This window comes from Natrix helvetica, assembly GCF_964273705.1.
Source record: "Natrix helvetica genome assembly, chromosome: Z".
Taxonomy (NCBI): domain Eukaryota; kingdom Metazoa; phylum Chordata; class Lepidosauria; order Squamata; family Natricidae; genus Natrix; species Natrix helvetica.
The window spans coordinates 61,650,466-61,770,376 of NC_138554.1; the positions used below are offsets into that span (position 1 = coordinate 61,650,466).

The 119,911-nt window shown below is 40.5% G+C and overlaps 2 protein-coding genes across 3 annotated transcripts; one reads left to right on the forward strand and one right to left on the reverse strand.

The window, feature by feature from the left end:
• The first annotated feature begins 10,936 nt into the window (after positions 1-10,936).
• Positions 10,937-62,712, forward strand: MOCOS (molybdenum cofactor sulfurase). Its single transcript, XM_081971038.1, has 15 exons — positions 10,937-11,115; positions 21,749-21,838; positions 24,645-24,711; positions 26,276-26,914; positions 30,371-30,447; positions 32,516-32,715; positions 33,527-33,643; positions 34,906-35,355; positions 35,996-36,158; positions 48,419-48,500; positions 52,019-52,143; positions 52,574-52,679; positions 58,202-58,328; positions 58,962-59,066; positions 60,355-62,712. The coding sequence occupies exons 1-15, from the start codon at positions 10,983-10,985 to the stop codon at positions 60,490-60,492; spliced, it is 2,619 nt and encodes an 872-aa protein (XP_081827164.1). The 5' UTR covers positions 10,937-10,982; the 3' UTR covers positions 60,493-62,712.
• Positions 62,713-70,319: 7,607 nt separating this feature from the next.
• FRRS1L (ferric chelate reductase 1 like) lies at positions 70,320-103,730 on the reverse strand (the record flags this gene model as incomplete). 2 transcript variants are annotated; one of them, XM_081969613.1, is made up of 6 exons in its annotated part: positions 70,320-70,474; positions 72,160-72,223; positions 76,275-76,521; positions 78,671-78,809; positions 88,186-88,270; positions 103,481-103,730. In XM_081969613.1, 6 exons carry the CDS (start codon positions 103,728-103,730, stop codon positions 70,426-70,428), a joined length of 834 nt encoding a protein of 277 aa, XP_081825739.1. In that variant the 3' UTR covers positions 70,320-70,425. The 2 variants fall into 2 exon arrangements, with proteins under 2 accessions (XP_081825739.1, XP_081825738.1); XM_081969612.1 differs by lacking the exon at positions 70,320-70,474 and having other exon boundaries at positions 71,357-72,223.
• Positions 103,731-119,911: the final 16,181 nt, after the last annotated feature.

A 119,911-nucleotide genomic window follows, 5' to 3' on the forward strand; every position in this document is an offset into this window, starting at 1 on the left:
AATATTTGAGTTTCATCTTCAGGATCTGGCCTTCTAAAGAGCAGTCAGGGTTTGATCTGCTCTAGGACTGACCGGTTTGATCACTTTTACTGAAGCTTAAGTGGTTATGGAAGTAGTGTAAGCTGAATCTGAGATTTTCCTGTGCAAACAACACAAAGAAAAGTTCCTCCTCCCTCGAGCACCCCTGGTTATCTGCAAATGTCCAATCAGGTGGTTCTTCAGGAAACAGGTGTTCAGTTGCATATTGTTAAATACTTTGGCTGGCTGGAGCTTCTTATGCAGCTCAGCTGGGCTTCCATCCCCCCTTTTCTTCACATTCTAATCTTTCCCTCTGCCCCACCCTCCCTTCCCCATGGTAATGTCTGCTGCCAGATCATGAAACTTGGATAGATGAGATGCAGCAATGACAATCTGTTCCAAGTAAATAGGAGATCCTTCTACATGGGTCAGTTTTAAATCAATTGACTAAATTCCTATAGCTTCCATAGGCTGCTAGGAGTTTCATTTCCAAGATTTAAAGCTACTCACCTTGGCAACTGTTATTCCCTTTGTAGCTAAATAGTTTTTTTCCCCCTTAGGTCACTCCTTTTATGGCTCCTGAAATGCCATGTTGTGTTCTTGTTAAACAAACACATTCTTGTACTAATGCCTTCTGATTGAGATTTTCATGTTACTGGTTCCTAATTCTCAAATCTAAGGTTCGGACAGAGATTGAAACAAGAAAGAACACAGTTCTTCTAAGCTGAGGGATGAAACAGGTGACGAAGTAAAAATAAGAAAGCTATGAGATTGGATCACATGTCTACTGTACCTCATATTTTTACAATAGTACTGGAAGCGTTTAACAAAATGCAAGCATGCCCAGTCTGTTAGATCTATAGTAGTGAAACATGCAGAAATCATTTGGGACATGAAGTCCACAACTAAAATGTCCCATGCCACATAGGGGCTTAAAGGTGACAAACAGCAACTGCAACTGCATTCAGAAATCACAAGCTTTGGGATTCAGTATAGGAGCTTGTAACATGGCATCACCCCCTGCCAATCCCCATGATGCTACTGCTTGCATTGCTCTCATTCATAACTGGCTGACCAACCACACTCAACATGTAGTCCTCAATGGAATTGCATCTACATGGAGGGAAGTATGCAGTGGCCTACCCCAAGGCTCTGTTTTAGGCCCAGTACTCTTCAGCATCTTCATCAATGATTTGGATGAGGGAATAAATGGGGAACTCATCAAATTTGCAGAAGACACCAAGCTGGCAGGAATAGCCAACACTCCAGAAGATAGGCTAAAGATACAGAAGGATCTTGACAAACTTGAACATTGGGCACTATTTAACAAAATGAAATTTAATGGTGAAAAGAGTAAGATTCTACATTTAGGCAACAAAAACTAAATGCACAGGTACAGTATAGGTGGTACTATCCTCAATAGTAGTAACTGTGAGAGGGATCTGGGAGTCCTAGTGGACAACCATTTAAATATAAGCCAGCAGTGTGCGGTAGCTGCCAAAAAAGCCAACACAGTTCTAGGCTACATAAACAGAGGGATAGAATCACAAGCACTTCAAGATCATGTGAAGTGTTAATACCATTTTATAATGCCTTGGTAAGGCCACACTTGGAATACTGCATTCAGTTTTGGTCGCCATGATATAAAAAAGATGTGAAGACTCTAGAAAGAGTGCAGACAAGAGCAACAAAGATGATTAGGGGACTGGAGACTAAAACATATGAAGAACAGTTGCAGGAACTAGCTATGTCTAGCTTAAGAGAAAGAAGGACTAGGGGAGACATGATAGCAGTGTTCCAATATCTCAAGGGTTGCCACAAAGAAGAGGGAGTCAAACTATTTTCCAAGGCACCTGAGGGTAGAACAAGAAGCAATGGGTGGAAATTAATCAAGGAGAGAAGCAATTTAGAACTGAGGAGAAACTTCCTGGCAGAACAATTAATCAGTGGAACAGCTTGCCTCCAGAAGTTGTGAATGTCCTAACACTGGAAGTTTTTAAGAAGATGTTGGATAGCCATTTGTCTGGAACGATATAGGGTTTCCTGCCTAGGCAGGGGGTTGGACTAGAAGACCTCCAAGTTCCCTTCCATCTCTGCTATTGTATTGTATTGTGTAATAACCACACATTTCTAGTGAAGAAAGATAAGATAAAAGCTTAAAAGGTTGTTATCCTATGTGACATGCTGTGCAGTTTTTCTAACAGTACCAGTGACCTGCTTTTATTTCCACTGCCAGGAAAAGACAGTTCTGGGCAGACTTAGGTGCTTGAAGATCTTCAGCATTTCACAAGAGAGCATACAACTGCCATTTAACCTTACTGAATATGGGGCTATAAAAGTAGATATATTGAGCTGGAGTTCCAGCTAATGTGGGTGCCCCCATTAGCCCACACAGTTCCAATCTGTGTGCTGTTTCTCACACTATACAGTGGGGGACCGGACTTGAAAAAGCATGGAATTCTCACAGGGACCAGTTCTTGATTACTACCCTCTTCAATTCATTTCTACATTCTAAACCTCCAATATCTGGTGCTCCAGCACAAATTCCTGGCCTTGCTGAAATATTGGAGAAAAAAAAAAGTAGATATCTCTTCAGATATCTAAAGTGTTGAGATACAAAGGAGAGAATAGATTTGTACTTTGTTACCCTGCAACAAAGAATGAAAGCTAATAGGTTGAAATGACAGAGAAGTATATTCAGGCTACTAGCCTAGGACAACTCCCACCACCAAGTTGCTTCTGCCAATTCATGGCCCACAAGTCATCGCAGAACACTTCAACATGGCCAATTTTCTATGGGGACAATTCGCCGCAAGCAGCCAGAGGGAGAGTCGAGCAGGTGGATGGGTGAGGGAGCGGGTAGGCAGACCACAAAATGCCAGTGTTGTCTGGGGGCTTCCCACTGGAAGGAAAACTGTGTAGGTGGATAAGTGAACAGAGGGCAGAGTGACAGTGTGGTTGCAAGGAACTTCCCATTTTAATTTTCCCTTCCCTGTGTCATCATGCTGAGCTCCAGAATGTTCAAAGATCAGTCTGTTTCGGCTGTTTGCCAGCAGTGGCAGTGTTCGAACTATTTGGGAGTGGTGACAGTGAATGAGGTGGTGGTGGTGAGACAGCAGCAGCCAGGTGCATTCCATTTTTCATACCAGCCTGCCACTGGTGCCATCCCAAATAGCCCAAACATCACTGCCACCAAATAGGTCAAACTGTGAACATCCCAGAGCTTGGCACAGCAGCAGTGGTGATGGTGGCACAGGGTGTGAAAATAGGAAGCCCCGGGCACTGCTTCTGCTATTCTGCACTCTGTTCACCCACTAGGCTTTTTCTCCAGTAGGAAGTCCCTGGCTGCCACCGCTCTGTGCTCTTCACAGCCACTCACTTGCCCACCTACCCACCAGGGACGTGCGGTCAGGAGAGGCAGGGGAGGCAGAGCCTCACCTCTCTTCATGAAATAATAGTATATAATATTATATACTATATATATATATATAATATTATAATATTATATACATCCGTCTGGCCGCGCTGGGGAGCTGCGGAGGGCGGAGACAGAAATGTTGTCGGCGCTGCGCTTTCGTGCCTTCGTCATCCGGCAGCGCCAACAACATTTCTGCCTCCGCCCTCCGCAGCTCCCGGGTGCGGCCGGACGGATGTAGCCACAGCGACGCCGAGGCGGTTCGGGCGGACGAAAGAGCGAGCGAGGCAGCCTGATCCTCGGTCGCTCGCCCGCCAGACTGCCTCGGCGCCATTCTGGCTACCTCCGTCCGGGTGCGCCCGGGAGCTGCGGAGGGCGGAGGCAGAAATGTCAGCGCTCCGGGATGACGAAGGCACAAAAGCGACTGGGGAACGACAAGAACCTTCCTGCCTCTGCTGGATTTCGCGTGCTCCTCGAGGAGCGCGCAAAGTCCAGCAGAGGCAGGAAGGTTCTCGTCGTTCCCCAGTTGCTTTCGAGGAATGCGGAGCGCGAGCCGGCGGAGCACGCTCAGGAAGGCGGGGAATGGGATCACGTGTGCTGGAGGCTGAGGCAGCCTGAGCCTCCAGCACACGTGGTCCCATTCCCCGCCTTCCTGATGACGTCACCAGCCTCACCAGCCATAAACCTCACCGCACGTCACTGCTACCCACCTATCCCACCGGCAGCCCATGATGAGTTATCCCCCTAATGAATTGGCTATGTTGAATCGTCCTGTGATGACTTAGTGGTAATGCATTGGCAAAGGCAATTGTAGTTGTAAGTCAAGGACTTCCTGTACTTTAACCAGTTCCCTACCCACAGGGGGCTGGAATAGATAACCACTAAGGTGTTCTGACCCCCTCCTCTTGTATACCAAGACACTCCGACACAAAGTCTCTTCAAAGATGTTTATTGACATACAGGTTCCACCTTGGCAGCAATCCAGCCTGCCAAGGTCAAGATAGCACTCTGGGCAGCAATCCAGCTACAGCGACACCCCTTGGCAGCAATCCAGCTACCAAGCTCCAGATAATCACCTTAGCAGCCAAGGTCCAGGGAACAGATTGATAGTAATCCAGGTAAAACCTTTAGCAGCAATCCAGCCTGCCAAAGTACGACACAGATCTGAGCTTCTCCAACTCCAATGATCAGTTGATTCCTGCAAAGGGTGTGTCCACAAGCAGTCCCTTTATAGTCTGGAGAGGAGTCTAATGATCAGCAGCTGAGAGCCATTACCTCCGGTAATTGCTCAATTGCTCCTTACGCCGGGTAGCACGTCGGTAACGAGCATCTAATAGCTCACTGCTGTCTGACTCACTGTCCTGTGACTCCTCCCCACTGCTCCAAGGCATGACATCAGGAGCCCCCTTCCTTTGGCTTTCACCACTGCTCCATGCCTCAGGCGCCCCCTGGTGGCCAACCAGCCTCTCTGCGCCCTGCTCAGCGTCGGAACCCTGTCCAGGGTCCCCCACCTCCTCTTGAGCCGACTCAGAGGACACCTCGCTGTCGGAGTCTGGTGGCAGCGGCACCGGCACCGGCTGGGTCACAACACTATCCCTCACCGCAGGGCCCTTCCCCCGGGCCTGACGCTCGGGATGCGGTTGGGAGGGAAAATGTCCATGATAGGCCCGCACCAAGCTGAAGCATGCACAGCCGTCGCATCGGTCCAGGTCCCCCCGTCCGAGTCCTCGTCCGCCCAGTCGACCAAATACTGGAACCGACCCTTGAGCCATCTCAAGTCACGGATCCGGGTCACTCTGTGCGATGGCCGTGCGTGCACCTCAGGCAACGACGGCACGGGCGAAGAGGGACGTCGGAGAGGACAATCCGACCGCTCAGGGATCAGGAGCGAGCGATGGAACACCAGGTGTACTCGCATCGAGCGCGGGAGGGTCAGGCAATAGGCCACCGGATTGATAACGGCCTCCACAGGGAACGGCCCCAGATACCGGTGGTCCAACTTCCTCGTAGGCCGGTGGGACGGAAGATGCCGCGTGGACAACCACACGCGATCACCCACAGCCAATTCCGGCACTGCACGGCGAGACCTGTCCGCCACCCGCTTGTAATCCTCCTTCGCCTGATTCAAGTAGAGGTGCACCATCTGGTGAACCGCCTGAAGCTCAGAGAGGAAATCCTGCGCTGCGGGGACCGGAGAGTCCACGGGGGTGAGAGGGAAAAAACGAAGGTGGTACCTGACGTTCGCCATGAAAGGCGTTGTCAGTGTGGAGGAGTGCTGCGAGTTGTTGAACGCAAACTCCGCCACAGCGAGGTACTCCGCCCAATTGTTCTGCTGCTGGTTCACGAAGCAGCGCAGATATTGTTCCAGAATCCCAATCACCTTCTCCGTCCCTCCATCGGTTTCGGGATGGTGCGCCGAGGACAGACAAGCTTGGACGTCAAGAGCGGCCATCAGCCCTTTCCAGAACTGGGCCGTGAATTGTGTACCACGATCGGAGACGACCCGGTCAGGTAGGCCGTGCAGCCGGAACACGTGCTGGATGAACATGCGGGCGGTGGCGCGGGCTGTCGGCAATCTCCAGCAGGGGATGAAATGCGCCATCTTGGTGAGCATGTCCACCACCACTAGGACCGTAGTGAAACCGGACGACGGAGGCAGTTCCGTCAAGAAGTCCATGGACACAGCTCCCCAGGGTCTGTCCGGGGTCGGCAATGGCTGTAGCAAGCCTGGAGGAGCTCCCGTCGCTGATTTGGCCTGTGGACACTGCACACATGACGTGACGTACGTCTGCACGTCGTGTCGCAGGCGAGGCCACCAAAACGTATGGGAAACCAGGTGCAAAGTTTTGAACAGGCCAAAGTGTCCCGCTGCCGGAGTGTCATGACATTGGGAGAGAACCAATCCACGGAGCGGTCCTGCAGGCACGTAGAGCCGATCCCGATACCTCAAAAGGTCCTCGTCAAAGGTCCACGGGGATGTCGGCCCTACCTCTGCCCGCCGTTGTTCCACCCACTCGTCGTTTCGCTGCGCATTCCGTATCAACGACCGTAAATCCACGGGTTCCTGGATTGCAGCGAAGGACTCAACGGGTAGGACCGTCCGGGGGGGCAGTGAGTCAGCAGGGTCTGAGAACTCCGGCTTTCTAGACAGGGCATCCGCCCTCTGGTTCAAGGCACTGGGAATATACGTGACCTTGAAGTGGAACCGGGCAAAAAACAGAGACCACCGGATCTGGCGTTGATTGAGCTTCCGCGCTGTTGTCAACAACTCCAGATTCCGATGGTCTGTCCGGACTTCGACCTGATGCCTGGCCCCCTCCAGGTGATGTCGCCAGGCTTCGAACGCTGCCTTGATAGCCAGCAACTCCTTCTCCCAGATGGTATAATTGCGCTCGGAAGGATTGAGTTTCCGAGAGTAATAGGCGCAAGGGAAAAGGGTGCCATCAGGGGCGTGAGCCTGCAATAACACCGCCCCCACCGCGATGTCGGACGCATCCGCCTCGACTACAAAGGGGCGATGGGGATCAGGGTGTTTCAAGATCGGCTCCTTTGTAAAAGCGCGCTTCAAGGCCACGAATGCTTGTTGTTCCGTGGACCCCCAGTGAAACGGCACTTTCTTTTGCAGGAGCCGAGTGAGGGGCGCGGTCAAGAAAGCAAAGCCGGGGATGAAGGACCGGTAGTAGTTGGCAAACCCAAGGAGTCTCTGAACGTCTTTCATCCGTCGAGGAGATTGCCAACTTCGTAACGCCTCCACCTTGCCTGGCTCCATCGCAATTCCTTCAGGGGATATACGGTGCCCCAGGAACTCGATGGTGGTCTGCCAGAACTGACACTTCTCCAGCTTGGCAAATAAGTGATGCTTTCGAAGGCGCTGCAAGACCTGACGCAAGTGCTGTTGATGATCCTTCCGAGACGTAGAGTAGATCAAGATGTCGTCCAGGTAGATGACGACAAACTGATCCAAAAGATCCTGAAAGATATCATTCATAAAATGTTGGAAGACAGCTGGGGCATTGGTCAACCCAAACAGCATGACCGTATACTCAAAATGTCCGTATCGGGTGCCAAAGGCTGTCTTCCATTCGTCCCCCGCCCTGACTCGAACCAGATTGTAAGCTCCACGTAAGTCCAGTTTTGTAAACACCACGGCCTCCCGGAGTCGCTCCAACAACTCGGGAATCAGAGGCAACGGGTAGCGATTACGGATCGTGATGGCGTTCAAGCGCCGGTAATCGCAACAAAGTCTTAGATCCCCGGTCTTCTTTTTGATGAACAAAACCGGGGCAGACAAGGGCGAAGACGAAGGCCGGATAAAACCCCGGGCAAGGTTCTTGTCAAGGAAGTCCCGCAATGCGGCCAACTCCGGTTCAGACATGGAGTATAGGCGGCCCGTCAGGAGTTTCGCATCAGGTACCAGGTCAATGGGACAGTCATAAGGCCGGTGCGGTGGCAGTTGGTCCGCCTCCTGCTCGCTAAACACGTCCGCGAACTCCGCTAAATCCGGCGGCACTGTCACCTCGGCCGAACTGGGCACCTGAGCCGCGCAAACATGACGGGTATAGTCCACGCATTGCAAGGACGGGAACGAGATGCGGTTCTGCGACCAGTGGATCTGGGGATCGTGCGCCCGCAGCCAAGCCAAGCCCAACACCACGGGGAAATGCAGACCCGAAGCCACGTAAAATTGAATGGCCTCCTCATGCTCCCTGAGGATCAGGCACAAAGGTTGCGTGGCGTTCTTGATGGGCCCAGACAGAAGCACCCGACCGTCAATGGTCTCCACTCGCATTGGAGGGTCTACCGGGCACAGAGGGACGTGATATTTCGTGACAAACGCTGCATCCATAAAATTCGTGGTAGCCCCGGAATCGACCAAGGCATGGGCTGGAATTCCCTGCGGACTACCCGACAAGAGAATGTGCGCTGCAAGAATCAGATGTCGTGGAGGCCCCTCCGCCTCTGTTCCGGCCTGTGCCCGACCTGAAGTCTCCCTCAGATTGGGCCTCGCCCATTTCCCGACACGTTGCTGAGGGGAGGCCGCAGTCCGCACAGCCCCCCTACCCTTTTTGGGGCAAACCAAAGCCAAGTGTCCAAAATCCCCACAGTAGAAACACAACCCCCCTGCACGCCGTCTGTCCATCTCCGTGCGCAACAAGCGGGGTTTGGCGGCACCCAACTCCATGGGCTCCTCCCGTGTAACTGCAATCTCGTGAGGGACCGGCATCCTTTTGGTCTCCTGGGACACGCGGCGAGGCCTCCGCCTCTGCAGCCGGGCGTCTATCCGGAGGCACAAATGAACCAACGCGTCGAACGTTAGAGGCCTGTCCACCCTCACAAGCTCGTCCTGTAGGCCATCTGATAGGCCGTCCTGGAAAGTGTCCATAAGGGCTGGCTCATTCCAAGCAGAGTCCTGACTAAGCAGCCGGAATTCGCTGATATAATCCTGCAAAGAACCACGCCCTTGGTGCAACTCTTTCAGGAGTCTGGTGGCTGTTTCCCCCTTAATGGGATCTTCAAACATCAGCCGGAGATGGTTACAAAAACCCTGAAAATCGTCCAGCAGGGGGCTCGGTTGGGAGAGCAATGGAGTGGCCCACCTTGCTGCTGTGCCTGAGAGCAAGCTGATGATAAATCCCACCTTCGTCCGGTCAGTGGGAAAGTCCTCCGCTCTCAAGCTGATAAACAGCTGGCATTGGCCCAGGAACGCTGCAAACATTGCTTGTTTGCCATCAAACTTGTCTGGTGTAGCCACTGGACATTTCCTCCTTGGCTGGAGGGGGTTTGCAAGCCCCTGGAGCTGAGAGACCTGACCAGCCAGCAAAGCAATCAGTTGAGCCAACTGGGCCGTCTCAGCTTGTAGGTGCTCCATTGCAACTTAATGGAGTTTTGTTTGGGGCAGGAATCAATCTGTTCTGACCCCCTCCTCTTGTATACCAAGACACTCCGACACAAAGTCTCTTCAAAGATGTCAAGTATCAAGGGGATATTTATAATTAATGGTAGTCTTATAGTTGAAAATAACCACTATATTGAAAAGATGGCACACAGAAAAAACTCGGATTCATTGTCTATCATTTTAAAGAGCAGGACATAAAATGATGGATTTAAATAATAGGAAGACAGATTCTGACTGGATGTTGAGACAAATTTTCTAGCAATTCTGACAGTTAGGTGCCTTGTGTCTTTCAATTAGGATTCCTGTATAAAGGAGAATGTTGCCTGGTGTCCTGAATGCTCTTCTTCTCCACAGGAAGCATTTCTTTCCTAAATTTAATTCTTCTATTGCACCTTGTATTTGAATTCTATTTCCTTTTTAGATCATCATATACGTCTTAGTATTTCATTAAATACCAATGATCAATTATAATTATTTTACTTTCTTTTTTTCTCTAAATGTTTCTTTGGGCTTTTATGTAAAAAAAGTTATCAGTGGAAACTGATACCTATATTCTGTCATTTCCCAAATCCTCATCTGAGTTTGTATGTAACACTCCACTAGATTTTGTTTTATAATGATATGTTGTAAAGACATATCTAGTTTGATATGTAAAGCTAGTAGTGACTAATCTTGACATCATGAATAAATCCAGCCTTGATCTCAAAATATGGCTACTCTTTCTTCTCTCATGATTTGGGCATTGTTTTAATTATAAAATACCAGAGCTTGTCAATCAAATGGAGAGAATCTTTTCATTCATATTACTTTGCTGATCTTTGTAAATAATATTCTGTAAATAACCTTCAAAAATTAATATGATTTTTTTTTCATACGTCTGTACGTTAACCATTTTTTTTTAAAAAAAATCTTGTTAGGGTATCTAAATCAAACATTATTAATTAATGGTAGACTTATGTAATTTACCGTATCTAGAACATAGTGGAAGCAACTACAAGTCATTGAGACCCAAGGTCATTCATAATGCGCATTCCTATGAAATATGATAAAGAGTAACACCAGAACATTATCTTGTCTGTGCCTCCTTCTTAGGGCTGCTTATGCCAAACACACACTGAAATACCATCTCCATACCCTCTTTCAAACTATGCGTACTTTACAAAGGACAGTCAAGAGGAAGATACAGCTCAGCAGTAAAAGGGCTAAAGGAGTCTCCTCATCCTGCTTCGGCAGCAAGACAAAAACCCTCATTATGCAGCTTGTGTTGCAAACAGAATTTCTACAAAGGGATAATAATGAAATAAATGAAAGGCGCTGGTTGATATTTTTGTTTGTTTGTTTATATTGTGCTTTCATTTTTGGAAATTCGGTTCTGAAGCAATAGCTTCCCGTCCTCCCCTTCTCAAATTCCACGAACTCAGCGATACTCTCTGTTCTGTCCGTAAAGACTGCAAATCAGAGATATCTAATTTGCTGATCTGGCGAGAAAAAGCAGATTTGGCAAGGAGTGAATTGTTGCCACCTCTGTGGGCGATTGCCAGTGGGAGGAGCCCGGGACTCCGGCCTCTCCTGTAAAATGATCTTTAATTGAGTTGCTTTCTGTCGTAAACAGTTATTGCTCGTCTCTTGTTTCGAGAAAGGTTTTTAACTGCAATGGCTGAGGATCCGTGGGAAAATTTTTTGTCTTTCCAATCTTTCCAAAGCAAGCTCCCTTCGGGCGCTGCTTATGGTTACGGTGGACAGGATCCGCAAAGACTGTGGCAGAGGGAGTTCCGTAGACTAGGAGGTAACCTGACATGTGGTGGAGGTGGCAGCAGGACGGTTGGTGGGAAGGGAAAAAATGGGAAAGGGAAGAGGAAACAGAGTACTGAGTCTGCGATTGTTCCTGTGGGAGCAGTTACCCTGATAAGTGCGTACGACCACATAGGTTTTGAAGAAGGAAATATAGTTCCACGTTTATTTTAAATAAAGAAAAAAACAAGTGAATGAGAAAAGGTGATCGAACAGTAAATCCCAATCTGCCCTTCTTACACGTGAGTCTGAAAAGAAAGGGACTGTTCGGTCAAAATAATGTTCACCTTTTGAATTTTGTTAGTCTGTGATAGTAAGGTTAGCAGCTGATTTGCCTCCTATTTCTTGCTCCATTTCCTGGATAGTAAGACTAAGAGTAAATGAATTGAAAGAATACATTTACATCACTGGGTCTAAGGTCTATCAGGATAATCTAAATCAGTGGTAGTCAACCTGGTCCCTACCGCCCACTAGTGGGCGTTCCAGCTTTCATGGTGGGCAGTACGGGTTTTGTCCGATACTGAAGCACTTCCCTTTTTAAAATTTAATTGACTTCCCTACTTTATAAATCACCATTACTGTGGAACTGGTGGGCGGTTAGAAAATTTTACTACTAACAGAGATACAAAAGTCGGCGGTAGGTATTAAAAGGTTGACTACCCCTGATCTAAATGGATGCATCCTTGACAAATGGCTGACCACTTTTTCCTTAAACATTGAGTAGTTAATCTTTGTTTTGTTGTCTTCACTGGAGAATTAGTTTACTATTTTTCCTCTTTTTTATTAGGAACTATCTTATTTGCTAACACACACTGGATAGCTTGGCTAGAAGAAATTCTTGTTGTAAAGGGGAGGAATATCACCTGCCACTTCTGGATCTCATGCAGCTTATAGCCCCCGTTTTTATGATATCTTAGAATCTGTTGAAAAAAGTTTAATTCCCAAATAATAAAGTTCCCCACCCAATAGCTGTGCTGCATAAACAGGGGTAAGCAGTGTTTTATATTTCAGCTTCCTCATTCAATACAATACAATAGAATAGCAGAGTTGGAAGCGACCTTGGAGGTCTTCTAGTCCAACCCCCTGCCTAGGCAGGAAACCCTATACCGTTTCAGACAAATGGCTATCCAACATCATCTTAAAAATTTCCAGTGTTGGAGCATTCACAACTTCTGGAGGCAAGCTGTTCCACTGATTGATTGTTCTAACTGTCAGGAAATTTCTCCTCAGTTCTAAGTTGCTTCTCTCCTTGATTAGTTTCCACCCATTGCTTCTTGTTGTACCCTCAGGTGCCTTGGAAAATAGTTTGACTCCCTCTTCTTTGTGGCAACCCCTGAGATATTGGAACGCTGTTATCATGTCTCCCTTAGTCCTTTTCTTCATTAAACTAGGCATACCCAGCTGCAACTGTTCTTCATATGTTTTAGTCTCCAGTCCCCTAATCATCTTTGTTGCTCTTCTCTGCACTCTTTCTAGAGTCTCCACATCTTTTCTACATCGTGGCGACCAAAACTGAATGCAGTATTCCAAGTGTGGCCTTACCAAGGCATTATAAAGTGGTATTAGCACTTCACGTGATCTTGATTCTATCCCTCTGTTTATGTAGCCTAGAACTGTGTTGGCTTTTTTTGGCAGCTACTTCACACTGCTGGCTCATATTTAAATGGTTGTCCACTAGGACTCCAAGATCCCTCTCACAGTTACTACTATTGAGGATAGTACCACCTATACTGTACCTGTGCATTTTGTTTTTGTTGCCTAAATGTAGAATTTTACTCTTTTCACCATTGAATTTCATTTTATTAGATAGTGCCCAATGTTCAAGTTTGTCAAGATCCTTCTGTATCTTAAGCCTGTCTTCTGGAGTGTTGGCTATTCCTGCCAGCTTGGTGTCTTCTGCAAATTTGATGAGTTCCCCATTTATTCCCTCATCCAAATCATTGATGAAGATGTTGAAGAGTACTGGGCCTAAAACAGAGCCTTGGGGTGCTCCACTGCATACTTCCCTCCATATAGATGCAATTCCATTGAGGGCTACACGTTGAGTGCGGTTGGTCAGCCAGTTATGAATCCATCCGGTGGTGATGCTCTCCAACCCACATTCTTCTACTTTATCTAGTAATAGGTTATGGTCTACCTTATCAATGCCTTACTGAAGTCCAAGTAAACTATCGATGGCACTCCTCTGGTCCACTAATTTTGTCACTTTGTCAAAGAATGCAATAAGATTAGTCTGGTATGATCTGTTTTTGACAAACCCATGTTGGCTTTTGGCTATTACTTTGTTTACTTCTAGCTGTTCGCTAATTTGTTGGTTGATTATCTTTTCCAGAATCTTTCCTGGTATTGAGGTCAGGTTGATAGGTCTATAGTTTCCTGGGTCTATTTTTCCCCTTTTTTGCTGATGGGAACCACATCAGCTCTTTTCCAGTCCTCTGGCAGTTTCCTGGTGCTCCAGGATCTCTGAAAGATATAATTCAGTGGTTCTGAGATCTCATCTGCCAGTTCCTTCAAAACCCTGGGTATAATCCATCCGGTCCTGGTGATTTGAACTCGTCTAGGGTAGACAGATGCTTACTTACCATTTTCTTCCCTATTTCAATTTGTGTTCCTAATTTGATTTGTGTGGTGCTGTTTTTGATAGGTTGGACTGTTTTATCCATTTGTGTAAAGACAGATGCAAAAAAATGAGTTAAATAGTTCTGCTTTCTCCCTGTTACTTGTCACCTTCTTGTCACTTTCTCCCAGCAATGGACCAATTGTTTCCTTAAACCTTTTCTTGTTTTTAACATGTTGGAAGAAGCTTTTTTTGTTATTTTTAACTTTTGTGGTAAGCCTTTCTTCACTGTGAGCCTTAGCTTTCCTTATTTCATCTTTATAGGCTTGGGCTATTTGCTCATATTCTGCCTTAGTTATGTCCCCCTCTTTCCACTTTTTATGCTTAACTTTTTTGTCTTTCAATTTGTCAGAGAGTTCTTTATGCAGCCTTGCTGGTTTCTTTTGGGAGCTGTTATTTTTCTTCTTCATTGGTATTGTGCTAGACTGAGCTTTTGTAATCTCATTTTTCAAAATTTCCCAAGCTTCTTGAGTTGTTTTCCCCTTGAGGATTCTCATCCGTGGAATTCTTCCCAAGCTCTCTCTAAGTTTATTGAAATTAGCTCGCTTAAAATCCAAGAGTCTAGTTTGACTTTGTTCTACTACTTGTGTTTGCATAATGTTGAATTCCAATATTGCATGGTCACTTGCCCCCAGGGTTCCTATAGCTTCAACACCTTCTATCATTTCCTCTCTGTTAGTGAGAAGTAAGTCTAATATGGCCAATCCCCTTGTTCCCTTCTCTACTTTTTGGGAAACAAAGTTGTCTGCTAGGTTCATTAGGAACCTGTTTGATCTTCCACTTGGTGCAGAGTTTGTTTCCCAGTTGATGTCAGGGTAGTTAAAATCCCCGATTACTATTGTGGTGTGCTTCCTACATACCTTAGTTAGATGACTAGCAAAAAGTTTATCTACTTCCTCTGCTTGGTTGGGTGGCCTGTAGTATAGACTTATGGCAATGTCGTTTCCCCGCAACCTTTAATATTGACCCAAATGCATTCAAGATACAGTAGTTCTCATCATTGCTGTGCTCTATTTCTGTAGAGATGTAGTTATTTCTTATATATAGTGCAACTCCACCTCCTCTTTTATTTGCTCTATTTCTTTTAAATAATTTAAATCCTTCTAGCTGTATGTTCCATTTGTGGGTTTCATCCCACCAAGTTTCTGTAATGGCAACAATATCGTACCTGCCCTCATTTACTTGAATTTCTAATTCACCCTGTTTATTCCTCATACTCTGTGCATTGGTGTATAGACATTTGAGTCCATTTTGATTGACCTTGTGCTTACTGTCTACATAACCTGTGTTATTCCTGATTGCCCCTATTTTCTTGCCACTTGTATGAGTCATGCACATGGTATGGCACTCACTATTAAATGCTTGGTTTTGCTTGACAGCAGGAGTGATAATCTTACCCGCACAAACATCTATGTTACATGCACTGATAACCCTATGAGTTTTAGATTGCTGGGGACAGAAATGTTCTGTATCAATTAATTTTTTGTCCCCGCTCTTCAGTTTAAATGTTTATCAAGAAAATCTGTGAATTTAATGCCAAGTAACTCAGTCCCTTTCTTGGATGGGTGCAAACCATCTCTTTTGTACAGTTTTTCATTGGACCAGCTGCAGGCATCATGACTAATAAAACCAAAGCCTTCCCTTTTACACCACTCCTTTAGCCAAACATTAAACTCTGCTACACGCTGGCCCTTCCCTTCTTGTTCCTTATATACTGGTAAAATCTCTGAAAAGATAAGCCTACAACCTACACTACTAAGTTCATACCCCAAGCTCTGGAAATCATTCTTCACAGAAAGTACATCTTTTTGGGACAGATCATTTGTGCCAAGATGTATAATAGCATCAACGTCACTGTCCTTACTTGCATTCTTGACTATCTTAAGACTACGCCTCTTGTCTCTGCTGGCAGTAGCACCTGGCAGACACCTGACCTCTTTTAAAACCTCTATATCCTTTCCTAAATTTACATCCCTTACGATTGAATCACCAACCAGAAGAGAAGGTGGCTTCTCTTTTTATATACCTTGATCTTCTTGTGCGACTGATGTGTGATACCTGGGTCCCCATTTCGTCTTTCCAAAGAAAGTTCTTCATTTTGGACTATGATCCCCTGCTTATTTGAGTCACCATTATCACAACTATCTTGACCTGTCTCTTTAGTGTCCCCATTAAGGTCAGCCAGGGCACTATATCTATTATGCTGGGTCACAGCGAAAGCTTTGTGTTTATGGTTCACAGCTTTCATCCTGCCAAATCCCACAGTTGTCCAGACGGCTCTTCTCCTGCAGGATCTTTGCGGTAGAGGGTGCTGATAGCATGGAATCTCCATAGTGTGGAATGACCGAATTGGGCACCTAATTTCTGCTTGGAGAGCACAGATTAGAGACTCTAGATAGGTAATCTGTCTATGTAGACTAGTAATTTGTTTACAAAGGGGAAAGTATCTGAATTTGAAAAGAGTACTGCAAAAGACAGGTGCAAGACAGCTATTACATTGAACTAAGCCAGTCATTTTGAAATAAAATAAAATCACAATCTCAAGCACACTAATCCAGAATGTATTATTGCTATTTTGGTTTATAGATATATGATTCGCGGGCTACTACCTAGCCCTCTTTCTCTGATGCCCCCCTTGTAGCCAGCAGCTCCAATCACCAGCCTCAGGAAACTTTGGGCAAGTATGTTTGCAGGCAAGGGGAATTCCTCTGTTCCTTTTCCAGCATACATTGCAGTATCTAAGTAAAGAGATTACTGTTTACAGATTAGACTCATAATAAAACTGTTCTCCCTCATTCATTAGTTGTATGTGGTGGTACCTAGAAGTAACTTTCCAAAAGATTATCAACAGTTATCTCCTATCCTTTTGCTATAGCACAAAACTATTAAGTAGGGGGAAATGTTGCAATACAACAGTTTGCAGTTCTGATTAGGAAACTGAAACACAGTAGGAGGTTCCCAAGAGAAACTTCGTGATTTGTTAGAAATGCCCCTCCTTTTTCTATCATGTTACATTACATGCTTTTCTGATTGCAAACTTTTGCATTCTGCAAGACATGTTGCCTTTTTACATATATTTTGCTGTTTCTTTATGCTGCCCAAACCAAGTTCAGTTTTAAATTTCCTAGTGGAGCTCATCTATCATGCACAAATATAACGAGTTACTTAAGGACATATATTTCTTTTTTTTCTCTTTCTCCATATATATGTTGTTTTGATATTAGAGAAAACAGCAGAGATACTTATGTGGTCTGAGGTTTGAGGAAGAATCTGAAGTTGGTAGGGCATACATTTTTAAGAGCCAACAATCTTGCTAATATTTTAGAAAAATGCATCTGACTCTGTGAATTCTTAAGAGATAGGACTGAGTTCTCTGCTAAGAGTAGGTTGCAAAAATTACAATTGTGAAGTCTAGTAAGCTGAGAGGTATTTACAATCCAACTTTGTACCTTATTTTATGGGAAACAAGATGAGCTGTAACAGGATACAATGTTATAGATCAGTGGTTCCCAAAGTGGGTGATACCACTCTCTGGGGGGGCAGTGGTATGACTTAGTGGGACGCTAAGAGGCAAGGGGGCAGCAGGGGGTGCTAAGAGGCAAAGGAGGTGGCAGAGGAGTGCTGGAGATGGTCCCCTCGCAGGGTGCAATTCTGCCTGGGGCTCTGTTGGCCGCCAGTCATCTGAGCACTTCCAGCAAGGGGGAAATTCACTCTAACGTCCCAAAGACTGGAAGGATTTTTGCTCGCTCGGTTGCTTGCTCAGGAGGCATACAAGCATGTCAGGCCGAAGTTGTTATATCCTATGTTCTTCCCTGACTTACGACCGGGGATTCCCTTGCGCAGGCTAGCAACAGCCAAGCCGCGCCGGGGATTCCTTTGCTGCAGGCTAGCAACAGCCAAGCTGCGTCTTAGCCAATCAGGCGTGGCTTGGCTGAAGGTGGGCTGTTTGCGCTTCCTGGTTGGTCTCTCTGCTTGACAGCTCTTGTATAAATAGCTGTCAAGCAGAGAGACGAGCGCTTCTCTCCTGTATGTGCATCTTGCTGTGTTGTTACAATAAACTAGTTGGAAGTTCCTCAGCTGTGTCCGGCCTCGTGATGAATGGTGAGGAAGAATGAGGCCGGACACAGCTGAGGAACTTCCAACTCGTTTATTGTAACAACACAGCAAGATGCACATACAGCAGAGAAGCTGTATGCTGTACAGCAGAGAAGCGCTCGTCTCTCTGCTTGACAGCTATTTATACAAGAGCTGTCAAGCAGAGATACCAACCAGGAAGCGCAAACAGCCCGCCTTCAGCCAAGCCGCGCCTGATTGGCTAAGACACGGCTTGGCTGTTGCTAGCCTGCAGCAAAGGAATCCCCGGCGCAGCTTGGCTGTTGCTAGCCTGCGCAAGGGAATCCCCGGTCGTAAGTCGGGGAAGAACATAGGATATAACAGAAGTGGGGCAAAGAGGGGGCAGAGAAAGAAGAGAAGAGCCTTTTGCCTGCATTTCTCCTCTGATACGACTCTGTGTGTGCTGTGCACGGAGAAGAGATGCGGGACTGAACAGGGCTGTCCTTGGGCCTGCATTTCAGGGATTGGGAATTGGTGCTGCATTACACAGCGAGTCCGATGTCACTGCACAAGAGCGCTCACCTGCCCGCCTGCTTCTCTCGCACTTTTATAAATGGCTTTACTTCTGACTCCCTTTCCCGGACTGCGCTAGGAGCCGTCTCCATGAGGATTGTGCCGCAGCGTGTGTGTGTAATGGAGCCACCTCCCCAATCCCTCTTGCACCCGTTCCACACGGACGCGCCACTCTTGCCTGCCTCTACCCCTCCCACCTTAGAAATGCAACACAGGTAAAAATGCAGTATAAATAATAAATCTGCAATTAAATTAAAGTTTGGGAACCACTGTTATAGATATTATTTGTTAATTGTTAAGAATAAATAATGGGATTATTCTGTGCTAGAGTCAGCATAACCTTGACTATCACTTAAATCAGTGGTTCCCAAACTTTTTCAGTCCACCACCCCCTTGGTGCTACAAACTGATCCTCAGTGCCCCCCACCCAGTGGTGGAATTCATTTTTTTTACTACCGGTTCTGTGGGCGTGGCATGGTGGGTGTGGCTGGGGGTGTCATGTGACTGGGCAGTTTGCACGACGGAAGGAAGATAGTAACAGTAAAATTCAAAACTGTAACAATTAATTGCACATTTATTCAAAATCCAATTTAAAAACCTTTTTAGTTAATGTTAATTCAACAAAATTGTTGAACATGATCCAGTGATACCAGGTTTTCAAAGTCTGATAGTCATTTTTCAAGAACCTTAGTAACTAGTAACTTAGTAAACTCAGTAAAATTTAGTAACTACTTCACTGTTCAGTAGATTCTGTGTAATACAGTACATGCCTGATCATTCACGCACAGACTGCTTCCTTTTGTTTTTTGTTTTTCAAAATAACAGGGTGGGGTGGGGGTAGAGAAGGAAGACGACTTTGTTTTGTGGTATCTGCCATTTCAGAAATGCTCATTAGACTGCCCCATGTGATCAGTCTTTCCGTATTCCTCAATATATTGGTTCCCAGCAGCTGGTCAAAGTCCTAGTGGTACTTATGGAGCTGTAGATGGTACTATGGCAAAATACAAGCCTTGCAGCTCATGTATACTCACACAACATAAGAGTGATGCCATTATCCAGGTTTATCTGTGGCAAAGGTCTCACTGTGTATAATGTCAAGATAGGAAGAGCACTTTATTAAAATAAAACTGCAGTGTTTTGACTTTATTTGGTTATAAAACATCTTGTTTGGCATACTGGGAACATTTGGACAGCATTTTCTTCTAATATGGGACGTTGTTCTATCATAATTTTGTTTTGCTTTGTTTTTTCCTATATGTGACAATATCCAACTTTAGACAGTAATTAGACCACTTTTTATTTACTTTTTTTAAAACAGTATATGTTGGAAATGCTTATCCCTTTTCCACAATCTCCCCCTATATTTCAGCCTTCAATGAGATTACTTTGCAACTCAAAGTTTGAGAAACCACCCCAAGTGCCCTTCCTCCCACTCCTCGCTTTTTAAGGCCACCTCTACGAATGGAGCGAGGAGGCAGAGGGGGGCTAGCCTCTCTCTCTCCCCCCCCACTGCATGTTTACCTGTGTTGCATTTCTAAGGTGGGAGGGGTAGAGGCAGGCGAGAGTGGCACGTCTGTGTGGAGCGGGTGCAAGACGGATTGGGGGGGGGGTAGCTCCGTTGCACATGCACACTGTAGCGCAATCCTCGCAAAGACGGCTCATAGCACAGTCCTGGAAAGGGAATTAGAAGTAAAGCCATTTATAAAAGCGCGCGAGAGGCAGGCAGGCAGGCAGGCAGGCAGGCGAGCGCTCTTGTGCAGTGACATCAGACTCGCTGCGTAATGCAGCACCAATTCCCAATCTCTGAAATGCAGGCCAAGGACAGCCCTGTTCAGCCCCGCATCTCTTCTCCGTGCACAGCACACACAGAGTCATATCAGAGGAGAAATGCAGGCAAAAGGCTCTTCTTTCTCTGCCCCCCCCTTTGTCCCCCCCCCAGCCTGACATGCTTGTATGCCTCCTGAATGAGCGAGCGAAAAATCCTTCCAGTCTTTGGGACGTTATTTCCCCCCTGCTGGAAGTGCTCAGATGACTGTCGGCCAACAGAGCCCCAGGCAGAAGTGTGCCCTGCGAGGGTACCATCTCCAGCCCTCCTCTGCCACCTCCTTTGCCTCTTAACGCCTCCCTGCCACCCCCCTTGCCTCTTAGCGCTCCCTTAAGTCATCCCACCACCTCCCAAAGGGCGGTACCACCCACTTTGGGAACCACTGACTTAAATGTATTTTTTTGATTCTTTATGAATGTATTTTATTCTCTTTATGTACACTGAGAACCTATGCACCAAAGTGTTAGCTTTTTTGGCAGCTGCAGCACATTGCTAGATCATACTTGTTAGGACACCTAGATCCTTCTCACAGTTGTTACTGTTGAGCCTGGTACCATCTATTCTGTAGATTTGGTTTTTCTTGCTTATGTATAGGATCTTAATTTTTCTCACCATTTAATTGCATTTTGTTGCATCTTGAGCATTAACTATCCCCTGTAGCTTGATGCCATCTGCAACTTTGATGAGTTACCCTTCTATCCCCTTATCTACTAATGGCCATTAATATGTCTAATAATTAATCTAAATGATCTAGCTTAGTTGGATATTGAAACCTACGATTGTACTGAGGCAGGACATAAAATGAATCAGGATATAAAAGTGAGACATGACAGAAAGAAGGAATGAAAACTGGCTTTTGAGACGTGTACAAGAACAGGAAATGTCAAAAAGCCAAACTGCAAGTTCAGCTAAAGTTCACACATATGAGTCAAGAGTACAGCTAGCCACAAAACGTTGCTGGAAAACGTAGGCAAGATATTTAGTAACAGGAACTATGAACCCATCAACGCTAACATGTTACATTCCCATGTTCTGCTGCTTTTGAAAGATATATAAGAACTGTCTTTTCTATAAATTGGTGTTCAGATGTTTAAGATGTCTGCTTTGGCTATCTTGCTCTGAACCTTTGCACAAATAAAAACTACTTCTTTTGATTCTGAAGTCTGAGTCCCTCAATTTTCTGCAACAGTACTGCTTGCAGAAGTTCATATATCAATGTACAAGAAAGGCACCATTGCTCTATGTTTCTCGGATTATGGATGACAGTCAGTTTAGATTTTTAGAGTCTTTAAAGTTATCTTTTTAGAAAGGATAATAAATTGAATATTTTCACTACAATACGGATAATAAATTGCATATTTTCACTATGATTCTAAAATTAGTTTGATTTTATTTTATTGCAATTATGTTATTTTCTATTGAATAATAAAATATGTTCAAAAGTATATATTTTAAATCCTATTTATTTCCTGTAAAGCAATTTAGGAAAAATTGCTTAGATTGAAATTAATTGAAGGCAATAATTGGTAGCTATAATGTATTTTCATCGTTTCTTTGTAGAAATTACTTATCTTGACCATGCAGGTGCTACTCTCTATCCAGAAAGCTTGCTAAAGGCCTTCACTGATGACCTCAATACAAATGTCTATGGTAATGTGAAATTAAACAATATACCGTATTTCTCAGAATATAAGACACTCTGGACTATAAGACACACCTAACTTTTGTGGAGGAAATCTGCCTCTGCCTCCCAGAAATTTGCCTCTTTGCAGGAAACAGTGAACAGTCTGGTCAGCTTCAGCACAGCCTAATTTAGCATGAGCAGCTAATTGGCTCAGCCTCCTGGAATACTACCTATCAGCTGTTCCAGACTGTGGGGATTGTCGCCTCCGCGCACCCCATTTTTTGCCTCCATGCGTCTTTTGGCTTCCGTGTGCCCCATTTTTGGACTCTGCACATTCCGTTTTCAGCCCATTTCAGGCAGTGGGGATTGCTGCTGCCTCTGTCTATCCCTGTTGCCTGGAACAGGGCAAAAATTGGGTGTGCGGAGGCGAAAATGGGATGTGCGGAGGCTGAAAATGGGATGCATGGAGGCTGAAAATGGGACTGGCTGAGGCGGCGATAGGCAGCAGCAACAATGGACAGCGGCAATCCCTTCAGCCTGGAACAGTTGATAGGCGGTATTCTGGGAGGCAGATCCAACCACCAATCAGCTGCTCGTGCTAAATCAGGCTGTGCTGGAGCTGACCAGGCTGATTGCTGCAAAGAGACAAATTGCTGGGAGGCAGAGGCTGAAGGGAGGGAACTGGCAGATGGGATGGGCTTTGACAACATTCACTCTATAAGATGCACAGACATTTCCACCCACTTTGTGTGTGTGTGTGGGAGTGCATCTTATACGCCAACAAATATGGTAATTTTTATCCTTTCTTAAAAATCCGAGCCATTTCAAGTTTTTAGTCTAAATTAGGATTTGTTTGTTTATTTATAAATAAAATAAATAAGGCTTAACAGACCTTTGCTGCTATCTAATGGTTTTCCAGATTGTTTTTTTAAAAGATACTTATTTATCTAATTAAAATAGAAAGATAAAAAGGAGAAAAAAAAGAAAAACCACAAAACCAGATGTTAAGTGGCTCTTTGTTCCTACATTTCTCTCTCCCTCCTCCTCTCCCTCCTTCCCTCTCTCCCTCCCCTCCTCTCCCCCTCTCTCCGTCTCCCTCTACCTCTCTCTCTGTCTCTATCTCCCCCCATCTCTCTTTCTCTCTCCCCATCTCTCCCCCCAATTATGTTTGTGTGCATGCATTACAGTAGTAATTTATATGAATAGTGTCTGTAGTAAGATCTGCAGTTGTGGAGAGGAAATGGGAAAACAAAAAGCTCAACAGCTATACTCTTTGGGCCGTAATAATTTGTTAAAGAACAGGAGAAATAATAATGTTCTGCATAGTACTCTTGCAGAATTTCATATCATTAAGAGTTTCTGATTTTGAAAAATGGGGGACAACAGACTTAAACTCAACCCCTCCAAGACCGAGTGGCTGTGGCTACCGGCACCTCGGTTCAGCCAGCTGATTCCATCGCTGGCCATAGGGGGCGAACAATTGCCCCCTGTGGAACGGGCGCGCAATTTGGGCGTCCTCCTTGATGCCCGGCTGTCAATGGATGACCATATGGCAGCCGTGGCGAGGGGGGCGTTCCACCAGGTTCGCCTGGTGCGCCAATTGCGCCCCCTACTGGACCGGGATGCCCTACGCACGGTCACTCATGCGCTGGTGACGTCCCGCCTGGATTACTGCAACGCTCTCTACATGGGGCTGCCCTTGGGACGCGCCCGGAGACTGCAGTTGGTTCAGAACGCAGCCGCGCGGGCTGTGATGGGGAGTACGAGGTACTCCCACGTAACACCTCTCCTGCGCGAGCTGCACTGGCTACCTGTGGTTTTTCAGGTGCGTTTCAAGGTGCTGATTACCATCTTTAAAGCGCTCCATGGCACGGGACCTAGTTACTTGCGGGATCGCATCCTCCCACATACATCCCTGCGGCCAATTCGCTCACACAGGGAGGGACTTCTCCTGGTGCCGTCCACTAGGCAATGCCAACGGGCGACACCAAGGAGTAGGGCCTTCTCTGTGATGGGCCCAACCCTCTGGAATGACCTCCCCCCGACATTAGAACCACTTCTGACCTCCGCTCCTTCCGGCAAAAATTGAAGACTCACCTGTTCCGATTAGCAGGCCTGGCATAATTACAACTGTCCCTCCTGGCAAATGTATTATTATCTGGTTATTTTAGGGTTTTTTAATCTGTTGTGTCTGTTTTAGGGATTTTAAAAAAATTATATTTATTCAGCTTTGTACAGTTCTTTTAATTGCATTTTAACCTCCTCCAAACTGTACATATTTAATTTTTTTTATTGTATTTTTGTGATATTCTCTATGGACTGTACACCGCCCCGAGTCCCTTCTGGGAGAGGGGGCGGTCTAGAAGCACAAATAAATTGAATTGAAATTGAATTGATTTTGAAAAGCACTACAATCATATTTCACATTGGAAAGAAAGGGACAGCTTCTGCTTTAACCTTAAAGCATTTTCTAATATTTGGAAAGAGTTAGAATTCAGTGTTTTAGAAGATCATACTAATATTGATATAATGAAAGAAATTAACAGTTTCAATTGGATAATATAATTTATTGTCTCAAGATTTTATTATATTTTAATATGAAAAAGAATCAGGTTCCAGTCTACCCTCGGCTGTCTCTGGCTTTGGGCTGGACAAGCACATCATATAGGTTTGTTCTGAGGAAGAACCAGAGGAGGAAGTGTTCCCTCTTGGAGGGGGAAGCAGGAGAAATATAAAAATTAATTAAGTGTAATAATGCAGGAATTAAAATTTATACTGTAATTTCACAAAGAATGAAATGTTTCATGAATCACTGTTTTTTTTTTAATCTAGGAAATCCTCATAGCCAGAATATCAGCAGCAAACTCACATATGACACTATTGAACATGTTAGATTCAGGTAATGTAATTCTTATTTTATATGCTAGATGTTTTGTTTCACGTTTTCTTTTGGGTCCTTTTTGTACCCTATATTTCTTATGTGCTAGAAACAGGACCCAAAGTATTATTATGTGGAAGTGAGCATTATGTATTAGTGATGTTTTCTTTACTCCCCCTCATCTGTTATTGACTAAATGACGTTTTGATGGTAGGAAAGCTATCCTAATTCAGTTTTGTATCCAGAAGACAAGGGCAGAGGTGAAAATAAAGCTTCCAACCTGTAGTTATTGCTCAAAAGCCTCTGCTTGCCTGGTGCCCCCTGCGATCGCTTCTATACACTACCACCACTGCTGCCAGTTGTGGTGCCCCCTCAACCCACGATTGCTTCTGCACACCACTGCTGTCAGTTGACTGGTGCACCCCTGATTGCCCTGCAGTGGCATGCTGCCTCCCCATCTGCTACCAATTGCTCGCTGCTGTCTGCTCCCATTGGCTGGTAGTTTCTTGTCCTGTGTAGCCAAAAGCTTGGGTGAAACGATGTCCAAGCAAATGGACAGGGGTGAAGGCCGAGGGGCAGAGGCCCAGGGGATCATTGGCCATTGAGAATCGCTGGGGGAGAAGCAGCAGAGGAGGAAAGTTAGCTGTGAATCATCTGAGGCAGGTAGCTAGGAGCGAAAGAGGCGTGGCCAATGGTGGGCGCCTAAACGTCCTGAGCCCTCTCCAGCAGGATGCTATTTACAGGACAGGCTCAGAGTTGTTGGGAGTTGGGGAGTATATGCTTGTTGACTTACAACCACAACTGACCTTTGGCTGTAGATGTTAAGATACCCTTGTGGCTGTCTGCAATCCCTGCTGTCTCCATTGTGATCGATAAGCAAACAAAGCAAAATAGCTGGCTGCCAAAGAGAGGTAGGGAACGCCCCTCGGTTTATAGAAGAGCTGGCCTGGAGAAAAGAAGCTTGGATCTTTATGGTACACGTTTTTTTAAAATCTCCAGCCCAGTGCAGGAGTTCTTCCTCTCTTTTGTGCTCTGCACAGCAGACTCCAGCGGTCGACTGAAGAAACTCCATTTATTTCCAAATACCATCACCACTCATGCCAGTACCATTATGAAAAACCTAGTTGCCACTAATCGTTGCCACTTTGCAGTTTTACAAGCTGTGTGTGTTGGGTGCCTGGTATAGGGCTTGAGGCAGCATTTCTACCATCTCAAGGGCTGAAGAAAACAATATGGCAGTGAGGAAGAGCTCTAGACCTTCAGTATTGCTTTCATCAAGTCAGGGAAATTTATGATCTCAAAAAACACAAATTGATAATTTCCTGGAAAAGCACATTTGATCTACTTTGTGTCCCATATTAAGGTAATTATTTTTACTTTTGGCCTATCAATAACTGAACAAAACAGAGCATATTCTTACATTGCAATAATTAACAACTTTTGTGGCTATATATCTTGCCCAATTTGATTTAATTTTAGATGCCTATATAAGTTAAATAGGAGTAGTCAGGAAAATATTTTAAAAGAATAGTATGTTGGAAACAGAGGTATTCAATATGTCTGTGGTCCTGTGTTTATTTTACAGGATACTACAGCACTTTAATACAACTATTGAAGACTATACCGTCATTTTTACTTCAGGAAGCACTGCTTCATTCAAACTCATTGCAGAAGCTTTTCCTTGGATGCCTGAAAACGTGGGGGAATCTGGCAGCCGATTTTGCTACCTTACTGATAACCATACATCTGTGGTGGGCATGAGAGTGATCACTACTGCAAAAAATGTCCCATTTGTTCCAGTAAAACCAAAGGATATGTTATCAGGAGCAAATATTATGGAAAGGAAATACAATAATTGCAGTACACCACATCTCTTCTGTTATCCTGCTCAGAGTAATTTTTCAGGAGTCAAATATCCACTTGCATGGATAGAAGAGATACAGTGTGGAAAACTCTGTCCCATTCAGATCAAAGGGAAGTGGTTTGTGCTTTTGGATGCAGCATCTTATACCAGCACTTCTCCCTTAGATTTAAGCATTCATCAAGCAGACTTTATTCCTATATCATTCTATAAGATATTTGGGTTCCCCACTGGTATTGGTGCATTGCTAGTAAAAAATGAAATTGCTTCTTGCTTGAGGAAAACTTTTTTTGGAGGAGGAACTGCTGCTGCCTATTTGGCAGAAGAGGATTTTTATTCACCAAGACAATCAGTGGCTGAAAGGTAATGTTATAAAATAAAGGTAGTCCTTGACTTACAACAATTTGTTTCGTACAGAGTTGGGCTTCAAAAATTGCAGCAATGGGTTCCCTGCCCCGTTGCATTTCGTACAGGGGTGGATGTGGCCATGGTGGGTGGCTTAGTCAGTCTCCTGCACGTTTTCCCCCTCCCCAGGCTCCGGAGGCTTTCCTTGAGCCTCTGGGAGGGCAAAAACTGCTTCCCTGGGCTCTGGAGGCCCCCCGGAGGCTGTTAACAGGTCCATTTCTGGACTTCCGGAATCTCCAGTAGGCCCGTTTCCCCTTCTACCTGAGCCTCCACACGGGCCCTACACGTACTTGGCATGCTGAACATGCTGCATGGAGACTCCTGCGGCGGGAGGGGTGGGGTGCGTGTGGCCGTGGCCAGCCAGGGGTGGAATTTGAGGTTTCGCTGAACTGAGCTGTGTGAACCCCCAGTAGCCCACCCCTGATTTAGTACCCATATGAAGTTTTAAAAGGGCACTGAAAAAAGTAAATTATGACCATTTTTCACACAACCATTGCAGCATCCCCATGGTCACATGATCAAAATTCAGATGTTTGGCAACGGACTCATATTTATGACAATTGCAGTGTTCCGAGGTCATGTTCGACTTTCTGACAAGCAGTGGGGAAACTAGGTTCATTTACTAACTGTTAGTGTTACTAACTTAACAGTGATTAACAGTGATTAACAACTGTGGCAAGAAAAGTCATTAAATGAGGCAAAATTGACAACCTCTCTTTTAGCAACATAATTTTTGGGCTCGATTGTGAAACAAGGACTACCCTGTATAAATCTTTAAATGTTTTTATGTTAATTGGGTTTCTAGCGACTGGCTAAAATTTAGATACCAAATCTGATCCAAGCCATAGTCCAAAGAACAAAGAAGACACCTGTCTATTTGGAGTTTGACTCTGTTGCCCCCGAGGATTTGGACAGGTTGCGTGGACGGCTGCGACCCACCACATGTTCAATGGACCCATGTCCCTCCTGGCTGGTACTGGCATCCTGGGAGGTGACACGAGGCTGGCTTCTGGGCCTGGTGAACGCCTCACTGGGTGAGGGATCCTTACCAACTGCCTTGAAAGAGGCGGTGGTGAGGCCCTTACTCAAGAGGCCTTCACTGGACCCAATGGAGCTGGCTAATTACCGTCCAGTCTCCAACCTTCCCTTTTTAGCGAAGGTTGTTGAGAATGTGGTGGCACAGCAATTTCCACGACACCTTGACGAATCCGAATATCTAGACCCACGCCAGTCCGGCTTCCGACCCGGGCACAGCACAGAGACAGCCTTGGTCGCGCTGGTTGATGATCTCTGGAGGGCCAGAGATAGAGGCTGTTCCTCTATCCTGGTCCTATTAGACCTCTCAGCGGCTTTTGATACCATCGACCATGGTATCCTATTGCGCCGGCTGGAGGGGATGGGAGTCGGAGGCACCGTTTTACGGTGGTTCGGCTCCTACCTCTCCGACCGGTCGCAATGTGTGTTGACAGGGGGGCAGAGGTCGACCCTGAGGCCACTCACCTGTGGGGTGCTGCAGGGGTCGGTCCTCTCGCCCCTCCTGTTCAACGCATATATGAAGCCACTGGGGGAGATCATCCGTGGTTTAGGGGTTGAATACCACCTGTACGCTGATGATACTCAGCTGTACGTTTCAACCCCAAACCACCCCAGCGAGGCTGTCGAAGTGATGTCCCGGTGTTTGGAAGCCGTCGGGGTCTGGATGGGGGACAACAGACTCAAACTCAACCCCTCCAAGACTGAGTGGCTGTGGCTACCGGCACCTCGGTTCAGCCAGCTGACTCCAACGCTGGCCCCCTGTGGAACGGGCGCGCAATTTGGGCGTCCTCCTAGATGCCCGGCTGTCAATGGACAACCATGTGGCAGCCGTGGCTAGGGGGGCGTTCCACCAGGTTCGCATGGTGCGCCAATTGCGCCCCCTTCTGGACCGGGATGCCCTACGCACGGTCACTCATGCACTGGTGACGTCTCGCCTGGACTACTGTAACGCTCTCTACATGGGGCTTCCCTTGGGACGCGCCCGAAGACTGCAGCTAGTCCAGAACGCAGCCGCGTGGGCAGTCACGGGGAGTACCAGGTACTCCCACGTGACACCGCTCCTGCGCGAGCTGCACTGGCTGCCTGTGGTTTTTCGGGTGCGTTTCAAGGTTTTGACCACCATCTTTAAAGCGCTCCATGGCACAGGGCCTAGCTACCTGCGGGATCGCATCCTCCCACACACATCCCTGCGGCCAATTCGCTCTCACAGGGAGGGGCTTCTCCTGGTGCCGTCCACTAGGCAATGCCAGCGGGCGACACCAAGGAGTAGGGCCTTCTCTGTGATGGGCCCAACCCTCTGGAATGATCTCCCCCCCGACATTAGAACCACCACTGACTTCCGCTCCTTCCGACAGAAATTGAAGACACACCTGTTCCGACTGGCTGGCCTGACATAATTATAACGTCTACCTCCTGGCATATATATTTCTTACTGGTTTTTTAAGGGGATTGTTCTTTTAAATTTAACTTTTTAGGATATTTGTTTGGGGTTTTAAACTTTTAAATTGTAAATTATTTACTTAGCAGTACAGTTCTGTATATCTTTTTATCCTCCTCTTATTTATTTATCTATCTATTTAATAATTTTAATTGTCTAAATTTTATAATTATTCATGATGTATTTCTGATATGGACTGTACACCGCCCCGAGTCCCTTTCGGGAGAGGGGGCGGTCTATAAGCGCTAAGAAATAAATAATAAATAAATATTTATTAAATATTAGAATTATAGAATGCACAATTGGAAATGACTTAATGATAATCTGTTTGGCAAGTCTTGCAGAGATGATATGAACTCCATTTTTAACAAAATGAATTGGCAAATCATATGTATATATTTATATGTGTAATAATGCTTCAATGTGTTTTTCATTAATTCTTTTTTATGAATTTGACAAATTAGCTTATTTTTCAATGAATAAGGTTGTGCAATTTAAAACAACTCTGGGCTACTTACAATAACTTGAAAACCAGATAAAACATGAAATAATTCATGTTTTCATTAGCAGATAGGACAATTACTCTACTTCTTAAAAACATCTCAGAATTGGACTCCTTCAGATTGGCCAAACATCTACCAGTTCTTCATTATTTTTGAAATGACAGCAGAATCAGAGCTATCTGGTTTTTGGGATTCCGCAGGATAGGGTTGATAGAGAAGGCACACTTTTTGAGTCCCATCAGACCACATTGTTTAATTTTTTTTTAAAAAAAGAACCACAGCATGTATAAAGCCTCTCTGAGATCTAGTGAGACAGACAGAATTAATAGAAGTTTCATTTAATATTTATCTATTTTTAGATTATATTTCCTAATAAATACAACAGATGGAAACAAATTGAGTGTAGTTTAATATTTTGCTTGTTTGTACTTTATGCAGGTTTGAGGATGGGACAATTTCATTTCTTGATATTATTGCAGTGAAGCACGGATTTGATGTTTTGGAAAAAATAACAGGTAGGATTGTGCTTCTCAGTAGAAATGTAGTCTACAGCATGCAGCCTAATTGCTGGCCAATCAATGCCTTCTCATAGCCAACACTAATTTAAGATCTGGTAATGAAATACTTGAACACACCAGTTTTTAGATCACTTACTAATGACACTTTACCACCATTGGGAGAAATGAACGTGCCTTTAATTGCTAAAGGTTTAACACCTCTGTTCCTTTCTGCTTCTTTTGATACCTCTGATTATAGTTTTCAACTAACGCAAATAATGTGATTTGAAACAAAAGCATTGATGAAATTTGATAGACTTCTCACAAAAAAAGTTGAAGCTCTGTCTTTGACTTTTTAAAAATCTTTGTTAAGATAAATATCCCTAGTTGATTTAGGCTTCTTCATAGAATTTAACACCTCTTATCTTGGTTGCTCTCCTCTGCACTCTTTCTAGGTCCTCAACATATTTTTTGGATTGTAGTGACCAGAATTGGATGTAGTATTGCAAATGTGGCCTTACCAGTTCAATATAGAGTGATACTATCACTTATTTGGTTGTGTTGCAGACCCGCAGCGAGCTCTGAGCGAACCGGCTCTAGAAGCTCCAGCCGCGGCCTGTGAAAGGTTCCAGGAGCTTCCACCAAGTGGAACTGTGGAGCAAACAGGTCCATCCGACCTGCTCAAAGAACACCCTCCGACTGAACTGCGCAGGTCAGGCAGAGCTACTCAAAAGCCCGCCTACCTGCGTGACTATGTGACCAGTAGGCTTTTTCCTTCTAAGAGGGAAGGGGTGTTACATACTAGCTTCAAATACAGTGGTTTCCACTAAGGTCCTCTGTTCCAGCAGGAACAGAGGTTTAATCTCATTGGTTGAAGGTCTGACAGCTCCGTATAAAAGGGCTGCTGTCGGACTCAACTTTCGCTGGATTGTTCTCAATTGTTGCATTTAATAAAGAGCTGTTGTTACCATTAGCCTGTGTGTGCCTATCCATTACCCAATCTAACACATAGAGTGCAAGGAGTGATGTTATAATCTCCATTTTCTGGAGCCTGCATAAACAAGAATTCACTTTCTGGCTGCTGGTCTCCACTGCACTACATTTGCTTTGCCATGAATCTTCACTGGAATCCATGAATCCTCACAGGAAGCTCTATTTCTCCATACTCAAATAAATGGGGTACTTATGGAAAAGATTCTGTCTCTTAGCTAATGTATATATACATTCTACATTTGATAAACATTTCCTCCCTTTGCTAAATCAGGAAATATCCAAAATTCTGTTTTCATTTTTTGCACCCAAAGCCTCCCCATTTTTCTATTATTTTCCATAGTTTAACCCTGTATACAAAGTGAATCATTTTATTAAATTTCTCCAATTCCCCTTTGAATCTACATCATTATCCTTTTTGGTGAAGGGGGTGGGTTTCGGGAGGCCAAAAAGTGCTGAATTCAGTGTATAACATGCACCCAGATTTTCGGCCTCTTTTTTGAGAGAAAAAGGTGCGTCTTATAGTACGAAAAATACAGTAACAACCGCATTATTAACTTAACAACTGCAATGGTTCACTCAACTGTGGCAAGAAAAGTCGTAAAATGGAGCAAAACCTATTTAACAAATGCCTCACTTAGCAACATAAACTTTGGACTCAATTATGATTGTAAGTCGAAAGCTTCCTCTATTTATATGAGTTTAATCAGCTTAATGTTGCAAATCATTGTTTTATTTTATAGAAAAACAAGATATTTTAGTTCTGAAAGATCTTTGTTGTAATTTAACTGTAATAATTAAACAATTCATGATTGAATCTATATATTAACTGATTACTGAATGGAATTGTTATTGAGATTATACAAGATATTCCACTGGTTTTGTGTTGGGTGTGGAATCTATGGAGAGCCTCACATATTCTCAAATTTTTGCCCAGGTAATATATTAATTGTTTTTTTTTCTAAAAATGATTCTTTTGTTCTATTGATTACTTTGCTTTATAAAAAATATATAAAATTAGTGTTATATTTAGTGAAACTTATTTATAACCAAATCAATTGACCATTGCTGGTAATTGTTGCTTTGTCTTTCTTAGGTGGAATGGAAAACATAAAACAGCATACATTTGCTTTGGCTCACCATACCTATTCAGTTCTTTCTACCTTAAAATATGCTAATGGTGCACCTCTTGTGCGCATTTATACTGATACTGACTTCAGCAACTCAGATATCCAAGGTCCCATAATTAATTTTAATGTGTTGGATGAAAATGGAGATATAATTGGGTATTCACAGGTACATTTTATTTATTTTTTGTTGTTGCTATGTATCTTTTTACTGTTATGCATCTTTCTCATTGTTTGATCTTCTTTCTGTACAATTTCAGAAATCACCTTCTTGTCATCTTCTCCCATTAGTGACCTATATGTTTTCATGACTTTTTTCTTGTTCCTTACATATTAAAAGAAAGGGGGGGGGGTGTTTCTTAGTTTGGCATTTGTTGCAAGTCTTAATTCATTCTGAGCCTTAGCCTTCTTGAGTCGATCCATGCATATTTAGCCTATTTGTTGATATTCAGTTTTAGTTATATGCATCTAATTTTTATAATTATCTATTTTGTTCCTCAGTATGTCAGAGAGTTCTTTATATAACCTTGCTGATTCATCTGGAGGTTGTTGTGATATATCTGTGATATAGTTATAGCTTTATTTTGGTTTTAGATCATTACATGTTTCAATGCAATTTTGGAAATAAATAATAAGACCTTAACATATTTCATGAATATTCTAATGGTAGAAAATGAAATCTTTATTTGGGGGGGAGCAACTTAGAACTGAGGAGAAATTTCCTGACAGTTAGAACAATTAATCAGTGGAACAATTTGCCTCCAGAAGTTGTAAATGCTCAAACACTGGAAGTTTTAAAGAAGATGTTGGATAACCACTTGTCTGAAATGGTATAGGGTTTCCTGCCTAGGCAGGGGGTTGGACTAGAAGACCTCCAAGGTCCCTTCCAACTCTGCTATTGTATTCTATTCATAAATGATTTGTTACTGTGTTAAGAATCTTTTTTTCCCCGGGGGTCGGGTGGAACCTCTTGAAACAAGGTGGATAAACTGGCTGGGCTCTACAATATCCATATGCGCACAGGCTGTTTCTGTAATACTGGAGCTTGTCAGCAGCACTTGGGGATAAACCATGATGACATCAAAAAGAACCTACAGGTCTGTATATATATGGTCAATGTAGCAGTTCTACCAGCTAAAATAAATAGAATCATGTTACATCTGTTCGACGAATTTTCCCACTGCTTCTAAGCAAGTATTCCAAACAATGTCCCATAATATAAAAACTTCATTAACAGAAAAAGAAATATCATTTGCTAGTTTATGTGCAATGCAAAATTATTTAAGCAAAGTCATTCTATTTAATGTAATAGACTATAATTATTTTAAATTAGCTATGAAAAAACCTCTTAAATTTACTTTCTCATTTGCACAACTAAATTTGTGTAAACAACATATATACATTTAAACTTCTGAATCAGATTAATCTTAAACTTCATGTGTTTAATTGAAACTTTTGAGAAGCAGATCATTTTCCTCTGATGTAAATTTCACCACACCTATTTTTACTTTTTGTTATCTTTTTTTTTTACTTTTATACTCTTAGTGATGGTATTGTTTTGTACTCTGATGTATTAGCTTGTACTTTTTCTGTGCAAACCATGAAGAAGCTTTTGATTATATAAGCATAGAAATCTAATAAATAGATGAGTTAATTTGCTTGATTTTGATATTGATGATGGGTCAATCCAGACATAATTGAGGTACAAAGATTTTTAGGTTTTCCATTCACACACAACACGATATAGAAACTCTGCATACTACTATTAAAATTCCAGATTTTTGAAATGTCAAAAAATCATATAAAAATAAATCAATTCAGAATACTTTCCATTTTAATATATTATATATGATGTGCAAGTCAATTAAAAATTGAATCTTTTAGAGGAAAATAAAATCCCCTAAAAGGTTTCATTGTTTTTCAGTTGAATTGTACAGATTAAACATTAAAGGTGGAAAGAATTCTGAAATGATTTATCTTGGCCTGATTTTTTTTTTTACATCTCAAATATATAACAAAAATCCATAGAGGTATAAATATAAGAAGTATAAGAGACCATCTAGGCTAGCCCTCAAATCAGGGCAGGAAACCAAATAAAAGCACCCTAGCTGTTTAGTTGGAATTTTATCCAAGGTTAAGGAACCATAATCTCTCTAGCAAATTGGTTTCTCTTTCAAATGGCTTATAGTTATAATGATTTTTCAAGTGTCCAGCTATGCTATAGCCTATACTTCTGTGTTTAAGTTTTGTTTCTCAAATTTGACTATATTTATAGAGAATCTTTCTGCTGTAACTTTAGTAAAATATTTCATATTTTAATAAAATTAACAAAATATCTTTTTATTTTGTTCCTAAATAGGCTGGTCATGTCTGTGGAGATGACATAGATCTAATTGATGGACATCCCACTGGGTCTGTGAGAATTTCATTTGGCTATATGTCTACATTTGAAGATGTCCAAGCCTTTCTGAAATTCATTATAAGTATTAGATTATCTGCTTTCAATTTAGTAAAGTGTCCACTCCAGACAGAGATTGTTCCAAAGATTAAATTATTTCCCAGATGGAATAGCAACAGTCATGATGAGAAGAATGCAACTGAAGAGCATTTGGAAAGTATAATCAAGAATTTACAGCAAAGTCACCACTATGCATCAGTGAAACCAGAAGGAAATGTGCATTTGACTAAAAGTTGGGCAGAAATCAACATACCTAAATTTACTAATTCAGTAGAAGTGCCAAATGGTAAAAAGATGATTACAATCACCAATATTTACCTCTACCCAATCAAATCATGTGCTGCATTTGAGGTAAATGATTTCGGTAATATTTTATGGTCATGTGCAATATGAAAACCAGAGAGATTTTTTAGAGATGTTATAACAAATAATTACAAAAATAAGTAAATACATAAAAAGCTGCTTGTTACTCTTAAAAATCTTTTTACATATTCCAATAAGGGATAACTGCTTTAAAATTAAACCAGAACTTGTTTTAGATTGCTAAAGCACTAGAATACAATTTTTCATTGGCTATCAAATCAAGCTTAATAGTATCTTCCAAGAACTTTAGACTTGAATTGACATGACGTTGGTGAGATTATAGCATTAATATAAAAACTAGTCAATGACTTTGGAGTAGAAATGCTTTTTAAAAAGAAACAACTTTTTAAAGATTAAATAATTTAGCAAATCTTTTAAATTTGCTGTATAGTTTTGTTTCCAATCTCTAAATGGCAGAAAGTTGAAATTTGACTAAGCACTCAGAAAGAAGCCTGCAACTGCAGAAAGAAGTTAAATTGCCTTAAAGTGTACCATGTATATAAAACAATATACGTACCTTACTGTTGTAATGAACTGAAAACAAATACACACATATGCCAGCTTTTTAAAAATGTTATTAAATGTCTGTTGAGTAAATAACAGTTCCATTTTGCTTTACCTTCTTCAGGCTATGCAGTGGCCTATTGGAAACCAAGGCTTACTGTATGATCGTAACTGGATGGTTACAAATCAGAATGGAGTTTGTATTACTCAGAAGCAGGAACCACGACTGTGTCTTATACAACCTTTAATTGACCTGGAGCAAAATATGATGATCATCAAGGCAGAAGGTTGGTATACACAGATTATTATTTCTTCTACTACTGTCAGAGGTTTATCAAAATATTCATCCTATAAGATTATCATTTTAGATAGATTATAAATCAGGAGATAGTGGTTCTATATTTGTGTTTAGACTTCTTGAAAAAAATATTGAGGCATAGCAAATTAAAATCATTACTCTCTGTTCAAGATATTCTTGAGAAATATTAGATTTGTTAAACTAACACTTTGAATTGGATACAGAAACTGACTGGAACACAATGCAGATGGCAAAGTACCAGCATGATATATTGATATCTGTCAGTTCCAGTGAGTAATCCAGCTGCCTCAGTTTTGAATTAACTGAAGTTTCCAGACCATTTTCAAAGGTTGCCCCACATATAGCATATTGCAATAAATTGACCAGAAAATTATTGGAGCATGAATAAATTGTTGCAAGGTTGTCTCTGTCCAAGTGTAGAGAATAAAGAAGATGACCTTGATGGCGAGACGGAAGATCTGTTGTTAGGCAATAGGCAGATAAACATTGCAAAAGCCCAGATGGATTATGGATCTGAAAACATTCAAACAGATATTAAATATGAAGAAAAGAGAAAAACTGGCATCTGCTTCTTGGTCTAGCTTGTAATGTCTGATCACAGTTAGTGAAAGGCACCTTGTGACTTAGGTTTATAATGACAAGGATAGATATAGGAGCATTCCCAAACTGTAGACCTTCTTCTTTAAGTTGAGTGCAGACCTCTCTGGAACAGGCAGGGCACCACTCAGTTATACAGATACTTACCAGCAAACAATATTTATCTTGTTTTGTCTGGATTGAGTTTTAGTCTAATCCATTACCCTGTCCAAGCTTAGTTCAGAACACCAACTGTTTCACCCATATTAAATGAAAAGGAGAGGTAGCTGTAGGAGTTGAGCAAGCAGAGCCTGAGGCAGGGGTCAAGTGTGTCGAGTCTCTTTGCACACACAATAGATTGAAGTCCATCCCACCTCGAATTCCATTGACTCTTAACTATTCCCAATTTGCTTTGACCATTAGAAATTCAGATTTTTGAAAGCAATAGCATGCAATAAACCTATATTCATTTGAACTTATTTCCTGCACTTGTTGGTAGCGCTGGACACCATCTGCATATTGCTGGCTCACATACCTGGATGACTTCTCCCAATTATTTAAGCTAAAGGTAAAAAGGCATATGGGATAAAATGGTGCCCATAAACCTAATGTATCCTATGCAAATAGGAGTGGGAGGAGTTAGTATAGTGCCTCCACATCCTCACATTAACAACCTGTTTAGGAGAATATTTTCGTTGATGGTACTGAAAGCTGCTGGAGAGGTTCAGAAGGATCAACGGGGTTGCTCTTCTCCGTTTTCTTGGCAGACAGTATTCCGTAAGATAGCCAAAATACTATTCCATACTGAGGTCTGAAATCAGACTGAAATAAATCTAGAAAATTAGTTTCATCTAAGAAAATCTGGAGTAGATAAGATGCTATTGCTCAATCTGCTTACCTAGGAAGGGGAATATTGGCCACTGGTCTGGATCCAGATTTAATTTCAGATCACTGTGTCTTTTAAAGAAGCTGCAATTTCCCTCCCTCCCTCTCTTATGTCATGCTGGACCCAACCTGAAGCCCTTTTTAATTAGATTTTATAAGCCAAGAGAAAATTATAATAAAGCACACAGATGGTAGACAAAATATATCCAAGTACCTCGTCCACCTCCTCAGTCCTTAAAAACAGAAACTCATCCAGTAAGACTGTAGTGCCACTTCTATAAATGCATTACCTGCAGACAGTTATTCAAATGCAAGCAACCTTATCACAGATTTCTCAAAAACATACTATCAATGCTGTACAACTATAGCTTTATTTAGACCAGATTACAAGTGGAAAAGCTCTCTTGGGCAAGGAGTGATCATGGGCTCCAAGTTTTATTTGATCATATTCAGCACCAGTTTTTCTTCACTTGCATTCTATCTTTTCCCAAATTGATGCTTCTCAGTTCAGAGTGTTGTTGTTACATGTTGTTAACTGTAGGTGGCAACCAGAATTGTTCTGGAACACTGTTTTTGTGGTCGTCTCTTAAGAGATACTCCCTGGGAATCAAGTTTCACAAAATCAGACTTCAGTAAGATTGTTCTATGACATGAAAGAAAGGAATTTCTATCTTAAAGTTTGTTGCTATCTGCATTTTATATTTTATTTTTTTAAAGGGTATTAAACTTTTCAAAAAATGTACATAGATAATTATAACGAGTGAGTGATTGAGGCATTGAAATAGGAGTGGGCAGATATGACTTGTAGTCTTGCCTGAAGCATAAGAAACCAGATGGGTAACTTTGAGCCAATATCAGCTCTAGGGAAAAGTCAGTGGCAAACTATTTCAACAAATGGTGCCTAGAACACTATGTAAACTTGTCTATATAGTTGCCAGGAGTCAAGGAAATATAAATTAGGGGACTATAGTTCCACCTCATATCTAAGCATTCATTTAAAAATTATCCTTATTGAGGGAATTAATTGTTCTGTATATTAAACACTAAGAAGGCTTCCTCTGAGGAGGACATTCAGTCTAGAGGCCCAGATTGCCTCTGGTTTGCGAGAACCAAACCTAGACTCCTTTGAAATTTCTGGTTTTACCTGAAAGAAAATCCAGAGATATCTCAGAACAATTATATGAGTGTCAGCCCTTCAAGGCTGTCCAGTCTGGGAAACAAACTCCACAAAAATATTTTTAAGATCTGATAAATTAAGAAAATCTTGCAAGTCTGATTGTATTTTCCTCACCTCCCTTTTATACCTCATTGAGTCAGAGAGGAGCCAGCCCAAATTTCTTCTTAACTACCTCCTTTCCCAGTCAGGGAGTGTTTCTACCCTTTTTATTTTCGAAACATTAACTTATTTATTTTTATTTATTAAATTTCTTTGTTGCCCATCTTGCTGCAAAGCGACTCAAGCCATCATAAGTAACTTTGATACTTGTGCAGAGGTAGACTTAACACAACACAACTGAGACTGGAATTTCAATTATAAGTCATTGCAGTTGTTAAGTGAGATTGGGATTGCATCATTCAACAACTGCAATGAGTTATTTAAGAAGAGTGAGGTGAGGGATGTCCTGGAAGGCCCAGCACAGGTCATGCATGAGCTGTTGGGTTGTTGGAGTATAATGCAAAGCTACAGTCACCACAACCTAGTATTGCAATGCATCACTCATCGGAGGAAGCACCGGGCCTATCCAGTTGAAAGCCTCAAGTCTTGATTTCAGCCCTAGCCCTGCCGATGTAACTAAAGAATGTTGCCCGACTCCCCAAGCCTGCCTATCTTTTTTCAGGGGAGGCAGGGGAGGCACAGCCTCACCACTGTCATCATGAAAAGAAAAAAATGTAAAAGGAAAAAGGCGAGAGCTGAGGTCAGGATGAGCTAGTTGCTGCCTCTCTGTGGATGACGCTGCTTAACTGTTTAAAAAAGCCTCTAAAAAAGCGCCCTCTACTATGAGGCAGGAGAACTGCATGCCTCATCTAGTCTGACTTTAGGCATTTTATGATCACTCGAGCAGAGTTAAGCAAAGGTTAAAAGCCTAAAAATTCCTGATGTAGGGGAGGCACGTAGTTCTCCTGCCTCATAGTAGAGGGCGCTCGTTTGGGCGGGGCTTCTTCAGAGGACCCAAGGCAAGAGCAGAGTTGAAATCCTCTCTGAAACAGCTGGAAAAGGTACATGTGGGTTGGAGGGAGGGGGAGAAATTCAAACTTCATCCTCATGGTGCAGGGCTTTGGGCAAAGGGAAGGACTGTGGCTCGTTTGTGCTCTCCCTGGGGTGCAGTTTGATTGCAGGCAGAGCCACGTTGCCTTTTCAAACCTGTAATCAGTGAAGCTGGGCTGGATCCTTCCGGGGCTGGGGGAAAGTGTGTGTGCTCCAGTATGGCTCTTTGACTGGCTTCCTGCCTCCTCCTGTGGTCTCCTTGCTGGTGCTCTTCCCTCCAATCCAACTTTGTGTGTGTGTGTGTGTGTGTGTTTCTTTGAGAGAGAGTGAATGAGAGAGAGGGAAGGGGGTAGGAGAGATAGTCCAATCCAACTTGTGTGTGTGTGTGTGTGTGTGTGTGTGTGTGTGTTTGAGAGGGGGGGAAGGAGGGAGAGAGGGAGGAAGGAAGGGAAGGGAGAAGAAAAAGAAAGAAGGAAACATCTTTCGCAAAGGAGAAAAACATGCTGTTGCTTTAAATCGGAACTGAGCATGCCTGCCTGTGGAATATCGGGAATTGAAGTCCACAAGTCTAAAAAAATTTGAAACCCACCACTGTGTCAGTGCCTCACCAACCATAAATCTCACCGCACGTCACTAACACATATACACATATTACTCCTTTAGTTGAATACTGATTAATACATTAGTAAACTATTATTTTCCCACCCCTTGCAAAACAGGCCCAAAACCATTTGAATTACTAAATATATTCACAAATATATATTGCTGTTATCTGCTGTTTTACAATCTCTACAGCTTCATTGATGTTTCTTGTATCCAATCTATATCTTCTGATCAGCTGATCTATGATTTTGCTGTTTTTAAGCCGTTGCTCATGCATGTTCTTTAAGTTGCTAGCATCTGCCCTTAATTTTTTGACTTTTTGTTCTAATTGGATTTTCCACTTTGGCTTTGATGCTTTTTCCATTGTGTGCTTAGGTACTTTGATTTTAATGCCTAGTTCATTAGTGACTATTACAGCTGCACTGTACATTAACTGATTCGTTTCCAAGATGGATCCCGATTCAATTGTTGAAAGCACTGCATTAACCATTTTCATGATAGGACCCAAAATTTTCTTAGGGACAGTTTTTAATGATGGTAAACGTTGCCTTTCCTCACTAGCCAGAAAATGCTCCATGATCTTGTCCTTCAGTTCTTTTTGTTTTTGAGTTGGTTCATCAGTTGGTTCAATGGTAACTGGTTCTGGTGGTAGTGTTGTTATTTCCTCTCCGACAGCTTCCTCTGGGAGTTCTACTACTATTTCTTTAGTTGTGTCTTGACTATCAGTTAATTCCTCTTGTGATGTTGTTTTTTTTGTTTTGCAATTTGCCTGAATTTCCTCAAGTTCAACTTCACTAAACACTTTATTCCGAATAATAAATCGCCTTTGATCTGCTAGTCGTTGTTCACTAACATTTAAATCTGGATATTGTTGTTTCCATAAATCATACATTCGCTTTAAGTAGCCTCTTTTTTTTTGGCTCTGAGTTGTAATAACAGGCCATTATGGCACGATTTTCATCTGCACTATATTTTTGTCATTTTGTTGGCTGGTCCACTTGTAGCCCACTTGTCGACGGATGCCCAGGGAACTCAAGCATCTGCCGCGGCACTTGTTAACCCGCGCGACGACTGATGCGGTATAGAATTTTTAGTCGTTTCTTTCACCATATTGTATGGGTTGGCCTGGGTTGACCCTCCTCCTTTCTCATCTGGGCTTGGGACCGGCAATGGCGGAGTATTATTATTATTATTATTATTATTATTATTATTATTATTATTATTATTATTATTATTATTATTATTATTATTATTATTATTATTATTATTATTATTATTATTATACGATTGTATCACAGCGGCCAGTTGTTTTGCCGGATTTGGCATTGATTACTAGTCGGGCCCCACCCAGGGGCCTAGGACGTCGTAACGTATTTTCGTAATATATGTGCAGATCCAAGCAGTGCAGCTTTTTGCATTTGACTGATGGTGATTTTGTCAAGTTTTAACTGTTTTAAATCTAATTCCAGTGCTTTTGGAATAGCACCCAGTGTGCCGATTACCACTGGAATTACCACTGCTGGGTTGTGCCATAATAGTTGAATTTCAATTTTTAAGTCCTGGTATTTCGCGACTTTTTCATGTTCCTTCTCCTCGACCCTGCTATCACCTGGTATTGCGATGTCTATGATTGTAACCTTCTTTTTCTCAACCAGTGTGATGTCTGGTGTGTTATGCGCTAGTATTTTGTCTGTTTGTATATGAAAATCCCACAGGATCTTGACCATCTGATTTTCAGTGACTTTTTCAGGCTTATGTTCCCACCAGTTTGTTGTTGTTTTAATATTATATTTTTTGCACAAATTCCAGTGGATCATTTGTGCTACTGAATTGTGCCGCAATTTATAATCAGTCTGCGCGATTTTTTTACAGCAGCTGAGTATGTGGTCAACAGTTTCATCAACTTCTTTGCAGAGTCTGCATTTGGCATCATCAGAGGATTTTTCGATTTTGGCCTTAATGACATTTGTTCGGATAGCTTGTTCTTGCGCAGCCAGGATTAGTGACTCTGTTTCTTTCTTTAATGTACCTGTTGTTAACCATAACCAAGTTTTTTCACTGTCCACTTTATCTTTTATTTTTTCCAGAAATTGACCATGTAAAGCTTTGTTCTGCCAACTCTCCATTCTTGATTTTATCACATCTTTTCTGTATTCTTGTTTCGTCTGTTGGGCCTTCAGTAGATTTTTTTCTTCTTTTATATTATTATTATTATTATTATTATTATTATTATTATTATTATTATTATTATTATTATTAATAATAATAATAATAATATCATCATCATCATCATCATCATCATCATCATCTTGTGGTTAATCTTTGGTGAGATTCACAGCTTTTGGGACTGGTTGGTAGCCTAACAGCTCGAGTCCTAACCAAGGACCTAGGAACTGTTAAGGTAACGTCGGAGGATATAAGTTGTTCCAAGTAGGGTGGTTTTTTGTAGAGTCAGAATGTTCAAGTCAGGTAAATTTAGAATGTCCAAATAGCGAGGTAGCCCTTTAGGTATTGCTCCAAGGGCTCCAATTACAATTGGGACAACACACAATTTCTTTTTTCACAGTTGCTCAAATTCAATTTGCAATTCCCGGTACTTTGTGATTTTTTTCTTGCTGTTTATCTTCAATTCGTGCATCACCAGGTATTGCAATGTCAATGAACCATACTTTTTTCTTTTCAATTATTGTTAGGTCAGGTGTGTTGTAGGCCAAGTGCCTGTCAGTCTGAATTCTGAAGTCCCACAAGATCTTGACTTTCTCATTCTCTAAAATCTTCTCAGCCTGATGGTCCCAGTGGTTTTTGCTGTACTTCAATCCAAACTTTTGGCACAATTTCCAGTGAAAGATCTTAGCAACGCGGTCATGGCATTGTAGGTAGTCAGTTTGTGAAATTTTGCTGCACTCACTGATCAAGTGGTTGACTGTCTCATCTTTCTCATTACAGAGGCGACATTTGCTGTTGGTGGTAACATGTTGAATTTTTGCCTTTATGCAGTTTGTGGCTAAGGCTTGTTCTTGAGATGCCAAAATAAAGCCTTCTGCTTCTTTTTTCAGTACTCCTGATCTTAATCAGTTCCAAGTTAGTTTTTGGTCAGCTTTGCTTTCAATACTTCTCAAGTATTGGCCATGCATAGCTTTGCTTTTCCAATTATCAGCTCGCTTCTCAATTACTTCTTTCTTATATTCAGATTTTGACTTAGTTGTCTTCAAAAGGCCTCCTTTATTTACTTCCTTAATCATTGGTTCTTCACTTTTCTGCATGTAATCATTCAAGCTGTGTCTTTCTTCTTCCACAGTCTGCTTTACTTGTAAGAGTCCTTGACCACACTCTGCTGTTTGTAGATATAATCGGTCAACATCACTTTTAGGGTGCACGGCATGATTCATTGTCATAGGCTTCCTTGTTTTTTGGTCCAAATTATCCAACTCCATCTGGGTCCAGTCAATTATTCCTGCACAGTATCGGATCACAGGTATAGCCCAGGTATTTATTGTTTTTATGATGTTTCCTCCACTCAATTTGGACTTTAATATTTTGTGAATTTGTTGAATGTACTTGGTTGAAGTTGATTCCTTGACTTTATTATGCATTAAGTCAGAGACCTCTAAAATCCCCAAGCACTTGTAATCTTCTTCTGGTTTTACTGCCTTTATCATTTCTTCATTCTCAAGTTCTATTCCATCATCTTCTATGACCTTGTCTGCTTTGATTGCCATTGTTGCACATTTGTCAATTCCAAACTGTTATGTCAATATTGGTATTGCAATGTTGATGAACCAAGCTTTTTTCTTTTCAAGTATTGTTGTTGTTCTTGTTCTTGTTCTTGTTGTTATTCACATTGTATCGTTTACTCTGGCTTCCAGTTTATTTATATGGCAGCTGTTCATCCAGACAGACTCAGTATTCAGCTGTCTAATATACCAATTAAACCAATCCCAATGCTGATGTTCTGAGCATAGAAGCAGAGGCTGCCTGAAATATGCCATTTCTAGTATTAATTTTTGCTGTAGTATTTCTTGTAAATGAAAGTTAGGTCCAGCATTACACCAAGGAATTTTCAAAAGGGATGGTTAGGCAGCAGGCTACTATTGAAGTCAGGACTTTTTTTGCTTGTTAAGGTGGTAACACATTGTTTCTGTTTTGCTCTTACTTGGAATGAGCCTCCAGTCAGCAAAGAATTTCCCCATGGCTTCTAGTTTTCTGTGAGGGAATTGTCATATCCTCCATATGTTTCTTTTGGGCTGCTAGGACCTGGTCATCTGCGTAAGCAAATTTCCATCCTTTGCTATCTAGCATCCTAGATATACATAAGTTGAACAATGTGGAAGCCAGCACAGAGCTCCATGGTAGGCCATTATTTAATCTTCTCACTCCCCCTCCCCTTTTATTATTTGAAAAGTCCTGTTGCTCAGCATATTGTTGACAAGATGGATAGTCTTTTGACATGGGATGATGATCAGTTTTAATTTGTATAATAAATCTTCTTTCCAGACTCTGCCATATATTGCAATCAGGTCTACAAAAACTACTTCTAGCATATGCTGAATTTATCCTATAGATTAGATCCATATCCCACCACAGCTGATTTTTGTCTCTCTTAATATAATCTGCTAATATTGTACTCATAATATCCTTAAGGTCTTAATTTTCTGTCTCTGGTAGGTTCTGGAATCTAAGAAAAAGGGACATTCTTTCAAATTCTATTTTTGACAGAAAGTTTTCCAAGTCTGCATTTCCCTTCCGGATTGTTTTAATTTCTTCCTCCAGTCCAGTCGCTCCCTCCTCTAACACCGAAATCTTTTGTTTATTTTCTGCAATATGATTTTTAACGTCTCTGAGTTCTTCTTTGAGTTCTGTCATTTCTTTTTTCAAGTCATTGTGCCCCCTCATCAGTTCTTGGAACATTTGAGTAACAGATAGTTCTTTTGATCCCTCCCCCACCCCCTCCTGCTGTAATAATGATGTAATCTTTGTCTGTTGCATACTGGGGCTAGAGGAGGCAGATATGGGGGCTGAGAATGACTTGCCCATCAGTATTTTCTTCGGCCCCATTTGTTTAGAGTTCAGAGATGTCAGTCTTTTTCCAAGAGAATGGCTCTGAGGATTGCGCAGCTGTGCCGGTCTCCAAAATACAAAACAAAGCCAAAAGTGGCCATTTACACTTCACAGTTCCAAGGCACCGAGGCAAACAAATGTAAAGTATCTAATCAACAAAGTTCAGTAGAACCACCTTTTGGGAAGGAGTCTCAGTTTCCCTTGGAGAGAGTAATAAGGCAGAGGGTGATTTCAAAGGGCAGACTTCATTTATGATCAGATCAAACAAAGAAGGGCGGGCGCCATCTTAGCTCCTCTTTCCACAGGGAGAAAGAAAACAGAAATCTCCATCCAGGTTTTTAAAGAAAAAAGGCTCCACAGTCATTCCTAGTGATCGTGATAAAGATCTTTCACCATTGGCTAGCTCAAGTGACGACTCAGCCTTTGTTGTCTCTCTTGTAAGGGAGATCGTTCAAATGCCGCTTATTAGGTCTGCTGCTTTTCCTTTGATCAATCAAAGGATTCAGGGTCATTCTCCTAACACCAGGATCCTGCCGCACTTCTCCAGATGTATTCTTTCCTCCGGATCCATTCGGCAAAGAGGCGGGCAGCGCAATGCTCCCTCTGCTCCCCTCTGCTCCCCGGCCCCTAGACGGAGCTATAAAGCACCCCCGCCGGCTGCCGCCTTTCAGGGGGCTTCGGCAGGGAAACCCCTTCAGGGCCCCCTGTGCTCCTTACGGAGCCAGCCGGGGAGACGAGCGGCAGACAACACGCCCGTCGCCTTCAGGAACCGGAAGTGAACTCTAGGGCTATTGGGAAGTAGCTATTGCCTTTTGGTTTATCAAGTCTTAAAGTTGATATAATTTTTGCCTTATTAAAATGTGTTGATAAGCAGCTGCTGGAGACAATAATAACACGTGATTGATTGATTGACATGTGTGTTGCCCATAGTTTTTCTGGAATTCCAGGTGGATGGCATCAAATCCTGCTGCTTTACTGCATTTGATGGTTTTGATAACAGTATTTACTTCATCTGTAGTAAAAGGGCATGAATAGTCAGTATGTGCTTTGCGTGTTTCTTGTAGTGTCCTGAGCATTCTCTTGATGTAAGTGGTATGTTCCTTGTTTCTTGCGGCTTTGGAGAGGGAGACAATTCACAAGGCAACTGCTTGTCAATGCTTATCTAAGGTGTCTATTGTGCTGGGTGACTATCACCACCTGGTTTTTACAACAGGCTCCATGCCCTACCACTGGATTTTTTGAAGTTTAGTTGTGGATGTCACTATTAGTGATGCATTCTCAATGTTATCCCTGATGTAGGTTGGCATACCATAACTGTGGTGGTAAACAGCATGCAGTAAGTTGTATCATTGGATTTACTCCTACTTTTTCATTTTCAGTATATGTTTCTTGGGAAATGGTCATGTCAATGTGATTTTCTAACAGAAACATGGAAATAAATTGGCTCTTTGATCTATTGAGTCCTTCAGCATTAGTTGGCATATATGAATTATGTTTCCAAGCTTCCTTATCTGATCTGAGAAGGGTCATTTTGATTCATATTCATGTATTTGGGAGCCAGGAAGTTTACAGTGTAATCACGAATTAGTTTGGCTGCCGGAAATTGCTAATTCATTTAGTTCACACATTTGTGCTCTCCCTTGTGCACCGCAGGGGGAAAATTAGCTCCATACAAATGGTTAATGGCATTCTGTGGGGGTCGTGGCTGCAGTCCAGACATTTGGTGTTTCTAGGGTTAACTGACAGTTTGAGTTTGATCCTGGTTCCAGTCTTGCATCAGTCACAATCTATGCAGCCTAACTCTTGCCGCTGCTATCTGTGCCTGCTCACAAAGTGGCCAATGCCCCAAGCCGAGCTCAGAAGCTTGAGCTTCATAGATGTTGTTAATTTTCTGCCAATTCTTACTCCACCAAGCAGGTGAGCAAAACACAGTAGCCACAGCTCTTTGCTGTCCAGCAAATAAGGTGGGCATTCCTAGCCTGCCCAGTTTCCTAGGCAGGCAGAAGGGAGAGGGGAAGAGGACGGGGGACAGGAGCCATTACAGCATTCTTGAGTTATTCAGGGAAAAGGCTATTGGAGCTCCGCTGCCATCCTCCCTTCCTGTCCACCATATCCACAGCTGCTGGGAGACTAAGTGGAGATGCCCAGTAAGAAATAAAATAATGAAGTAAGAGATTAAGTAATATCAAGACCAGGAAAAGCCACAGTGAGAAATGAAGGGACAATCCAGCAGCAGCTGCCCTTTAAGGAAGCATGTCATGAATTTCTTAGGGGAGGCCAGAAATAGCAGGCAGATTTAGGAAAAAACCCTAAGGCTGCGATCGGTGCAATGGATAAGGACACTGAAGAGATTCTGTGGCAATCTTGCATGATGTATCAAGAGGCCCCTATGGGAGAGACCTATTGAAGTATCCCACCCACCCACACCCGGTCTAGCAGGAACATCTACCAAACTTTATTAACAACCTTGTTTTTTCTTCCTGTTCATACATTGAGGGAACTCACTCAATAGAAAATGGCTGTCTTGTGTTCCTCCTACAGAATATTTAATCAGCAGGAAGCAGTCATTCACACAGGAGAATCAGCAACTCTCAAGATACAACTCTTGCATATAGTACTCCTTAATAAAAGTTAAAACTGGTCCTTCAAAAAAATCATAATTACAAAAAATGAACTAGTATGAATAATTAATAGAATTAAAGTATATGTACAAGAATTTGCCACTTGTATTAATTGAAAATGAAAACATCATTCCCAAATAGGTTATTAATTGTTTTATATGATCAAGTATTGAGCGCAATACTAAATTCATGAAGACGTAAGTATTACAAATTTTGGTCTAAGTATCAGTTTCAAATATATTTATTTGGTAATGATTTTTTCCTCTGCTCTTTTCATAGGAATGAATCCCATTTCTGTATCCTTAGAAGAACAGGGGGGAACTTTAACAGAAATCTGTCAAAGTAAAGTTTGTTCTCATAGGTAAGTAGGACAGGAGCAAGAAGTGAAAATTTACATACATCTCATAATGGAAAGGAGACTAGTGACTATCTTTGGGTATAACATTAGTGAAATTATTTCACTACAATTTCTCACTAATCTCAGTTATGTGAATTGGCTGTAGATTCATGCATTCCTCATACATACACTTCCCTGTGTATGTATGCAAATATGTGTCTTACAAGTTGCAATAGTAGGATAGAGTAACTTGTTATGGAGAACAAGTTTGAACACAAATGTGAAGCCTTGAGTGAATGAGGATTTTTTAAAACTTGGGAAGTCCTTTAAATCAAATACTTTTTTTACATTGAAAACGTATAATTGTGTCAAATATTCATTGCTTTAAACTCAGAATTGTAAGGATCTTTTTCCTTTTCAGATCTTTTGTGTGTGTGTGTGTGTGTGTGTATGTATGTTTGTATGTATTTGTGTTACAACCCCTGGTATGCCCAAATATGGGAGGGAGCTCACTACTCCCCCTTTCTGTCCTTCGGCACACTACAGAAGACCATCCAGGCAGAAAACCATATTTTTATTTTTATTGTTGCCTTTGCTATGTTTGTGTTGTATTTGTGCTGATAAATAAATAAAGGGAGACTAGTATAGATCTATTTCAAGTTATTTAGCTCTCATCAGCTAGCCATACCCTTACTGGGATTCGAACTTGGGCTGTATTACATATTAGGCAGATGTATTAGCCACTAAGCCACAGGCTCTCCTCCTTATCAGCTGAGACAGGGAAATAGGTATGTATTTGTGTTACAACCCCTGGTATGCCCACAACCAATCATTCCACTTACTGAAACAAAGCCAGCACTCCATCCCCTCCCACCAAGATTTACAGAAAGATGGCAGCTCCATTCACACTTTAAGCCAAATACAACAGCCTGAAGATGGAGAGTGAGATCTCGCTGAAACGTTGCCAAGACAATCTCAATCTTACACGGGAAAAGACCCGAATACAACAAAACCAGCATATATATTGGAATATTGGAATGTGTGTGTGTGTGTGTGTGTGTGAATGTATCAAGAAAGAAAAGGGCAGATAAAAGAACACGGCAGATCTTTAATCAGTTTTTTAATTTTATTTTATTATCTCTAACTTTCAAACAATGGATAGTTACAGTAAAGCTAAGATAGAAAGGAACTGCATGCTGCTAAGCAGAAACAAATTGTGTAGCTAACTCTACGAAAGATACAGGGGCATCAATAGATTGATTCTGAGGAAAAGGCCCACCATATTTTTCAGACTATAAGACACTCCGGACTATAAGATGCACCTAGCTTTTGGGGAGGGGAAAAAATCTGCCTCTACCTTTCAGCAGTTTGCCTCCTTGCAGCAAACAGCTGTTTGCTATTTATTGCAAGGAGGCAAATTCTTGGGAGGCAGAAGCCTAAGGGTGGGGGCTGGCAGGTGTGTGGGGCTTCTGCAACATTTGCTCTATAAGATGCACAAACATTTCCACCAACTTTTGGTGGGGGGAAGTGCATCTTATACACTGAAAAATACAGTAACTTCTGAATGCCTGGAAACTAATACTTGACTTATGACCACAATTGGAATCAGACTTTCTGCTGCTAAACAAGGCAATTATTAATTGCACCTGCTATTATCTTTTCTTTTTGCCATGGTTGTTAGGTAAATCACTGCGATTAAGTGAATGACTCAGTCATTAAGCAAATCTAGCTTCCCCCATTGGCTTTAGTTGTTGGAAGGAAGATTGCAAATGGCAATCACATGACCCTTGGAATATTGCAATCATCATAAATGCATGCTAGTTGCCATGCTCCCAAATTTTGACTGGGGGGGATGCTGCAACTGTCATAAGTGCAAGGACATTACTTTTTTCAGTGCTGTTGTAACTTGTGTTGTATTACCTTTACATGAAATACAGAATACAACCAGTCATTTAATGACCATTTGAAGCTACAATAGCACTGAAAAAAGTGACACGATTGTTTTTCAATATTTAATAACCATTGCAGCATCCCTAGTGTCATGTGATCAAAATCCAGATGCGTGGCAAGTGGGCTGAATTAATAACAGTTGCTGTGTCCCAGGTGTCATGTGATTGCCATTTGCAATCTTTGCAGCTGGCTTCCAACAAGTAAAGTCAATGGGGGATTTACTTAATGACTAAGTGATTCACATAACGGCAGCGATTCACCTAACAACCATGGCAAAAAAAGATTATATCAGGTACAATTCTCTTAACAAATACCTTGATTAGCAGCAGAAATTCTGATCCAAATTGTGGTATTAAGTCAAAGATTACCTGTGCTGCTTTCCAGGTGATTTTCCTTACAAGAAAAGTCAATGAGGAAATCATTTTACTATCTAACAACTGCTGTGATTCAACTCTGACAAGAAAGGCCTTAAAATAGACAAAATCCACTTAAAACTGTCTTGCTTAGCAACGGAAATTTTGGGCTCAATTCTGGTCATAACTTGAGAAATACTGTTCTAAGATGCAGATTGAACTAAACAAACAAGAATTAAAGGAAAATAATTGCAGCACCTATAAGACTATAGAGAACAAGGAAGATAACCTTTTCAGAGGAATGCAAGATGCATTGCTAAAGTGACCAGGGATTAAAAAACATTTTAAATCAACAAAAGACAGATAATATTTGGAAATGGCTTAGATAGATTGCTTATTCATTGAATTATATGTAACAAGGGGATATTTTTCGGAGTATAAGATACACCTTTCCCCTCAAGAGGGTGAAAATGTAGGTGCGTCTTATACATGGAATACAACATTTTTGGCCTCCCGAAACCCTGTCCCCTTTGCAAAAACGGCCATGCATAGCCTTTAGGAGGTTTCCAGAGTGCTCCTGGAGGCTGGGGAGGGCAGAAATGAGCGAAAAATGGGCCATTTTTTGCTCATTTTTGCCCAGCCCCCAGGAGCACTGTATAAGCATCCTAAAGGCTATGCATGCCCATTTTTTGACCAAAAACGCTGTTTTTGGCAGGTCTGCAGAGTGCAAAAACTTTTTTAAAAAATTTGCTCTTCAAAATCTTGGTGCGTCTTATACTCTGGTGTGTCTTATACTCCGAAAATTAAGGTAATTCACAAGATTCTGTTCTTATAGTCAATCTCAATAAAAGTAGCTGAGCCAGTTTGGTGTAGTACTTAGAGTATCAGACTAGAAAGTGTCTGACTAATGGGAGACTAGTTCTCCCATGGTATAAACATAGTTGAGTGATTTGGGGCTTGTCATTCTCTCACATCTTTGGAACTGAGGCCAGGACAAACCACTTCTGAAATCTTGCAGGGAATAGTCCAGGCAGTCACCAGGAGCGGACTCTCAAAGAAAGGAGAAAACTATAGATCTGAAAGAATTTTTGCATCTGAATGCAGAATGCAGCTATAACAGTTGTAGCAAAAATTTGAGTGGCAATAAATGGATATTAAATTATATATTATAATTAGAGCAGTTTTGCAGTCAAAGTAGACTTTGAATTCTCTCTTTTTTAAAACTTTTGTTCATTAAAGAGTACAGACATATGATTGTGGGGAGAGGCTAGCTGATTGGTTTACTAAGTTTCTCGGTCGACGGTGTCGCCTGATTAGGCAGAGTTCAGACTTCAAAAGAATTTCTTCCAAGGAGAATAAAAAAGGTAAATATTTTGTATCTTCATTAGAGAATAAATAATACTGCAAATATTAAAGACATAAGAGTTATAAATAACCATAATAATATATAAACATTTTAGGATTTCTAAAATATACTTAAGAGCAATTTAATGTTTTTAGTTTGCCCCAGTATTAGTGTATTATATAATCAAAATGCTTCCAATTAATTAAGCCTGTTTAAAGGCTGTCCAATTTGCAAATTGTGACTCAGTTGTGGTGTTATGTGTGATGGAGCTGACCATTGATGTATCTAAGGTAAAAGATGCCTTTAATAGATGGCTTCAAATAGAGAATATTTAAGTAGAAGCAATACTTGTGTTTTACTTTATGTTCAGTAAATAAAAGCCCTGTAGTAGAAAATGGATTTTTTGTTTTCACTATTTCTATTATCACTTTACACTCTTTGTATTTTAGGAGAGACCCCAGCTGCATTTCCTTCACTTTCTTTAGTAAATGAAGCACAGTATCTCCTGATAAATATGACAAGTATTTTACAACTGAGAGAACAGGTTACTGCAAGGTAGGTAATTTTTTTTTAAAAAAACTTTGCTTTGGACATTTTTATGCCACTTTAAGATATTTCAGGCCAAGATGCTTAATTCAACCATGCACAGTCCGCAGGATCTGAAATGTTTGTCAACATGATAAAAGCAGCTTGTATCACAATGATGCCCCTTTTGAGTATGGCAAATAGAAAAAGGGTGGAATTTGCTTTACAACACTGTCACAATGCTTTCATCATTTGTCCTCCTGTAGGCAGCTTGACATTTTTGCGTTATAACTTGTTTTCATAGACCCATGGGGTTGGAGGGCTGGAATATGAACAACAGGTTTTGCTATTGCTAACAGAATCATAGAGTTGGACAGAGACATTTAAACTATCAGGTTTAATCCCCTGTTCAATGCAGGAATCTAAATTAAAGCATCTCAGACTGTTTAATTCTGCTTGAAGTTGTAGCAAAATACAAATGTAATTATCCAGATGTGTAGAGTGAATTTGCCATTTTTATTTACCCATCAAGTCCTTCCTAAAGCATAGGTAGATGTTGTTTGAAGGGGTTTGAGGGTATTGTTGCAAGATGTAAACTTTTCCAAGTAAACTGTCTTTTCCAATTGAGTGATGGTGATTCTTGTCAATGCCAATTCAAGTAGTGCTCCAGAGGTTTTGGGATTGCACCCAAGATGCTTGTGGTACTATGTTTACTTTTTTTGCCATAGTCATTCTATTTCTATTTGAAGGTCTTGTAATTTTGTAATTTTCTCTGCTTTCCCCATCTTTCTATAACATAACTGGAAGTGATAATCATACCTAAATTCTTCCTTCCTATTTTCTTCACAATAACCCTGTGCAGAGGATTAATCGGATTTGAATGTTACACTTGTTAATCCAAAACTGCTATAGTATGATTGATTATGCTTTTCCCCAAATTATTTAAAGAGATATATATGGGCTAGAAAGTTCAGCCCGTTAAATTCACAACTAGCTGAACATCTGCATCTGAAAATTGCTCATAAATGGTTCTGCAAAGGGAGTGGATGCCCCAGACTTCCCTGCAGTGCTATACAACATCTTTATAAATGAGAAGTAAGAATAGCAACCACATTTTGTGTGACTTGGTCCTTTATGAGTAATGAGGGACCTCCTGGGTAAGGAAGCAGTGCGGGAAATCTTGTATGGCTGTAGTGACAAATCATCTCAGAATTTCTCAAAACAAAACTGCTTGACTTCACTCAAAGTTGCATTCTGAGCAAATCCTTTGGAAGTGACTAAAATATGTATGAGCTGTTACCTGAAAGGAATTTGAATCAGTTGATCCTGATAAAATGGTCAGCTCCTCTTGGCTGTCAGCTTGTCTGTGTCCTGTATTGATGAAGGCTTCCTGTTGAATTGCCTTGAAAGAGGTGGTGGCACTTCCTTCTCAAGAGACCATCCTTGGACTTAAATTTAGGTTCAAGCCACGGTACAGTACTGAGACAACATTGGTCATCTTTGTGGATGATCTCTGGAGGTCTCAGCTGTGGGGGCTGCGATTGGGAGTCACATTTTGCAGTTGTTTCTTTCCTTTCTCTATGGATGGTTCCAATCAGTGGTAGGGGGTACAGAAGGATGCTTGAGGGCTTGAGTCACTCGCTTCTTATTTTTAACCTCTCAATTTTTAAAGTACTAGAAAATAAAAAAATAAAAAAACAACCTGGAATGTTGCAAAGTTAACCTCATTCCCAAATAGCAGTTCACTCGCCAACTTCTTCCATCAATACTCTGATGGCATCCCCTATCTCCCAACCCTTTTCCTCTCTGCCCCCATTTCTACCTACTAAATACTCCTTTGTGTGTGGAAATGACTACATGCACCTTCAAGTCAGTCTTGACTCCTGGTGACTAACCAGATGAGTCTGTACAGCTTTCTTGGCAGGATTTTTCACAAATGATTTGCATTGGTGATTAGAGACAACATCTTTACATATTAGTGACTGAAACTTCAATGATATTTTGCATAAAAAAGAAAATATGAACTGTGATTTGGTAATAGACAAGAGAGATTATAGAAAAAAGAGAGTCATGAAGAAACTTTAGAGAGAGAAAATAAAATATAATTGTACTTAAATAACCATTATGAAAAATATTGGAACCATTTTTTTGTCTTTATATCTTTTTCTGTACCTAGCTCTTTTTCTGTTTTCTTCCATAGGTAGTCCTTGACTTATGATCAGTCATTTAACAATCGTCCAAAGTTACAACACCCATAAAACATTTCTAACCATCATAAAATGTTACACACATACATACTGTACACATGTCCTGCTATAATGTGACTGCATTTAGAATAATTGGTAACTGGCTCATATTTATGACTGATTGCCAAGTATCCCATGATAATGTGATTGCCATCTATAATCTTCTCTGCCAGCTTCCCCAGAAACTTAATTAGAAAGCCAACAGGAAATTTTGTACGTGGAGGAGGTGGAAGGGAGCTGAAATCCTTCCATCAGTTGCAGAAAAGGGAAATCCCATGGCAAGCTGTGGGAACATTTGAGAGCAAAAGGACTATGTCTGAGGAGGATTTTAGCTATACAAGGAGCTGAAACCCTCCATCAGGTATTCCTTTTGTTTTCAAATCCCGCAGATAACGTTTGCTCTGTTCACTTAAAAATCTGGAGTTAATAACTATAACTGGGAATGTTGGGATTGTGATTATTGAGCAAAGTATTCATATATGCTATAGGCGTCTCTCAACAACTGCTTAACAATGACAAATTCCAGTCCCAATTGTTGTAAGTCTCTTATTGCACTTTTACTTTTGTATGCCTGCCTGCCTGCCTGCCCGCGCACCCGCCTCCTTCCTTCCTTCCTTCCTTCCTTCCTTCCTTCCTTCCTTCCTTCCTTCCTTCCTTCCTTCCTTCCTTCCTTCCTTCCTTCCTTCCTTCCTTCCTTTTTTTTTCCTTGTCCTGGAGTTTTCACATTTGCATGCAGATTACTGGCTTCCTTAAAGGCTAGAAAGCAGTGGTGAGTTTCAAATTTTTTTAGAACCTATTCTGTAGATGTGGCCTGTTTGTGGGAGTGGCTCGGTGGTCAAGTGACCGGGTGGGCGTGGCCAACTTGGAAAATGTGATGAAACTCATTTAACAACGTTCTTGCTTAGCAACCAAAATTTTGGGCTTAATTGTGGTCATAAGTTCTCTCTCTTTTTCTTTCTTTCTTTCTTTCTTTCTTTCTTTCTTTCTTTCTTTCTTTCTTTCTTTCTTTCTTTCCTTCTTTCATCTCTCTCACTTTTTCTTCCTTTCTTTCTTTCTTTCTTTCTTTCTTTCTCTTTCTCTCTCTGTCTCTCTCTCTCTCTCTCTCTGTGTGTCTGTCTGAATGTCTGGCTCTGTGTGGCTCTTTGTCTCTCTCTCTCTTCCTCCCTCTCTGCCTCTCTCTGTGTATCTCTCTGTCTCTCTATCCCCCCTCCCTCCATCTCGGTCACTCTGAGTGTGTGTCTATGCCTGTGTCTGTCTCTCTCTCTCTCTCTGTGTGTGTCTTTCTGTCTGTCTGTCTGTCTGTCTGTCTCTCCCTCTCTCCTTCTCTGTCTGTCTCTCTGTCTCTCCCCTCCCTTCCTTTCTCTCTGTCACTATGTGTGTGTGTGTGTGAATGTTTCTGTCTCTCACTCACTCACTCACTCACTCACTCACTCACTTAATCACTCACTCACTGTGTGTGTCTCTCTCTCTGTCTCTCTCTCTTTGTCTCCCTCCCTTCTTCCCTCCCTCCCTTTCTCTGCCTCTTGTGCCTCTCACTGTCTGTCTCTCTCTTTCACTCACACACACACACACACACACACACACTGTGGTCACCTTGTTGAGTGTTCCAATCACATCTGAAGCACTCAACAACTGGCCTGCATTTATGGTTTTTGCAGCCTTCTGCAGTCATAGGACCAAAATATATGGTTAAAAGTACCTGGCAGCGGCGTTTTTCCCTGGGGGACTCCGCAGAACATCCCAAGACTTCGAAGGGAAGCTTACAGCCTGGAGCAGGACCAAAGCCCCTCTCCCAACTGGCCCTTCCTCCCTTGGAGGGCTTCAGAGGAAAGCTTCTGCAGAAGCCTGGGTGAGTGAGAACAAGTTTCCGCTGTTACAAAGTCTCTGAGGCTGTAATTGTGCCGTGTGTGCACGTGCGCCTATATTTTTCACGGCGTGGAGTCGCAGTGAGGCTCTGCACACCCGGTGATGTCTCCAGAGCTCATCTGCAAAGGGCAGGATCCCCCTCACATTTCTTGTCTCCTGGATGGCCTCCGAAGTCATAGCCAGCTGCACAGAGCCTTGTTGCGGCTCCACATCGTGGAAAACATAGGCACACGCACCCCATACAATTACAGCCTTGGGAGATTTTGAAATGGTGGGAACTTGTTTTCACTCACCCAGGTTCTGCAGAAGCTTCCCTCCAAACTCCTCTGAGGGAGGAAGGGCCAGTTGGGAGAGGGGCTTTGGTCTTGCTCCAGGCTGTAATTGTGTGGGGCATGCACGAGCCTATGTTTTTCATGGCATGGGGCTGCAGCCGGAAGACAAGAAACGCGAGGGAACCAGCGGGGACTTGTCCTTCTGAAGAGGGCCTGTTCCTGAAGAGGGCAGATGTGGTGGCATCGGTCTTGGGATGTTCTGCAGAGCCCCCCAGGGAAAAACTCAACGGGAGATGGCTTTTTAACCAGGTGGCTGTCAGAGACAAGAGGGCAGCGCACACCCATGGGCTTGTGCAACAGCCAAATCCACTCCTTCTGTTCCTTCTTCGGCTGCTGCACAAGCCCACGCAGCGTGTGCTGCCCTCTTCTCTCTGACAGCTGCCTCATTTCCAATGGAGGGGATGGGGAATGCATGTGTTTTCCTCTCTCTGCATGGATTTCCCACTCCCTATTGGTAATGAGGCGGCTGTTGGTGGGGCAAGCCTGGGCAAGGCAAGCGAGCGGCGACTGGGCAGGCGGGAGAATGAGCAAGGGAGCAGGCCATGGGAGGGAACGTTCCGTACGCGGCCTCTGAAAGAACAGATACCGGAAGAGACGCTACATTTGATGAATGGGTAAGCGCATACCAGGGCATACCCCCTGAAACTCACCCCTGCTAGAAAGTACCAGGAGAGGCTTGCAGTTTCCTGATGGCCAGTTCAACACAGAGGCTTGTTTGAAAGCCTCTCCAGTATTGGAACATGGCGTTGGCCCTTAATCTAGCTAGGTTCTTCTACTCTGCTGGGCTGTTTTTTGGCTTTGCTGCTTATCTGCCTTCTCTCATGGTTGTCACCACTTGGGCAGGCTGTCATAGGTCGCGGGTTACCTGTAATAGCATTTGCATTAGACAATTTAAAACTTTCTATTTTTGTTTTTGTGGATTTTTATTGTAACTCTGCCTATAATTTGCTATTGTTCCCAGGATTACTATATTTCACTTTTACAGTTAGACCTGTATACCTTAGTCGCTACTACATTTTAAATAATAAGCTATAATTTTATTAACTAAACTAAAGTTATGTCTCATTCCAGTTAAATTATTATTTTATTCTTTGTCTCTATAAAACAGCCTTGGTGAATCATTTCTTCCTCAGGAATTAATTTATCGATTTCGGGCCAACATTGTTATCAGAACGAATGAGCCATTTGAAGAAGACTTGTGGGATCAGATTGCCATTGGCCCTCTACATTTCAGGGTATGGAATGGCTGTAGCTCTCTGTTGTAATTGCAAATCCTAATGAGAAAAGACAAGATTCAGGAAACCAAAAGTGATCCTAGAAAATAATATTGGCTACCTATATAGGTTAAAATAGCAGCTTGTTTTATCTTGTTTATAGACTATAACCAAACTAACCTTTATGGATCAAACAAACAGAAACTGCAAACATATCTTGCTGTTTTCAGCTGGTATTTAATAGCATGTGATTCTCAATTCAGGGGTAATACTGAATCTTCAAGATCAGTAGCTTTGTTTTTCATAAAATTATCTAAATCTCCTTCAAAACCAATTACATTAGTAGCTATCACCTCATTCATACATTAATCATTTACAGGTACATTATGATCAGAATTGAGCCAAATCCATTTTACACAATGGGCACAAAGAGAAACATTTACCTTTTAATACCATTATCTGACTGAATTAGGAAAAGTTAACATTTGCTTGAATCAAGGCATATTTGGCCACTTTCTGAGCTGATTCAGCCCCAAAAGAGTTTAGATTATCTTTGTCATGATCGTAATAAAAATAATTACTAGACACTTCCTGCTACATTTGCCCAGAATTCTAGCTGACTAATATTTCAGATTTTTTCTATATAAATTTCAGGTTTTAGGACCATGTCACAGATGCCTAGTTATCTGCATTAATCAACAAACTGGACAGCGGAACAAGGAGTTTTTGCAAGGGTTGTCATCCATTAGAGACAGAAAGGTCAGTGTACAAGCACTGGTGTTTTAATGATCCAATCTTCCGATTCTCTTCTTTCACTGCTTTTTTCTTTACTGTAAAAATATTATCTTTAACTTTTTGGTCATTATTTAATATATACAGTGTTCAAATGAATATTTAAAGCAAAGGTGACTGGTAATAAAGTGGAAGAATTATAAAAGGAATATCATTTTATCTAATGACATGGAAGTACAAACAAAGCAGGAAGAGGTGATTGATTGATTGATTGCCTGTCCTAGCCTGACAACATAATGTCATTCTGGAGATATTAATGGACTAACCCACCCCCTGCCCATGTGCATCTTACTCCTTTCTTTACTATCGTTGTTAATTTTAACTCATTTGTAATTTATTTATTGTTATAAATACTTTATTTTGTTGTTTAACTTATTGTAAGACACATACCTGTAGGTGAAGTGGGTGACATATAATTTTCATGAATAAATACACCTGATGCAACTAGAGAAAGGAGCTATATATATGAAGTGACCAGTTATTTATTTATATGTTTGTTTGTTTATCTTCCACATTTATTTATACGTACTATTTCTTAATGGCCTCTTTCCCTCATAGTTAAGTTTTCTGTGTAAAGCTCTTTCCCTTCACACACACACCAACCTCCCCCAAAACATTCAGTTTGAGTATCACCAACTTCAACTATGGGATACATCTAATAAAACATATAGAGGAAAATTCTGGGTGATTTTCATAATTCTACAGATTAACCTCTGGAGATGGTACCATTTTTGGTCAGAAAAGTAGTTTCTGGCAAAATCAGAGAATAATAGAAATACGGAATAGGAAGGAGCCATTATTCATCAATCACTTCGGATGAGTGCAGGAGTACAGAAATCAAATTGAATGCATGTGTGATTAAACTCAGCTAGAGTATGTATACAAAGGGAGACATTATGTCTTTGAGTAATTATTTCCATTGATGAACCACTTGTTACAAATATTATAATATTCATTTAGAAAATCAGCATAAATTTAGAAAACTTTAAATAAGAATGGTTGTAAGCATCATCTAAAATGTCACTCCCCTTTTTTCTATTGCTTAGTATCTTTGTCTTAGTTCCTGGATTTTATTTATCCAAGAGAACTGTAGGTTGATATTGCATAATCTACTTCATTATGACTACTATAAATAGACTACAATAATCTGAAACGATTTGTTTCCATTTAATGATTGTCCCGGTTTTTGCAGTCTAGTTTTGGAAGTCTTGATTTCATTTTACAAGCTGACAAATGTGCTGTTTCTTTTTTTCAGACTAACTTTGGAATATACCTGGCAAATCACTCTGAGACACAAATCTCCCTTTCTAATACCTTGTCAGTAGGATCTGAGATACTTGTATTAAAGAACACTACATCTTCAGCCTCAAATGAAGAGAATAAGTCAGTCTAAGCAGCAAATGTATCTGTTTTGCAGAGAGCTCACATTTGTTGTGGAATTTCAATCCTTAGTATTGGTAATATGCTATGATTATTCGTGAGCAATTTTGTGTTAAACCTAATAAAATCCCATTCTTTCTTGCAACTATTTATATGATTATGTATATATTTATGTAATTCTTATATGCATATTATTTAATATGCAGTATGATGTAAAATGTAAAATTGATTGCTTAACAACAGCTGTACTGCCCTCACATCAGCATTCCAATAAGAGCAGGTTCTTTTGTAGTAGATAGCATTGCAGCTTCTTGGATCCTGAATTTAGTAGAGCTTCTTAATTTCCTAATGAGAGCCATCCTCTATGCTTTGGTATACTCTGCCCATTTCTGCTCTTTCCAGAGCCATCCCAACCAATGTACAGCAGGAAGGAAAACAAATGAAAGCAACAACAGATGGTATCAGGATGCCTGTGGATACTCACGAGGAAGGTAAGAAGCTCTACTAAATCAGAATTGAAGAAGCTGCATTATTGAAATTGTGCTAGTTAATGATTACTAGAAATAATTACATCTATTTATTATTTATTATAATTTTATTTTTATAATTTTATATAATAAAACAATTTTAATAGAACAATATAAGATATACAAACTGGAAGAAAAGAAAAAGAAAAATGCAAAGAAACAAGGAAAATAGTATAATTTCTCCTTCCTTAAGAAAGCTATTTCCCCTCGTCATGGCAAGTATTAGCCATTGCATAATCTCTTCTTAGCTAATAAATATAATTTTTTTTCATCCCATAACCCATCTATTAAAAATAAGCAACTCAAATAAGTATTCAATCCAGTTCAATCTCGTTACCAGCAAGAAATACAAAACTCTTAGGACTTTAACATTAACATGTATAAAATTCAACTTTGTACATCACAACTCAACTATAACAAAAATTAATTAAAAGGTCCCAATATTGAAATGCGTAGATAGTTCTCAACCTACGACCAATCATTTAGTAACTGATATTACAATAGAACGCAAACAAATCTTACGATTCTAAACCAGCAAAGGAAGGGCAGAATACAAATAGATAAGAATTTGAAAAGTTAAACAAAATACAAAATACACAAAATTAAAAAACTATAACGTATATGTAAAACCAGAAATCTAAAAAAATTATACAGGGAGATAAAAATTAATATAATTACAAAATACACAACTAACAAATCAGGTTTGAGGCATAGGCCATCATTTGACAGATTTTGATCACTGCTGTGCAAAACCTAGCAACAATATATTGATGAGATAAGGCTAGTACAAATGTCTACAGTGTAAGCACTGTAGGAGTACATGCTCTGTTATTTCTATATATCTAGAGTCACAGGGGTATTGCCCCTTCAGGTGGAAAATTTTCCCGTATCTGCCTTCAGGAACAGCTCAGAAGAATGAATGAAGGCCCTTTGATGGCTAGCTACTTCAATCCAACAAGTATTCTGCTTTGTCCATTATAGACTGAATAAATATTCAGTCTATAATGGACAAAGCAGAATACTTGTTGGATTCATTGCCAATAAAAGTTGTAGATCTGGCTAGGTCCAGTTGGAGCTAGCTGCCTTCTATATGCTATTGGCCTGATCATACGCAATGTGGATTCTTGGAGAGAAGCCCAACAATTAGATTTTAGTTGCCCTTGCTTTATTCCTTCTGTTGAAAGTCATCCCTTATGATTATAGGAGTGAGGTCAAGGGGGAAAAGGATTGTTTAGACAATAGTAGAGTATGATCATCCAAACTCTGCCTCAGTTTTCATGGCCTTTTTCCAACTTCAGGGTGGTATTAGAAACACATTTTGGGACTTGAAGAGTTGACCTTAAAATTTTGGATTGAACAAATTCTAATGATTGCAAAATTGGAAAAATGCCCCAATTGGGCACAATAATGTAGTTGTACTATTGACTTGGCTTTGAATAGTTTGAGTGTTCCAGCTATATAATGGCTACCTCTAGTCTTGAGGAATTTGAGAATGGCAGCTGAGTTCTACATCTTCAGCAACATCTCCATGGAGTTTCCTACTGTTAGCAGAATGAATGATTCCCAGGTATCTGAAACAGAAGACCTGCTCAGCCCTGTGGCTATCCATCTTCCAAGCATGTCTCTTGGGCCTCTTGACAAATACCATGATTTTGGTTTTTGATAGTTGAGTGCTTGCAGTACTCAACTAGACTACAATATTCAATACCGTGCTAATGTTTTAAAAGCTGTTTTAAGATGTTTAAGAATACCAATACATGTTTTTGAATATACTGCTGCATCACCTGCATAAATTAAAACATCTGTCTTCCTGCAAGTTTGTGGGACTAAAAGTTTGCATTAATATGGTCCACCATGGAATTGATATAAAATTGAATATGGGGGGCCAATGTGCATCCTTGCTTAACTCCCTTTTTAGTTATAATGGCCCTGGTGAGGTGACCCTGGGGCAGTGGTGGGTTTCAATTTATTTTACTACCGGTTCACGCTTGCACGCTCACATAATGCTTTTGTGCATGCACAGAAGCATCCAGGCGGGTGGGCAGAGCCTCCCACTGGCGCCAGTACTGGTTCGCCTGATCTGGGGCAAACTGGCAGAAACCCAGTTTGCCCCAGATCAGGTATGTGTGTTGTGTATGTATGTACGTTGGGTGTTGTTATATATTTTTTATGTTATATGCTCCATTGTACGCCGCCCCGAGTCCTACTTGGAAAGGGAGCGGCTAATAAATCCAAATTTATTATTATTATTATTATTAATTTATTATTATTATTATAAACCCACCTCTGCCCTGGGGATTATATCTTACTTTAAGTGAGGCTTCTTCATGAAGCATACTTATTAAATAAAGCAAATATCAGTCAATCAAGGACACCTCCAATATTTTCTACAATTTAGAATCGAATAGAGTAGAATATTCTTTATTGGCCAAGTGTGATTAGACACACAAGAAATTTTTCTCTGATGCATAAACGTCCAGTGCACATACAGACAACAAACAACAAAGTAATATCATTCTAAGATACCATAGTAGAAGATAATAGGAAAGATGAGATTGATAATAGTAATACAGCCCTACTACCTGGGTAAATAACCTTCAACATGACAGTGCTGTGGGTAATAGGTATTCAGCAGAGTGATGGCATGTGGGAAAAAGCTGTCTTTGTGTCTAGTTGTTTTGGCTTGCAATGCTCTATGGTGTCCTGAGGGGAGAAGTTGAAACAGTTTATGTCTAGAGGAGTCTATAAATATTTTTTCAGCCCTCTTTCTGAAGCTCTCTTCAATGGAAGGCAGGCTGGTTCCAATTGTTTTTACTGCAGTCTTAACTATCTGTTGAAGTCTGTACCTATTCTGTTTAATTTCTGTATCAAACCAGAAACTTATAGAAGTACAAATGACAGACTAAATAATTCCTTTATATAACTGTATCAGCAGCTCCTTGAGCAGTCAGAACTTTCTGATACAGGAAGTACATTCTTTGTTGTGGCTTTTTAGTTATGGTTCTAATGTTACGTGCCCATTTAAAGTCCTGGGAGATTATAAAACCCAGAAAGTTGAAGGTCTCTACTGTTGATAATGTGTTGCCTATTGTTGTAAGGGGTGGTGGAATAGGAGGGCTCTTCCTAAAATCTTTGATCATTTCTACAGTTTTAAGTGTATTTAGTTCTAGATTGTTCTGGCTGCACCACAGGGCTAGTTGTTCAACTTTCCATCTGTATGCAGATTTATCACCATCTCGAATGAGACCAATGACTGTTGTATTATCTGCAACTCAGTTGAGAGTCTACTTTGCTTATTGGTAAATTCTTCCTGCTGGCATTAATAAGGGCTAGTAGCATCCTCAATATGTGTTTGATGAGTGAAAACATTTAAATTAAATTAAATTGGTGTAAATTAGGTGTAATTTCTAGAACATTGACATAAGGAACAAGGTCATGAAAGGGTCAATTGAAACTCATTATAGAGCCAGATAGATGAGTACAGGTCTCTTTGTGGATGCTTTTTATCAAGTGAGATCCATTCTATGATGGTCTTGGTCCACCTGCCATCAGTTCTTGTTATGTGACCAGCCCATTTCCATTTCAATTCATTTACTTTCTTAATGATATCCTATACTTTTGTTTGTTCTCTAATCCATGTGCAGGTCTTTCTATCTTGTCTTATAATGCCGAGCATGTATCTTTCCATGGCCCTTTACGCCACTTGTAGCTTTTGTATCAATTGCGAGATTAGTACCCATGTTTCACCAGCATATGTTAGAACAGGTAGCACACAATGATCAAAAACCTTTCAGGCATAAGGGGAGGTGGTTCTTGAAAATTTCTCCTTGCTTTAAGGTGGATATCTCCTTGATAAACACCTCTAACCTTTCTCTTTGTTAGACTAGTTATAGTCAGTTCCTGCAACTGTTCTATATATTAGCCTCCAGTACCTTAATCATCTTTGTTGCTCTTCTCTGCACTCTTTCTAAAGTCTAATCTTTTTTGTATGGTGGTGACCAAAACTGAATGCAGTATTCCAAGTGTGGTCTTATCAAAGTATCACAAAGCAATACTAACATTTCACATAATCTTGATTCTATCCCTCTGTTGATACAGCCTAGTATTGTGTTTGGATTTTTTGATAGTTGCAGCACACTGCCAGCTCATATTTAAGGGCATTTTGTTGGATCTGGCCCAGTGTTGAAATCTGTCGAGATTCTTCTTGTCCTGGAACCTATCTTCTTAAAAGTGTTGGCTCTTTCCCCCAGTATTATCTGCAAATTCCATCCTGTGTAAATCATTTATGAAGATGTTGAGGCCTACCAAGCCTAAGATGGAAGCTCAGGGTACCCACTCTATGTAGATTTAGTTCCATTGTGAACTACATATGGTTGGTGGTCAACCAGTTACAAATCCATCTGGTGGTGATGCTGTCCAACCCACATTTATCTTATCAACTAGTACAGGGTTGTCAAATTCGTGGCCCACAGCCCAAATACATCATTCGCTGGCTACGCCCATGCCTGGTTTAGCAAAGGGGAAAAGTCACTGTGTCACGTGAGGACAACGTAACAATGCGAGTTTGACACCCCTGAACTAGTAGGTTGTGGTTTACTTTGTCAAATCCTACTGAAGTCCAAGTATTATAGGCATAGCATTTCACTGGACCACTAATATAGTCACTTTGTCCAAGAATGCAAAAAGTTATGTCTGGAATCATCTGTTTTTCACAAAGCCATGTTGGCTTCTAGATATCTTTGTTTGCTTCTTGGCGTTTGCAGATTCATTGCTTAATTCTTTTTTCATCTCAGGTATTGATAGCATTCTGATTGGTCTGTAGTTTCCTGGATCCATTTTTTGAAGGAACCAATCCTCTGGTAGTTCTCCTGTCCATATTTCTTTCAAAAGATGTGGTTCTGAGATCACATCTCTCAGTTACAACTCTGGGATGTAATCTATCTGGTCCTGGTGATTTGAATTTATCCAGAGTGGGTAGGTGTTCTGTTAGCATTTTCTTGCGTATTTTGACTTGTATTCCTACTCTTTGTTTTACAGTACTATTTTTGATAGGTTGGATTATTTTTTTCTTTTGTGTAAAGACAGATAAAAAAAGAAATTAAGCAATTCCACTTTTTCCCTGCTGCTCATCACCTTCTTGTGATCTTCTCCCATTTGTGAGCCAATTATTTCCTTGACTTTATTCTTTTTTTCTTTACATGTCAAAAGAAACTTTATTTTATTATTTTTGACATTTGTTGCAAGCCTAAATTCATTCTGAGCCTTAGATTTCCTGACTTCGTTTTTGCAGATTCAGGCTATTTGCTGATATTCTGCCTTAGTTATGTGCCCCTCTTTCTACTTTTTATACTTGTCTGTTTTATCTTTTAGTTTACAGAGAATTCTTTGCACAGGATCTCTTATTTTAATTTTTCAATAGTATTTTGCTAGACTAGGCTTTTATGATCTCATTTTTCATTTTTCCAAGCTTCTTAGGTTGTTTTCCCCTTGAGGATTTCCATCCATGGAATCTTTCCCATGAATGCTTCTCTAAATGTTTTGAAATTAGTTCTCTGAAAGTCTAAGACACTAATTTGATTTTGTTTTGTTACTTGTGTTTGCATTATGTTGAATTCCAGTTTTGCATGGTCACTTTTTCCTAAAGTTCCCGTAGCCCCTTCTATCATTTCATCTCTGTTATGGAAAATTAAATCCAAGCTGGCCCTCTAATTCTTTTCTCTACCTTCTGAAAGGCAAAGTTGCCTGCTAGGAACATCAAGAAACTTTTTTTTATCTTTCTTTAGGTGCAGACTTCGTCTCCCAGTTGATGTGAGAGTGTCCCCCATTATTATTTTTACTAGACTTTTATTTTTTATTTGTTATCATAAAGTTTTTTATTTTTCATTTTCATAACATATAATCCGCATGTATACTATTACATAGCCAACATTGTATTGTATTATTAAATGTTTATATCAATTCATCTTACCATCAACTCCCCAAAAGAAAAAGAAAAAAAGTTATTGGCTTTTCTGCTCTCCATACACTATATTTGTACGTTTACTTTCTTCTCCCTCTTTCATCCCCTTCCCTACCTCCTTTCTTCTCTCTGCCCTCCTTCCCTTCTCTACTTCCCCTTCCTTTCTCCTACTCCTCTCTTCCCTTTCCACTCCTCATTTCTCTCCTCCTCTTCCCCCCTCGTACCCTCTCTCCTATCCCTCTCTCCTTCCCTTACCTCTCTCCTTTTCTTCTCACTCTTCATCTAATTTGCTTGGTATATTTCAGCTTCTGAGCAAGCTCCATTTTATGTTGATGGTATTTATAATTCCTTTTCAATATGCATATTTAATTTTAAACATATAAAGTAAAAATAGAACAAAGAAACATACATATATAGCCATTGTACTTTTAAACCACCACCCCCAGCCTAATTTTGGTCGAGATATAGATCTGGTTACAGTTCCCAGCTATTCTCATCATTATCTTTATATAATTATAGATCCTTACATGCCCTCAGTTTGTGATTCTGCCTTTAAGTCTCAATAGTTTCCCATTATAAGTGTATTTCATGTTTCCTCTCCAATTTTTCCATGTGTTGGACTAGGTTACCTTTGATTGTCTGTGAATGGCAAATCTCGCTGTTCAATATTCATTTCAATTCCCTTAATATATTGTATACTACAGCAAATGGTAAACATCTCGCTTTATTTCATCATCTTAAAAGTACTATGTGTATCCATGTTTCATATATTTTAACCCATGCTTAGTTGTCCTTCAGTTGTCATTTCCAGTCAATTTGCCACTCAGTTTAATTATCATGTATAAAAGTAAATAGCAAACCTCTGCTTTACAACCTCCCTATGTCAGTTTCATATTTATCCACATGGCATGTATTTTGACCTTTGTTTAGTTATATTTCTATTATTATTTTCAACCAGTTAACAACTCCATTTTCTTGTCATATTTTTCACAACCTCCCCACATCAATATCAATATCATATTTATCCATATTCCATATATTTCAATCTTTGCTTAATTATCTTTCCATTATTACATTCAATCAATTAGCAACTCCATTTTGTTGTCATATTTAGAAATAAAACCCTTATCTTAGTTTTATATTCTCCCAGATAAAAATTCCTGGTTATCTAATTTTTTCCTAGTAAGCCTTTTGTCCCACTTCTCTGCTCCTGCCCTCTCCCTTCTCTTTGCTTTGGCACATCCACTCTCCCCGACTTTCCCTAGGCCACCACCAAAAGGATGTTTTTTTATTTCTCTTTGTTGGGCGAAGTCTCACCCTTTAATTTCCCTTATGCCACTAACAGCCTCAACCTCTTGTCTACCTTTTGTTTCCCTCAGTTTCTACTCCTTCATTATCTTGCCCCCCTTCTTCTTTGAATTCTTCTTTAGATATCTGCTTCTCTGGGTTCAAAATTCTATTTAGGCTTGATTTTAATGATTTATGCATATTTTTTATAATTTCACGTAATTCTTCAAATTCCCAGCTTTCCATGATGTCCAGTTCCAAAGTTAGAATTAGCTATACAGTTCAAAGTTCTGGTCCACCTTAAATTTGTCCACTTCCACTGCTGTAAGAGAGAATGATGGGAGCCAACTTGGTCTTTTGTTCTTCCTTAATATCCAGTTCCAAGACTGCAGTTAGTTATACAAAGTCTTATTTTGAGGCTCTGGTCCATCTTAAGTTTTAGCTACTGTGGGACTGGAAGTGAAGCCGGGGCCATCTTAATCTTTGCAGTAAAATAAAAAGAAGAAGGAGGGAAGAAAAAAAAAGAGAAGGAAAAAAAACCTTAGCATTTTCCAGTTCTTATCTCTGTAATAATTCTTCCCCCTGTCACCTTCCTTCTCCGATCAGCCACAGCTGCTTAAAACATATCAATTAGAACAAACTTATAAAGTGATAGATTTGGGTGTCTCTTTTGCCTCCTGCTCTTGTAACTTCTGATTTATGGTAGTTGATTAGTTGAAACTTCTCACACATTCAAGGTTAGGTTATCCATTATCAGAAAAAAAAGAGATCAAAATATTTGGTTTCTATTTGGTATCCAAGACCAAATTAAAGTTTATATTGAGTGGATTCAGAAGAAGACATGTTTTTTTCTTGATTATTTTAGCTGGAAGGAATTCAAACGAAGTAAAAATATTGGTTTCTGTTTAAGATCCAAAACCAAATTTACCGCTTATAATTATATGGATTTGTAGCTGTTCTGCTTTGTATTCTTCTGTTCGAAAGTGCAGACAAAGAAACTCCGAGGGAGGGGGGGGCTGGTGTTACAACCCTCCACCTTCCCTTATTGCTTTTCTTTTAAGGAAAAAAAAGTCTCGATCTGACCATCTGTATTATTTATGTTCTCAAAATTTCTTTGCCTTTTCCAGTTTTAATTTATAGTTGTGGGTTAGATAAATTCTCTTACCAGGTCTTTTATCTCTCCCAGTCTCCACCTGTTCCAAAACTTATTTTGACAAAAAGATCAGCATTTTGTCAGCCATGAAGGCTGCTGCTCCGACTCTGATTCATAGGCAAATCTCTAACCCACGAGAGATCTGTTGGTTCTCTCAAGTTCTGATGAGACACTGATTCAAAAAAATCTTCGGAGATGGTTTGTCAGACAGGGTTCATGTGAGACTCTTAGGAGCCCACATCTCCCACATCTGTCCAGCTGGAGCACTTCCTGTCCGCCAGAGTGTCCCCCATTATTATTGTGGTGTGCTTTTTATATATACCTAAGCTAAATTATTAGCAAAAAAGTACATTTATTTCCTCTATTTTGTTGGGCAATGTCATTCGTTTTTCCCCTTTCCCCCCTTTTTATATTAACCCAACTGCATGAAAGAAGGTTTTCATCATTGTTTTGTTGCATTTCTGTAGAGGTATAGTTTTTTTCTTTATATTCTTATATAAGAATTGCACCCAGAAACACTCTGGTAGCCAATGCAACTCAAAACATTGTGATGTTATATATGCCAAATAACATCCCATTACCATGCTTTCTCATTCTGCACCTGTTGCTGCTGAATGCTCTTTAAGGAAAGACGCATGTAGAGTGTCTTGCTACTGCATACTAATTATATAATTATTTGGCACTTATTTATGGCTCAGGTTTATTATTCACAATCTGAATAATTGTCCTCTAATATAAATTCCAACAGACTGGACAGTAGTCCAGACAAGGGCATAAGCAACCACGAGTGAGGTCTCCTGGTACAAGAATAAGCTCAACCTTTGCACATTCAAAAGTTGCAAAGACCCAGGTCTTCAAGAGGGAACTGCAAGTGCAGGAGAACCCCCATATGTTGTATTGGGCCTGTCTGAGGCACAACTCCAAAACCTGAAACCAAAAATGGAAAATCCCCATACCGGGAGGTCCATACACTCAATGTCACTCAGCCTTGCTTGTGTTGAGCTGAAGCCTAGTTGCATCTCATTTGGGTCCCACACTCTGCAGATACTGGAGGACCATATCATTCAACCTGGGATGGAAATATAAAGCTAAATATCATCAGGATACGGATGATACCTTACCACAAACCATCAGATGCCCAGTAGCTTCATATATATGTTACATAAGAAAAGACAGAGAGGTCATTAATCTTGTGTGTGTGGGGGAGGATGCTATCATTCATATTTTTGCTGGTGATATAGGATGGAACAAATTAAATTGATCATTTCAGAGAAAACTGGACAAAGATGAAAGATGAGCTGGTGAAGCAAAACCCCTCAAACATCTTGAAGATAATAATTCATATTTTTGCTGGTGATATAGGATGGAACAAATTAACTTTAATTGATCAGAGAAAACTGGAAAAAGATTTGAAATATGAGTTGGTGAAGCAAAATACCTCAAACAGCTTGAAGAGCTATATCAACATTGTATAATAATAGACAGCTCACTGAAAGAATTGAGGCAGGGGGGAAATGGTAAGGGGAAACAAAGTTATTGTCTTTCTTCCTCAGTGCCCCCTCTAATTACTTCCATGAAATCTAATGGGGGAAAGCCCCTAAAAATTGGAGCAACTAATACCTCTGTCACCAGCAGAGAAGCAAAGAAGAAGAAATCAGAACTGTGAGTCCCTTAGGTACATAGCTAGGTTTTGCCTGATGAAAACTAAAGCATTTGACATAGCAATAAAATGTAGAATTTGTAAATCAACTAAGTACCTAGACAGCAAATGGCCAGCACATTTCAAAGCAGAAACCAGGAAATTTTGCTAGCTCCCTTCCCAGGGGCTCCAAAGGAAGTCCCTCAAGCAACTAAGAAAAGCTCAGGCGCCAACAGTAGGCAATACCAGTCAATCGTTATATCAGATGCAGATCAGAGCGAGCACATACACCATTCAGTTCAGCTACCAAAATATAAGTCATTGTTTATTTCTTAAACATCAGCAAACATAGAACATTGACTAAAAAGCTTCTTGATTTAAGCCTAAATATTATTTTACCTGGAAAAGTAAAATTTAATGCAGTCACTATGGCTTTCAAAGCAAAAATCTAACTTATAACATAACATGATATCTAATTTCACCAACATCTTATTTATATTTCCTTGGATGAAAGCTAATTAAACATTAGAAAATTTAATTGTATATATTTTTCATAATATGACATTATCATACTGTAGTTTTTTCAAACAGCAAATGTATTACATTACAGGCAACCCTACTTCATTTTATGTTGTTTATTCTATGTGCTACTTACACATTTGTAAATGTCTAAGTAACATCGATTAAACAATATAAAATTATTTCAAGATTTGAAAATCAGTACAGCAAGTGTTTGCACCTTATTGAAATATTTAGTATATATTTCCAGAAATATGTTTGGAAATATAGGCTAAATATATATATCAGAAGTATCCAGTAAGGTACAAACACTTGCTATATTGATTTACAAATCATGGAATTATTTGGCACATATTTATGGCTCAGGTTTATTGGTCACCATCTGAATGATTAAATTGTTCTCTAATATAAACTCCAATAGAAAAGAGTAGAATTTTAAACACTGTCTGACAAATAATTTCAATCTGTCATAATACTATACACGATGTCATGGAGTTCCCATCAATAAATAGAATGTCAAGGCAACAATAAGTAACAAACAAAAAGGAGAAGAAAAAGTCTGATAGGCAGCTGAAGGCATAAAAATATCTTCATACTTGTAAATATTGACCACATGCTCCGAAACCGGTGGAGAATCTATATCATGCCGAGTTATAGAACCTAAAATAGGTTAAACAAAAGAAAATACAAGAGAAATCATATTAGCAATAAATATTGGAAATGCCATAAAAAAGAAAGAAACTTTTTACCATGTGTGGTGGTTTTATATATATAGAAAAAAAACCTTAAAAGTATTAGAAAGAAATTCTTCAAAATATTAAGAAAATCATAAAAAAAGAATTTTTGAACTGGAACTATAAATAGGTATAATTACCTAGGCATAATTCAAGAAAGTATAAATGAAAAATATCACAATTTATTAAAAGATATGCTAACAGCTGCAAAAATAAATTTGGCACAACATTGGAAAGGAGGAGCTTTGTTGACAATACAATACTGGGATACCAAAATTGAATATGCAGCAATGAAAAGAATTTAAGCAAGAATAGTTTCTAACTTTACTATACATTGTTGTCCTTGTCAGCCATTCAGTCATGTCCAATCTCAGCCACTCTATGGATCAGTACTCTCCATGCCCCTTAGTCTCACCTTGCCTCCTTTAGATCTGCCATGGTCATCCCAGTGTCATCCTTTATAGTGTTCAGCCAGTGGGTACTAGGGCAGACCCTTCTATTTTTTCCCATTGATTACTCCCAGTATGATTGACTTTTTGAATGAGTCAGCTCCCGTGATGTGACCAAAATATGTCAGCCTCTGTTTGGGGATCTTGACTTCAAGTGATATTTTGGGTGGCATTTTGTCTAGACAGTGGTCTCCAACCTCCACTCTGTGACCTAGTAGCAGTCTATGTCTCTTTGGGAACCAGGCCGTGCAAGTGGAGGGCGAGCACGCAAGTGCACAACGCATAAGTGTGCAAGTGGCAGGAGCTTGCGCAAAACCATCCCCTCTAGCCCCCCGCTACTCCTGCTGCTGGTCTGCAGAGCCAGAAAATTTGGGGTCACTGGTCTAGAACGCAAACTCGATTGCGTCATGTGACATAACGTAACATTGTGACATTTTTTGCCTTTGCGGAGCCAGGATGGCGGTGGCCTAAGCGTGATGCATCTGGGCTATGGGCCACTACTTTGACACCCCTAGTCTAGAATTAATTTGTTATTTTTGCAGTTCATGGAATGCATAATACTCTCCAGGATCACAGTTCAAAGGCATCCACCCTTCTCCTATCTGCCTTTTTCGGAGTCTTTAAGTTTCTCAGCCATTAAGTAGTAAACTATATATTGTATTGCACGGCAAATTTAGAATATTTGTAATATGTTTTTAGGAACAAAGTTATGGAACCAATAAGAATAATGAATGAAAGGATTTAAATTGATACTAACAATAATCTTTAATGTATAATGCAAAATTTAAGTATCTTAAGTTGTGGTTAGTGGTTAAGGAAATAAATGGAAGGGAAGGGAAGAATGTTTTCTGAGAATGTGTGTATTTAAGTCTTGTTTATATATAGCTATCTAATGTAGGCCATTTTTCTTTTGAATTTCATAATTCTAAAAATGCATTTTTTTTAAAAAAAAAAATGGAAGCTGTTAACTACAACTACTTAGTTGAAATTGTGGCTTTTTCCCCCAATAATCATGTATGCATGTAAATTGATCGTGTATGCATTGAACAGGGAAATTGCACCTGCACTTATCTTGTTGAACACTTAAGTGACTGGAACTCAACCTCTAACTGCTAAATACCTGTGTCCACTTAAACTACATTTTTCATTAAGATCAACATGGCAATACAGGTAATTCTCAATTTGCAACCATAATTGAGCCCAAAATTCTGTTACTAAGCAAGATAGTTGTTGTGAGGCTTGCCCATTTTACAACCTTTCTTATCACAATTGTTAAGTGAATCATTGTTATTATTAAGTTAGTAACACGTTTGTTAAGAGAATCTGGCTTCCCCATTGACTTTGCTTATCAGAAAGTTGCAGTTGTCGTAAATACATGCCAATTGACAAATGTCTGAAGTTTGATCATGTGACCATGGGAATGCTGCAATAGTCATAGATGTGAAAAATGGTCATAAATCATTTTTTTGGTGATGTTGTAACTTTGAATAGTCGCTAACAAGTGGTCATAAGTTGAGGACTACCTATATAGTTATCATGCAGGGAACAGCAGGGTAGTATGAATACACACAATAACAATTCAGGAACTAACAATTTTTCTGTGTATCATATTAAACTGCCCAAAGTCACGATAGTGAAATGGGAATTTAATTTAATACATAAATAAATTTAATACATAAATAAATTTAATAAATAAATAAATTTAATACATAAATGATGGGAAAATATAATTGCCTAAAAGAGATAGACTCCAAAACATGGACTCGCTGACTGACAAAGCAAAGTACTTAGTCATTTAAATTATTCCTTAGTGAAAGAATATCATCTTTTCACTGTTTTGAATTTATCTAAAAATATACACTTTTTTGGGGTAAATGACTGACCAGTGGTATCATGCAATTGGCTTATCATGGATCTGATATTGACAAGACAAAGAAAACTAAAATCTTCTTTTTCACTTTTAAATTGTAAGCCTCCCAAAGTCTGTTAAATGAGATGGGTGGTGTTGAAATGTGGAAGATGCGTCTCCTAGAATGTGCATGGATAACCAGAGGCTTAATGCGATTTACATGGGAAAATTGTCTCCCTTGTCATTGATGAAAGACATGTTGAACTATTTGGCAAAAGGAAAATCTTCCCCAAACTACTATAGAGTTCGCATCAGGGAGGGGGATGAATGGAGAACCACACATACTTCCAATTTCAAGTCTTCCCACTTGGCTTACAGGGAACTCTGCCATGTTCATGCAACTAATTAATGAAGCACTACATGAGCACTTATAAAAAGGCATCCTAGTTTACCTAGCATTCTGATTTACACCAAGACCATGGACGAGCATGTTAAGCTGATAAGGACAATCCATTAAAAACTGTGCATAGCACAAATCTATGCCAAGTTGTCTAAGTGCCAGTTCCACAAAACTAAACTGTACTACTTGGAGTACTGCATTTCCTGTGCACTCCCACTACTGAACCGGAAAGAGGATACCATTACTGTAGCATAGCATAGCATAGCACAGCACAGCACAGCACAGCACAGCACAGCACAGCACAGCACAGCACAGCACAGCACAGCACAGCATGATATTATAAGACAATTATATGTCAAAAGCAAGAAAGTTACACTTTAACTTGGCACAACTTGTATATCCAGCCTTAGATCAGATTTTTTTGGTTGTTTTACTATATGACTATATACCAGCAACTTTATTCAGGTGTTTCTCTCTCATAAGATATAACACAATATATACCCGTATTTTTCAGAGTATAAGATGCACCAGAGTATAAGACACAGCAAGGTTTTGAAGAGGAAATTAAAAAAAAAAGTTTTTGCACTCTGCAAACCTCCCAAAAACGGCCCGTTTTTCACGAAAACGGGCCCATTTTAAAAAAAAGGCATGAATAGCTCTTAGAAGTCTTTAGAGTGCTGCTGGTGGCTGGTGGTGCAAAAAATGAGCCGTTTTTCACTCATTTCTGTCCTCCCTAGCCCCCAGGAACTCTCTGAAAGCCTTCTAAAAGCTGTGCATGGCCATTTTGGTGAAGGGGCAGAGTTTCGGGAGGCAAAAAATGCTATATTCAGTGTATAAGATGCACCCAGATTTTCAGCCTCTTTTTGAGGGAAAAAGGTGCGTCTTGTACACCCAAAAATATGGTAATCATGCCAAACTTTAACCATGCAAGTACCTCATATAGTTTAATTTAATCTCCATTGTGAGTTTTCTAATAATATAGTAAATTAAGAATCAATTGATTGGTTTGATTGATCATCAAATAAAACAGCCATGGTGGTGCGGTGGTTAGAAAGCAGCGCTGCAGGCTAACTCCCAGCTCGCTCCAGGAGTTTGATTCTGAGTGGCTCAAGGTTGACACAATATACTAACTCTGTAAACCACTTAGAGAAGGCTGTAAAAGCTCTATGAAGCGGTATATAAGTCTAAGTGCTATTGCTATCAATTATTGTTGGTGTTTAAAGATCACATTTATTTTTTCTAAGCGGAGGATAATGAAACAAACAAAAAATGAACTTACCCTGAATTGCTGGGCCCCAAGCAAATAAATAGTACCAGCTTAGATGGAGATCTACGATAGTTTCATCTCTGGGAACCTTCACTGGGCGCTTAAATCGGCATGTGACACGGTTATTTTCAAAAATACCTTCTTCATCTCTGGCAGGATTTCTTTGGATCTCTTTTGCCCATTGACCAACATTGTAGAAGTGATGTATTCTGACTCTTCCATTATCATCATGAACACAGGCCATAACATCATCTCCACCCTAAATTGAAAAATGAACTAAGAATTTCACTGAAATATGAAGATAGATAATCTTGGCATAAAGTGATCTCAATATTGGTGAATGAGATAAGGGTCAAATTGCTGAGATATTATGATGGTCTGAGAGAATATCATGCTTCTCCTGGCTTTCATACAAGTCCTCCAACCTACCTACTTTCTCTCCCATCTCTGCCTTTCAGCTGCCCTGTGGCACTGCCTCACTCTGTTGCCCCCAGCTGATCCTGACTGTCTTGTTCCTCATGCTGCTGCTGGGGTGCATCTGGGCAAGGCAGTTTGTTGGTCCTTTCAAGGGAGAAAGACGATGGCAAAGTTCAGTTGAGAGCAATGAGGGATAGCAGAGAAGATGGTGTTGGCAATGGAGTGCCAAAAGGCTTGAGGGTGGAGGTCATGAAAGTTTTGCAAAGGCTTCACAAAGAGTCAACAGCTGCCTTAGCTGGACATGCCTGATCAGCGGCAGGGGCAAGAAGATAGCAAAGCATAGATGGCAGGGATACGTGGTAGCAGGATGCAGGGCAGCCAGAAGGGCAGAGATGGGAGGAGATAGGCAGGTGAGAGAAATTAAAGTGTATGTTGTGGTTGAAAATGGGGATAAGCTGCCTGAATTTTGATCATATAATGTGGGGTACTGCAACGGCTGTAACTTTGAGAACATATGATAATTAGCATTTTTCACCCACCTTTTTCTTCTTTTTTTCTGGAATGTCAAGCCCTGTTCTTTCTGAGTTTCATGAATCTAACGATGTATACAGTAACCAAAATAAGAACAAATCAAATTGCTATTGATTTGGCACAATTTATTTCCTCAACTAGTGGGATAAAGGCCGCAACATTTTATGGAAGGGAAGGGGGCTGGAACAGGCTTATACTATCTAACAAGAGATAGTTATTAATTTTTCTGTAGTTTTGTGAGCCAGCTGAGAGCAGAGCTAAGCAAAAACACTTAGTGCACTGATCAGCTGTACGGAAGCAAGTGTAGCAATGGATATGGAGCCAGCTGAGATGGTTGTTAAACATTGACCAAAACATTACTGATCATACTCTCCTTATGGATAAAGTTTATTAGTCTCATTTAGGAAGGGGTGGAGGGAAGGAGGGAGGGAGAAGGACCCCTATTGATTCACTGTACTCCATATTCCATTCCAACCACTTTATCCCTTGCCTCTATCCTCTTTGTTTATCTGCCCAATGGTGAGGCTGGTGGCTGAAACTGTAGCCTGATGCTGGGTGACACCAAAACGAGTAAGAAAGCTCAGCAAGGACTGGCCACCAGCTAGAGCAGGGGTGTCCAAACTTGGGAACTTTAAGACTTGTGGACTTCAACTCCCAGAACTCCTAGCATGGCTGGCTGGGGAATTCTGGGAGTTGAAGTCCATAAGTCTTAAAGTTCCCAGGTTTGGACACCCCTGAGCTAGAGATTGGAGCTGGGGCTGGAATCATGGAGCTGAGGCCCAGAGCTGGAGAAAAGGAGAAAGGAAAAGCAGGGGCATGCTGAGTCTTCCGCCTGTAATTCAGGCTTCCGCCTGTAATTCAGAGGTCAGAGATGCTGAGCCAAGCCAGTGGCATTTACTTTTGCATTTGTATCAACAGAGGCAGCAACACCAAAACATTGTCTAAGGGTGTAATTTGGAGGCTTGCGATGCTGAACCAAGCCAAAATGCTGGCAAGATATAGTGAAGCAGCAAAACGTGGTCCTATTTTGGTCAGGAAAATAGAGGTTTAAAATGGCAAGGACCACAATGGCAATACAGCTGTAAGACAATGAATAAAAAGGTTGGTGGGGGATAGGATTGAAGAGCTGACTTGGAATTGGATGGTGATACCAACAAGCATAGAGACTATCAGAGACTTGGGGAATGATAGAATTGATCTCAATGCTGCTAGTAGGACCATTGGAGAGAGGGGATGGGTTGTTTTTTGGAACGGAGGTAAAAGGAAAAATATTTACTTAAATTGTTTATTATCCTTAATTGGTTATCACATTTCTGTCATTCTGCCCCATCATTAGAATCGTGCAAAATGCTATACGTATCAAATTGCTACATGTTGTCATTATTTTTATTCAAATAATAATTTGAATATTTTTTCTCCAGAAAAAGCAGTAATTATTTCAGCAAATAAAACATTCTTACCATTTTTTTATCTGAGGAAAATCCTACAGCTACCCAGCCATCAGCTTCAGCACTCAGTTCAAACTCTATGTCAGCTCCTATTCTGCGGTAACTGAGAAAATATTCGCATGTATCTGCAGTGCATCCAGGTTTACCATATCTACACGGGATAAAGGAAATGGAAACAATTCAAAGAACTTTCCTTTTGAACCATATCTGTATTTGCAGCTAAACAACATTACATTGTCAGTTATTTCAAGGTTAGTGTACTGCTAACTTTCTCCCCATTTATTTAAGGGTTTATTGAATTGTTATAGTTTTTAGGTTTTTTATTTTTACTAATTTACATTCAGTACCAGCTCTTGATTCATTAGCTTATGAATGAATCCCCATCTCCAAGTGTGTGAAGAAAATAAAAATGTGACAAAATGTGCTCAGTCTATATGATTTCTACAAACTCTGATAAGAAAACATACGTAAAACATAGTGGGCATATTAAATTCTATTTGAATACTGAAAAACAATGAGGTGTAGGAATCACAATTTGTGCTGGAATCAGAGCTATAAAACTAAAACCCTATAGTCCTCTATTAGAACAATAAATACAGCAAATTGTCTTCTGTTTCTACATTCTTGTCAGTTGTTCCAATAAAGGTAGTGATATCATTTGGAAGACCCCAGAGACTCACTTCATTTACATTATGAACAGTGCTTTTTTAACAAAGCAGTGCTAAGTAAAAATATTGACTTCCTAAAATATCATTTTGAAGTTGTTACACAAAAATACTCTGAAGGCTGAATCCTTATTGCTGTTACTTGATGTGCAATCCTTGAAAACCTTAAGGATTGCACACCAATTAACAATAAGGAGATTACTTAATCATAATGACCCAATCCTGATTTTTCCAGAGCTTTTTCTTTGCTCCTTGCTGTGAATCCAAATTATGGTTTCATGAGATGTCAGAATATTTTTCTCCTTATACACAAAAAAAATGTAACTCCCAATAGATTAGCTAATAAACCATTAATTTAAAGCCTGGTGCTAGAACACATAAGACAACTATTTTTCATGTTGATGAATTGGATGATTCGTAATGTATTTAAGGCAACGCGCCCTTAAGCATGTGTTAATTTGTTTAAAACAACTTTATTGTTTCATTAGGGGAGTATCAATTTCTGATCCCTCAGCTTGACATTACAATAGGCAACTCAAAGCACTGTACCAAATACTTTCATGGAATACTGCAGGTTGGAATATATTTCATTTTCATCTTCTCTTTTTTTCTGGAAATTTGGGCAATAGTAGATATCAAAGTGTATTTCTTTGCTTTGAATGTTTTGAAAAAGTCTCCCATTGCCGAGAACCGTACTGTTACAGGCAGCCTTGCCTTTTTTCTTTCTACTAGACTAAGAGCTGAGCTGATTGAATTCAGCATTTGTCAGTACTTTGTATACATATTTGACAACTGAACAATCATAGAATCATAGGGCCGGAAGGGACCTTTTAGTACAACTTTAAACCCTTTTCTCACCACTGAATTGCAATTTGTTGGATAGGACCCAATGCTCAAATATAAAGTGGTACAACCATTTCTCGTGATCTTAATGTTAGCTCTCTCTTAACGCAGTCTTCGGAGCGTGTTGGCTTTTTTTTTTTTTTTTTTGTCAGATGCAGCATACTGCTGGCTCATACTTAAATGGTGGGCCAAGACATCCAGACCACACTGTTACTATCGTTAAGCCAGGTACTGCCTATTCTATACCTATGCATTTGTTTTTCCCCACCAAAATGCAAGACCTTACACTATATACAATAATACAATACAATAATACAATACAATACAATACAATACAATACAATACAATAGTAGAGTTGGAAGGGACCTTGGAGGTCTTCTAGTCCAACCCCCTGCCTAGGCAGGAAACCCTATACCGTTTCAGACAAATAGCTATCCAACATCTTCTTAAAGACTTCCAGTGTTGGGGCATTCACAACTTCTGGAGGCAAGCTGTTCCACTGATTAATTGTTCTCACTGTCAGGAAATTTCTCCTCAGTTCTAAGTTGCTTCTCTCCTTGATTAGTTTCCACCCATTGCTTCTTGTTCTACCCTCAGGTGCTTTGGAGAATAGTTTGACTCCCTCTTCTTTGTGGCAACCTCTGAGATATTGGAATAATGCTATCATGTCTCCCCTAGTCCTTCTTTCTCTTAAGCTAAACATACCCAGTTCCTGCAACCGTTCTTCATATGTTTTAGTCTCCAGTCCCCTAATCATCTTTGTTGCTCTTCTCTGCACTCTTTCTAGAGTCTCCACATCTTTTTTACATCGTGGCGACCAGAACTGAATGCAGTATTCCAAGTGTGGCCTTACCAAGGCATTATAAAGTGGTATTAACACTTCACGTGATCTTGATTCTATCCCTCTGTTGATGCAGCCTAGAACTGTGTTGGCTTTTTTGGCAGCTGCTGCACACTGCTGGCTCATATTTAAATGGTTGTCCACTAGGACTCCAAGATCCCTTTCACAGTTACTACTACTGAGTAAGGTATCACCTATACTGTACCTGTGCATTCCGTTTTTGTTGCCTAAATGTAGAACCTTACTCTTTTCACCATTGAATTTCATTTTATTAGATAGTGCCCAATGTTCAAGTTTGTCAAGATCCTTCTGTATCTTAAGCCTATCTTCTGGAGTGTTGGCTATTCCTGCCAGCTTGGTATCATCTGCAAATTTGATGAGTTCCCCATTTATTCCCTCATCCAAATCATTGATGAAGATGTTGAAGAGTACTGGGCCTAAAACAGAGCCTTGGGGTACTCCACTGCATACTTCCCTCCATGTAGATGCAGTTCCATTGAGAACTACACGTTGAGTGCGGTTGGTCAGCCAGTTACCAATCCATCTGGTGGTGATGCTGTCTAACCCACATTCTTCTACTTTATCTAGTAGTAGGTTATGGTCTACCTTATCAAAAGCCTTACTGAAGTCCAAGTAAACTATATCAACGGCATTCCTCTGGTCCACTAATTTTGTCACATTATCAAAGAATGCAATAAGATTAGTCTGGCATGATCTGTTTTTGACAAATCCATGTTGGCTTTTGGCTATTACTTTGTTTGCTTCTAGGTGTTCGCAAATTCGTTGCTTGATTATTTTTTCCAGAATCTTTCCTGGTATTGAGGTTAGGCTGATAGGTCTGTAGTTTCCTGGATCTAATTTTTTCCCTTTTTTGAAGATGGGAACCACATCAGCTCTTTTCCAGTCCTCTGGTAGTTCCCCGGTGTTCCAGGATCTCTGAAAGATATAATTCAGTGGTTCTGAGATCTCGTCTGCTAGTTCCTTCAGAACTCTGGGGTGTAATCCATCCGGTCCTGGTGATTTGAACTCATCTAGGGTAGACAGGTGCTCACTTACCATTTTCTTCCCTATTTCAATTTGTGTTCCTAATTTTGTGGTGCTGCTTTTGATAGGTTGGACTGTTTTATCCCTTTGTGTAAAGACAGATGCAAAACATGAGTTAAATAGTTCTGCTTTCTCCCTGTTGCTTGTCACCTTCTTGCCACTTTCTCCTAGCAATGGACCAATTGTTTCCTTAACTTTTTTCTTGTTTTTAACATGTTGGAAGAAGCTTTTTTTGTTAATTTTTACTTTTGTGGCAAGCCTTTCTTCATATGTAAAACCTTTCCTTATCACTGAACATCATCTTATTGGATAAGGTCAAGTTTGTCAAGATCCTTCTGAATCTTGAATCTATCCTCCAAAGTGTTTGCAATTCTCCCCTAACTTTATGTCAAATTTGATGAGCTCCCCTTTTATTCCCTCATCTCAGTTATGAAGAAGTTGAAGAGCAGTGGGTCCACAACAGAAATCTAAGGTATCCTAATGTATGCTTTCCTCTATGTAGATGCAGCTCCATTGAAGACTACATGCTGGATGTACTTGATTAGGCAACTGTAAATCTATCTGATGGTGGTACTGTCTAGACATTATTCTACCTTACCAAGAATTAGACTGTGATTTACTTTGTCAAATGACTTACTAAAATGGATTTATTATATCCACAACATTTCCCTGATTCACTAATTTAGGCAGTTTGTCAAAAAATGCAATAAGGTTTGTTTTTAGCAAACCCATGCTGTCTTCTAGTAATTGCCTTGTTCATTTTTAGGTGCTCATGAATCTGCTGCTTGATTATTGCTTCAGGATTTTCCCAGGTATTGATGTCAGGTTGTTTGGTCTGTAGTTTCTTGGATCCACCTTTTTGAAGATTGAAACCATGTCAGCTCTTTTCCAGTCCTCCAATAGCTCCTCTGTGCTCCAGGAGCTCTGAAAGATTTTGTTAAGTGGTTCTGAAAGCACATCTGCCTGGTCTTTCTGAATCATGGAGTGTAAACCATCTGCTCCTGGAGAGTTGAACTGTCTAGAATGGATAGGTGTTTTCTTACCAATTCCTTGTCTATTTTGACTTGCATAACTGTTCTGCTTCCCCACAGAATTGCTTTTTTGATAAATTGGACTATGTTTTCCTTTTGCATGAAGACAGGTACAAAGAAAGAATTAAACAGTTCACTTTCTTCCAGCTACCTGTCATCTCCTTACTATCTTCTCCCATTAGTTGACCAATCGTTTCCTTGACTTTCTTCTTGTTCCTCACATATTAAAAGAAACCTTTTTTTGTTATGCTGGTATTCTGCCTTAGTTATACGTTTCTCTTTCCATTGTTGTCCTTTTTTTCCCTCAGTTTGTCAGAGAGTTCTATATGACTACATCTGGATTCTTGGATTATTTTAATAGTCAGTTATAAATGTCTGAATTGATCAAATCTTCTACCAAATTGAACAGTTATCGAGTTTAAAATGTGCTGATACTTTATATGCAAGGGTTCCATTTCATTTTGCACATTCAATCTGACCTCAAAATATTTTTTTTAGTCAAGGAAAATACTTGTACGTTTTAGTCCCCATATCTTGTTTGGAAAATTGAATTTTAGTTTTTATATACTAAAAAGACTTTTATGTATCTAAACATAAGCACTACTTACCTTTATGCTGTTTTCTTTTTCTATTAAGAGGCCCTTATCTATAGCTCCAGATTGTACAAGGTCTTTGTTCTTGAAGCGGCTTTGAGGAATGCTCTTTTCCAGCCTCTGCAGCCTCCCTGCTGTTGTGCAATTTTCGGAGGCTTTAGAGGTCATGCAAGAGCGCATCCCATTCTCATGCAGCTTCTGGAGCCTCCAAACATTGTTTGAAGGCATACCTGTGCTCACACATTTTTTAGAGATTCTGAAGGCTAGGTAAGAACATGATCTCATGGACAGCTTCAGGGGGTCTGGAGGCCACACACTCTATTCTCACATGGCCTCTGCAGCCTTCAAAAATCACACAGGAATAGGGTGTGTTTTAAAAGAATTATTGGGTGTTGATGAATGCTGACATAAATGCTACTATGTCACACAGAATGTCATAGCATGTCACCTTTGATACCTATTACATATGCTTGCTATCATTGCCCTATAGCATCTTCAGATTTTGTTTCACCTGAAATTTTTGCTGATCTACATCTAAAATGTTTCAAGAGAACTTCCTAGAATCAATGGTTTGTTTCAGCTTCAAAGCACATTTTCTGTTTTGTACATACCCCTAGTGTGTAATGTAATGTAAGCCTAAAGCAGCACAATAGAAGAAAAGAAATATAATTAAGGTAAGAACTAGCCTTTTTTAAAAAAAAATATTATTTTTTAGTTGTTGGATTTATGGGTGGAGGCTTCTGCAACAGCATTGACCACCTATTTTCTGCTTTAACAGAAAAGTTAACATTTGTTTTCCACAGGTTTTAAAAGAGAAAATTAAGTATTATGGTTTTCCCCATTTTTTTTACTTTAAGTAATATGAATGAATAACAATTGTGTTTGAGTTCATTCCCAATATTAATTGTGGAAAAGTTTCACAATCTTTTCAAGCCCATCAATTACCTGAGAAAACTTACAACTATGACCTAATACAGAGCATTCACATTTACCGTGTTCTCCTTAGATAACAACAGCAATTGGGACTGGGATTGCAGTTGCTAAATGATGCAGTCATAAAGCATGATGTCTTGTCATTGCATTGCTTAGCAACAACAATCCAGGCAGATCTAGTTGCTGGGGTAACTTCAAGAGACATGATTTAAGTGGGAAGCAGTGGGAGTTCCAGGAAAGGAGACTAGGGAAGGCCCATGGAGGCCTGGCACAGACACCATGTGAGTTACGGGGAGGGATTCTGCAGTGCTGTGCAAACACAGGGAGATCAAAAGAAGGAGGATGTGGTTAGTGCAAGCACAGGAAGGGTGAGGGAAGGAGGGTGCAGATCAGTATAAGAAGACTAAGCTGAGATAAAATGAGGATGGGTCTGGGAAAGTGCCAGGAGGCCAAGGGAAGGTTGCAAATTACAATCATGTGACCATCGAATGCTGCAACTATTGCAAGTGCGAGCCGGTTGCCAAACATCTGAATCATCATGTGACCATGGGAGTACTGCAATGGCTGGAACTTTGACATGGAAAAGATGACAAACCAACACAAAACTTTTTTTTTTGTTAATCCATCATACCTACAGAATCTTAGCAAGGATCCTTCTATCCATCCTCAACAAACTATTTCATATACACCAACAGCAGCCACTATAATTATACACTTGGAGTGAATTCCTGACCTTTTGAAAGACCCAACTTGATGTTTTAATTAACACATAGGCTAGAAACCAGGAGAAGATTAATTCTAATCCACATTAGGCCTGAAGCCATCTGAATGATTTTGAGACAGACTTTCTCTAATCCCAAGAAGCAGTCAAGAGAAAGCCACTTTTGAAATCATGCCCCAAAAACTTTCAGGAAACTCTCCACCAATCTCCAGAAGTCAACACTGATCCCCCCCCACAAAACCCCCTAAACCCAAACCATTTCTGCCTTCTAAACCCTTCCTATATCCAGCTGAATCAAGCTCCAATTTGGAAGTATTCAAATCGCTATTGAGCACAATAAATAAAGTAGTATCAGTCTCTGGAGATCAGCATCCAAAACTGCAAATATTCTGAAAGGGAAAGGCACAAATTGAATCATCAGTTACTTCACTAAATCTGGATGACCAGGTTGACAAAGAGCCCAATGTTTCTTCTGTAGCACAAGTTCTATGGTATAAATAGCTTAACTACAGGATAAATTGATGAGGTTTTCAAAGTACAAGTTTCCCTGGAGCAAATAGTTTAACAAAATAATTAATAATAATAAAAATAGCTGGAAGCATCCTGGTTGCAGTTTCTGGTCATTTTTCTATTCTTGATGGAATGCGGTATGGAATCAATCTTGTGCAAAGTGGCACCTGTGGAAAAGAAAAGGAAATATTAATAAGGTATCAAACTAGAAGCAATAACAGGAATTTAATTGCACAAATGGTTGTTGGAAAGTGAAAGATTTTATTTTATAGAATAAGGAGAATAGTATTGTACTTGTCAATATACATACTCTTTCTTCCTTGAAGACTGTAGTAAAATACTCTGCCACAACTATAGATTCCACTGTGTGCAGTCAGCCTGTGATCCAAGAAATATGTTCAGGAATATTGGCTTGCAGTAGTTTGTGTAGTAGATTGTGTAGTAGATTATGCAGACCCACTTGTTTTTCCAACTAGGTTTTTCCTGCCTGTAGAAGTTAGTTCCTCCCCAATGCATGGAGAACATTATTAGGAAATAAAAGAGTATTAGACAAAAATGATCACAACAATAAGAAAATGAAAATGTAAACATAGCACTTACATATTACCATACATTTCAACCCATTCCCTTCCTTACCTGCATGAGGCATATCCCACTGTCCCACAGTTGTTGGAGATGTTGGTGCCTGAAGTTCCAAGGTGAAGTAATTGTTAGGGTTCCAGGCAGAAATATTAGCTATGTATTCATGTATTGAAGCATACCATTAGGATAAACTGTTTTATGTAAACTTTTCTCCATAGTTTCCTCAGTCATTAGTTTCCTTTTGTGAGCTCCAATTGGCATAACATATGTATATATCATGTGATTTACATTATACATATCTCATGTTTATATGACCTCGTGTACTGCCTGATGTAATCTCTTAAATGGTTCAAGGACTGTTTAAAGTTCCTGCATATATTAGGAGCATAGTTTTAATAAAACAGAGCATAATAAAAGAGATTCATAGTTCCAAGATGGGCCAAAAGCAGGAGTTTTATTCCATGTTGTTTTTCTGTATTCCATATGTGCCTTTTTAATTTTCAAGCCATACATTTATCCATAAAACAGTTCCATCTCTACTGCCACTGACATTGTTTTAAAATTATAAATTATCAGGAACTCTGAATTCTCCATGTCTTCGGATGAATACAGAATAACAGAACTGAAAAGAAAAAAATTGAGGGTCTTCTAGTCCAAGTCCCTGCCCAAGCAGAAGACCCCATACCATTCTGGACAAATGGTTGTTCAATATATTTTTTAATCTCCAGTGATGAAGCACCCAGTTTCTGGAGGCAAGCTGATTAATTGTTCTTGTTGTCAGGAAATTTTGCCTTAATTCTAGGTTGGATCACTTCTTGATAATTTTCCATCAGTTACCTCTTGTCTTGCGCTCAGGTGCTTTGGAGAATAACCCCCTCTTCTCTGTGACAATCGCTCAAAATATTGGAAGATTACTATCATGTCACTGTTAATCCTTCTCTTCGTTAGATTAGATATATCCAATCTAATCCAATTGTACAACCATACATCGTATGCTTTAGCCTCAGTCCCCTAATAATCTTTGCTGTCCTTCTCTGCACTCTTTTTAGAGTCTCAACATCTTTTTTGTATCATGGTGACCAAAAATGGATGCAATATTCTTTTTAAGCCAAATTATACAAGTCAAAATATAAAATGTGCATGAGCTTTATAGATACTATTCCTATGATGGTGAGTTTTCAGATTGTCAGTTCAAATACAATATTACTTTATTTGTTGGTTGAACTTTACAGTCAGTTTGCTAAATGGAAAGAGGGAAGAGCTTTAACAAACCACCATTGCCGATATTTTGTAGTTGTTAGGCTCTACTGAAATGAACCCACTGCTGTTGCTTCTTTGCTGAGCTAAGTGCTATAGTTCTGTAAATAGATAAGTTACCAAAATTTTATTTTTATGTAGATTTTTAAAACATTTACTCAATCTTTGTGAATTTAGAACATACATCAAAGTAGCAAGCATCTTGTTCCTATGGTTTCCTATGGAAAAACATTAAAAATTTCAAGATTTATGGTATCAAAACACAATGCAAAGGTGTTCTGTTCTTAGAAAGGTTTTTTTTTTAATCTATGCAGAACTCTATATTGCAGTTGTCTAAACAAAGGAACTTCACAACTGGGAAACTTCACATAGACTCAGAGTTACAATAAATTATTGCTAATAGGATATATTTATTGAAACAATTTATCGAGTGACCTTGTTCATAGGTCAGATTGGTTTTACTTAAAAGAGAAACAATTAACAAAGTTTCATTGTATCATACTGACCTAAAGCATCCTTTTGTTTTTCCACAATCATCCACTCGAATTTTTGCAAATGGATCTACTGGAGGAGCAGTAGGAAAAGGATAACCTTTAAGAATCAGAATTAAAATATTAATTATTTAATACAATGCATTTTAATTTTATACTAAATGTAAAATTAAATGTATTTTATATATTCATCAAATTTATATCCCACATTGAGAGAGAAAAGAAAAAACTACTCGCAATTAGCGAAGAAGTTATACCAGAAAGGGATCTGGTTTCGATGGCTGATGCCTGAGGGCATGCTAATATTCTGGGAGGACACAAGAGTTAGAATTAACACAACCATAGAGGCCCAGGCCTTTATGGAAAAAAATAAAGAACTCCTAGATAAACCTGATGATCCTATACCAGATTTACAGGACACAGGAGGGGCCGGAGCTCTGCTGGCGGGGGGGAGAAGGGGCAATACCAAGAAAACTCAGATCACAAAAATGAGTAAGAAAATCTGCCTGACATAAAGTGATTGAAAATATTTGAAGACAAAAGTTTATATGCTGACAAAATATTATTATGTAGTATTAAACTAATCTATGTACAAATGAAAACTATGAGTACGGGGGGAGGGAACACTTCCTACATATTGTAACTGCCAAAATTTGCAACTTGTTCCACCACCCCTTTTCCTTGATATTTGTTTTAAAAAAACCAATAAAACTTTGTTTAAAAAAAATATATATCCCACATTTTGTTTCTTACTGGGGTCAGCAATCACCCTGCAAAGTGTCATATTCAGATGTTAAAATAGTATTCTCATTTCCTTCAGAATCTACATGAAAGAACCATAGAATGATATTTGGAAAATACTTTTAAGTTATCATCCAATCCTCTGCTCTGTGTAGGATCTAAATGAAAATGTTTATGAAATATAGTCAGTATATGTTTGCACACAACTAATAAACTACTTCATATTCCCCTCAAACCTAAGGCTTTCTTGGCTCTATTTCTGCTTATACATCATTTTTCCATCAATTTTCTGACTACCACATTCTTCTTGGTGAGATTATCTCTTTTTGGAAAGCCAGAATTAAGAATTATCTATACCAACGTGCTTTTTATACTACAGGACTATTAAGAATTAGAGCTACAGACCCACAGAAGGTGTTTGACATAGCTTTCAAACTAGAGCAGGGTGAATCATATATATCAATCTTGACAGGTTATTAGCAAGAGACCCTTTATACAAGGAAATTGGCTATTCAGTATTACCTGCCATTAGCTTTTTTTGCTTGTTTTAATGACATGCCTATCTCCCCCCTCCCTGCAATATTCACTTTATAAGATGCACACATTTCCACCTACATGGGGGGAGGGGATTGCATCTTATAGTGCAAAAATATGGTAAGTCTAAGTGCTATTGCTATTTCCAGTAATTCTACAGCTGGGGCCCCTAATTGCTCAGTCAACAGGCATGCGTCCTGTAGCCCATTTTTCACCAGAAAACTGTTGGTAATCAGGTAATTGGCCAGTAAATGCCTGGTGCTATACGCTTTGCTGGCTCTTTCATGATCGGGTAGCCTTTGCCAGATGTTAGCCGTTCCTCAATTTCACCTTCTTGCAGTATGTTGTTAAACTGCTTGGCAAATATTTGGTGTAGAATAGACCAATCAGGTGTTTCAAACAAAATTTATGCAATTCATCTTCACCAGGTGCTGACCAATTCTTGATCTTCCTTGCTCTTTTTTTCGCCATTTCTGCTGTTCATACAAATTATTTCATTTCATTTTTCAAATTCTTATCCACTTCCTTTAACCAAGCTGTGTTCTTGTTATATATATATAACAAGATATATATATGTATATGTATATGTATATGTATATGTATATGTGTATGTGTATGTGTATGTGTATGTGTATGTGTATGTGTATGTGTATGTGTATGTGTATATGTATATGTATATGTATATGTATATATATATATTTGTATTATCCCTATTATAACTCTTATGGTTTGCTGCATAGTCAGTCAGACATTCAGACTGGATTTGGCATTTTGGCTACCTATCAAGTCCTCAAAGATTTGGGAGAGGCACATATGGTGTTTGGTGGTGTTACATATAGTATATTGTTGCAGATGTAAGTTGCACCAAGTAAAATCATCTTTTGATGGTGAATTTGTCAATGCTGATAGTGTTCAAGTGGTGTACCAGTTATTTTGGGACACCATTCAAGGTACCTATTATTATTGTTATAACCTTTGCTTTCTTTTGCCACAATCATTCTATTTCTATTTGGAGGTATTTACCAGAATATTTTTTCATCTTCTCCAATCCTTTTTCTTCTCTTCTGTTGTCTCCGGGTACTGCCACATCACTATTCAATCGTTTTTGTCTTTCTTATTGACAATTATTAAGTCTGGAGCTTTATGTGTGTATGTTTAAATTCAGAAGTCCCAGAGCAAGTTAGCTTCTTCATTTTCTATGATTTTCTCTATTTTATGGTCCCACTAGTTCTTGCTTAACTAAATATTTCTTGTACATCTTCCAATGCACCATTGTTGCTACTTTGTCATGCCGTTGCTTGTGGTCAGTCTATGCAATCTTCTTGCAGCAGCTAATTAGTCTAACTTGCTGTCTACTGCTGTCTTTTCAGTTCTGGCTTTGTATGCATTTGTTCTTAAGGTTTGGTCTTGAGCAACCAGAATTAGCCCTTGAGTCTCTTTCTTCAATTTTCCCACTTGGTGCAGAGTTTTTCTCCCAACTGATGTCAGTAAGTTCCATCTTAGCAAAAAGTTTATCTATTTCTCTTGTTTGACTGTAGTATACACCTATGGCAATGTCATTCTTTCCCCCTTTTATATTAACCCATATATATTCAAGGAGAGTTTTGTTCTTGGTTTCATGTATTTCTATATAAATTTCCTGAGGAGGAAAGGTATGGCAAATCTAGAGAACATACTAAAAAACAGAGACATCACCCTGCCAACAAAAGTGCATATAGCCAAGGCTATAGTTTTTCCAGTTGCAATGTATGGCTGTGAAAGTTGTACCATAAGAAAGGCCAAAGAATTGAGGTCTTTGAACTATGGTGCTGGAGAAGACTCCTGCGAGTCCCTTGGATTGCAAGGTGATCAAACCGGTCAGTCCTAAGGAGATCAATCCTGACTGCTCTTTGCAAGCCAGATCCTGAAGATGAAATTCAAGTACTTTGGCCACTTAATGAAAAAGAAGAACTCACTGGAAAAGAGCCTAATGGTGGGAAAGATTGAGGGCAAAAGAAGAAGGGGACATCAGAGAATGAGGTGGGTGGATGGAGTCACCGAAGCAGTAGGCGTAAGCTTAAATGGACTCCAGAGGATGGTAGAGGACTGGAAGGCCTGGAGGAACGTTGTCAATGGGGCCATAATGGGTCGGATAAGACTTTGCAACTAACAATAACATTTCTATAGAGGTGTAGTGAATACTAACACACATATAATGCAGTTCCATCTCCTCTTTTGTTAGGCCTGTTTCTTTTGAATGATTTATATCCTTCTAACAGTACATTCCAGTCATGAGTTTCATCTCATCACATTTTGATAATGACAGCTATATCATAGCTGCTCTTGTGCACTAGTACTTCAAATTCACTCTGTTTATTCCTCAATCTTTGAGCATTAGTGTATAGGCATCTGAGTCCTTAATGGCTGAGGCTGGGTTTGTTTCTACATCTCCTGTTTTGTATCTGAGTTCATTCCTTCCCACTGTTTCCTATCTCCTTGTTTAATTGGTTGTCTTGGGGCTTATGCTCATGATTAGGTCCTAAAGATTAGCCACCCTCCCCACTCAGTTTTAGCTTAATCCTTCCGATAAGCTGACCCATTTTCCAAATGCATTCTTCACGCTTCTTATGAGCTGCAGCCCATCCTCTGCCGGAAGCCCTTCATATAGGTAATGTAGACCATCGTCTAGGGATCTGTTCCATCAACTTCACCATGTAAGAAGAAAAATCTGCAGTTTGTTCCTTCCAGCCAGGACGATGTGATTAGTGCTGATGAACAAAATAAGACGCTAGGAAGCAAGCTGTCGAAAAGGAAGTTTTTATTTTGGAAGCCACAGAAACTGCGGTGACAACAGTGGTGGGTTCTGGGTGGCAGATTGCAAGGGTGAGCAGAAATGATTTTTATATCTTTCTGGGCTTTTGTGACTGAGATGCCTGATGGGGTATTCGATTAGTTTAATAGTGTGCCTTTGGTATTTTGATTTCCCCCTTTCTGGCTTTCTGAGTAGGAGGGGGTCGAGTCCAGCCTTGGGGAAGGGAGAAAACACTAAATTTAGTAGGTTCAATGTGTTTTTTTAGCTTAATCCCATCAATTCTGTTTGCATTAGTCTGAAGTGCAGAAGCTGCTCCTCACTACATTCCTTCAAGTGGGATACAATGTATCCATTTGTGGAATGCTCACCTGAAGAGTTTTCCCTCTCCCTCTCTTTCAGCCTTTGCAAATGGCTCTTTTCTTTGAAACTTTCATCATTTTAGTTCCTGCCTGAGCAGCAGGAAAAGCTGTTTTTTTTCTTTTTCTGGGGATATGGAATAGGGCCAGAATGGTGACCCTATGGCATGCGTACCACAGGTGGCACAAGGAGCCGTTTGTCATGGCACACAAGGAGTTGCCCTGTCAGCTGGCCAGTGTGCATGTGCGCGCTGGCCAGCTGACTTTAGCCTTTTTTTGAGGCCATTTTTCGCCCTCCCCAGGCTCCAGAGGCTTTATAGGAACCTGGGGAGGGCAAAAAGAGCTCCCCGCCCCTCTGGAGGCCCTCCAGAGCCCCCAAAAAGTGGCCCTATGAGCAAACTGGAAGTCCGTTCCCAAACTACCAGTTCTCCAGAAACAGTTGGAACCTGCTGAATTTCACCCCTGGGGTGGGGGGGTGGGAATCATGATTCTCTCCACAACCATCCCCAAAGCCTGTGGTTTATTTCTAAAATCTTCTTTCCTCACTGGATATTGACCTTTTGTTGGAAGTACAAATGCAGTATAGATTCAACCATAGTCTGTTAGTGCTTCATGAAGATTAGCCCAATTTGAGGGAATTATTATTGCAAAACAATGAGAAGGGCTGCCAGTGATGAGCTAAAATAGGGAAGCATGGGACACTTTTTCTTTCCTAACTTTGTTGGAAAAATGTAAACATTTCAAATTGTGGTTTAATGTTGTCTTTTTATGAATTTGTCATTCCCATTGAGATTGCAGTATCTATCCGGCGATGGCGGTCGCCTGTTTGAGCTCCTAGTTCACCGTGGAGCGCCCGATAGGGGTAGGAGGTTGCCGCCAGCCCCCATGGCAACGGGGAGCTGAGACTTGGATAGCCCGACCACCCTGGCATGTTTGGGGCTTATTTTAGTCCACCAGGGGTGGTCGGAGAAGCTTGGAGGCAAACAAGAGCGGAGCGGAGCGGAGCGGAGCGGAGCGGAGCTGAGCAGCCGAGAAAGGAAGCTGTGAGGCAATGGCGGCGGCGGCGGCAGCGCGGCGGCGACGGCGGCAGCGCGGCGCGAAATTTGAAAGTGGAAAGGGGAAAAGGCAAGACAGCACCAGGAAAGGCAAGCCAGCGGCACCAGAGAGGATGGGGAGACAATGGAACCTCTGGAGCCGCCCTACAACGCTAAAAAACACCAGAGGACATCGAGTGGTGAGCAGAATGGGGAGGCAACAGGGAGCGGCACTGGGAGATGGCTGCGGTATTGGGTGTGTGGAAAGAACCGCAGCCAGGGACTCCCAGGGACTCCCCCATAACAGCTGGCCATATCCTGGCTGCCCCCATGCTCCTAGGAACTTGCTCTGGTGTCTTGAGAATCCTGATAATTTTGGAAGCTTTTCCCAAATTGCTGCAAATGTTAAGAGAACTGAGAACTGAGACGCCGGATGGGGGGGTCAAGGTGAGGATGTTGGGGAACCAGTAGAAAGAAGAAGACCTAAATAATGGTTGGGGATGACCTGGAACCTTAGAGGTCACTGAAGACCCGTGTTAGGGCCATGGATGAGCCCAACTGACTGCCCAGACTAAGACCAAAAACAGCTGGGCTTAGAAGGCCACCCCTCATTTACTAAGGAACCCACATCTGTACTACATTTATTTTCAATCCACCTTGGACTGTCACCTCATTTTATGATATCTCCACCTGCTTCACCTTCACGTCCCGGAAATATTTGGAACATTTTCCCCTCCAGCTCCCCAGTAACATCTCAGCCTCCGGCTATTAACTATTAATTTTTACCATCTGCACCCTTACCCAATTGGGTTTTAATACTTCATCAATTTACTCAAGGCTAGACCTGCTCCGCCTGCGGGAGGCCCCGCTCTCGCAGGTATGGCCCTTGGCTCTCTCAAGGGCCTGCCTTGATGACGGGTTTGTGAACCCCGAGAGGTGGAAGAAACGGAGGCTGAGGGGCTTTTTATTCAAAAGTTTTTTATTGTTATTAAGGGGTTCCAGGGAGGGGGGGTGTGATAACCAGGCCGGGAGAGGCGCCAGTGCCAGTGCTGGACGGACAGGTGAGTCCGGGAAGGAAGTGAGCGGAGCGGGGGGGGAGAGGGAACAAGAGATTCCAATAGAGGGTTGTTTGATTACAACGGTCGCGGGGAGGGGGGGATGCGAGGACAAGAGAAGATCTCAAGGTCGGTTGGGAGACCGTGGTTGTTGGCTATGCCCGGTCGTCTGTACCAACCCCCGCAACCTAGGTGGCCAGGAACTACAGAGCCCGGGCCTACGGCTGATGCTTTGCAATGCAAGGTCCGTAACCAACAAGGCCCCCCTCATTAATGAGTTGATCTCTGAGGGGGAGCTAGACCTTGCAGGGATAACGGAAACCTGGTTGGGCCACGAGGGTGGTTTACCCCTCGTGGAAATGTGCCCACCAGGTTTCCGTGCATTCCATCAGCCTCGGGCCCTGGGTAAGGGTGGTGGGGTGGCGGTAGTTATACGGGAAGGTCTAGAGCCGAGGGAGTTCACTGTTCCTCAGATATCCGGGTGTGAGTCCCTTGGTGTGAAATGGGGCCCACGGAGGCAGTTGGGTTTGCTGATTGTATACTTGGCTCCTCGCTATACATCAGCAGCCCTGCCCGAGCTCCTCGAGCTGATCTCGGAGACGGCGGTTGAGATCCCCAGGCTCATGGTCATGGGAGATTTCAACCTGCCGTCGACGGGAGCAGCATCTGAGGTAGCTCGGGAGTTCATGGCTTCCATGACAGCCATGGGCCTGACCCAGTTAATTCAGGGCCCCACACACGAAGGAGGCCACACATTGGACCTTGTCTTTGTATCTGAGCAGTGGACGAGTGATCTGGGTAGAGGGGATTTTACTGTTACACCCCTGTCATGGTCAGATCACTCATGTCTCCGGCTTAACTTCCCTGGCGCTACCCCCCACCGCGAGGAGGCGGGACCAGACGGTCCACGCTGGTACCGCCCCAAGCGCCTGATGGAGCCGGATAGGTTCCAGACGGAGCTTGGGCCATTACCTGTAGCCCTGACCCGCGCTCGGTCGGAGGACCTAGCGGCCGCCTGGAATAGGGCGGCGGCTGGGGCCTTGGACCGGATTGCGCCTTTGCGACCTCTCCTGCGGCAGCGACTCACCCGGGCTCCTTGGTATACCGAGGAGCTGAGGGTGATGAAGCGTCACAGGAGACGTCTAGAGAGCAGGTGGAGGTCCTCACGCTCCGAATCTGATCGAACACAGGTAAGATCCTACTTGCGGACCTACCTGGTGGCATTAAGGGCGGCCAAACGTAGATATTGTGCCACCCTTATTGCGTCCGCGGATAACCGCCCTGCTGCCCTGTTTAGGGTGACCCGCTCCCTCTTGTCACAGGGGACGCAGGGGGCACCTTTACAGGGCAGAGCAGAGGAATTTGGGGAATATCTGCAGGACAAAGTCGCTCAGATCCGGAGCGGATGGGCCCCACTCAGTGGACCAGACGAGCCGCCAACAGCGAGTCTTGTGAGACCATCCTGGGAGGAGTTTGATTCTGTTGCCCCCGAGGATTTAGATAGGTTGCGTGGACGGCTGCGACCCACCACATGTTTAATGGACCCGTGTCCCTCCTGGTTGGTACTGGCATCTTGGGAGGTGACACGAGGCTGGCTTCTGGGCCTGGTGAATGCCTCATTGGGTGAGGGATCCTTACCAACCGCCTTGAAAGAGGCGGTGGTGAGGCCCTTACTTAAGAGGCCCTCACTCGACCCAATGGAGCTAGCTAACTATCGTCCAGTCTCCAACCTTCCGTTTCTAGCGAAGGTTGTTGAGAATGTGGTGGCCCAGCAGTTTCCACGACACCTTGACGAATCCGAGTATCTAGACTCACGCCAGTCCGGCTTCCGACCTGGGCACAGCACAGAGACAGCCTTGGTCGCGTTGGTTGATGATCTCTGGAGGGCCAGAGATAGAGGTTGCTCCTCTATCCTGGTCCTATTAGACCTCTCGGCGGCTTTTGATACCATCGACCATGGTATCCTATTGCGCCGGTTGGAGGGGATGGGAGTCGGAGGTACCGTTTTGCGGTGGTTCGGCTCCTACCTCTCCGACCGGAGGCAATGTGTGTTGACAGGGGGACAGAGGTCGACCCCGAGGCCACTCACTTGTGGGGTGCCACAGGGGTCGGTCCTCTCGCCTCTCCTGTTCAACACATATGTAAAGCCGCTGGGTGAGATCATCCGTGGTTTTGGGGTTGAGTATCACCTCTACGCTGATGATACTCAGCTGTATATTTCAACTCCAAACCACCCCAACGAGGCTGTCGAAGTAATGTCCCGGTGTTTGGAGGCCGTCGGGGTCTGGATGGAGGACAACAGACTTAAACTCAACCCCTCCAAGACTGAGTGGCTGTGGCTACCGGCACCTCGATTCAGCCAGCTGATCCCATCGCTGGCCATAGGGGGCGAGCAGTTGCCCCCTGTGGAACGGGCGCGCAATTTGGGCGTCCTCCTTGATGCCCGGCTGTCAATGGATGACCATGTGGCGGCCGTGGCAAGGGGGGCGTTCCACCAGGTTCGCCTGGTGCGCCAATTGCGCCCCCTACTGGACCGGGATGCCCTACGCACGGTCACTCATGCGCTGGTGACGTCCCGCCTGGATTACTGCAACGCTCTCTACATGGGGCTGCCCTTGGGACGCGCCCGGAGACTGCAGTTAGTTCAGAATGCAGCCGCGCGGGCTGTGATGGGGAGTACGAGGTACTCCCACGTAACACCTCTCCTGCGCGAGCTGCATTGGCTACCTGTGGTTTTCCGGGTGCGTTTCAAGGTGCTGATTACCATCTTTAAAGCGCTCCATGGCACGGGACCTAGTTACTTGCGGGATCGCATCCTCCCACATACATCCCTGCGGCCAATACGCTCACACAGGGAGGGACTTCTCCTGGTGCCATCCACTGGACAATGCCGGCGGGCGACACCGAGGAGTAGGGCCTTCTCTGTGATGGGCCCAACCCTCTGGAATGACCTCCCCCCCGACATTAGAACCACTTCTGACCTCCGCTCCTTCCGGCAAAAACTGAAGACCCACCTGTTCCGATTAGCAGGCCTGGCATAATTCAACTGTCCCTCCTGGCAAACGCACTATATCTGGTTATTTTAGGGGTTTTTTAATTCACTGTATTTGTTTTTAGGGGTTTGAACTTATTTTAATCTGCTTTGTACAGTTCTTTTAATGTCATTCTTACCTCCTCCATGTCAACTGTCAATTGTACATACTTAATTTTATTGTATCTGATATATTTTGTATGAACTGTACACCGCCCCGAGTCCCTTTCGGGAGAGGGGGCGGTCTAGAAGCATTAAATTAAATTAAATTAAATTAAATTAAGCCAGTTGTCAAGTGCCCAGATTGCAATCAAATCCCCAACTGGGTGCTAGGGTACCATCATAACTTTGAATGTTCACTGAATAAGTGGTCATTAAGTGAGGACTACCTAGATGCAGATAATCCACTCAGATTCCATGGATAGACTAAAGACACAGGAAGAATTACTTTGTGAAGTCCAGAAGATGCCATAGTTGATGCATTTACAAATGCCGGAAGAATGAAACCTTACCTCAAAAATGAGGGACAGCTTCAAGGAAAAATATTTGACAAACTCAAATATGACAACTCAAATATAACAAATTTTAAAAAGCAATGATAGAATAGATGGTAAAAATGTAAAGAAATAGTCACAAAATTTCAATTGGAAAATTATAGAATAAATCTATAGAATGTAGTCCAAGTTACAATCTAAGAGAAAACTGGTGTAAAAATATTTTATAGATAGTATGACTTCACCAATAATTGCCACAATAGGCAAATCATATTTCAATAGTTATAAATGCCAGGAAAGAGAGTGATTTAACCACTTGTAGTGGATGTAAAAGAATCAAATATACTGAAACGAAATATAAAACAGAAAATTTTAGAAATCAAATTCAATATGAAACCATTATTCTTCTTACCAGGCATAATTCTAAAACAGAGTTCCCCAATGTTTCTGGCTTTGCCGACTGGCACAGGGGGAGAGGGGATAATTGCCACATGAGCGGCAAGTTCGTGCATGTGCATGGAGCTCAATTTGCGCAAGTGGCATGAAGACACGCCTGCCACTCACTTAAATGGAGAGCGTGTGCACTCACTCACTGCTTGCACAAGTGACTGTTCACTTGTTGGCTGTTCCCATGGCCCAGTTGCAACCCCCTCCCCAAAGCCCACTAGTGGACCACGCCCACAGGTTGGGGATCCCTGTTCAAAAACATTTTTTTTTAAATCACAATTTACTAAAATGCATGCTCATAGTCATGAGGATAATAAATTTAGCACAAAATTGGAAAAGAGATACTGTAAGTTATTGATGACATCAGATTGATGACATAAATCTGGAGAATTAACAGCATATATTCACAACAGAGGTCTAACCAAATTTCAGAAATAATGGCTTCTATATTTGCAGCAAGGCTAATATAGAGTATGGTTTTTAAGGGAGAAAAGAACCAATTAAAGAACCGAAATCAGAAATACACATAAAAAATAAAAAATTATAAGTATTGTACATTAGTCAGAACATCGGAGGTTGTATGCTGCCTGATGTTCTTACTTGTGGCATCAACATTGTGATTGGACAGAAGGATAGACAATGTATCAAGCAGTTTAACTGTTAATGGTTGAAACTAGCTGTATATAATGTGAATGTATGGTCACCCCGACTCCGTGGTATTGCATTGTTTTTAAATGTAAAAATATATTTTTTTAAAAAACAATGCGGGAATAGTATCAGGAAAAACATAACCACATACCAGAAACCAGTAATATGAAAAAATGGTGCTGTTTTATGCAAACTCAGCCATATTGCATTGCTGGTAGCTCATAAAAAAGCAGAAATGTAGAATCTGACCTCTATTTCATCTCTGAATTGCAAATATTAAAGATAATCAACTATTCTGACATAAAATGAAATGAAGCTTTATAGGGGCTGGGGTGGTGGTCGCAGTTGGCTTTTAGCATATCTTGTAGAAATTTTTTTCGTCCAAAAGTGGAGCAATGTATTAAGGCTTGGTGGACCAGTGATGGGGGGTATGTAGAGAGGGGATGGTTCCGTGCAAGTGGCATGCATGCATGCAGCTTGCACAAGAGGAGCTGCACATACATGCTCACCCACTGCTTGAGTGGCCTGATTCTGAATGGGCCATGGCCTGGGGGTTGGGCACCGCTGAATTAAGGGATAAATTATATTGAATTTAATGGAGTATGGGGAAGAAATAGTTGATGGAGTGGAACTTGAAGTGATCTTGGGAGAGAATGATAATTGAATCTACACAGTACTGGCCAGAAGAGGTTAAGACAATCAGATTTGTATCCTAGATTTCAAGGGAGGTAGGAGAAAACTACGAAAGTTTCCATAGATTAAAACCTTGCAACAGAAAAATATTGGAGAGCATTGGGAAATTCTGAAAAATGGTATAATTAAGACCCAAACACACATAGTACCAAAAAGGAAAAAAAATGGGGGCTATCTCATGAAACCAGTGTGATTGAATTAAAAAATATTTCTAATAGATTGAAAAACAAAAGGGACAATTTTTAAAAATGGAAAGAACAGCATACAACAGAACAACAGCATTTGAGAATAGGTCAAACCTATAAAGGTGAGTAAAGTTTTGGTTCAGAATAATCTGAACCTTGCAATGAATATCGAAAAACTCTAAAATGATTCTTTTAATATATGTAGAATTGGAGAAGAATCAAGAAAACAGTTGGTCAATTAGTTAAAGAAAGATGGTGAGATGGTTATGGACAACAGGGAGAAAAGGCTGAACAGCTTAATTCCTATTTTACATTTGAAATAAGCAAGGAAATAGGTGAGGGTAGCTTTGAATGATTTCAGGTTATCAAAACCAGATTACATCCCTGTGTGTTGAACTGAAATATAATCTCAGAATCACTTATTGTAATCTTCAAAAACCGCTTGAGTGCCAGAGAAGTTCCAGAAAACTGGAGAAAAGCTAACACTTTAACTATCTTTAAAAGGGGGGGGGGGAATTGACCTAGAACAATCAGTTTTTCATTAATACCTAGAAAAATCCTAGAAAAGATCACTAGGCATTTGGATTTTCATCCAGCTAGCCACCCACCCATCCATCCATCCAATTTGTTGGCCAGAACATGGTAAAGCCAGTAAAAATTTGTTAAAAATAAATTGTGGCAGACAAATCGTTTTCTTTTGCATATTTACAAAATGACTAGATTACTAGACCAAAAGAATGTTATGGATATACTTAGATTTCAGTAAGGCATTTGATAAAGTTGACTATAGCCACATTCCTGATAAAACTGAATAATGTGAGATAAATGATCCTGTTCCCAGATGATTTTCATCTGCTGAATAACCATATCCTATAAAGGTTCTATGTCAACATGAAGAGAAGAATCCAATGGTACTTCCAAGTGAAGTATTTGGGGGTGGGGGTGGTAAAGAACACATATACAAGCAAAATGGACAAGGATTTAGTAAGAAAATACCTCTCCACCCTGGATGAATACAAATCAACTGGGCCAGATAGCTTACATCCTAGGGTTTTGAGGGAGCTGGCAGGTGTAATATTGGAGACACTGAATGTAATATTACAAAGCTACGTAGCACAGGGGAAATACCAGAAGATTGGAAAAAATCTGATACGGTACAAAAGTGGGGTTTTCCTTTTTTTTTGAGAAGTTTAAATTTTCTGCCCTGGAATTTTTGTCTGTGGAATCCAACAATAGTTATTGAAACTGGTCCTCTAAAAAATGCACGTACAACTATGCTAGAATGTCAATTTATGTTGTATCTTGAAACTCAGGATTACATGATTGCTTCTGCCAAAGGTCCCAACTACGTCTACATGTTCAACCAGCTTTTTCCTATTGATCGGAATGAAATCACCTTGTATGTTATGCAATTTTTTAAGAAAATCACTTTGTATCTTATGAAAACTTTTAGAAAAAGAATCACTCAGGAAAAGCTAAGGAACTTTGGGGGTGACCCCACAGAACTGATTTCATAACAGATATCTCTGTTATTTAAGTATCTATTATATTGCATCTTTATTAATAAAAAAGAGTATTGTATCCTGAATAAAAGTAAAATACATGTGTCTTTGCAAAGGAAAAAACATCAGATTGGGTATCAGGATATATTTTCAGTGCTTTCCAAGGTTGGGCTTGATTATTTACTTTGATCTTGGAGAATTGAGAATAGCTGAAAATGAAACTTTTATCTACAATGTATCAAATGCTTTCCTTGTCTCTAAAAGAGGCTTTTCCTAAAGGTTAAGGCTTATGATAAATTATTAGTAATAAATTTGAAAAATCAAATTTAAAATAAGAGAAAATTTGTGTTTTAAGTGCAATAGTACTACAAAAATCACTTTGCAGGTATTACAAAGTCCATCTGAGTGGCCCTCAGAATACATATGGGCCAGTATGAAAAAAGTTATTCTGAAACCTGGTTTTACCCCAAGTATATTCCTATTTATCCTATGCAAGCTAGAATCTTTAATTTAGACCTTGTGAGCCAGAATACACATAGTCCTCAACTTACATCAGTTTATTTAATGACCATTCTAAGTTATAATGGCACTGAAAAAATGACTTATCACCGTTTTTCACACTTATGACCGTCACAGCAATCCCATGATCAAAATTCAGATTCTTGGCAAATGACTCATACTCATATTTATAATGATAGCAATGTCCTGGAGACATGTGATCACCTTTTATAACATTCTGACCAGCAAAGTCAATGGGGAAGCCAGATTTACTAAACAATCTTGCTACTAATTTTAACAACTGCAGGGATTCACATAATAATAGTGGCAAGAAAAGTTATGAGGCAAAATTCACTCAATGTCTCACTTATCAACAGAAAGTTTAGGCTCAATTGTGATCGTAAGACGAGGACTAGCTTTACTGATGCCTATGCCACACTCTGGTAGAGCCTACTCAGACTTAACTAATAAATAGCAAAAGTTTTCCTATTTGGCAAGGTGGCCCAATTTTATCACTTCCCTTTTGGACTTAAATTTATGAATACAGAAGGATCTAATTGGTCAAAAAGAACTGAACAATCTCCCCATTAAAACCTCTTTTACCCTATGTACACTACTATTATTATCAATAATTTGAGCATACTGGCTTTCCCTTCCCTGAAGAACTTAAATTCTTCAGAACCATACTGAAGCAGGCACAGAAAGCAGGCACTCTATATGATTAGTTTCATCTAATGCTTACAACTTATACTCTGCATATATCTCACATTTTAAAAAATTTAAGCAGATGTATGCTATTCTGACAAAATGGTTCTATTAACCAACCCTGGATTTTTAGATCAGAGAATATTCTTAGGATAACAACATGCCTGCATTCCAACAGCCTCTGTTTCCATGGTAGCCACTAGAAATTGAGAGTCTGGGGAAAGGAATGGGTAGAGGAAACGGTAAATTGTCAAACGGTAAATTGTTTGCTTCGCTCCGGGAAACCAATTTATCTCAAATGGAGGAAACTTCGCTGCCATATGTTATACACGCTGCATCGAACATATTTATCCCGTTTTATCTCATCCCTCCCCCAAAACAATCAAGGATTTCCAAAAGGCAAGACAGAATTTTGATCATGATACGGAGCGCCCTTCCCCCACTGCAGCCGGTACCTGATAATGCCACAATTCCCTTTTCAACAGCAATAGAGACGTAATACGTTGAGTCCAGTAAATTTAGATAATTCCATTTCCCCCTTATGCCTTCCCTCTGAAGTGCTTCTAGATCTCTGAGCTATTTGGATAGGTTCTCACCCTCGTCGGAGAGGAAGCGCGTATCGTAAAACTCGCTGGCGAAAGTGCCATATGAGGAATCGTGAGGTTGATGCTTCTCATCGGGCTGGTTCCCTTTTGCATCTGTTTCGCGGCCTTGTATAGATCTTGTCTCCCTGCCAGTGCTCTCGTCCGCAGCGATGGCCCAAGAGGAAGCAGCGGAAGCGGCCACAAGCAGCATCCACAAGCTGCACCAGTGCAGCCACGGCAAGATTGCTGCAAATGCGGCCATGGCGGCAGTTCTTAAGCCTGATAGATTCTTGCGCGTCGCCACCCCTCTTCTGCTCTTCTACTCCACCCTTTGCAAGACTTCAGCCGAACTACTGTAGCATCAGATCTTACTGTCATAACCAAGCTTCAGGTGCAAAGAATGACCTTTTTTTGTTGCAAAACATTTCCTAATTATTACTTGAATATCTACATAGCTATGGCTATGGCTATGTACTTCTTGGTAGTCAAGATGATTGGACATCATTGAAATCAATGCAATGCAACTAAATGAACAGCAGAGGAAGACATATTTGAGATTGAAACCATGCTTCCATGGAAGGGAATAGCAGGCACATAAATGGGAGGCTAAAAACGATATTGAAGTACACCTGTCTATATTCCATGAGAAGCAGCCAAATATAGTACACAGTTTTGTGCATATTTGATAGTAATTAATGAGTATATATCTTGTTTTAATCCAAAGGAAGTAAGTTATCCAAGTCACTCATCTAATTTATTATGTGTATGTCTATTTAGTTATTGAGAAATCAGCTGGTTTCATTTGTATTATCTTTCTTGTATCTTGTCTTTTTAAATCCATAACCAAAATTCCCTGATTCTCAGTTGTATCCTCTTCTATCTCCTATTTTAAACTTATGTTCATAGTAGATCTTAAGAGAAATTTCTCAGTGCACTGCTGCCAAATATTCCTGTATTATTCCAAAGTTAACACACTTTTCTCCATTCTGTATTACTGGGTCTTTTGTCCCTTAATTATATCTTTAGTTCTTTCTGGTTGCTTCTAGTGTCCATCCTTCAAGTCTCCTCATAATATGTTTTTCTACATTTTCCACATTTACCTACATTAATATTTTTTAGCCTTGCCTTTACAATCTTCATATGTTTTAACATGATTTTAAACAACCCATGGGAAGAATTATTATAATTACTTTTAAATTTTTATTTCTGATCCATCTAGCCTTTTAGGTGTTTATAACTTTTCAAAATCAATTATCTAATTATTCTTTTTGCTATTTATTTCATAATAAATTTTAAATGCTTTTCTAAATTTTCAGTGGGATGAAAGGTGCCATTCTGAAGGTTCTCAATATCCAAAAAGCAATTAGATAAGCTATTTCCAGAAATAATTAAGAAAGTGTCTATTTGAAGGCTCCAAGCTGCAGCTTGGGCAAAGTGACTTTTCATTGGCTCCGGGAAGTTAAAATCTGCCAGAGACCTTTGTTTTATAGTCTAATCCCCTTTATCCAAAAAAAGAATCTTGAAGCACTAATCTGTTTGCTGGCTCCTGGTTTCACTGAAAACGTTCACTATTATTTTAATTTAATTTAAATTTAATTTATTTTGTCAATCATGCATAAGATAACAGATACATGTATAAACATGATTATGAATATAGGAAATGGATATGAATAAGTGGGGACAGTGGGATAGGGAAGGTAGGCATGTTGATACACTTACAGACCTCTTAGGAATGGGGACTGTCAACAGTAGACAGTCTAAGGCAGTGGTTCCCAAACTTTTTCAGTCCACCGCCCCCTTGGTGCTACAAACTGATCCTCAGTGCCCCCCACCCAGTGGTGGAATTCAATTTTTTTTACTACCGGTTCTGTGGGCGTGGCTTGGTGGGCATGGCTGGGGGTGTCATGTGACTGGGCGGTTTGCACGACGGAAGGAAGATAGTAACAGTAAAATTCAAAACTGTAACAATTAATTGCACATTTATTCAAAATCAATTTAAAAACCTTTTTAGTTAATGTTAATTCAACAAAATTGTTGAACATGATCCAGTGATACCAGGTTTTCAAAGTCTGATAGTCATTTATCAAGAACCTTAGTGATTAAGTAACTTAGTAAACTCAGTAAAATTTAGTAACTACTTCACTGTTCAGTAAATTCTTAATGTGATGGATGGGCTTGATGAAGTGATACCAGTTTCGCAATGTCAGGTGTTAAGTCACTTAGCAGGAGTCTTAAATCACCACGTTCAGTAATCTGGAGCCGATTTCTTTGCTTGGAGAGAAGTTGGATGACCACACTGAAGCCACGTTCCACCAAATATGATGTTGGAAATGCAACAAGGAGCTTCTTAACTACTGTCCATAGTGCAGGACAGCGATCAGAAATTTCTTTCTGTAACCAAACTCTTGGTACAATTTCTTAAACTTTGACTTCAGCTCAATGTCATTTTGCAGCTCTATGAGTTGTTCCTCCACTACCCCATCTTCCTCAGTATCTGAAAATGGATTTATCACCCAATCTGTAATTTCCATCAAAAGAAGATCCTGATATCGCTCAGACATATCTTTATGCAGCATATCCAAATGGTCACAAAAAACTTGAAGATCATCATCTTGTATCCCACCTTTCTCTTCTAGCTCAGAGAAGCTCGGAAATTGTTATAGCTCGCAACAGCCTATATTGCGCTTGAATAGAGTTAACTTTGAAATAAACATAGAGATGACAGATTTGGCCTTAATAAGAATTGACTTAATTTCCTTGCAACTGCAAATTCACTTCATTGAACTTTGCAAATAGTTCTGATAAATAAGCAATGTCATGCCTGATCTCTTTGAATTCACCACTGAGCAAGGCATTCTTGTCCTCAAAAACTCCACAACAGTGTCAAAAAGATTGTAAAAGACTTTTGATAGCCAGCAAACTTCTGTATGAAGCAGCGAACGATCAAAATCTTCATCATTGAAAAGGTATTGAAAAAGTGACTTATGACCATTTTTGACAGTTATGACCATTGTAGCAACCCCATGGTCATAAGATCAAAATTTGGATGCTTGGCAACTGACTCATACTGTATTTATGATGGTTGCAGTGTCCCGAGGTCATATGATCATCTTTTGCAACCTTCTGACAAGGGAAAGTCAATGGAGAAGCCAGATTCACTTAACAACGTTAGTAACAAGTGCAGTGATTCATTTAACAAGTGGCAAAAAAGATAATAAAATAGGGCAAAATTCACTTAACAGAAGAAATTTTGGGTTCAATTATAGTCATAATCTGAGGACTACCTGTAGTCTGCAGCAGGAGAAAAAAGGCTTTTCAGAGAACAAAGAGATAGCAGAGTTTGGAATGTAGGCAGGAAGAGAGCAAGTTTGTATCTTCCCTAGCAATTTGTGAAATACAGGTGGTCCTTATCTTACAACTATTAGTTTAGTGACAGTATGAAGTTACAATGGCATTGAAAGAATTGAGCTATGACTGTTTTTCACACTTATAACCGTTGCACCATTCCCATGCCTATGTGATGAAAATTCAGACACTTGGCAACTTACTCATATTTATGATGGTTGCAGAATAGGAAAGGAGGAAAAATGCCACTTTATAGCTAGTACAACTAATGATTAAAGTTATTTCACTCATTACTGGGAATGAGATCAGGGCAATGATAATTCATTTTGTGGGGAAACACAAGGATGTAGTCAGGACATGATGTTAAACTGCACTGTAAGCTACTTTTATTAGGTGTGTCAATGCTTGAGAACCACCTGTCTCAATTCCACAAACTATTCTGGACAAAACGTCCCTCCCTCTTTCAGCAGATCAGCCAGCCAGCTAATGCTATAAAAATTATTCCTAATTTAAAACACATTTTCTGATGTATTTCCAGCAGTGGGCAAGATTAAGATTGTTTATCAATCCAGATGATTTTAAAAAGAATTATATTAACAATACTAATACTATAGAAAAAAAGTGCATCTATGAAATAGTTGCAAAATCACGCCCTGCCCCAGCATGAAAGGATTACAATCCACAACCTCTTTTGTATGCTGTTCAATCCTTATTTACATAAGAAAGTAGTTCAAGCGGAGTAGACGCTCTTCCTCTTAGAATCACATTCCAAAATTTCAGCTTCCCCTGCTATTTTTTACGGAGGCAGCAGCTCAGTTTCTACACAGCATGACAGACTGGCCGAGGGTCTCTGTGCGCTCATGTCGGGTGGGACAGGACCTTCGACTCTTGTGAAGCTGTTCACCCACACACCCTGTTATGTATCATAAGTTTTCCCTCTGGTCCATTTCGCTAGGGGGCGCTGTGCTCGACGCTGATTGGCTGACTGTTTGACAGCCGGCATATATAAAGGGCTGTCAAGCAAGGCTCAGCTGTTGCTAGTTAGCTGAGACGCGCGAAATGTGAAGTGCCGCGTTTGGCAACCTGTTAGCAATAAACGGTTAGCATTTGTTAGGTCCTGGCTCGCCTCCGTTTGTCCACCCGTGTTCTCCCAGCTAGAACACACCCATTCATTAAATAACAGCAGACCGCGGAGAAGGAAGGTGGCAAAGCCATCGAGAAGCAGGGAAGACAACTCCATCGCTACGTTTAGGGGTTCATGCCCCCCTGCAGCTGGAAGAACAGTTTTAACTGCTAGTCTGTGTGACAAAGAAGAATCCAGCCCTTCCACCCATTGAAGGCGCACGCGAGACCCAAGCCTTCCCAAAGGCGCGGTGTTGCCGGTTCCTGGTGAGGCGAGACTGAGCCGCCACCTCCACACAAGCCACATGGGAAAGGACTCTCGCTTTTGGTCCCATCACATTCCCTTCCGCGCCTGTGCGCTAAACTAGGCAAGTCGGGAGTACAGTACAGCAGAACAGCTCCAACACACCTCTGCCACCTCTCTTGCCTCTTAGCGCCCCTCTGCCGCCCCCTTGCCCCTTAGTGCCCCCTTCCACCCCCCCACTCACTTTGGGAACCACTGGTCTAAGGTTAAAATTATGGCGGTTTGGGGATGAAACCACAGAGTAGGGTAGTGCATTCCAGACATTGATCACTCTGTGATCTACAAAGGAATTTGGTGTGTTTAAAACAGAAATTAGGATCTTAAGAATGTTCAATATGGGAGAATCTATTCTATCAAACTATATATATATATATATATATGTGTGTGTGTGTATGTGTGTGTGAGTGTGTGTGTGTATGTATGTGTGTTACAACCCCTGGTATGTCCAAAGTCTCCCTTTATTTATTTATCAGCACAAATACAACACACACACACACACACACACACACATATATTTGTTTTCATAGATTTTCATGGGTGTAGGTACACACAGCCAGCACCAATCAGCACCAATCTACCAATCATGATATAACCACACAACCAATCATTCCACTTACTGAAACAAGGCCAGCACCCCATCCCCTCCCACCAAGATTTACAGAAAGACAGCAGCTCCGTTCGCATTTTAAGCCCAAAGCCTGAAGATGGCAAGTGAGATCTTGCTGAAACATTGCCAAGATAATCTCAATCTTACACGGGAAAAGACCCGAATACAACAAAACCAGTATGTATGTATGTATGTATGTATGTATGTATGTATGTATGTATGTATGTATGTTTTCGTAGATTTTCACGGGTGTAGGTATGCTGATCTTGTTGTATTGGGTCTTTTCCCGTGTAAGACTGAGATTGTCTTGGCAACGTTTCGGAGAGGTCTCACTCGCCATCCTCAAGCTGGTGTTTTTGGTTTAAAGTGTGGCTGGAGCTGCCGTCTTTCTATAAATCTTGGTGGGGGAAACAAAGCCAGCATTCCACACACACCCCACCAAGATTTATAGAAAGATGGCAGCTCCAGCCACACTTTAAACCAAAAACACCAGCCTGAGGATGGCGAGTGAGACTTCACCGAAACGTTGCCAAGACAATCTCAATCTTACATGGGAAAAGACCCGAATACAACAAGACCATTATGTATATGTATATGTATATGTATATGTATATGTATATGTATATGTATATGTATATTATATTGTGATCTTGCATAGCAAAGGGCCATAATTAAGTTCCTTCAACTGATGCCATTTCTATCTAGCAATTATATATAAAATTACTAATTTCCTCAATGTATCTTTGTATCTCTTGAACAATAACAAACCTTAAATCTATCAAAAGAAATGTCCAGCTTTGCTAATGCTTACTGCACTTTAAAGTGCCAAATCAGAATTATATTGCTATTTGGATTTTCATCTGTCATGTTTACTGCACTTTATTTAATATTCTGAAATCATCTTCTAATGCAGGGGTGTCCAAACTTGGGAACTTTAAGACTTGTGGAATTCAACTCCCAGAATTCCCCAGCCAGCCATGCTGGCTGGGGAATTCTGGGAGTTGAAGTCCACAAGTCTTAAAGTTCCTAAGTTTGGATACCCCTGTTCTAATGTATTATATGTAATATCTCTGAGATTAAACAGAATAGAAAAAAATGGATATCTTTTCATTTATTTGAAAAAAAAATTGCATACAACCCAATAGAGTTCTTTGGATTCAAAGGCAGGAAGGTGCTTCAGAGTATCTAGACAAAAGTACTATTTGAAACTCCTTAAATCAAACATGATTTTTCCATGATTACATTGTTAACTTAAGAATCTGGCAAGTTATTCATTTGTACCGCATGCCTATTGGTGAAGCACATTTTGCCTTCAGATCCAAAGCATTTAAGAACTCAAGTGAGTACGGTTTAGTAGTTGGTTAATTATAGAAATGACAATTCCAAATCTTATTAATAGTACTAACCCTTTCCATTCTACTCTAAAATTTCTATCCTATTCTATCAAATACTTTCAAAATTCAAAGAGAGCAAATTGGTATGTTTAACATTGTGTTCAGTGTTAAATATTCTTCTAATTGGATTGGCTTCTTAAAGATCAAATCCCCGAATTCATGTAAATGATGGTGACATCTGTTGAAGGTATTCATTTTGTTTAGTTTGTTTTTAAGAATCAAAAATAGTTGCTGTAGTCTGATTATTAATTCTTTGTAAATACCTTCAGGACAACCTATGAACTGGGATGGGAGAAGACTAATCACAGGTGGTTGGTAGTGTGAATTCAAATAATGCAGCATTTGATTTAGTATGAATTGTACATTGCTTGTTGGTCATGTTTAATGCAACCTACATTTCAGGGTAATGTGTATGCAATTGAGACTAGCACATGTGCGGTAACAATTAGGATTTTAGGTAAAGGTTCCCCTCACACAAATGTTTTAGTTGTTCCTGACCCTAAGGGGCGATGCTCATCTCCGTTTCACAACCAAAGAGTCAGCACTGTTAGGAGACATCTCCATGGTCATGTGGCTGACATGACTAAACGCCGAAGGCACACAGAACGCTGTTACTGTCCCACCAAAGTTGGTTCCTATTTTTCTACTTGCATTTTTACATGCTTTCGAACTGCTAGGTTGGCAGAAGCTGGGACAAGTAATGGGCGCTCACTCTGTTACGCGGCACTAGGGATTCGAATCACCGACCTTTCTGATCGACAAGTTCAGCGTCTTAGCCACTGAGCCACCATGTCCCTATTAATTAGGAGTTTAGACATTGTTAATACTTGTTTTTCTCTGATGGAATCTCCCCCCCCCCCATTTTGCACACACAAATATTAACAATGTCTAAACATTGTTAATATTTGTGTGTGTAAGGTAGAAAAAATCAGAGGAAAACAGTACAAGATTTTTTTCAAAACAAGAGAATTATTATATTATCAAAATTTTGATGTAATTTAATCATACAAGCATGGTCATAGCAACGCTAAAATAGGACAAAGGGTTGAAATGCCTGAATCTACAATAAAATTGTTTAATTTCTATTTTGTTTTCTATTTATTTTGTGACATTAATCATAAATTTAAATTATATTCTTTATGTGTTTCATTAATATACATGTAAAAATGTATGTTTAAATATTTTCATTATCTAGAATCAATTACCATATTTGCTATAAAAATATTTTGAGAAGTGAAAATACAAACACTGAAACCATTTTTTGAGACTCATTAATCCCAGTAATTGAGATGTACCTGTGCAAAAATAAGATAAATGTCTTTGATTAGCTAGTATTTTTCATTATATTGCCCAATGTATTTCACACATGTGGCTTGGTCTCAAGGGAATTGTGCTTAAGAAAAATAAATAAATAATACACTTATTAATTTGGAAATTGTTAAACTTGGAAACCTGCCATAAAATAAAGGAAAATTGTGTTCTACATAAATTGACTACTGGAGGGAAGAGGTGAAGTTGCGACGACATGACGTGCGATCTCAATGCTCTGAGATTGCAGTCGATACTTTTGCCACTGGATGGTCCAAATGGACTTAAACCATCCCGCAAAGATGGTGAACAGGAAGAATATGTCTTGCTGATCTCAGGGACATCGCAAAGTCCCTGATTGATTCAAGAGAAGTTCTTCAAGCCGGTGACAAAAAATCCAGCCATTTGGCTGATGAAGTCGGGCGGCTCCAAAACGGAAAGATATGGAAAGAGAAAGTGTTTCCAGCTGGTGAGGAATTTTTACTGCTTTAAAAGTGACTGCCTATAAAAAACTTAAAATTAATTTAAATTAGAGAACAGAAGAAATAAGTGGCGGAATTAAATTTGGACTGGTTTTGGACAGTGGGTTATCTTTCTTTTTAAACACTATCTTCACGGATGGAATTTATGCAAGCCTTTTAAAACGAATGGATTAAGTTTCCTTCTTCTATTTTTTTCCCTTTTACTATTCTCTGTAATCTATGGACTAAAATTCGCCTCTTTCATTACTGTGGATGTTCTAACTCATTTAAGAATCTGACTTTTTAAAAACTTGAAATACAAAAAAGATACAAAAAGAAACAAATAAATTGTAACATTGTAACACTGCTCAGAGGCTCGAGGTTTGTGTATTGGAAACGAAACACTTTTTTCACTATTATCCTGGCTTGACACTTTAAGGTCTCACAGTTTGTTTATAGAGAGTGATAAGAAGCACACAGATATTCCTTTGAAGTATATTTTTAACCAGAGAAAGGTGAAATGTTATTGTGATGCTTAATCCTGTTAAAACTTTCAAAGCTAGAGCAGCAGTGTTTGTTAGCTGGAGATAATGACACAATTTCAATAGCAGAAAGAAGTTTTAAGTCTCCAAAGATACTCTCAGAAATACAGAAATTATCAGATACACGTGAGAGGATAGAGAAGAAGTTGGAAGTTTTAGTGCACCTAACAGAAAAATATGATGAAGAAGTTGAAGATGCTAATCAAATGGAAAAAGTTGCGGTTAAAATCCTAAAAATTGAAGAGGAAAATGAATATAAAGAAATTAAAATTGCTGATATTTATGGTGATTGGTTTGTCTCTGAAAAGGGAAAGTGTGGAATACTGAAAGAAGAATTAAATGGAGGGGAAATCTACCCCAAATGGCAAGATACAAAAGAAGAGAAAACTGTTAGAGGTATCTCGGTTGGGAGACAGAAAATAGCGCAGCAGAATGTACAGCTAGAGAGAAAGAACGTTGCTAATAGAAAAACACACGAATAGAGTTTCAGACACTGCTAGTAAAAACAAGTAGCTTTACTACTAATAATTGCTTCACAAGCAGTGATAGTAGATATATGTCCAAACACAATTCAAAGAACAAACAATTGCTTACAGTCACAGTTCACGTTCCAGTCATCAAGCGAGCAAGTAGTTATCAAGCATAGGACAAGCAGAGAGAGAGAGAGAGTGAGCTCTCCTGACTCCCTCTTATTGTAGAGTTAATTACAGCTGATAAGTACATTCACGATTTAAAGCAACAACGACCATTTGTTATTGTATATAGATATATGCTGCCTACCCAACACTAGGAGTATACTCCCAACATTCTCCCCTTTGGGTAGCCAATATATATTCACAATTTCAGTCCATATCATTCACAACTTTCTTTATGTTTAATAGCACCCTGAGCCTTTGTGAAATGGTCGGCTATATTATCTTCTGACATATAGTATGTTAACTCCACTAGGTTATTTTTAATACTCTCCCATACATTCAAATAATGCAGATCTGTATGTTTCGTTCTAGCTTTAACTGCCAAATTAGTAGCCATTTGAATAGCTGCCTAGTTGTCCTCATACACTGTAATAGAATCATTTACTTCTATTCCTAGATCTATCAGTAACTGTTTGTAACATATTATATCAGTACATAGTAGTGATAGACATGAAAATTCTGTTTCCATAGTAGACAGAGTCAGATGTTTCTGCCTAATGGATCTCCATCCAATCAATGCCTTACCCAGGAACACAGCTATTCCAGACATTGACTTTCTTGTGTTTATATCTGTTGCAAAATTTGCATCAGCATATGCAGTCAGCTTTAGCTCCTCATTAGGTTCAAGGTATAGCGCATAGTGCATCGTTTGTTTCAAATACCTTAAAATCCTTTTTACAGCCTGCCAATGCCTCTCAGTTGGGTCTGAATTATACCTAGCTAATTGGTTTGTGCTGTATGCAATTTCAGGCCTTGATCAATTGCTCAGATATGACAGACTTCCGATTAGTGATTGGTACAACCCCTTATCAAACATAGCACTCTGTTCATTGCTATTGTTGAAATCCTGACTCATAGGAATCTTTGAGGGTTTACATAGTTCCATCTTGAATTGTTTCAATAAATTGTTTATTTTATCCGCCTGTGATATTTTAAACCCTCCCCTGGTTTTATCAATCCTTAATCCTAAATACTGACATATTTCACCTAGATTTTTTACAGTGAAATGTTTTTTAACTGTTCAATTATATGAATAACCTCTTGTTCTGTCTTAGCTAACAATGCTATATCATCGGTAAATAAAAGTAGTAATGAAACTTCTCATCCCTTTCTATCCTAAACAGACATGGATCAGTTAAACCAGCTTTAAACCCAATGCAATTTAAAGCGTTGACTACACACTGGTTCCACTCATAACCAGACTGTTTTAAGCCATAAAGACTCTTCTTCAGAAGCCAACATTCAGACATGTCATTGTCTTTTATTCCTGCTGTTTTTTTCATATAGACTGTCTGTTGTAATGGTGCATGTAGATAAGCTGTTTCTACATCTAAGTGTTTAATCAAATACTTATTTTTTGCAGCCCAAACTAAAGCGGTTCTAAGTGTAGTGGATTTTAGACTAGGTGCGAACACTTCATCGTAATCTGTTGCTGTTTGGTCAAAACCCTGAGCCACTAGCCTAGCCTTATATGTTATGGCTCCATCTACTTCAGTTTTTATTTTATATATCCACTTACTACCGATTGTTCTCTTACCTGGAGGTAACTCATTGTTTTCATATACTTTCATATTCTGCAAAGACTTAAGTTCTTTAGTCATTGCAATTCTCCATTCCTTTTGATCTTCTAGAGGAAATGTGGTCAATTCATGGTATGTTGCAGAAACGTTGTTAATCTGATAAGCCATAGTTGCCTGATACCTATCAGGTGGCCTAGTTACTCGTGTAGAATGCCTTGGTAACTCAGGACTTATTACCAGACTTTCTATTTTTACTTGTTCCTGCTCTACTATTCCCTCTTCAGTAGACAACTCGTTTTTATTATTCAATGCTCGTTTCTCATCATCTTCATTAGTGCTTGGCTTGGTTTCTATAATCACTTCATTATTTGGATCTAAACCTTTTCACCCTATATGTTCCATAAATTTAGCATTTGCACTGCTAATAACCTTTGTTGATTCTTTTTGCCAAAATCTGTATGACCGGTGGTTAGAGTTATAGCCTATAAAAATTAGCTGTTGAGCTCTTTCTTGTCCTTTATGTCTTAATTGTGAGGGAATATGAATCCATGCTGGAGTTCCAAATATGTGTATGTAACTGAGGTCTGGTTTCTTGCCATACCATCTAGTAAACGGTATTTCACCAGTTGTGGTGTTAATTACGTTGTTTAAAATATGATTTCCACACATCATTGCCTCACCCCACAATGATTCAGGCAATCCAGCATCAGCAAGCATCGTTCTAACCATAGATTGCAATGTCTGTCCTCTTCTTTCCACAAATGCATTATGCTGTGGGCGATAAGGTGCAGAACGTTTATGTTGTGTACCAGCCTTTTGCAACATAGTTGTAAAATTGGAGTTTATCAATTCTGTACCATTATCAATCACTACGGTGATAATCTTATGAGTTGTTTTCCTCTCTACAAATTTAACCCAGTTAGTGAACCATTGAAATGTTTCTGTTTTGTTCTTTAACAAAAAACAAAAACCATATCTGGAATAGTGGTCTAAAATGCTTAGTACATAATAGGCACCCCCCAAACTAGATTTCATTGGCCCTATTAAGTCTGCAAATACCACTTCGAATGGTTTCCTGATCTTAAACCCGTTTAACCTATTAGCTCTAGTGTTCATTACAAACATTACCATTTATATACTAGCTACATGGCTTTATCTTCACTCCATCAACTAACCACTGTTTCTTGCAACATTTTGAAACTGATATGTCCCATTTGTCTATGCACTAAGTGAATACACTTATTGTGGGGTTTAACATTCGAACACACAGAATTAACAACATAGGAATCAGACATTACATATAACCCATCTTGTAGCTTAGCAGTAACTTTAATACCCCCTTTTCAATAAAAAAAATATCCCCTTTACATGTTACAATGTAGCCATGATTAGCCAAAACTCTAACTGAAAGCAAATTAAACCTAATTTCTGGTACATATGCAATGTTTCGGCAATACATGGACATTTAGCAATACCTTCAGCCGATACCTCTAACCTCCACCCATTCGCTAAAGACACGTGTTGTTTACTTGTGACCAACTTTACAACGTTTTTTCTATCTTTAGTAATACACATCGACGCCCCACTGTCGATAATCCACAAATTGTGGTTAAATGATGCATTATTAACTATAGTCACATTAATCTCATGTTTTCTAGATTGTAGAGGTTTCTGTGGTTTTGGCTTTTTGCAAAACCTGGCAATGTGACCCTTCTTACCACAATTATAACAACATTTTACAGTATATATATAACTAGGTAAATCACTGCTCTCTGGCGTCCTCTCTCTTAACTGTTTTCTATCTTCTCTTCTTCTAGACTCTTCCAGCAGTCTTGAGGTAGTGGAGCTCAATGTAATGTCCTGTTGAGATAGAACATTTTTCAAAGCCGGAAGCACCAAGCTGGAAGCAGCAGCCTGAAGATGATGAATGAGACTTCATCGAAACGTCGTGAAGATACTTCCAATTCTATATATATATATATATATGTTACGGTGAAAGACCGAAATCTGGTGAATGTCGACATTCACCGGTGAAAGACCGAATATTTCATTACATCGTTTTACATTCGGACCTTCACCGGTGAATGTCGACATTCACATAGTCGCTTGGTGTATGTCCGAAAATACCCTTATCCTTATATATATAGGCTGGATAGCATAGTGGTTACAGCACTGCCTTTGATACAGAAGTTATTCAAATATTGGCTGTATCTACCTTACCAGTAGAGGACCTTGAGCAAAGACCTTCTAAAGCTTCACCTGCCTACCTCAGAAATATGTGAGTGACATGAACTAGGAGAGTTATGCCAGCTCAAACATTGTCTGGATTAACAAGATTTGTATCAAATCTTGGGGAACCAGGAAAATCTGATTACTGGAACAAGGCATACATGGAAGAACAAGAGAATCTGGAATTGATGGTATGAGCAACCTAATGTGATGATTTATTTTAGCACAGCCTAGATTGACTACAAGAAAGCCTAGGACTCATTGCCACACATTATGAATGGCTCGTGCTATATAAAGTCAACTAAGGACCTCCATCAAGAATTCAATGGGATTGAGGAAGACAACACAGTCAATTCAAGACAATTTACAATTCACTCAAGTGACCCTCGAGTATGGTATATACTAAGTGTAATTCCATGGATGAGAATCCTCAAGGGGAAAACAACTCAAGAAGCTTGGGAAATTTTGAAAAATGAGATTACAAAAGCCCAGTCTAGCACAATACCAATGAAGAAGAAAAATAACAGCTCCCAAAAGAAACCAGCATGGCTGCATAAAGAACTATCTGACAAACTGAAAGACAAAAAGGTAAGTATAAAAAGTGGAAGGAGGGGGACATAACTAAGGCAGAATATCAGCAAATAGCCTGAGCCTGTAAAGATGAAGTGAGGAAAGCTAAGGCTCACAATGAAGAAAGGCTTGCCACAAAAGTAAAAATTAACAAAAAAAGCTTCTTCCAACATGTTAAAAACAAGAAAAAAGTTAAGGAAACAATTGGTCCATTGCTAGGAGAAAGTGGCAAAAAGGTGACAAGCAACAGGGAGAAAGCAGAACTATTTAACTCATGTTTTGCATCTGTCTTTACACAAAGGGATAAAACAGTCCAACCTATCAAAAGCAGCACCACAAAAATCAGATTAGGAACACAAATTGAAATAGGGAAGAAAATGGTAAGTGAGCACCTGTCTACCCTAGACGAGTTCAAATCACCAGGACCGGATGGATTACACCCCAGGGTTCTGAAGGAACTAGCAGACGAGATCTCAGAACCACTGAATTATATCTTTCAGAGATCCTGGAACACCGGGGAACTACCAGAGGACTGGAAAAGAGCTGATGTGGTTCCCATCTTCAAAAAAGGAAAAAAATTAGATCCAGGAAACTACAGACCTATCAGCCTGACCTCAATACCAGGAAAGATTCTGGAAAAAATAATCAAGCAATGAATTTGCAAACACCTAGAAGCAAACAAAGTAATAGCCAAAAGCCAACATGGATTTGTCAAAAACAGATCATGCCAGACTAATCTTATTGCATTCTTTGATAATGTGACAAAATTAGTGGACCAGAGGAATGCCGTTGATATAGTTTACTTGGACTTCAGTAAGGCTTTTGATAAGGTAGACCATAACCTACTACTAGATAAAGTAGAAGAATGTGGGTTAGACAGCATCACCACCAGATAGATTTGTAACTGGCTGACCAACCGCACTCAACGTGTAGTTCTCAATGGAACTGCATCTACATGGAGGGAAGTATGCAGTGGAGAACTCAAGGCTCTGTTTTAGGCCCAGTACTCTTCAACATCTTCATCAATGATTTGGATGAAGGAATAAATGGGGAACTCATCAAATTTGCAGATGACACCAAGCTGGCAGGAATAGCCAACACTCCAGAAGATAGGCTTAAGATACAGAAGGATCTTGACAAACTTGAACATTGGGCACTATCTAATAAAATGAAATTCAATGGTGAAAAGAGTAAAGTTCTACATTTAGGCAACAAAAATGGAATGCACAGGTACAATATAGGTGATACCTTGCTCAGTAGTAATAACTGTGAGAGGGATCTTGGAGTCCTAGTGGACAACCATCTAAATATGAGCCAGCAGTGTGCAGCAGCTGCCAAAAAAGCCAACACAGTCCTAGGCTGCATCAACAGAGGGATAGAATCAAGATCACGTGAAGTGTTAATACCACTTTATAATGCCTTGGTAAGGCCACACTTGGAATACTGCATTCAGTTCTGGTCGCCACGATGTAAAAAAGATGTGGGGACTCTAGAAAGAGTGCAGAGAAGAGCAACAAAGATGATTAGGGGACTGGAGACTAAAACATATGAAGAACGGTTGCAGGAACTGGGTATGTTCAGCTTAAGAGAAAGAAGGACTAGGGGAGACATGATAGCATTGTTCCAATATCTCAGAGGTTGCCACAAAGAAGAGGGAGTCAAACTATTCTCCAAAGCACCTGAGGGTAGAACAAGAAGCAATGGGTGGAAACTAATCAAGGAGAGAAGCAACTTAGAACTGAGGAGAAATTTCCTGAGAGTTAGAACTATTAATCAGTGGAACAGCTTGCCTCCAGGAGTTGTGAATGCCCCAACACTGGAAGTCTTTAAGAAGATTTTTGGATAGCTATTTGTCTGAAACGGTATAGGGTTTCCTGCCTAGGCAGGGGGTTGGACTAGAAGACCTCCAAGGTCCCTTCCAACTCTACTATTGTATTGTATTGTATTATTGTATAATGTTGTGAGGCAGCAGATCCCTTCTGATGAGGAATAGTTGCCTCCCCCACTTGAACTGAGGGCATGGAGAGTAGAGTAGAAGTAAGCTCAAAGAAGGTCTGCTCTGCTGCTTGGAAGAAGTTTGCTTCACCCCTTCTCACATGGAACACCTGGTATGGGTTGACTTAAGTAGAAGCTGGGGAAGATTGTCTTTGTCAGAAACAATTTGCTTTGGCATACCCCACCCCAGCTTTGGGGGAAAAATAGAGCTGAAAGTGACCTTGAAGGTCTTCTAGTACAACTCCCTGCTCAAGCAAGAGACCCTGTACCATTTCAAATAGTGGTTGTCAAGTCTTTTCTTAAAATCTCCAATGATGAAGCACCTACAACTTCTGAAGGCAAGCTATTCCA

Coding starts and splice junctions, on each gene's coding strand:
- MOCOS (XM_081971038.1), top strand. CDS start 10,983: ATGGCTGAGGATCCGTGGGAAAATTTTTTGTCTTTCCAATCTTTCCAA. Junction 36,159..48,418: donor GATGATCATCAAGGCAGAAG/GTTGGTATACAC, acceptor CTCTTTTCATAG/GAATGAATCCCATTTCTGTA. Junction 59,067..60,354: donor CATCCATTAGAGACAGAAAG/GTCAGTGTACAA, acceptor TCTTTTTTTCAG/ACTAACTTTGGAATATACCT.